General features: G+C 39.7%; 2 protein-coding genes and 1 non-coding gene across 3 annotated transcripts; 2 read left to right on the top strand and 1 right to left on the bottom strand.

Moving 5' to 3' along the window:
* Positions 1-20,894: 20,894 nt before the first annotated feature.
* Positions 20,895-115,622, bottom strand: LOC126354811 (ferritin heavy chain-like). The gene is made up of 5 exons (XM_050004745.1): positions 115,483-115,622; positions 73,233-73,369; positions 55,822-56,046; positions 31,855-31,941; positions 20,895-21,043 (listed from the first exon to the last, which is right to left on the bottom strand). Exons 1-5 carry the CDS (start codon positions 115,556-115,558, stop codon positions 20,912-20,914), a joined length of 657 nt encoding a protein of 218 aa, XP_049860702.1. The 5' UTR covers positions 115,559-115,622; the 3' UTR covers positions 20,895-20,911.
* Positions 42,996-51,105, top strand: LOC126354810 (uncharacterized). The gene is made up of 2 exons (XM_050004744.1): positions 42,996-44,328; positions 50,538-51,105. Exons 1-2 carry the CDS (start codon positions 43,447-43,449, stop codon positions 50,559-50,561), a joined length of 906 nt encoding a protein of 301 aa, XP_049860701.1. The 5' UTR covers positions 42,996-43,446; the 3' UTR covers positions 50,562-51,105.
* Trnai-uau (transfer RNA isoleucine (anticodon UAU)) lies at positions 115,070-115,141 on the top strand. Its single transcript has one exon. It is a non-coding gene; the product is annotated as a tRNA-Ile (tRNA).
* Positions 115,623-124,250: the final 8,628 nt, after the last annotated feature.

A 124,250-nucleotide genomic window follows, 5' to 3' on the forward strand; every position in this document is an offset into this window, starting at 1 on the left:
CTATACAATGGGGGCAAGGTAAACATTTCTCCCCCTGACATGCAGGTTGCCCTGATGGTCATTCCAACCTTATGTATCTCCCACTCTCTTACCATTCCTTCCTATCCCTCTTATGCCCACTACCCCTCTACACACTCCACTTGCCTCCTGCATGTGCACCTACTCTCTATACATCTACTCACTCTCTCTGTCAGTCCCCTCTTTGCCACTCTCTCTATCCATCTCCTCTGCCTCTCTATGTCCATCACCTTCTTCCCCCTCTCTGCCTCTCCATCTTCTGCTTTCCTATCTCTATCCACCTCATCTTCTCCTCTCTCTTACTATATATCTCCTCTCCCTCTTTCTCTTCTCAGATGCACCTATTTGCACGTATAGCAACTGCAAGGCATGCTGATACTACCTACACAACATACCTCCTCCCCTTTCTCTCCATCTATCACTTTCTCCCTCTCTCTGTGTTCTCCACCTCCCACATCTCCTCCTCTCCCCTTCCTCTCTCCAATACATTATCCCCCTGTCACACTATCCATCACCTCCCCCTCTCTCTCCACTCAGCCATGCCCTTTGTCATGTGTAGCTGCTGCAAAACAAATACAGCAGACCAGTGCTACTCCTGCAACACACCTGTTGTGCAGGGAAGCTTACATATCAGTAACTTGAAAATCATCTTTTGCCACTAGTGTAGAGGCTTCCATGCAAACCAGGTCAATAAAGCGGGCCAATACTACTCCCATAAACTAATCTTCTTGTGCATGGCAGCCTACATGTTGGAAGTTGCAAAATGATTTCCTACCCCTGACATATGGCCTGCCCTGCAGAGTGGATCAATGTTAGAAGATGATACTATCTACATACACCACACCTGTAAAGCCTGTATGGTAGAGGTTGAAAAATCATTTTTTTGTTTTTGCCCATTATCTCTGCTCCTGAAAGAACTAGGTGGTTCCAACCCCACAGTGCCGATACTGCTGAAGTGCGATGTTTGTATGCTATATTTTGTTGAAATTGGTCCAGCATTCAGTGAGGAGATGCTGGACACACACATACACACACACACACACACACACACACACACACTGCTTTATATATGTATATATACCAGCCTTTTTCCCGCAGGTTCTTTCACCTATGTGTATATCACATATATTGCTCATTGCTCACATCTCCTCTTCCACCCTCTCCTTGCCCAACCCCTTAATCCCCCTCTACCCATCTCCTCCTACCCCCTCTCTCAGTCTGTCTGCACCTCCCTGCTCTCTGTCCATATCATCCTTCCACTCTCTCTCTCTCTCTCTCTCTCTCTCTCTCTCTCTCTCTCTCTCTCTGCCCATCCCTACCCCTCTGTTTCTGTCCATCACTTCATCCCCCTATTTCTGTAACCATACCCTTCTCCCCTCTTTTTGTGCATCCCTTCCTCACCCCCCTCTCTACCCATCTCCTCCTCAACACCCATACATTTAAGGTTCAACACAAAAAGCCAAGTATTAAAGTTAGAAACTCATGCATGCAAGTTGCCCAGAATAAAATTATCTGCTATTTGACAATATGAGCATTTAGCGACCACCAGAAAACTTTACACATAACTTCAAACCTAAGAGTATATCACTTACTACATTTTTGCTGTTCATGCACTAAAACTTATGCATCAGACATGACATTTAAATTTATAATTTTTTATTAGTAATTATAATGTAACATATTTTGCTAATAGTATCCATATATACTAATGAATGTACCTACAGAACTATATCATAGTACAACGCATACATAGTTCAGGAGATATGATGTCATAAACATTTACAGAGGTGAAGAAACTGTCATATACATTGAAAATGGTAAAAAATTAGCTTTCCTTAAGATGGCAGTGTTTTATACATGGTAGTTCGATTCTTTAAAGAATCAAGTGGTGAGGTTACTGCTAAGAACAGAAAGCAATGAATGATGTAGAAACCAGCAGAAGAAAGACAATCTTATTTTTCAAAAAATTAGATCCAAGGACTGTGTGCAGACACAGTTTGCAAACAGCTGAATTTGCTTTTGGCTAAGGTCAGCCATCTACAGGCTGCTGCTTCTGGGTGTAGTAGTGATGGAAACTGGGGCATTGCAAGAGATGGCTCAAGTGTTGCTTGTTCTGCCAAAGAGCTATGCTGCTTAGGCATTCCTAGTGTATCCAACACAGTGAATCTGCCCTCACAGTGGGGTAAGCAGAGGGCAGTATCACATTTGCATCGCTCGAGGTGGAGGACCAATGCGGAGGCTGGCCATCTGGCCTCGCCTGTTTGCCCAGTGAGTGATCAGAAGGCTGTTCCTCCAGCAGTGTCCAACGATGCCAATCCCATGGGTTGTGAAGTCATCCTCAGTTCATACAGGTGGCAAGTGGAGGGGGTGAAACCAGCTGGCCTTGCGCACAGGGTGCAAGCAGAGCTTGCTATTTTCAGCATTGTTCCCAGAGCTGAATGAGGTCCTCTGGTCTGGAGCCGAGCGAAGAGTCTCAACAAAAGTCTTGATCAGCTCCATGACAGTCTTGGCTGTGGATCTGTAGACCTGCATTATCACTTGAGGATTTGTAGGACTCCCCATGACAGGCCAGGGCTGCACTGCTTGCATAGCAGAGTATTTGCAGAGTGTACACAGGCTTTTTTTAATCCTAGGCAGTAGTTTGATGTACTCTGATTAACACCAGCAGTCGGTGAAAAAAAGGCTTGGCTTCATCTGAGCAAAGTTAGAAACATCACAACAACTGAAAATGAAATCTGTTTCCTATGTAAAACCTTCCATGAGTTCAATAATTTTGAAGTAGAAAAACTAACTACAAAAGGTCTAAACAGGAGTTTCAAAATTGGTGTTGACTACAAACTACAAGAAAAAGTAATGAACAGTTCTAGATGGCATAAGAATGTAGTATTACAGCGTTTTTCATTCCAGAGAAAATTCAAGGCAGCAGTACGATAGAGTGTACTATTGCAACTACAGATCAACAAAACTGAAATCAAAATAATGTACCCATAGTTTTAGCTAGTGTAAATGTTCAATGTCTATGAACAAAATGTGATCTGTTATCTACATTTATAGAAGATGCAAAGCCAGATGTGATATGTGTATGTGATCATTGGCTTGACAAAGAAGAGGTTGAAAATTACAGATGCATTGAATACCTAGAGATAGTGAGCTCATGGCATCGAGAAACTACCACTCATGGAGGTGTGTCTGTGTATGCCAAGAAATACCTCAACATTAGGGATGTGGACCTGAAAAATTACTGCTCAGATATGGATTTAGAACTTGCTGGCTTAGAACTGGTAGATATGAATATGTTATTGTGTATCGTTCACCAAACGGAAATTTCGAAAACTTGGAAAATTGTTCACATCACATAACACACCTTAAACCAAGAGTTGCACTGTGTGGTGATCTTAATGTACACATAGATGAAAATAGTACAAAAGAGAGAGATTCTTGAATTTAGTAAATAGTTATAGCAAACAGACTTCCAACTAGAGGTGATGCCTCGACACCATTATTACATGTATAGATACTGGGAATTACAAAATAAATATAGTTGATGCAATGATAGCTGGCCACAGTGCATTAGTCATGAAACTACAAACGAAGATTCTGGGTAACCAACAGATAAATACATGGCAATCAAATTATGTGTTTCACAGAAGAATAGTGCCAAAAGAAAAACTAGACACTTTCAATGCCCCACTGTCCAGTATAAACTGGCAGCAATTAATTACAGAAGCAAAACCCAATGATGCCTTAAATATTCTTTTCCAGACACTAAAAATGAAATTTGATGAAATTTTCCCACTGATACCAAAGAAAAGCCACACAGGCAAAGCACAAGGAAAACAGAAAGTAGTAAACGCAAAAACATGGTACACACTTGAGCTAGCCAATCTAAAAACATTGCTCTAATGTAGAATGGCTGTGCCAAAGCAGCCACAGATCCAAATAGTAAACAATTGTTACACATCAATTACTTAGAGTCCAAGAGATTTTACAGAAAAAAAGGCAGAAGGAGCTAAAAGGAGGGGGGAATGATAGATTCATAAGAGAAGCCTATAATCCATGCAAAGCAGCCTGGAGTCTAGTAAATGAACATAAGAAGAAGCCTACTTCTTTCTTCTTCTAATGCCTACAGTCCTGATGACTTCAATGGCTACTTTATCAAAGTTATAGAAAACACTGTTGCTGATATCCCAAACTTGGTTATAGATCCTGCTGTTAACTTACCAAATAAAACTCACAGTAAATTTGAAAGATGGAAAAATGTACATACAAATGACATAGTGAAAACAGTAAAATCCTAACTTTGGAGAGTCAAGAAATCTACGGAATGTCCTGTATGGTACCGTCCTAAAGAAACTTATTGGAGAAATAGCACAGCCATTAGCAACAGCTATAAACAACTGCCTATCTGCAGGAGTTTTCCCAGATTTCTTGAAACTTGCAAGGACAATACCAGTTTACAAAAAAGGGAACCCAGATAATGTGTCAAGTTTTAGGCCAGCATCAATCATTCCTATACTAGCAAAAGTGATTGAATTCATCATGAAAGATCAGATACTAACTTTCTTTGAAGAAAACAATCTCTTCAAAGATGCACAACATGGGTTCCAAGAGGGAAAGTCCTGTACCACTGCAGCATTAGACTTATTAAGAAAAGTAATGCAGGCATTCGAGGAGAGAGAGTTTGTGACACTCACACTGTGTGATCTAAGCAAAGCTTTTGACTGCATCCCCCACAAGATCATGTTCAAAAACGTAAAATGCTATGGTGTGGGAGATGGTTTTAATCCAAGGAGCAACATTCCAGGAACAGAAGGTAGAACACGGCGTGCCACAATGTTCAGTCATAGTCACACTCCTCTTCCTCATTTTTGTAAATGATCTAGGTTAAGTAGGTGAGACACTACAATTTGTGGACGACACCACTCTTTTGCCAAAGGGGAAATTCTCCCCAAGCAGTAATGAAGCCTGATGTACAGTTCAAAAATGCTTAAAAAAAATGGTTCATCACCAATAAGATGAAAGTAAATGAAGAAAAAGACCCAGCATATGGTATTCAGCCTTGGTAAAAACACATACTCTGACCATATAGAATCTGTGAAACTGTTAGGCTCCACCATAGATAACAAACTCTCATGGAATGGACACACTGTGCATGTATGCAAGAAACTGCCTCATGTAATATACCTCCTACAAAGATTAAAAAAAGTGATTACCGACCAGTTTCAAACAACTGTCTGCTACGCTTTGTTCGATAGCCACATTTTGTATGGATTACAGCTATGGGGTCATTTGGCAGACTGCAAGGATGTGCTGCTACTGCAAAAGAAGGCAATAAGAATTATTACATCGAGCAGCTGCCAGGAACACTGCTGACTGTTATTCAGAACATATTATTATGCCTCATCCACATAGGGGAAAACCTAGACACCTGTAGCGAGAGGCATAACATCAATAAACATAATACCCGCAGCAAAGAAGACATAAATCTACCAACCTGCTGACTGTCTAAAACAAGAGACAGTTTTCCAGTGATTGCTGTGAAGATGTTCAACAAACTACCTGTTGAACTGCAAATCCTGCCACTGGACAACTTCAAGAAACAAATTGCTGAAGGCCTAAAACAACTATACTCAGCCCAAGAATTCTTTGACTGTGAAGAAAGGGAATGGTTGGTTGGTTGGTTTGGGGGATTAAAGGGACCAGACTGAAAGGGAATGGACACAGTGAATGTGAAATAGCCTATATACATTACCTGTATAAAGTTTAGATGTTATTCTGTAATTCATTATATTGTAAATCACTTAATTGTAACTTTGACGCAATCTGTCCAGCCATGGCTGGTGAATGACAAAGACCTGAAAATAAATGGATATGCAGAAAGGAGAGTCATACAGTGTTAGAGTAAAGACATTTTGATTGTCAATTTAATCAGTAAGTTGTCAAAGTATTTGTAACAAAAGGTCATGAATTTACTGCCCTCCAGGAAACTTCTTGTGTTCAAATTATTCTACGAACTAAGAGCTGACTGAAACCCAAAGTAGAAAGCTGTGAGATATTTAGTGCGTCATGGAATGTACACTCCTGGAAATTGAAATAAGAACACCGTGAATTCATTGTCCCAGGAAGGGGAAACTTTATTGACACATGATCACACTGACAGAACCACAGGCACATAGAAACAGGCAACAGAGCATGCACAATGTCGGCACTAGTACAGTGTATATCCACCTTTCGAAGCAATGCAGGCTGCTATTCTCCCATGGAGACGATCGTAGAGATGCTGGATGTAGTCCTGTGGAACGGCTTGCCATGCCATTCCCACCTGGCGCCTCAGTTGACCAGCGTTCGTGCTGGACGTGCAGACCGCGTGAGACGACGCTTCATCCAGTCCCAAACATGCTCAATGGGGGACAGATCCGGAGATCTTGCTGGCCAGGGTAGTTAACTTACACCTTCTAGAGCACGTTGGGTGGCACGGGATACATGCGGACGTGCATTGTCCTGTTGGAACAGCAAGTTCCCTTGCCGGTCTAGGAATGGTAGAACGATGGGTTCGATGACGGTTTGGATGTACCGTGCACTATTCAGTGTCCCCTCGACGATCACCAGAGGTGTACGGCCAGTGTAGGAGATCGCTCCCCACACCATGATGCCGGGTGTTGGCCCTGTGTGCCTCGGTCATATGCAGTCCTGATTGTGGCGCTCACCTGCACAGCGCCAAACACGCATACGACCATCATTGGCACCAAGGCAGAAGCGACTCTCATTGCTGAAGACGACACGTCTCCATTCGTCCCTCAATTCGCGCCTGTCGCGACACCACTGTAGGCGGGCTGCACAATGTTGGGGCATGACCAGAAGACGGCCTAACGGTGTGGGGGACCGTAGCCCAGCTTCATGGAGACGGTTGCTAATGGTCCTCGCCGATACCCCAGGAGCAACAGTGTCCCTAATTTGCTGGGAAGTGGCGGTGCGGTCCCCTACGGTACTGCGTAGGATCCTACGGTCTTGGCGTGCATCCGTGCGTCGCTGCGGTCCGGTCCCAGGTCGACGGGCACGTGCACCTTCCGCCGACCACTGGCGACAACATCGATGTACTGTGGAGACCTCACGCCCCACATGTTGAGCAATTCGGTGGTACGTCCACCCGGCCTCCCACATGCCCGCTATACGCCCTCGCTCAAAGTCCGTCAACTGCACATACGGTTCACGTGCACGCTGTCGCGGCATGCTATCAGTGTTAAAGACTGCGATGGAGCTCCGTATGCCACGGCAAACTGGCTGACACTGACGGCGGCGGTGCACAAACGGTGCGCAGCTAGCGCCATTCGACGGCCAACACCGCGGTTCCTGGTGCGTCCGCTGTGCCGTGCGTGTGATCATTGCTTGTACAGCCCTCTCGCAGTGTCCAGAGCAAGTATGGTGGGTCTGACACACCGGTGTCAATGTGTTCTTTTTTCCATTTCCAGGAGTGTATATCAGAAAGATGATTACATGCCAGAGTAGGAGTAGTGTTCATTGCAGTTGACAAAAATACTGTCTGTATTGAGGTCGAAATTGAGTGTGACAGTGAAGTTACCTGGTCACGTACAACAAGTCTGTGTGAAACTAAGTTAATTGTTGGATGTTTTTACTGGCCACCCACTTCTGCTGTGACAGTTTTACTGGCATTCAAAGAAATTCATAAAGTCAATAGCACATAAATACCCAGATCACACAATACTAGTTCGAAGTGCCTTTAACTGATTATATCCTGGGACACCTGTGACCTTGTAGTTACAAACAGGCTGGACCTTATCAACAGCGTCAGTATAAAGATGTGGTTTAGTGATTATAATGTCATCATTGCAACTATGATTGTGAAAGTGAATAAATCAGTGAACAATTAAATCTTTCTGTACAAGTGCTGATTTCTCATTTTATTATAATGATCTTTTCTCCCTATGTACGTTGGTGATAGTAAAATATTTTCACAGTCAGAGCAGAAAGTTGATGATTGGAAATTCATGAAAATGTGTCTCTACAATCAAAACTGCCTTTGCTTTAATGATCAGCACTCCAGCTCGCTTATTATATCCATGACACTCTCACACCTATATTGCAATAATACAAAACGAGCTGCCTTTCTGTGGACTTTTTCAATGTTGTCCATTGATCCTATCTGGTAAGGATCCTATGCCACATGGCACAATACCTTAGCAGAGGACAGACAAGAATAGTGTAGATAGTCTCTTTAGTAGACCTGTTGCACCTTTTAAATGTTATGACAATAAAACACAGTCTTTAGTTTGCCTTTCCCGCAACATTTTCCATGTGATCATTCCAATTTAAGTTTTTGTAGTTGTAATTCCTAGGTGTTTAGTTGTATTGACACTTTAAATTTGTGTGATTTATTGTGTAACTGAGGTTTAACAGATTTCTTTTTGTACTCATTTGGAAGACCTCACCCTTTTCTTATTTTGAGACAGGTGCCACTTTTTGCATCCTACAGATATCATGTCTAAATCATTTTGCAATTGATTTTGATGTTCTTATGACTTACTAGATGGTAAATGGTAGCATCATCTGCAAACAGTCTAAGAGGGCTGCTCAGATTGTCTCCAAAATCATTTACGTAGATTAGGAATAGCAGAAGGTCTACACAGTTCCTTCGGGAATGTCAGATATCACTTCCATTTTACTCAATTATTTTCCATCGATTACTATGTACTGTGACATTTCTGACCTGAAATCATAATTCATCACACTACTGAAGCAATAATATACAGGCACAAAACTAAAATAAAAGTGTCTTGTGAGGAACAGTGTCAAAAGCACACTAGAAATAGGGAATCAATTTGAGATCTTTGTTGATCGCACTCATTTCTTTGTGAGAATAGAGTTAGTTGTGTTTTACAAGAACCATACTTTTCTGAACCTATGATGACCATGTGTCGATCAATCATTACTTCTGAGGTAATTCATAGTGTTCACACACAGTATGTGTAGCAGAATTCAATTGCAAATCAGCACCAGTGACACGAATTTGTAAATCAACAGATTACTTCTATTTCCTTTCTTGAGTATTGGTGTGACCCATGCAACTTCCAGCTTTTGATATGAAACTTTTGTTGAGAAGCGGTTGTATATGATTGCTAAGTATGGGGCCTATTGCATCAGTAATTTGTGTACTACCTGGATCAGAAGACTGCCTTCATTAAATGATTTAAGCTGCTTTGCTATAGTGAGGATATCTACTTCCAATTTTCTCTTTTTGGCAGCTGATATTGATTCAAATTCTTTGGTGAAGGGATTTTTGAAAACTGTGTTTAGTAAGTCCACTTTAGTGGTGCTGTCATCGATAATATTACTATTGATATTGGGCAGTGAAGGTATTGATTGTCGTGTCACTGTTGTACTTTACATAGACCAGAATCTCTCTGGATTTTCTGTCAAGACTTCAAGACAGAGTTTTGTTGTCAAAACTATTGAAAGCATCTTCCACTGAAGTCTGCTCTGAATTTTGAGCTTCAGTAAAACATCACTAATCTAGGAGATTTTGTGTTATTTTATACTTGTCATGCTTTTTTCATTACTTCTGCAACAGCATTTTGAACTGATTTGTGTACCATCGTGGATAAGTATAATCTGTTACTAGTTTATTCAGTATAAATCTCTCAACTGCCACAGATATTATTTCTTTGAATTGTAAAGTGTGAGCCAGACAGTAGGGGATTTTACTTTATTATATGAGCTTCCAAACGTTAACTTCATTTTTCCATTATGGCTAAACCACAGCCGGCAGTGTTAGCTGCCTGTAAATTCTTTCATCCCACAGTCTAGTAACAGGAAGTCAGCCTGTCACCGGACCCACTCTCTTGTCTTCTCGCTCTCTTTGTCACATGCCCTGTAGCAGTGAACATCTCCCACTTCTCCTGGTGCTACGCCACTGGGGACTTAGTTTTCGCAGCCAGCATGCCACTCGGAATGGCCCGACTGGCCGACACCAACTTTTGTTACGTTTGTGAACTATGTTTCACCAAACTCTGTACTCTGGCTCACCCTCGCCTCCCTAGGCCTGGCTATGTGACCCCTTTTTAACATGCTTTTGTCAATAAATAGACTTTGTCTAAATATTATCCTATTCATTCCATAACGAGCACCACCTGCCCATATGCCCATCCCGTACAACTGGTGTCAGAAGTGTGGATCCATTCCCGTAACGACTTTGTCACCACATTAAATTTTTTCTGGCAAGATGCCATGCATTTCATGCAAGGAATGTGTCAACCGGCTGCCCCTTTGCTCCATGCGGGCCGTGGCTGCACCAATAAACAGATACAGGGTGTGTGCTGCAGTGAGGCAACCCATGCTAGTCAGCCATATGAGGTGGATGCCACTGTGCTGCCCATTGCCTGAGTTCGAGGGGCCTGCGCTACATGACCATCGCCTGCCACTGTCGCCAACGTGCCAGGGGCCTGCCGCCATCATGAACCAGCCAAGCCAGCACAATCTGCTGCCAACACATTTGCTGCCGTCCGAAGGCCCGGATGCTGCCATCGCCCGCTGCCACCCGCCGGCCACCACTACACCACGCTGTCACCACCACCAATGCGTCGCGCCAACTCCACCACTAGATAAGTCGCCGTGATGCTTCCAACATTAACTTCATCGATCATCTGCCGCTGGTTAGGAAACTTTTTGGCTGTCCTTCTTTGTAACGATTATTATTTTTTGGTCACCAGCATTCCTTAAATTTGTAAACATGCCAATGGGAACACAAGCAACAGAATGGGATACTCTCCTGCCTTGCTAAGACCCTCTTGAGGCCATAAATGCACAAATGTGCCAGTTATTCACACAAAATCAGGAGCTACTTGAATAAAACCGTGTCTTGAAACAGACGCTGGAAGCTAGTGTGCGAACTTCCATACCTGTGGCTAGCTCCATCCCTGTAACAAATGCTCAAACCGTGGAAACTAACACTGATTCTGTCTCTAATGCAAATGCCACAATTGGTGCTAACATGGCGACTGTAAGCAATTTTCCTGTGGCTGATTTCATTCCCACCTTTTCCAGGAAGTCCCACGAAAATGTGGCTTTGTTCCTACAGAATAGTCGTGATGTGGGTCACATTTGTGCTTGGCCAGATGATGTATTGGTCAATGTGGTCAGACTGTAGGCCATACCAATGATTTCCCTACAAAGTCACTATTTTATCACCAAATGTGCAGCCACCGACGCTAAGTCCAATACGACATTTAAACAGTTGGGAAAGTCCTGCATGCAGCAGGAGAATTAATTGACGGAAAACACCGTTGTTACTATACATTTATTTAAGTTGCGCATGTTAGTTGTAAGTAGACTTAAGAATTGGCAACAATTGATAATAGAATTTATGATGTCACATGTTAAAGGAAGTGACTGAAGTTTAGTAATCATTTTGTCTTGTGTTATCTAACATCTCCAGTAATGTTATTGTAGCAGTTGAAAATTAAAAACACAAAGGTTCTTTAATCATGGAATTAAGGGGAAAGTTGTCCTTGCCAATAGAATACACTGAATTAAGAATCAGTTAATCTTGTATATGTCAAAAGGCTTCACACTTCACCTGTTGATTTAGTGAATAGTGCAGAAACACCACTGTTAAAGCTTTACTATAAGAACATGATAGTAACACGACTTCATAACTGCCAGCAGATCTGTGACTACATGCTGCCATCCACCTTTCATTTGAAATACGCCCAGTTACATGTATGTTTTTGCTAAATATTCACACACTGATAATAACAAGAATACATACGTCCAAGTTAAACAATAAATATGTTACTCAAAATTAAAAGGGGTCTTCCTAAAGTGCTATCTTATTGCTTTCATAATGCAATGCTGAACAGACAACAAAGTAATTTTTTTTCTTTTTTTTACCACGTATTTCTGTATATTAAATGCTGTGGAAGGAGTCGTATAAATACCGCTGCTGTTTTCTGTAGCTGTTCACATGTGGTGGGTCCCGCCCCTCCCTGTCAGCTAGTGACGCGGCCCCCTTCCCTTCCCTCCCTCCTGCCCTCTGAGTGAGCATACTGTAACAGGGGAACTGTAACAGTTCCCCTTTCCCTGGCCCCCACCTCAGCCGTTGGCACTGGCAGCATCTGCACCTTTCGCCTTGCCCCTCGTCACCACCCTCCCTATGCCCTGTAGGCCACGTGCCTCAGCCTTGCTACACCTTGGTACATTTGTACGTTGCGGTTCAAACAGTAAACGTAAAGGGATAGTTATAGAAATAAATTCACTGGCTTAATATTGCCCTACAGATTTTACTAGTCTTATCTAAAGATGGGAATATATTTGTATTGTCTATTTGAGTTTTCAGTAAGGAACAAAATCATGAGAGAGACGTTTTTCCTTACACACATTGTCTAAACCATCAGGATTAGAAAAGATTCAAATTTCAGATTGATCTCCAGCTATGTTGTATTACCATCATGGTTAATAAATGGATCTATTCGGGGTCAAGGAAGCCGGCCCTTGCCGTCGTATTTGTCCTGTAAATGACCACTGTGTGGGAAACACGTTAGCCAAGGAATTGGGTTTGGAATGCCATTGCAAAATAAAGTTTATTTAGAAGCATGAAACCTACAAGTTACCTAAATCTTAGAATGACAGGGTATCTAAATAAATAAATGAGTCATGATCATTTTGGGAATTTTAATGATTGAGTTATCTGAGTTCCTTGAAAACATCCTCCATGCATAACCGTCATGAACAACGTAAGCCAGCTCTGGGAGGACATTTTGTGACCGCACCGAGGAACTAAACTCCACACATACCAAGAGGATGGACCCAGCATGAACGCCAGTACTACCACTAAGCCAGTTGAAACAGGTCACAGCCATAATGTCAGCTGTGCTGTCAGCAACTTACAATCTCATGAGTGCGGTGCCTGTCGCCTCTTAGCGCTCCAAGCACCACTGGATCTCAACACAGAATTCTTAACCATTATATAACAAACCCTTTGAATAACTTTATGCACATTTTCAATACTAAAGAAATTACTTTCCTTTCTATACACTTTAAACGTGACAATTGGACTCTAATTTTATTGAAAACAAAAGCGCCAACAGGTAAGTCATATCGATAGCTTTGAGGTGCAACTAGCTTCGTCGAGCCACCAATAATGATTATATGGAAGCAGGTAGGTGAGAGAATTAACAAAAGGAACAACAGTCATACTCTTGAACGATTAGTTGGGAGACTGATAATCACCAATATTGGCAAATAAAAATCAGCACACGAGACAGTGTATGACATGTTCAATAATTATTGGTCTGTCATTGAAGGAGACATAAAACCACTTTTCATCAGAATCTTGATTAAGGAAGTATTAACATGACATAACACTATTCCACAGCATTACTCATAACATTGCCATGACTTAATGACAGTCTTCTTGTAGGTAGAAGTACCAAAGAATATCAGTTGGTATAAAAATATAAACAAGAGCATAAAAGAATACCAGGGGATACTTACATGCATTTTTATACAAAATGTAATTGGAGAATAAAGGAATTTTGTGTATAGGAAATGATATTTTGTACTTTTGTTTCTGTTGTGGTTTTACCACCACTTGCTTCACTAACGAGTTGCCAAATACTTATGTCTAATTACTTGTTTCCAATTACTTATGTCTAATCACTTGTGTCCAATTACTTATGTCAATGCATTTTTTTTACTATTGTCCATTTTGTCCATGTCTCATTTATGCTATTTCAAATGTTTAGAGAATTTTATGAAAGTTTTGCCAGCACCAGTAATTTAGTATTTGTAGCAACCAACTGTTTCCATGTGTCACTGTGTTACTAGAATGATGAGGAAATTATTTTTGTGGGCGTTAAAGTATGCTAGAATAAGTTCATGAGTATATCCAATTATTTAAGTGTTTAATAATAACGATGTCTTAGGTAATAAATTATTCTGGTAGGGTAATTTAGGATGTAACCATGTTTTATTTCATTTATGTTTGAATGTTTACCTGGAAGGACATACCACATGCTTACCCCCATGATAGGTAACATAAACACAGTAAATCATGCCCACAGAATGAGCAAGCTTTGGCCACATACCTAGTCTGTTGGATGAACAAGAGAACCACACCTGCAGGGGCACATACCTTACGTGAAACGAATGGCGATCGCGCAGAACCCTAGCCATCTGTGCCATTTCTTCACTTTTTCAATTTCACGGCATAGTCCATCCTACCCACTTTCATCTTTCCTCTCACAAAGGAACAACATATGAAGTGTCATGCACCACCCACAAAGGCATGCACCTTACGTGACTTGGTTGGCACATGCACAGAACCCTAGCTGTCTGTGATATTTCTTCACTTTTAAATTTCATGACATAGACAATCCTAACCACTTTCATCTGTCAACTTTCAACAGAACAGCACCTTTTGGAGTTTATTATCCCAGCATATCCCAACACAAAACTGTTCAGCACATGTATGCTAACACAGTAAGACTTTAATCTTTCCTGTTGAAGAAGAGTTCACGAGAACAGCATTCCGCGCTCTCTGACAACAGCTCATCAGGCACCATCAGACATGAACCACATCTAGCCCACAGCTAGACTGCCAATAAGTGGAAATCTCCTTTCAAAACTTGAGCCTTCTTTGACACTGTTTTTCTGTAGTATTTTCCAAAGGAATACCAACTACTGAAGTAGTAGCCTTTAATTGTATGACGTGTCTCAGGACACTGTGATATGTCCAAGGATAGATGGAGTTTTAAACAACTAACTGGGCACAATGAGGCCAGCACTATGAAGCTATAGAGACAGCGAGTTTAGTCACAAAATGTTGAGAGGATAAAGACAGTGAATTTGGTCATGTGCTGAAGTTTTTTTATGTGAGAGATGTCAAGTTTTAGGAAGAAGTACGTAGGAGCTACCTTGGAGTCATAGCATTGTCATATACACAGTTAAGTAGGTGATACCGTCAGTCAACGATGCGCCATGCACTATACCTTCATAAAGGTGAAATCCTTCAGAAATTATGCTCAAATTAGTCTTTTCTAATCCAATTCCTTATGCTTTCTGTTTCCACTATGGAAGTCTCTAGATTCCCGTTGAGTTTTGTTTTTCTTCTCTCGATAGCAACAGCGTTGACATCCAATGACACAATCTAAGCCCCACCTGCGAGAAATTGGTGCCACTTTTCTTTGTCAATCTCACTTTATGAAGTTTAGCAAATATGTTGATGCACGAGAAACTTTTTTTCACACTTGGGTGGTTGACTCAAAGAGACACTTAACTTTGTTTACTTATTAATGTAGCATATGCAGAAATTGAATATGGTACTTGTCCCCCTCATTTTTATATTATGTTTAAGCTAAAATGGATTTCATAGGAACTTTGTTACGGGATTGTGACATATCTGTCACTTATGAACCCATTTACTAATGCATAATGTTATTTTAAACAGCACCCCCTGTAACCATGCACCTAGTGTGATGTTGCATAATCCCACTTCTGCCACCCGCTGCTCTGATGTAGCGCCATAATTATTGTTTTATTGGTCATCATTGAATAAACCATGTCAATTAAGCACATCTATTCCCCTTTGTTCAGTAATCTATATACTTTTTTATGACTTTTACATTCATCAGTGCTCATTCTGAATCCCATAAATCTCTACTCCAATCCAGAAGTTTTTGTGTAGCGTTGTATTGTGCTCATCGATCTTTCTCATTCAGGAACATTATATCCCTTTTGTGACATTAATATTCATCACTTCTCAGTTTGAAGCACATAAATATGCTCATCTGGCGCAGGAGCTCAAGAACATGTGGAGAGAGTGTAAAGTACAAACAGCACAGTGAACAGCGTTGGTAAGCTTCATCTCTCTCTCTCGCTCTTTAACCCGACAGTTGCTTCCTGCACTGTGCACATGTGCACTGCATGCAGCATTTGACAGTCACAGACACCTGATCTACCACATGCTGCTCTGATGTAACGTAGCCCTGAAGTTATCTGGAGCGTGCCTTTCTGACTAAGTGTGAGATTCGACCTTGCAGCCAGCTGCCACCCTGACATGGCCTAGCCTTGAAGTCATCTGTAGCACTCAGCTCTATCATAGCCGCCATGCTGACACCTGCCGCATTACTAGTGTTACCACAATATTAATGCTTCAGTCCTATGAACACAATTTCCAGTCACAGACATAACCTTTCATGCCACTATAGCTTACTCACTTAGTATTCGCGCCTCTTTACTTGTGTTTTTTATACCTGGAAGCTCATTCATGACTCCCTTGTCTACTGGTTTGCCTGCTGTACCTAATATATCAAATGATCATCTCTTAACATCAATTGATGACCTGTTAAAACATGAAAAAGGACAAATTTCTTATGATTGCCTGTTAGCACACTTAAATGAGTGGCAAACACGCCCCCTTTCTGCTGGTAGCTTGCACACTGCACGCTGAGGACAACAAAGCACGCCACCTCCTGCCACTCGCCCCCGCAGTGACTCATCAGTGGTGATGTGTTTACGTTTCCAACTTATTTAAGGAAAAAAGTCACTTTTACTTCATCTTAACAACAAGAGCACTTGGCATGTTTGCCTCATCCAAGCCATCATGTTTCGTTCTAATGTGTTTCATTCATGTAATGCATTAATGTAATTTTGTTTTGATGTTTTATGATGTTTTGATATTTTATGATGATTCTTGTATACACATAATATTGTTGACATGTGTAAGTCCCCTTGTGACTCCTAGGAGGTCTTTAGAGTCTCTACACCCTCCCTGCCATTTTCTGTGAGGGCCATTCTTAATCAAGTGATGTTTACTTTGTTTTGCAAGCTAAAATTGTTTACATTTAAATAATAATTACATTGAGTAAATTCACATATGTTCTCTGCTCCCATGGAAGGTGGACTAGTGTTAAGGATGAGCGAGACAGTAGGGGATTTTGCTTTATTATATGAGCTTTCAAACAGTAACTTCATTTTTCCATTATGGCCAAGCCACAGTCGGCAGTGTTAGCTGTCTGTAAATTCTTTCATCCCATGGTCTAGTAACAGGAAGTAAGCACCAAGGAATGGCAGCTCGATCACGTGCTGCCCTCTTGTGCTGATGAGGTAATGCCACCCCAGGTGTCACTTACAAGGCAACGCTCAGGAAAGTTCCATTGCCACCCCTGCAGGTTTCTCGGTCCTGACCAATTGGGGCGGAGGAAGCCACGTGCTGCATCGAATATATCTAGCCACCCGTTGCTGGGCCTGCTCTCTTGTCTTCTCACTCTCTTTGTCACACACCCTGTAGCAGTGAACATCTCCCACATCTCCTGGTGCTGCAGCACTGGGGACTTAGTTTTCGCAGCCAGCATGCCGCTCGGACTGGCCCGATTGGGCGACACCAAATTTCATTAGCTTCCCGAACTATGTTCCGCCAGACTCTGCTCTGTAGCTCACCCTCGCCTCCCTGGGCCTGGCTATGTGACCCCTTTTCAACACAATATAATGGCCTTTGTCTAAATATTATCCTATTCATTCCATAACGCCCACCGCCTTCCCAACCACGCATCCTGTACAGAATTTAACCTACATCTGGTTTGCTCAGAGACTGTTTCTTAGGAAGGGGTCAAGTCAATTTTTTCTATGATGTGATTCTTGAGTTTCTCCTGGCATATTTGATAGTCAAAATATCCACGGGTGTACTGCCGGTCTACAGTGTCCAACGAGCACAATATTTCAGCGATCATACATGTCGCCATCATCAGGTGAACTGACGGACTGAGCTCCTGTGAACGTGCCGGTACGGAGATCCGTAAGCTATGGCTCCTCAAGGGGAACTGGCTTCGGTCGTGGCAATGGCCGATTTAAATCAAGTCAAGTATAACCTCTACCAATATTAACTCATACGAACTACTTACTTCAATTCCACTACAAGACACACTACTGTAACAGGAACAAATGAGCCACCACCAACTGTATTTAATCTATACTTTCTGAACACTGACAGGTTCTTTATAAAAATTTTGACTGAACTGATCCCCAGCTTTAGCCAGGTTTCTATACCTATAATGGTTTGAAATTCAGTGCTTTCTATTAGTACCTGAAGCCCTGGTACTATCTCAACACAGCTACAATAATATTTACAACTACAATACAGATTGTTCCTGTGTCTGCCTTCTTCCTTTGGTCAGCCTGCATCCTTTGAGACTGAAGTCCTTTCTGTACTTTATCGAGTCCATCAAACCAAAAATCCACCCAGTCCATGTCACATAGCCTCCACTTCCCATGTAGCCACCTCATGTGTGTAGTGGATGACTGACCTATTAAGCATATCATGAAACTCAATCACCCTGCTGTGCTAGTCAGGAAATCACAATGTACATGATCGCAGAACCACTTTGAGTCTCTCATATCCTCCACTCAGCTCCACACCAAAGGTCCACGATTGGTACTGTCAGTGATGCTACAGATGGTGTGCTCCACCTTCATTTCAGAAGCAAGACTGGTATTCTTTACTATTTCAGCTATGTGCCCAAAACCAGGGAGAACCTCTTCAAATACAAAGCAACACATATTGTTAGTACTGACACGAGCCGTTACCTACACTTCGCTGCCCCCTGTGCTCTTCATGGTTTCCAGAAGCACTTAGTCCACATCTGGAATGACTCCTAATATGCACATGTGATGTTTTCCCCACACTGGCTGCTATATCCCTAAGGGTCCTCATTACATATCGGACACTAGAGCTCCCAACCACCAGAATGCAATCCTCCATGCGTGCCCAGATTATGTGGGCTGAGACACTTCCTCTGGAACTAGAATTTCTTTCTTGTTGTTATCACTACTTTTTGTGATGGAAATATATTTCTTCAGTTTGGTAACAGCACACTTACAGTGTACCTGGCTTTTCCATTGCATGCTGTTGACATGATGAATGATGGAACATAATCACAACAGATTATGAGTCTGCTATTGGTAGCCAATCAGCACGCTCATTCATAATTTCTTATGGTTTGCAAATAAAGTTAGCTGGTATTTTGTTCTATTTAACCACATCTTTGGAAGTTTTAGTGAAATCTAAATTACGACAGTTACTAGAGTGTTGAAGGTACATCTCGGGCAATGCTACACACCAGCCCAACAGAAATCAAATTTTAGTGTTAAGATTTTGTGATTTTGCCGACTCACAACCAAACAGTCAAATTGCAAGTTAATTTAGATCTTGGTTTATGCTGCAGGTCAGTTTGTCAGTACATTTAGTTTCCTTCCCAGTCTCAATATGAAAACAAAACAATTTGCAAAGTCTGCCAGAAGATATCATTAACTACAGCAATCCTCATTAGCTACCATACACAATCACCCTATTGGAAACAAATTGCAAACGGAAACATACCATGGAAGAACCTGATACACCATAAATGTACTGTAGTAGAGTATACTAATTAGTGAGAACATCAAACTGTTATCAACTTTTGGTCGAAAGTACAACCATGTAGTACCATTTTAAAAAATCCGTTGATTATTGCATTGACAATATTGTTTGCTCTGCTTTTACTAAAGTCTGGATGTTGGACTTAGAAAAGTTCATCTTCCTTGTCCCCCAGTAACTTAGTCACATTAGTGCGAGTCAGAAGAAGTATTGTAATGCTATGTCTATGGAGCTGAAGTAGATGTTTGGGTCAGTTACACCAAACAACACCTTCTCAACAGTAGTTCATTTATTCACCTCTTTACACAAGCAAGGCTTACAAAGAACTGGACATGGAGGAAGAGAGCAAAGATAATCTTAGCTTAGTTCAAAGATGATACTCAGATCGATGCTGGTGTCGACCTCATCGGCGCCACAGAGCTATTGTGGTCAGTATGTTTCCACTGTTTGCATTAAATGTGTACATATTTATAAAAAGGAATCACTCAATAAGTTTTGTGTTGTGACTGATTTTCTAAATTTGTACAGGAAATAGATACCATATGAGTGCAAAATGTATCTTTTCACTCAGAGGACTGCAAAGATATAAAACTTCACTCTGAGGACTGTAAAGATATCATAACAGTCATAAGTTACGGTACTCTTGAAGTTCATTTTTAGTGAATCACCTGTAAGTGACCCCTTTCTTGCACATGAATGTAAATTCCTTTACACAAAAGCTGTACTAGCAATGTAGATATTTACATCCATTTGTCTTGGTGCTGCACTAGCAAATGTGACAGCCACACTGTAATAGTGTGGGTATAATTGACAAAATTGTGCAAGGAGATTTTATTTATTTTCTTTTCATCTAAATTACCAATATTGGCTTAGTATTATGTCTATGATTTAGTTTTAAACATGCAATTTCTCATTCAGAACTACCCACAGCAACAAATTCATTATTTCTGGGACAATTTCAATTTGGCAACTCATAAAGTCATTTCACAATGGCTCTGTGGTATAATTTATTACATCCCCCCACCACATATTTCATTCTGTAAATGCAAGCTAATCTCAGGAACTACGGGTGGGGTTATCACTAATAGACTGTTTCATTAGGAAGTTCACTGTATGTAATTTATTACTGCAAGACCAGACAAGTCATCCAGCTATACATCCTTAGGGCTACCTGTGCACAGTGGGGTGGGTTGTTTTTACGGATATTTTTCTTTTTAAAAATCCTATTAAATATAGTGTCATTTGAGCTGTGATGCATAATGACAGACTATTTACTAGTAAGTTATTAACTGTACACAGTTGCTCTGTCTTTTCTAACAAGATGTTTCTTTGAAGAGCCTATATCACCTGCAAAATTGTTGAATTTTAAAAATGCTAGTTACTTGACTGAAATAGATATGAGTTTTCATATGTACATCCATTGTAAAAAGGCAGCAAATAAATAAATACATACTTTGAATTAAAAGTTTTTTAATCTTCATCCAGTTTAAAGGCATCATTTTTACAATAATTGTACAAATCAAACAAATGAATCCCAATGCCACTGTCTCCCAGGCGTTTCATTACAGTGATCAATTTTCTTAGTTCATGTTCTGATTTTACCTGTAAATTAGTAATTTAGATTTTAGTACAAGGTACATCTGCTTAACCTAAATAAAAATAAACAGTATTATGATGATGATGATGATGCTGTTGTGTCTTCAGTCTGAATAATGGTTTGATGCAGCTCTCTATGTTAGTCTAGTCTACATTAGTCTCTTCATCTCTGATGACTATGGCAACCTACATGCATTTGAATGTGTTTACTATTGTTTACACCTAGGTCTCCCTCTACAATCGCCCCCCGTCCCTTCCACACAATTAATATTACCATTTATTACCTAACCTGTGTCATTCACCAGACATGGCAGGATAGACTGTATAAAAAATTACAAAACTGATACTTTACAATACAAATAATATGTAACATTACAAAAAATTTTAATAATTTAAGCATTTTACTATATATGTATTTCATTTACCATCGATATTTTAGTTCTTTGACAGATTCACTAGTTTTGGTGAAAGTTCAGTTAACACCTTCGTTTTTGTCTTAGTCAAAAAATTCCTGGATGGAGTATAGTGGACAAAGTTTTAAGTCTCCTGAAAGTTTGTCTCTGTCCTCTCCAGTGGCAGGACCTGCTCTTCCATGGGTAGTGATTTGAACATTCTCAGGGTCAGTATCAGAAAACTGTCTCTTGGTTTGGATAGCCAACAGGTTGGTATGTTTATGTTCTCTTTGTTTCAGGTGTTGTGGTTGTGTATCTCATGGCTCTTGTTGAAGAAATCTAGATTATCCTTAACATGAAGGAGACACAGAAATACAGTGTCATCGTAAACAGACATTATTCTCAATTGTGTGAATAATGGCATGCAGTGCTCCTGTCTCCTATGTGATGTAATGATGTCTGCTGTTTTCTTTTGCAGAAATGGCACATTCTTGCAGCCTGATGAATGACCCCAGGGTTTTAGTCCATAGGTAATATGGCTACAGAATAGGGCGCGATATGCAGTTAGCAAATATTTGTCTATAATTGTGTTTTTTAAGCTCCTCTGTAATCATGCTTTTTTATCTCGTTAGAAGATGTACTACACCTGACAGTATCTCGCATACATGCTCAATGTGTCTGTTCCAGGTCAATTTCTGGCCTACTACAAAACCCAACAATTTTACAGTTTCTGTATTTTCCAGATATGTATTTTTGCTGAGGCTGCATACCATACACTGAGTTTTGTCTGCATTTATTTTCATATTATGTGAGGTAAACCATTCCCTGGCTTATCTGAATAGCATATCTGATTCCAGGACTACTTGAGTTGGATTTTTCCCCTTTGCAATAAAAGTAGTTTCATTGGCAAATTGTAGTGTGTTACCATCTTGGCTTTCAACATTTACACAAATGAGAAAGAGGAGAGGGGCCATAGCAAATCTTGTGGTACAACATGTTCTAACTTCTGTTCTTGTGTTGCTGCTCCATGAAGTATAACAATTGGCTATCTGTTTTCTACGTAGTACTGGAGGATAGCTGGAACAACACCTTCCACACCATAGAATTTTAATTTTTTGAGTAAGGTAATACAGGGAGTACAGTTGAATGCTTTGTCCAGATCGCACAGTGAGAGTGCCACAGACTCTCTCTCTCTCTCTCTCTCTCTCTCTCTCTCTCTCTCTCTCTCTCTCTCTTCAATGTCAGTTTTGTATTTTTTTAATAGGTCTAATGCAGCTGCAGTTGTGGATTTTCCCTTCCAAAAACCACATTGTGCATCCTGGGTGAGATTTGACTCTCATCACCAAATGTCAGCTTTATATTTTTTAATGGGTCCAAGGCAGCAGTAGTTATGGATCTTCCATTTTGAAAACCATTTTGTGCATCATGGAAGAGATAGTTTTCCTCAAAATAACCCCAAAGCTGGTTTTTCACAATAGAGTCAATCACTTTAGCTAAGATCGAAATGATTAAAATTGGCCTATAGCTTGGTAATTGATCTGGGTCTCCCTTTTTGTAAACTGGAGCTGTCAGTGCCAGTTTCAACAAGTCTGGGAAGGCTCCTGTGAATAAGCAATTGTTTATTGCTGTGGTTAATGGCTGAGCTATTTCAGTGACAATTTTCTTCAGGGTGCTACAGTATATTCCATTAATATATACAATCTCCAAAGGTTTGTAAACTTTCTCTATTTGCACTGTATCATTTGGTTATATTTTCTTCCCGTTTTCCATTTTGAAGTGTGCTGTAATTTTTAAGGAAACAACAGGAGCCCACGGAAGTCTGAGATTTCAGCTACAGTGTTTTCAGTAACTTTAATAAAGGATTCATTAACATTATCAGGCTGGAAATACTTAAGGAGCAGGTAGATTTTTTCCTGTGTTCATTCACCAGATCTCATGCTGCTTTGAACGGAATATAGGCTTCTCTTGTCAGTCAGTCACTGTTTTTCCTCTTGTCTTACCAAACATCTTTTCTGCCTAGCTTCTTGGCCTTTGAATAATTACTGTAAAGCATTTGGAAAAGACAATTTAAGGCTTTACTATGTACTGTTTCTGTAATTTTCTGTTCCCAGTCAATAACAGATACTGCAACTCTGTATCCAGTTTTTCCTTCAGTGCAGCTCTTCTATGAAACAAATAATTTGACTGCCATGCATTTAACTGTTGAGTTCTCATAGTGTTACACTAATCTTGTGCATTGCATCAAAGTGGTTCATCAGTTGACTCTAATGTCTTCACTCAGTTGATTTGATCTAATTTTTTATTTGGGCCTGTTGATTACATGTTGTACAAAGGGTGTGTTAGAAATATAAGACAAGTCAAGTGAAAAAATATAAAATTATGTAAACATTTTATATATCATACAAATACTTATTTTCTATGAACAATTAGTTGTGAACAATATTACAACCTACATTTTATTGGCATGTGTTCAAGTGAATGTTAAAAATAGTAGAATCAATGGAAGTACACATTTTTATCCCATTGCCACAATTAAATAAGTAAATTTGTACTTTGTCATTATGATTTCAATTAAAGTACAAAGATTTTATCTTGATCACACAAGTAAGTTCAAGAGGATACTTAATAGAGTAAAAATAATGCTAATACACATTCTAGCTTACGATATAAATAAATTTACATTTTATCATAGTAACTTATGTTAAGAATACCCAATTTTGTCTTCGTGACATAAGTAAAGATTTTCTTTTAAATGTGTTTCTCTTTTATCCAAGTGGTTTCCTCTATTTTTGCTCAAAAGGATACCTTGTTACTCCAGGAATTCAATTCATTTTTTAAAATTTGTTCTCTGAGAAATGTTTCTAATTTTCTTTCGAATAACTGTATGTTATTAATTTCCTTTTTTATACTGATGGAAAGCTTGCTGTATACTTTTATTCTTGATTCAGTTATGCCCCTATGGACTTCTGTGAGAGTTGCAGAGCCTTGGTGGAAATTTTTCCCCTGTGTTGTGTTACGTTTGTGAATGTCACAGTTTTTGTGGAATAGTTCCTTGTTGCTGGCTACAATAGTCAGTGAGTACATAAAATGATTTGTAACAATAACTATCCTGAGAACCTTAAAGAGACCTCTGAAGGATGTTTTGTTAGAGACCCCACATATTAACCTCACTATTCGTTTTTGTAGTCTGAAGACTTTCTCAACTCTTACAGCATTTCCCCAGAAGATAATATAGGAGAGTACCTCACCACTCATTTTTGTAGTTTGAAGACCTCTTCAGCTTCTATAGCATTTCCCCAAGATAATATAGGAGAGTACAGAATGGAAATATGCAAAATACACTCCTGGAAATTAAAATAAGAACACCATGAATTCATTGTCCCAGGAAGGGGAAACTTTATTGACACATTCCTGGGGTCAGATACATCACATGATCACACTGACAGAACCACAGGCACATTGACACAGGCAACAGAGCATGCACAATGTCGGCACCAGTACAGTGTATATCCACCTTTCGCAGCAATGCAGGCTGCTATTCTCCCATGGAGACGATCGTAGAGATGCTGGATGTAGTCCTGTGGAACAGCTTGCCATGCCATTTCCGCCTGGCGCCTCAGTTGGACCAGCGTTCGTGCTGGACGTGCAGACCGCGTGAGACGACGCTTCATCCAGTCCCAAACATGCTCAATGGGGGACAGATCTGGAGATCTTGCTGGCCAGGGTAGTTGACTTACACCTTCTAGAGCACGTTGGGTGGCACGGGATACATGCGGACGTGCATTGTCCTGTTGGAACAGCAAGTTCCCTTGCCGGTCTAGGAATGGTAGAACGATGGGTTCGATGATGGTTTGGATGTACCGTGCACTATTCAGTGTCCCCTCGACGATCACCAGAGGGGTACGGCCAGTGTAGGAGATCGCTCCCCACACCATGATGCCGGGTGTTGGCCCTGTGTGCCTCGGTCGTAAGCAGTCCTGATTGTGGCGCTCACCTGCACGGTGCCAAACACGCATACGACCATCATTGGCACCAAGGCAGAAGCGACTCTCATCGCTGAAGACGACACGTCTCCATTCGTCCCTCCATTCACGCCTCTCGCGACACCACTGGAGGCGGGCTGCACGATGTTGGGGCGTGAGCGGAAGACGGCCTAACGGTGTGCGGGACCGTAGCCCAGCTTCATGGAGACGGTTGCGAATGGTCCTCGCCGATACCCCAGGAGCAACAGTGTCCCTAATTTGCTGGGAAGTGGCGGTGCGGTCCCCTACGGCACTGCGTAGGATCCTACGGTCTTGGCGTGCATTCGTGCGTCGCTGCAGTCCGGTCCCAGGTCGACGGGCACGTGCACCTTCCGCCGACCACTGGTGACAACATTGATGTACTGTGGAGACCTCACGCCCCACGTGTTGAGCAATTCGGCGGTACGTCAACCCGGCCTCCCGCATGCCCACTATACGCCCTCGCTCAAAGTCCGTCAACTGCACATACGGTTCACGTCCACGCTGTCGCGGCATGCTACCAGTGTTAAAGACTGCGATGGAGCTCCGTATGCCACGGCAAACTGGCTGACACTGATGGCGGCAGCGCACAAATGCTGCGCAGCTAGCGCCATTTGACGGCCAACACCGCGGCTCCTGGTGTGTCCGCTGTGCCGTGCGTGTGATCATTGCTTGTACAGCCCTCTCGCAGTGTCCGGAGCAAGTATGGTGGGTCTGACACACCGGTGTCAATGTGTTCTTTTTTCCATTTCCAGGAGTGTATGACAAAATGACTATTTCTCAACAAAATGAGAAATAGCTCTCAGGGCAAAACATACTGTGCTGAGTTTCTTGACCAGTTGATCAGGTTGCTCTTTCTATCTCAGCTGGCTGTCTATCTGAATGCATAGGCATTTTGTAAACGTGGTTTCATAACATTTTTGTTTGTTGATCTCAATTTCAGGAACTTGGAGCTTTTGCTTACTGTCTGAAACTGTATAATGCTAATTTTTGAAAAATTCATGTTTATGCTATATGTTGTGAAACATTTATGTACTTTGTTACTGATTCTCAGGGCTGTATCCTGCAACGCAGAGCCAGATCTGCCACAAACTAAACAAGAAATGAATATATACTTTTTAATTTCCAATTGAATTTCTGTATAAAACAATAATTAAGAAACCTATCTTTTCTGTGTTTTGTACAGGCTACAGCACTTTACATTCTCCAGAAATTTCCTCCAAGACAGTTGTATATTAAAATAGTAAAAAATTAATAAAATGGTGAATGGATCTAGAAACTAAAATGAGTAAAATTTCTTTTGTAAAATTTATTACCTTCCAGCTACCAAAACTATGCAATGAGTGATCTTAAATGGCAAGACATATCAGACTTTACATGTTCTAGGAATTTCCTCAAGTGTGTTTTTATGTATAGTTACTCTGGAGTGAATATGCATTCAGTATAACTTTATAAATTACCAGAACCAAATACAGCAAAATCAGAGAGCTGCCAACAGCAGTGCTCAATAGAAAATTCCAAAGACCAGCTCTTTGATAGCAAGAGCATTTCACCAGTACAGTTACTTGAAAAGGTGTATGAATCAAAAAATAAGAAGAGGTGTGAAAAAGGTAACAAATTCATTGAGAAGGAGAAGGAACAGGTGCATTACGACAAGCTGTGAAAAATTTGGCCTTCTCCTTCAACATTATCTCACATCATTATCACAACAGGTACGTTCCTCTCAACCCAGGATCTGAACTACCTGCCTTCCTTTCCAACCTACTCTTCTTCCCTCCATGTAGAAGGAATGTACAAGTTTCAAAACCTAGTCATATTAACATATTGAAATACTTGAGTTGCAATGATAGTGCAGATAATTAATTAGAGGTTATTGTTATGAGGATGTATAGTTCAAACATGATTGATTGGGAACAGTATCAAAAGCCTTAGAAAGATCTAGTAATATGCCTGTAACATATTCATCCTTCTCAAGAGTGTCAAGTACTATTCTTGTGAATTCTACCATGGCTGATCCTGCACTTACAACACTTTGGGACTGAACTCTGATTCATTTGTAAGGTTGTTTATATTTAAGTAATCCATTAATCTGTCTTTCATAAACAATTCTATTATTTCTGAGAATGATGACAGTGAAGTGGGGTGGTAGTTTTCTAAGTAATTAGTAATATCTTTCTTTAAAAGACACATGACCCTCTCCTGTTTTCAATTTTCTGGGAAGTTACCTGCTATGAATGACTCATTCATTGTTTATGTTAAGAGAGAGAGAGTATGTTCAGTGTGCATTGTTTCAGCACACAGATTGGTACTTGGTATAAGCCTGCTAACATTTTATTTCTTAGGTTTTGTGCTGAATTCTTGGCTTCATGTTCTGTGGTTATTGCGTAATTATTTACAGGTATTATGTTTGTTTCCAGGAATTTTTGTTGTAATTTATATAAATACTTCAAAAATTGTCATTCTTGCAATTTGCTAGGTGGTGTGAATCATTTATTGCTATATTCCACTATCTAATCATTATGTTGTTATACTTTTGCTTGATTCTCTCTGTTTTCTAATTAATGACATCCCAAACTGCTTTGCTTTCATATATATATTATGGGTGTTACGGTGATACATTATAGATTACTTGTGCAGCATTCTAATAAAAATCTCAGATGTACTACGTTTCACAGAGATCATTATCACATTCAGAAAATGCAGTTTATTAAGCAGGGTGTGAGTATACTGAATAATAGGAGCTATTCTACATAAGACATACCATACAAAATGCAAAATGCACTTAAGAAAAATATAAAATTATGGAGGCACACTGAAAATAATACTTCTATTTTTAATGCAAAAACTCTTAAATCTTTTTAAGTGAAATAAATGTTATTAACATCCTTCACCTTCATTCTCCATGACTATGTATTTATTTCTCAACATAATTATCTTGGTGATGAACCATTTCCCCCTATGAGAGATCAGTTTGTTGATACCATTGCTGTACAATTTTTGACTTTGCTGATGAAACCACAACCTCACCTCTGCTTGCACTGCTTCACCACTATCAAACTGAAGCCCATCAAGGTGTTCTTCAAGTTTTGAAAACATCAAAATCGGATGTGGCCAAAAAATGTATGGAGGACAACGGATGACAGTGAACTCATCAGAATGTTTCAACACTCGTGTGATCTGAAATTCTCACGCTGAAGCAGAAAGTGCTCCATATATAGAGGAACTCTATGAATTTGAAACACAATTACAGCGTACTGTTTCCCACACACCGACATAGATATGTTACATACCACCTTATTACCTGCTACAATTTGGTGCCCTCTAGTGGCAGGGGGCTGCAGATATGTAGATATGAAGAAAAATGATGAAGAATGTTGATAACATTTGTTTTATTTTTTAAAAATTAAAAATTTTCACATAAAATATTTGTAGGAATTACTTTTCAGCATGCCCTCATACAAGGCAATAGAATGGCTGGCCAACACTTTCCTTCAGGAGTCATAATGCTACGTACAGCTTACAGACACTTGTACAAGTAGAAAAAAAACACTGTCTTTCAAAACTGTTAATTCCTCCTTAGGAAGAAAAGAGTGATATCTTAAGAAATATTAGAAAGGGAGGGGGGGAGAATAGATCGCTAAGCTGAAAAGCATGAGGGACCTACGAGTTGTTAGAACAAGGGAAGAAAATAAAAAATAATCATTCAACACACAGAAATGATGAATAACAACAACACTCAACACTTAATAACCATACCAATTATCATAAAAATTACAACAATTAAAAAGTCAAGAATGAAGAGGTGTTTCCAAAAGCCGCATTGCTGCATGAAAGTGATTTATTCGCAACAACCGGTTTCATATTGGTACAGATGCATCTTCAAGTTTATCTGTCAAAAATATAAATCACTGTTTGAAACTTTTGAAGTGGTAGAAATCCAGGGATGCAATGGAAAAAAAGTCAAACCACGTCACTTAAGCTTACCTTTCTAGCTCACATATAAACACTTGTCTCCATTAAAGAACGTGTGCAATTTTCTATATACAAGATTAGCTTGCATTCACTTACAAGTGCTTGTTAAAAAGCACAAGACACCACTTTCAATATAGCTAATGTTTCACTCATGGGTAGTGTGTGAGAAAGCTATTACCTAAATCATTCCATGCAAACTTAAGTTTCTCTTATTTTATCATGATGATCATGTCGCCCTATGTGGGTGAGAACAAATTTTTTTAGATTTCAGATGAGAAAGTTATCCACTGAAGTTTCATGAAAATATTTCATCACGATGAAAAACACAACACTTTTAATGACTGCCATTCCAACATTCTAATTATATTCCAGTTGAAGTTGTTCCTAACTGTGATCCCTACAGACCATTTGCAACAGTAGTCAAAACATCAGATAATTTTACAGATTGACAATGCAGGCACAAACCTTGAAGATTTTTATTGGCAGTGACAATGGCTGCAGAAACCTATGCTTACATTTAACAACCTCAAAATTTATGTCATTTACCATGTGAAAGAAATTTAATGAACTTCACTTAATACTCACGTGGAAAGCTTCAACTTTTTTATTATTCAGAATCAGTTGCAACTTCCTGTACAATGTAAGTAGCTTTTCTAAATCATTTTGTAGTTTGTCTTCATTTCTATGAGAGGGTAAACAATGGCTTCAATAAACAATGCGAGAGGGCTCCTCAGATAATCTCCTAAATAATATATGCACATCAAGAACAACATAGCATTTACTTTACTTCCTTGGGGAATGCCATATAAAATTTCTGTTTCAGTAGATGAGCTCCTGTTAATTAGCATGTAGTGTGATCTTTCCAAAAGGAAATCATAAATAGCACAACACAGCTGATATGATATTCTATATGCTTTCAGTTTGAGTAGAAGCCAGTTTTGAAAAAACAGTGCCAGAAACAGTCTACCAGTATGGAATCAACTTGAAGAGTAGTAGCAGCAGCAGCAGCAGCAGTAGTAGTTGCCATTGCTATTGTTTTTGTTGTTGATACGCATTTCTCATCCATGTCCAGAAGAGGATTTCTCTAGAGTTTTCCAATTATTTTATTTTCACTGTGATTATAATTATATCTTCCAGTCCAGTCTGTTCTCTGGTCAAGAAGTTTGTTTTCTTGCCCCTCTATAATTCTCAATATGCCTTTTCCATTGCTCAGTGAAAAACCCTCAGCTTATGTCTCACTCCTGTATGTGTAAGCTGATAATACTCACTGACTAAACTTCCTCTTTCACACACACTGGAATCTTAAAGCCTATTTACTTTACCAAAAGCACTCAAGGCTACTTTTATTCTTCTATTTATTTCTTTTGCAGTCCATCTGCTCATTGTATTCAATTGTCCTAATTACAAAAAATCATTAACTGCTTTTATAATTACAATGTTATGTGTACAGTTTACTTTTAATGTGTTCATGTTACATTATTTTAGTACGTGTGAATCACAGAGTCTGGGATCAACATCAACAGCTTCAATGTTGATCATATGCCAGCAGAGCTCTCAAGTCTACAGGAAATATATACATTTAGTAATGAGTCTCTCTTTGTATCACATGTAATATGTTTAGTTCTCAGTGTGGCAGATTTTGATTCACCATACTTTCTGCATTTCAGACTGATTAATTTCCCATCCATGTTTGTTCCCCATAAGACAATCGATCAAATTTATTACCTTATAGGTATTTATAATATAGAATGAATGTTTGTATTGGGCATTGGGATCTATCCTGGTTGGCTCCCACAATCATCACTAAGAAGTAATTAAGTTCTTTCCCCCAACTGTTAATAGACCTACCTCCTGCAGACTTTCATTATCATATGCATGCCATTTCAGCAAGTAGAAGTATCATCTGCAGTTTGACCAGTGGTGATTATGAAATGAATTTAATTAGTTGTGCAGTATAAGACTGAATTAATCAACTATTTATACAGTATCTGTGGACTCCAAAGGTGCACACACAAAGAAAATAAAACATTTGAGGTGCATTATTGCATGCACCAATAATGTAGCAAAGACAGTAAGCAAATGGATGCATGGGAGAGGGAGAGAGAGAAGAAGAGAGAGTTTTTTGAAGCAATTTGACAAATTCCTGTACAGACAGAAGCACAACATTCATTATTTAATACCAATTCTCCAGGAACACTAATCATTTTGATTAAATAAGTAAATATTGTTACTGAATTGTGAGTTTCTTAACTGCTTTCAAAACTCACATTTTAAAATGTAACATGGCAAAACTTTTTTCCAGAAAAAGAAAAAAAAATGGTAATGGAGTTAAATGTAAATGAATGTGTAGCTTTCAGAAAACTGCACTATTCAAGTTTTTTGCTTTAGTAAGATACTCTTCAGTGATGAAAGTTGTATTCAGTTGACATATAAATGAAAGTTGCATACCAACCTGCTGGGTCAAAAATGTTCCATCAATAAAATCACAGAGATGGTAATCGTTGTGCTTATCCCCAACTTGATGCAGTTGCTTTAGTTTCTGCAAAAGGACAAAGCAATACATATTTGTTCTTTCTGCACAAGTGCAATCTTTGGCTGTATAAATTACAAATACAAAATGTAATACAATGTACTCAGTATAATTAAATGTTCTTTAAATATGTAACTCAGATTGAAAGTGTCAAACATACTTAGTTAGAGGCAAAAAAAAAAAAAAAAAAAAAAAAAAAAAAAAAAAAAAAAAAAAAAAAAAAAAAAAAAACTGAGTTTGCAGCATTGCTTTCTGAAATGAACGGAGTTGTTTGATTTTGAGCTGGACAAATAGTTTAAATGAGAGTCTCAAGTGATTACCCAGTTACCATTGATGCTTATTCCTTGACCTCCACTATCAGGTAGACAAGCATAGTGTCCTCCTTAAAAAGTCAAGTATGTGTTTGACATAGAAAGTGGCTACTCAGCTATTTTTTATTTTATTAATTTTATTTTTTAGATGAGAACAGCCCCTCCACAGGCCTGATCAACTATTAAATGCTGTATTCAGGGAGAGGGGTAGATGAGCTGCATTGACCAGAAAGTGGAAAAGCCAGTACAGTATCTGTGAACTACAGGGGCATTCACTGAAAGGTCCTACCATCAGTATTAATTATTAACAGCAATAATGCCCAAGTAGTCCTAGGAGCAATTTTGTTGAAACCAAAACTGAACAGCTAAAAAATCTTAAATTCTTGTTAGAATAAATACTGCATGGATAAGCTGGACCTCAAAAAATATATATTGCAAGGATAAGCTAGACCTCAACAGTGGCAATGTATTTGCTACTGTGTTAAATGTTGGACACAATGCAATAGAGATTGACTTGAAATATTTATTGACATCATCAACATTACAATCATCAGCTTGTACTTATGCATTTATATAGATCACTTATAACAGATCAGCACATCACCTACACTATGACTAATTTGGCAGAGTGGCAACAGATTACAATACACTTTCATATAATAACTGTTTAGTTTGCATATGTGGATACAAAATAGCTAATTACATGCAATTTTCTATTTGATAAATCACACAGACTTCCTGTATACAATTTTCAGCCAGAATATTATGACCACCAACCTGCTACTGATAAAAATCCATTCAGGTGATAGCAACATCACTTTGTGAGGAATGGCTGCTAGTCAACAACACATACGGTGCACGAAGTATCAGTGAGCATGCTGCCCATGTGTAGAATGGAGAAGGTGTACGATCTATATGAGTTTGACTGAGAGCAGATTGTGATGACCGGATGCCCAACTTGTTGGGTCTTCGAAGTGTGCTGTTGTGGTGAGTCTCTTCAACACATGGTGAAACCACATCCAGATGTCATGGGGATGGGCAGTCACCCCTCATTACAGATGTTGGATGTCGTAGGCTGTGCAGAATGGTAAAACTGGACAGGCAAAACTAACACCAGACTTTAATGCTGGGCAGAGTACAAGTGTGTCTGAACACAAATTGTACCAAACATTCCTAACAATGGGCCTCTGCAGATGACAACCCATGCATGTGCCAATGTTGCATGTGCCAATGTTAACACCACAACTTCAGCAATTATGACTGATATGGGGCCCATGCTATCAGCACTGGACATTGGTGCAGTGGCAGAGCACTGCATGGTCTAATGAATACTGATAACTTCTTCACTGTGCCAATGGGAGGGCATGGATCCATCATCTTCCAGGGGAGTAGTTCCTTGATACCTGTACTGTGGTACAGACAAGGTGGCAGCAGCTCCATTATGCTATGGTGAACATTCACATGGGCATCCTTGGGTCCAGTGGAGCTCTTTCAAAGCACCATGATGACCAAGGAATATTGTACACTGGTTGCAGACCATGTACACCCCTTTATGACAATCACATTTCCCAATGGCAGTGGCATTTTTCAACAAGATAATGTGTGCCATGCCACAAGGCCAGAAGTGTGATGGAGTGGTTCATGGAACACAGTGGCATGTTCCAATTGATGTGCTGTCCCCCCAACTCCCCAGATCTGAATCCAATCAGACACATCTGAGATGTGATTGAACATAGCATTAGAGCTCATCAGCTCCCCTCCCAGAATTTAGGGGAACGAAGCGACTTCTATCTGCAGATGTGGTGCCAACTCCCTCCAGCAAAAGACCAAGGCCTCCTTACTTCCATGCCACAATGAGTCACCACTGTTATCCATGCCAAAGGTGGACAAACTGGCTGTTACGTAGGTGATCATAGTGTTCAGGCAATCAGTGTATTTTGATATCTCACTAAGGCTGACTATATATGCTTTAACAGGAAACAAACTACATGGTACTGATGTAATGAAAACTATTCTTCAACTATCAACATAGTGATGTTGGCTGTTTAGCTATCAGGTGCTGACTGACTAAAGCATTATCTCACATATCTACTTACAGACATACATAAGAATAAAAATCAAAATTTGTTACTATAGCTTTAACATAACATGAAAGGGAGCAAAATCAGTGGACATGAAATTATAGTAATTAAAACAGCAAGTCTATTTCACTATGAAATGGATAAGGGGAAAAAATGGCAAAATTATAGGAAGTATCCTGTGAAAGTAATTTCTGCTTCTGCAAGGATATGCAGAGCTTGGCAAAAAAGGCTAATAAATGAAATTTTCTAACTTGAATAATTAGCATACTAACAAGTTCTTCTAATAAAAGCAAACATTTTTGAAAAGAAAAAAAAAACAACATCTGGGCTACAAAATAATGGTAATGAATTTTGTAAATTACTTTTATTTAAGATTCGAACATTCTGGAAGATGTGCACTTGGGTAATTTTTGAAACAGGGAGTTTTGGAAAAAGTTAATTGTGTTTTGAAAAGAGGAAAATGAGGGTTGTCCAATGAAGTATATCAATTTAGAAATCAACAACTATTTCTTCATTGAAATTTCAACTCCATGTGTTCCTTACAAATCTCAAATTGTGGATATCTCTTTGCAAAAATTACTTCCAGGTAAGTTAACTAGCCTTTTGTCATCAGCAGTTAGAAAATTACACTGTGAATGATAACATTGTGTGAATTCCTGCTTGAATATAAAAGTATCTATTTTGTATAACTGTCCTATGTAAAACTTTTATCCATTGTGGATGTGGAACACTGCAAACAGGATTGTTCCACCTTGCTCTGTTACCACATGGAAATATTGAATGTGTATTTCCTAATCATGTTATGATAATAGGGGGAGATTTCAACTTAGTTGCTGTAGAGTGGGAGATTTTCATAATTAGAATGGATTACAGAGAGTTTTCTGAAAGGTACCTTGAGGAGTTGTTTAGAGAACTAACTGATGAGGATAATGTCTTAAACTCATAGTAATTAATAGACATTAATTGCTTGAATCAGTTAAAACAGAGAAAGGTACGACTTATCAGGAAGGGACTGTTATCAGGAGGGGGTGGATGATGATGATGTTGTGTATATGGAAGATGTAACATCAGAAAACTGTAGCAAAATGGGGGAAGAGCTGCAGCAGAAGCATGCAGTATTTTCGGTTACACAATTGGTTAAAGGTTACTGAGAACAGTCACAATAATTAAATATACAGAGATATACACACATGTGGGAAAAATATATCTAACAACAAAGATTGTGTAACTTACCAAACAAAAGCGTTGGTATGTTGATAAACACACAAACAAACACAAACACACATACAAAATTCAAGCTTTCACAACCCACGGTTGCTTCATCAGGAAAGAGGGAAGGAGAGCGAAAGACGAAAGGATGTGGGTTTTAAGGGAGAGGTTAATGAGTCATTCCAATCCCGGCAGCGGAAAGACTTACCTTAGGGGAAAAAGGGACTGGTATAACCACAGAAAGAATCCTACATATGAGGCAGCTTCAAACAAGTGCAAGTCAAAGGTGACATGAATAATTGCTATCAGAATCATATGAAATGGAAATCTTTTGAAAGAAAGGACAGGACTGCAGGAAATAAGGGTACTGGAAGATAAGCTGGAGAATGACTCAGAGGTTTGTCCTCAATAACGAAAAGCTACTTCAAAACTCATATTGATTGGGGGGAAAGTGAATGAATCAAAGGCATCACAAGAACTGACAGGAAAAAGTAACACATGATACAGTGATGGGAATAAAATTAGAAAAGAGAATATTAAGCAAGTAATGGAGAGTAAATGATTAACTAAAGGAAATAAAAGACAGAAAGGAAAGTCACAAAATACAGTAGAGATATGAAAGATGAACGTAAAATAAATGTGCTATCATTGAACATTATAAGTACTTGCTGAGCATAGAAGGCTGTGTTTCAGCAACCAGTCGTTGTAAAATGAGTAAACAGGAAAATGAAGTTTCAACATTTGCTAAAACTGGATTAGCATATTAATTTTTAAACATAAGTCTCATTTTGTATATCTTTACCTTACTGTCTGTGGAAATGAAGTAACCACATGTAATATGACAACAATATGCAGAAATATATCTTAATGTGTACACCCTAAAATTTCCACAACATTTGCAGGTATCAAAATGTAAATAATAATTCAATACGTAAATAGCAGAATACCTTTCTATATGATTAACAATCAAAATGCTTTTATTTAACAAGATATAAACCAACTGTAATTTTTAAAGTGAAAGATTGTGCTTCATGCCATCACACAATAAATCTTGAAAAGAGTAGTTCACTAATACCAGAATCAGTTTTATATTCACTGCTGCATAAGGGCCTCCTCTAGATTTTAAGAAGCATTGTGCTCTTCAGATATATGCTTTTGTCATCTACCCACTTTCCATTAAATCATCACCTAGTCTTTTCAGACAGTAGCACTCAAAAGTATTTTGTAAAAAGCATTTGTTAAAACTACTTAAATATAAGTGTGCCATAGAAAAAAACTACCAGTGGATAAATAAAAAGTATGAAATTATAATCCATTTAGTGCAAAACTGCATTTAGTTTAAACAAAGTTGTCTTTCATCAAAACAGAAATAGCAATTCTACTGGCTCATAGTTCCAGTAAAACAAAATTATTTTGGAATCTAAAGAACACATCAGTATTTAGTTGCATACCCATGGGATTTGATCACAGGTGGACATCTGTTTGGAATTGAATCCACAAGCTTTTGCAATAGGCCAAGTGAGAATTTGATCATTTATGCAATAAGGCACAGCAAATTGATTCTAGTTTGAGTGGCTTTTATTATTAACACATCAATCCAGTGCATCCCAGAGGTATTCAGTTGGATTCAGATCCGGCTCTGGCTTGTCCACTCCTAAAGTTTGATTTTTTTATCTAAAAAGAATTTTTTTTAAGTGGCTGGAGTTGTGTTTTGAATCACTGTCCTCCTGAAATATCCAATTATGTGGCATATTCTGTCTCCCACGTGGAACCATATTCTTTTCTACTTTGACGCTGTAAAAAAAATGTGTTTTGGCATGCTTCTAGTTATCTCTGCATATAAACAAATATTGCCTGAATGCCTAACTAAATATAGTTAATGAATACTGTACCACCACAGCAAATTACAAAATATGTTCGAGCCAAAGGTATATATAATTACATTGTTGCTGTGTGATCATGCTCATTTGCTAGATATGTAGCCACAAGGCATGAAGCTCTTGATTGAGTGATACAGTTGTCCTGTTGTGACTGCATGCAAACAGTACTGACCTCATAACACCAATTGCAAGACACTTCTGAGCACTACTGTACCTCTTGCAACTTCTCCAGTCCATCTACCATCCATTCACCAGACAACATGTCCTACAAAACTCTGTTTTATTTTCATTATGACCATAATTACATCCTCCACTTCAGTTAATTCCCAGTTACTTTGGTGTTTCTCTGTCTCTCTTAGTAAGCCCCAAAATCTCACTCTCCCTGTCTTGTTCAGCAGTCCTGGGTGTACACTGCACGGGGCAGGGATTGTTACACAACAGGTGAAGCTGTGCACCTAAAATGTAATCATCCATAAATACATATAGCTATTAGTCTCTGCTGGGGTAATTTGTATGAATGTTAAATGTTCTATGTTTATTTCATAATAAATTTATGTATTAAGAAGTGTAGTGAAATTTGAGTAACATAATGCAGGATGGGCAAGAAAGAATAAAGTAATTGTTTTGATGAGTGACTGCTGTTCCAGTTCATGAAATGTGTGAAAATAAAAATAATTGTAACAAAGAACTATAATAGTACGTATGGGAATAATTGCGTACAAAATTGGGTAAAGCAATTGGTTGAAGTATTTGAATGTTATGAAAAGTGTTTGTAAATGAATGATGGTAAGAGATATGGATATTAAATTGAATGGTGTATTGTGTCATGTGATGAAATGCAAGACAGAGATGCATAAGGTATATGGATATTAAATTCAATGGTGCATTGTGTCATGTGATGAAATGCAGGACAGAGATGCAAGACAGAGATCATTGTGTTCTGTTGTAAGGTGGCTATAATTTCGCACCTTACAAGCACTCATCCACATACTTTGCCATGAACTACAATCACAATTAGGTATCATTTGATAGGTTGTACATCGTATATATGAATATTTAAAGGAGACTGACATTGTCTTGTATGCCTTGTAAATAATTGTTAATGCTTATTACATGAAAGGTAATGGAGTGTCTTTATTAACAGAATGGCATAATGAATGATTGCTTATACAAGTAGAGGTTGGAACACCAGTGAAGATGAAACAGCAGTCAGAACTCAAGCTCTGGGTGGAAGGCCCCCACAGGTGTTGGTCCTACTTAAAAACAGGAAGTATCTAGATGGATGTTGTGGCACCTGAGCTCTGGAGCACAATAGGGAGCCAGCCAGCCAGAATTGTAGCAAGACTGGAAGGATAACCGGGAACTCTACAAATCTTGGATACAGGTGAGAGGAACAAAGAAGCAGCACCTCGGAATCCATGCAGGCTGGGTTATTTCCAAGGATTTTTCCTCAGAAGTGTACCATTGTACAAGTATAGGTTTCTCCTCACAAACTTTCCACGTTGGATGACAAAAAACTAAACTATGGTTGGTCAGCATTTGGAAGAATCTGTAGAGAGGGAGAATATGCCATGGTTTTGGGAATTTGATTCATTTTCACAATTAAGAGGGTTGGGAGCCAGGCCTTGCTGGGAAGCCAGTGGTGGAGAGATGAGGGCTTCCGTTGTGAGCGCCCGTGTGTGACGGTCACTTAGTATAAGCTTTAGTGGTACAGATGGACTTGCTGTCTTTGCTCTTAGGAGAGTTTATAGTTTGAACAGTTAGGCACTGTACTGTTGCAAACCTATACAATTCTGGAGTTCACCTCCGGGGTGGAAGCCGTCTTTGTATATGCAGTGTTCATTAATTGAGAGCACTTCTTCTGCCTATACTTATGTTGAGACATTACTTGAACTCCGTTCTTGTGGCTGGGAGTTCACGTTTCTCATCTGTAGAACACAGAGAGGAGAAGACACTATTACAGTATATTAGTCAGAGGACCGCCTTGTGCCGTCCTAGTGTTTGAAAGCGTTTATTTGTGGCTGGGGTTTTTCCATCATCGCAGATGAGTACGAGAACCATCACTTCAATGCACCGGATGCAGTACATATGGTGATATCTCAAATTGCTTTGGCTTATTAGGGCTATAAATCTAAACAGCTGTGATCATGTTAGTTGATCATGTTAGATTATTTTCACTGAGGCTCCACAACAGAGTAGATCATCTTTGAAAGTAGTGTCTTCTAGTGTCTGGTACATAGATGATGTTAGTCATTTCACATTAGTGATATTAGACCAAGCAGTCATAATAAGGGGAAGAGTTGGGAAATTGATTAACAGTTTTAGTTAGGAAATATAGACAACTGTACTTAAAGGGTTTATTTTAATCTGTAATAAATGTTTATCATTTAGTAGTATTAGTTGCCTTAATCATTCATTTATGTTTAGATTGTAATTTATATGTTAAAAAGTGCATTAAGAGATCCTAAGGTCTGCTTCAGGGGGTAGTTAGACAGTGCCAAATCATCATTTTAGCATTTATTATTTTCCGTTGTTCACATTCATTTTTACACCCGCCTGGAGCAGCATCTTGGACTGTTTGGAGGGAGTCATGAGGATAAGCTGGGCTAGAACAGCCAGGGACCACATGTGTTTGAGTTCCTAGGTAGGAATACACCTATGGGATTGTTGAGAAGTTAGTCTTCAGTTTATCAGTTTGTGAGCTGAAAATTTGAATTGTGAACATAGTGCAACATATAGTGGTTGTGATGTAGGTACCTGTTTATTTGCCTGCAATTGCTTTACTAGAACTATTTCTGATTCTAATTGAACCATTGTGTATGGTATATGTAAGATCATTATTCATAGCAAAGCAATTTTCTATGAATAAAGCAACAGCATAATCCAAACATGTGCTAAACATACATTAATACCCAGAGAAATCATATCATTAATTCCTTGTTTCATTACTTAATTTACTCTTGTCTTGGACATCAGTATTTCACTGACTGATCTCCAGTAGTTACCACTAATCATAGGTAATGTTGCAGGGCAACAGCAGCTGCTGCCCCCCACAAATAAATGATGTGCACAAACTGAACTCGCATCCTGCCCAGCCACATAGATAAATGAATCAATTCATAATCAGTCTGAAGAAAGCTGGAATACGTAAAAAATAATGAGTGATAGCAAGTGTGCCCAGAACAATTTGTCATGAAATCTCGAATCTATTTTGCCATTCATCATGAAACTAATAATTCTGGGTAAGTTATTGTGAGAAGTCCTGTTTTTGAATGGTTTTCACATTTAAATATATTACTAACCAACAATGATGTATTGAAAAGAGCACATTTAAAAATAGAATTTCCCCATTATGAGGCTGTTTAGTTCATTAACAAATACTGTTGTCTAGTAATTTCTAAATACTAATGTATGTTGAAATTAACAAGAACTCAAAGTTGTAATGTAACGGACTACTGAAGAGTGCGATACCACCCTTATAGTCGCATCTGCCCTTGCATCAGTGCTCCAATTTCATTTCTATGATTTTTTTTACTTAATATTATTGTATGTAGTATTTAATTTTGCCCAAATCTTTTTTATTATATTATTCTATAACGTGAACTTTATTTGTTTATTTCTGGAGACTATGTTGGCACCAGTGTGAGCCAAAGACATTCGTGTATGAAAGGTAGAGAATCGGACGTTGTTAAGGTGACTGTTGGAGTGAGTTAGTTGGACTATTGTGGGGAGAGCGTGGTTTTGTGAGGTGGTCCGTTGATGGGAGTACGGAAGGAAGTCTGTCATCTTATATAGAGAGTATCTATAAATAGTATGTGATATGAAGATGGAAATTATTGTGAAAAAGTTAAATTAATAAAAATGAAGAATTAATTGTAAAACAAAAAGCGAGTACCAGTTTTCATTAGCACACAAAGACCCGGACCTAATATTAACAATGTTAGATGAATGGAACGCACCATGGCGAGAATCAAGACAATGAGACCAAATTCAGCATCTAAAGGTAAGGTATTTTAATTAGTTTTAGTATTCTGTGATGTATCATTCTTTTGTCTGAATATTAAGCTTAACATCGTCTGTTGTAGATACAGACCACCCAAGCTGGCGGGGTGTCGTCAATTGATCATCATAATCTCAGGGTTTGAAATAGCATTTAAATGAGTTGAAATTTTGTCGCTTGATATTTGATTTTAACCCTGGACGAAAGAGGGTACTTTACAATTGGGGGCTCTTGTCCGGGATCCATTGCATTATTGGACTGATACTCGTTTTATGTTAACAGGTATGGACTTATAATGTATTATAAAGAAGAGGAGCACGATCTAAATGAAAGGAAATATAATCTACTGACAAATGGAAGTAACAACCCAACAAGAATAAGAAAAGTAAATAATAACGGACGTGGGACCACGCGGAAAAACGAGATAAGTACACCTATTAAGTTATTTGTATTGTTGACATTTTGGGCGTTTTGTCGGAGCAAGAGTTTCTTAATTCGATTAAAAATGACCGAGACAGACGAGTTGGAACAAAATCAGTAGGGGCATAAAAAGTCTATCGAAAGTGTTCAAGCAAGTGCTAGTACAGAAACGGCAGGTAAAAAATCGGAAGGAAAGGTTGAAGAATTAGATATGTCCGCTGTGTTGCAATTACTGTTAACACAGAATGCTGAACAATTCGATACTTTGAACAAACGGTTTAGTTGTTTGAATAAGCAATGTTCTGAACAATTTAGTTTCTTGAATAATGTAATTACAGAAAACGCGAAAAGTATGGAAAAGAAAGTGTCTGATTTAGAAGAGAAGCTTTTAAAAGAAAATAGCCAATTGGCTAAGGAATTCTTTAATGAATGTTCAACTATCAGATCGGAAATGAAAGAGACGAAAACCAGTTTGGAGGAGCGGTCAGACGAAATTGAAGATAGGGTAGACAATTGGAAGATAAACTCAATAAAGTCGAATTAACAATCAAACGAGAAGTGGAAGAAACTGCGAAGTATTTTGAATCGTTTTCGAGTGAGAGAAAAATTAAAGATAGGGAAATGATTACCAGAATTGACTTACATACGAAAAATGTCGATGACAAATTGTCATTGTTCGAAAACAAGGTAGCAGAAAAAGTGAAAATTATTGAATATAATGTAGATTCTTGTAACAATGTAATTAAAGACAATGAGCATGAGGTAGTTTGACTACAGAAACAATTAAATGAAATTCGGGATAATTTAGCTATGAAATCGGTAGCGACTTCATTTAACGGATTTTGGCCAGGTACAAACGTGCGTAATTTTCCGGGAGACGGAAAATTACACCCAGTTGATTTCATTATGAACTGTCGTGACAATTTTTGTTTGAAATGAGTAACACTGTAAAGATCAAATTTGTTAAAAAATTCTTAGATGGAGAAGCATTGTCATAGGCTAATCTAACCGCCAGTTCTGATTTAACCTATAGCCAATTGGAAAAAAGTGTTTTGAACAAATTTTTCTCAGCGTCTGTTCAGGCCAAAATCAAAAGCGATTTTCTTAATGGGGCTAATTATAAAGAATGTGATGGTACAATGAGGGAATTTCGCGAGAAACAACTAAGAAAGTTGGCACATTTAGACAGACCTTTCGATGAACTAACGCAAATAGATGCTCTAAAAAGGAGGTTACCAAATAGAGTTCAGTGGGACTTGGTATATGGGCCAGATGATTCAGTTGAACAATTTTTGAATTACGTGGAGAAATTGGATCGTGCATTAGAAAGAGCAAAGATTTAATGGACATCATTATGAACAAAATCATGGAGGGTGGAACCAAAATTCTAATAATGGGAATAATGGTAGGCGAAATAATCATAATGGGAATAATCAGCAGGATCGTCAAGGTAATTTTCAGGGAGATTTCAATAGAGGAGAGAATAGCAACTGGCGTCAACATGAGAATAAGGGAGGTAATTATTATGGTGGGAACATAAATAGACAATGGGAAAATCCAGATAGAAGACAAGATGGGAATGGGCAAGGCCAGTTAAACTAAGAGCCGTCCCAATGAGGGCCTGTCAGTTTGAGACTAACATATATAATGCTAGAAATCAGACTAAGTGGAATCAGAATAGGTATGGGCAAAATGATTACAGAAAAAGACATAGTAATAACATGACAAGAGCACCAGAAATTGATAAGAGACCTTTTGATAAACAGTTTTGGCAGCAAGTCAGTGAGAAGGCTATGAGCACAGATAATTCTAGACACATTAGTAATGAAGATTCAGAGGTTAGTGGGGAGATAATGAATAATTTGTTTAGGGAGGAAGAAAGTGATGTGAGGGGGGATGTAGGTGGTTGTTCCTATGTTAATAATAGTTATGATACCTTCGGAATAAATGCATTAATGTATTCTGATGAAATTGCAGTAAATAGAGATCTGAGTGATGTAAAAATTTCTGTGGGTGAGAATGTCAATCAAGTACTGAATAATAAGGTTGTAGAATTAGAAGAAGTAGAGTGTGATGTTGATGTGAGAAGTTGTGCTGAAGTAGCTAAGGTTAGGGAAGTTGAGTCAAATGGTGAGATGTTAAATGATGCTGAGGAAGAGGCAGTTGATGATAGTGATGATATGGAATATAGAAGTGAGATAAGAGTATTTGTTGTGATTAAGAATGATGCAGATGTAGTTATGAAGGAGGAGGGTAATAGTGTTAGAGAAAATAATCATTCAGTACAAGAGGATCAGGCTGCAGTCACGTGGGTTAATACATCACCAGTAATCGAGGGGATAGACAGGGATGACATTAATATTGCGAATGAAGAGAAGGTAATTATTAACTTAGGAAACCAGGGACAAGAGTTCATTTGTAGATTGTGGGACAGCCTTAATGAGGCTAATAAACATAATATGTTTTGGATACAATTGTTATCCATCTGCGAGAAGGTATATCCTATTTGGTGGGAAAAAGCAAAAACAGGTATAAAATGTAAAGAATTGCCTATGATTACTGATAATAATAATGTGTCTAATTATGTTTGTGTTGAGAATCCTAGTTGGCTTCTGCACAATGTGCAGACTGAAAATAGTTTAGCTTATGTCAAACAAAATGAAGATCTGAATTTTAAAAGCGTAGAAGATGACTTGATGCATGAAGATGTTGGTGAGCAGGAGAGTGAAATTGTAGGAAGCCCATACAGGCAAATTTGTATTAATGATTGGACAGGTTATTGTTTGATTGATACTGGAAGCCCGATATCAGGAATCAGTGAAAAATTGAGGGATAGGATAAATAAAAACCATTAATTTGCAGAATTACCAGTAGTTGGGGTTAAAATTAGGGGAGCGACAGGAAGATTCAGTATAACAGTAAAATGTCAAATTATTTTGTCTTTCAAAGTTGGAGATGTGGTCATTGATCAGGGTTGTCTTGTCACCTGAGTGAGGACATAATTCTAGGTATGGATTGGATAGTAAAAGTGGATATGGGATTTAATTGGAAAAACAAAACTGTCAAATTTAGGGAAACAACAGATAAAAATAAGTTGTATACAGAGAGCTTCATTGAGAAGAATAGTAATAGTCATAATCAGATCAGGGGGGGTGGGGGTGGATTATTTAGATGATGGGAGATGCACTGATCCTTTTGAAAAACAGACTTCTATTGATGACAAAGATTATCAAAGCATAGTAGAAAATAAGATTGCTGAAGCAGAGAGTTTAACTAGGGAACAACAATCTGATCTCATGGTACTTTTATGGGAATATTCTGATGTATTTAGTGACAGACCAGGCAGAGAGAAAAGGTTATGAATGTAAACTTGTACTCAAACCGCATGATCCATTGTTCATTAAACCTTATGGGATTCCATTAAGCAGGAGGAAAGCTGTAGAGAGGGAGTTGGAAAAGATGCAGACTTGGGGGGTTATTCAGAGGTGTAACAGCGAATATAATAATCCTATCATAGCCATTGCCGAGAAGGATAATAGTGTAAGACTTGTCCTAGATTCTAGGTTCCTCCATAAATTATTATGTAGGGAAACTGATCATCCTGAAAACATTGATGAATTACTACACAAGTTTGATCATGTAAAGTTTATGTCTAGTCTCAATCTGACCTCTGGATTTCATCAAATACCATTAGAAGGGAATCTCAGAAATACACAGCATTCTTATATCATGGAAAATGTTATACCTTTAGTGTAGTACCATTTGGGCTGAATGTATCTGTTGCAGAGTTTATCAGAGCTTTAGATTATGTGTTGGGAAAGGAATTGTTACATAAATTAACTATATATGTAGATGATATTTTGGAATCCAGTAAAAGTTGGGAAGAACACATAGGGTTACTTAAGGAAATTTGTGAGGAGTTTAGAAAAGGAGGAATGTCACTGAAGTTATCGAAATGTAAATTTGCAGTGAAACTATTAAAATTTTTGGGGCACATTATATCTGACAATGGAATTATGCCAGATGATGAGAAAATTGAAGCAATTGCAAAGTTTCCATCACCTAGGAATAAGAAACAGCTAAAGTCATTTCTCGGACTGTGTGGATTCTATAGGAAGTATTGTGCTACTTAGGCTCTTAATGCTCCTTGTTTAGGGAATTTGCTTAAAAAGAATACTATATGGGATTGGAATAAAGATTGTCAGATTGCTTTTGAAGAGATTAAACACCAGTTGGCAAATAGTAAAATCTTATGTAGGCCAGATTTTGGGTTGCCTTTCTGTATTATGACTGACAGTAGTAACTATGGTTTAGGGGCACACCTTTTCCAAGTGAGAAGTCAGAATGGGGTGTAAGAACATAGATCTATTGCTTTTGCCAGCAGGACATTGCAGAAACACGAGAGGCAGTACACCATTACAGGAAAGGAACTATTAGCCATTCATTGGGCTTTCTCCAAATTTAAGAATTATTTATTGGGTCACGTGGTGATAATCTTTTCAGATCATAAAGCACTATCCTACTTACAAGAATGTAAATTATACCATAGTAGAATCACGAGATGGGCACTTTTTCTTCAGCAGTTTAACTACACCATCAAATATATTAAAGGTGATGAAAATTGCATAGCAGATGCTCTTTCAAGGCATCCTTTGCGAGAATCCATTGGTGACAATGGTGATGAAGGAGGGAATGAATTTAAAATTATGTATTTAAAAGGGATAAATGAGGAGAAAGATGTCGTGAAAATCTGCAGTGACATTAGACGGTTTCAGAATCATGATGAAGAGTGGAAACTGGTGAAAAGTTATATTGGAAAGAAGGGAAAAGAAAAAGTAGGGCAGTATTACAAAGTTCATAGGGGAATATTATTTCGGAGGATGAAGGAAGATAGTGAGGTATGGAAGTTATGTTGGCCATATGAATTTCTCAAATTGCTTGTAAAATATACCCATGAAAGTTATGGTCATTGTGGGGCAGCAAAATGTATACAAAAGATTCAAGAAAACATTTACTTTTACAATATGGTGAGGACTGTGAGGAAAATCTTGTCCACTAGTGACTTGTGTCAGAGAGTCAAGGTAACCAATCAAACGAGTAGAGGTCAGATGCAAAATATACTTCCAAAACAGCAGCTTGATGTTGTAGCAATTGACTTGTATGGGCAACTGCCAACCACTAGAGGAGGGTTTATGTATGTTTTTGTAGTGGTGGACTTATTTTCCAAATTTATTAAGTTGTACCCATTGAGGAATGCTACTAGCAAAAACATTATTTCATGTTTTACCCGTGACTATTTTAAATATGTAGGTGTACCCAAGGTAATTCTTAGTGACAACGGATCACAGTTTACATCCAAAAGTTGGGAAACATTTATATATAGCCACATACTTATTTCAGCTTATCACCCATCCAGCAACCCAGCCGAAAGATACATGCGTGAAATTGGGAGATTATTTAGAACTTACTGTCATACTGACCACAACACTTGGATACATTACATTAGCAAACTTGAAGATGTGATGAATAGCTTACAGCACAGTTCAACAGGATTCTCTCCACATGAGATACTTTATGATAAAAAGCCACCAAATCTTATTAGTGAATTGATTGAGTTTTCAGCATGTAACAGCTTGTCAAAAGAAGAAAGAGAGGAGATTGTAAGGAACAACATGAAAAAGCAAGGGGAAATTAGGAAAAGTAGACATGATAAGAGGGGGAAAATGTGCGAGTTTAATGTGGGAGATTTAGTCCTAGTGAAAACAGTAGAAAAGTCAAAATCATTGTGTGGGGAACTTAAGAAATTCTTTGATATTTATATAGGACCATTTGTGATATCTGATAACCCACATCCAAATGCCTATAGGTTGATCTATCCTGAATCTAGAAAACTGTTTGGTCTACATAACATCACGGAGTTGAAGCATTATAAAAGTCCAAGCTAAGTTTACAGTGTCACAATTTTGGAAACTTGGGACTCTGTCTTGATCTGTATCTTTGCTGTTTAATCTTGCATTTTGCTTTGTATATATTTATGGTTACTACAATGAATATCTTATGCTCTTGCCTTGCACGATGAGTGCAAAACTTAAATGTTTCTTTATACTCATGTGATTTGAAAATATAGATTTTTAATCTTAGTATCATTGTGTTAGTGTAAGTTGATGAGGCCATACTTCATCTGTTTGAATATGGCTATGTTGTGCTCAAAAGAGCTTATTCATGTGAACATTATGCTCAATATCTTTGTTATTGATATTTATTATACACAGTGTAAACTGTTTGTAACATTTTGTTACTGAAGATCCTTTATGAACCAGACTTTATGGGTAACTGACCAACACACTCTTATGCTAAGTATTTGTGTTGGGGAGAGAAGTTTTCATGTTCCTATTCTTGTTTACGCTTATGGAGTTTTAACTTTTGTATCATCATTTTTATTGCATAACTTTGTCTTGTCCAATAACTATGGACTTTTAACGCAGTATTGGGCCATGTTGCTTCAAGACAGATCACTAGTCTTATCTTGTTTGAAAACATGTGCACTGTGCACATAAGTAGATACCTGGACAGACATTTACTCTTGAACCAGCGAAACAATTATCATTTCTGTGAGAAACTTACCTGAACTATAGTTTCAGAACACTTATATATGCTTTACATTGTTTTTCTTGTTGAGGCATAACTCACAAAATATGAGTACTTAAGTATAATAATTTGTACCATTGCCTGTTGTGAGGCTTATCTACTATTACCTCAAGTATATGTGGATTTAATAGGATACCATACCCTTTAGAAATGTACATTTTGATTTACTGATACCTAACATAAAAACACAATGGTAGGATTGGAGAGAAATAACAGTAGATGAGATTTTTCAGTAGTAAACTTTTATTCGTGAATCCTTTTTATGTAATATTTAAATTTTTTTATGCCTTGCGTTATTACTTAGTCAAAATTCTGGAGGTGTGACGTTTGTTCTGTACCACTGAGACATCTCATTCGAAACTTACCTTGCCACTGACAATGTTGTGTCTGTAATACACAAACACTTAGGTAATTCTGTCAAGATTTGATTCTGAGATCTATGAAATAACTGTGACAGCAGTCTATATATGATAAAACTGTACACTCTAAATGACATTAGAAATCTGGAATTAATCACTTACTGAAGATATACATTGAAACTGCAGATATCAAAATGCTGACTATTTCACTTACTTATGCACAAAGCTATGAAACTTTGGTTTTGTTGTGTGGTCAGCTCAGTAGGGGTTAATGAAATTGGGATTAGACGTCATGTCTTATGACATAGGCAACTACACTAACCACAAATTTACACTTGTGAAGTGACTTACATGCTACGATATGGATATGTGACTACGAGAAGTTATGACCACAGTAACCTGGCTTTAGTACAAACTATGTGAGTTGAAGTATGAGGATGAAAAAGTGCAATTAATCTTGAGTGAACCAGCGTTCATACTCTAATAGTGATGTTGATCCTGTTTTGCCACAGTTGTGTATACTATGTGGTTCTCATGGAGACACATAGACACCGTGCACCCTGGTACTGGTTGGACTTCTGCACACTGTTTAGTCTTGCGTCCTGTGCATATGGCCAAGATTGATTGAAGGCTGGGTATTGGTGGCAGAAGGTGGATGATTCTGCAATATAATTAACTAATCTACATGTTTTATGTGACAAAGGAACTGGGTATGGAGAGAGGACTACACACTGTACATAGATGTGCACTTTACATGATTACACATTGCCTATGCCATGAGTAGAGGGAATTTTCATATATATATATGTATTTATATTTTCTTTGAATTTTAGGATTAGAAGTGTGTTTGCTATTTTATTATCTTATATTGAAAAACTGACCTGACCAAGCAGTTGCTAGCTTCTGTTCTGATCAGTTGAGAAAACAACAACACTTTTATGTGGATGGAGCTCTGTATCTCCGCAGATTTATGTTTTACTGACTAACTCTGAAAGAAATAGATCTTGTATAGACACAGAATATGAGATAAGGGTAGGTTGGATGAGTGTCAGCATGGAATGGATTAGGATTAGAGGATAAAGTACATGCAGGAACTGACAAACACAAAACTTTGTGTAGTATTTACATGTATTCACCTTATTACTATTTAATTTATATTTGTGAGAATAGTATTTTCCCACTACATTTGACGGGGTTTACAGATTCCATTGCAATGCCACCTTTGAATTTGTACATTTGAATTATTTTATACATATGTACAAGTGAAGAATGATACCACTGATGATGGCTGGGTTAACATGATCCCATTGCACTGCCATTTCTAAACTCTCACTTTTTAGCTATTTTACATTACATTACGGAAAACTTATTGATATGAACATGCTGAGACGGCTTATTTAACTGAGATTGTTCAAATGATACTCTTTACATAAAAAAAAATTATTAGCCACATATTTCTCAGTAGATGTCTGAACTAAATTGAAAATAACCTTTTTAGCTGATGTTAAAACCAAGTCGATGTAAGACCACATTTATCTCTTTTATGTCTTACTTTTAGTATCTAATATATTTGTACAATCATTATATAAATATATAAGTGAACTCTGGTAATCAAACCCAGTATGGTAGGGAAGAGACATCCTGGGTGAGATACCAATGTATTTATATGTGACTAATTAAGTGTTGTATGATTTCAGGAAAATTACCATGATATAATTTGACAGATGAGGCGATTAAGGGGCCAAATTCGAGAGGAGAAGACCAGCAAAAAGAGACGAGAAGACAACTATTGAAGATTTCAAAAAAAAGTTGTTCATTGCTTTGCGTATCTGTCGAGATCTCTTGCAAGATACTTTTGCATGAAATCTCAGGGGTGTATAATGTAACGAACTACGGAAGAGTGCGATACCACCCTTATAGTCGCATCTGCCCTTGCAGGGTCAGTGCTCCAATTTCATTTCTATGATTTTTTATTTAATATTATTGTGTGTAGTATTTAATTTTGCCCAAATCTTTTTTTATTATATTATTCTATAATGTGAACTTTATTTGTTTATTTCTGGAGAATATGTTGGCACCAGTGTGAGCCAAAGATATTCGTGTGTGAAAGGTAGAGAGTCGGACGTTGTTAAGGTGACTGTTGGAGTGAGTTAGTTGGACTGTTGTGGGGAGAGTGTGGTTTTGTGAGGTGGACTGTTGATGGGAGTATGGAAGGAAGTCTGTCATCTTATATAGAGAGTATCTATAAATAGTATGTGATATGAAGATGGAAATTATTGTGAAAAAGTTAGATTAATAAAAATAAAGAATCAATTGTAAAACAAAAAGCGAGTACCAGTTTTCATTAGCACACAAAGACCCGGACCTAATATTAACAATGTTAGATGGATGGAACGCACCATGGCGAGAATCAAGACAATTCAGCATCTAAAGGTAAGGTATTCTAATTAGTTTTAGTATTCTGTGATGTATCATTCTTTTGTCTAGATATTAAGCTTAACATCGTCTGTTGTAGATACAGATCACCCAAGCTGGCGGGGTGTCGTCAATTGATCATCATAATCTCATGGTTTGAAATAGCATTTAAATGAATTGAAATTTTGTCGCTTGATATTTGATTTTCACCCCGGACGAAAGAGGGTACATTACAAAGTGCAGGAATGAAAAATAAAGATGAACATCTACAGCCACATAAATACTCCACATACAGTGCGTGGTGGAGGATACCTTATACCAATGCGGGTCATTCCTTTTTCTGCTCCATGCACAAATGAAGCAAATGAAAAACTACTATATAGCTTCCATACAAGCCCTTATTTATCTTCTCTTGTCTTCATGGTCATTATTAGAGATGTATGTTGGTGGCAGCAGAATCATACATCCCATATAAAACAGTGTTATCAGCACACAGTTGCAGATTGCTGCTCACCCCCTCTCTCTCTCTCTCTCAGCATGCTAATGTATGCAGAGGACAAGAGTGGTCGCATCACAATTCCCTGGTGCATTCCTGATGATACCTTATATCCAATGAATGATCTCCATCCAGGACAACATACTGAGTTCTATTACTTCAAAAGTCTTTGAGTCACTCACATACAAGGGTGGTTTGAAAAGTTCTTGTTACAGAATAGAAAAAAGTACTTACATCATTGAAACTTTTTTATTTTTCAATGTAGTCTCCTTGTAGACTAATGCACTTGGTCAAATAATTTTCCAGTGCATAGATCCCATCTCAAAGATGTGTTTCCTCCAGGCCTGCTGAATAGTTGTCAACTCTGACTGTCAATTCTTTGTTTGAAGTGAATCTTCATACACCAAGAAAAATTTTCAGTTTTAGGAAGAGGTGGAAGTGTGATGGAGCCATATCATGTGAATAAGGCCAGTAAGGCAACAACTCAGACCTTAGTTCGTGTAATTTTGCCAGGGCGACAGCACATGTGTGCGGGCGTGCATTGTCTTCATGGAAGATGACTTTCTTCTTTGCTAAACCTGGATTTTATTCACATATCTTTTGTTGAAATTTGTCCAGAACATTAGCATAGTATTCTCCAGTAATTTCTTGCCCAGTAGGGAGATAATCTACAAACAGAATCACCTTCACATCCCTGACCTTTTCTGTCGAAGGAATTGTCTTCGCTTTCTTTGGTAACAGAGAAGCAGCATGTTTCCAATGCTTTGAATGTTGTTTTGTCTCTGGGTTATAGTAGTGCATCCAAGTTTCATCTGTGGTCACAAGCCAATGCAAAAAAATCTTGTCTGTTCCTCCTCAAATGGGCCAACATTGTTCCGATATGTCCATTCTCATGTGTTTTTGATCCAGTGTCGAGAGTCGCAGCATCCATCTTACAGATAATTTTTTCTTTTCTAATTCTTCAGTTAAAATGTGATATATCCTTTCAGATGACATCTGGCAAGCATGAGCAATTTCACGCAATTTCAATTGGTGATCCTCCATCACCATTTTGTGCACTTTTGCAATGATTACTGGAGTAGTGACACAACTTGGCCGACCAGTGCATGGACCATCATCTAAGCTCTTCCGACCAAATTAAAATTTGGCCACTTGGTAACAGTTGAATATGAAGGAGCAGAGTCCTCCAGTGTATTCTGGAAATCAGCATGAATGTCTTTTGCTTTCATACCTTTTTTATGAAGTACTTAATCACTGCTTGAATCTCGATTTTTTCCACCTTCGCAAATCACAACACAGGAACAACAACAGAGCCACGTCTCCACCACAGCTCTCTTCCAAGAGTACTGACATGGCACATTTATACAGGGAACAGTCCAATGAATATCATGTGAACAACACTGACCTCTCATGGTGATCCTGAGAACTTCTCAAACCACCCTAATATCTGAAAACCTATTCCATTTGCTTGGACCTTTGTTAACAGTTTGGAGTGTAGCACTATGTCAAAAGCTTTACAAAAATTTAGGATCATGGAATTTGCTTGTTGCTCTTCTTTCGTGGTTCAGAGGACATTGTGCAAGAAGAGACAGGTTGATTTGTGGGTAAGAAAATTATTACAATCAAAATTAAAATATGTTCTGTATGTAATAATAAATAAAATGGAAGAAGAGTGTCTATTTGCCATTTGCCAAAAAACAGAATGCAAATAGAAATATTTATCATTTATTCATGATGATGGTGGTTTTAAAATAGGGCATAATATTATGATGATACCACAAGTGTTTCATTCAGAAGACTCTTTATGATGAAGGAGGAAATTATAGGTTAGAGGGCAATGTCTTATATGCAGGATAGCATTGAATGATTTCATTTTGTCTGAGTGACGTGGTGGAAGTACGTCATGATCTCTAACATCGATCAGTTGTAGAATTTTGGAACACTTATTATGTTCAAGTATAATGACTTTTCTGTAGACTAGAAATCTACTCTGTAGGAATCAGCATGGGTTTAGAAAAAGATGATTGTGTGAAACCCAGTTCGCTCTATTTGTCCATGAGTTTCAGAGGGTCATAGACACGGGTTCACAGGTAGATGCCATGTTTCTTGACTTCCGCAAGGCATTCGATACAGTTCTCCACAGTCATTTAATGAATAAAGTAAGAGCATACAGACTATCAGACCAATTGTGTGATTGGATTGAAGAGTTCCTAGATAACAGAATGCAGCATGTCATTCTCAATGGAGAGAAGTCTTCCAAAGTAAGAGTGATTTCAGGTATGCCGCAGGGGAGTGTCGTAGGACCGTTGCTATTCACAATATACATAAATGACCTGGTGGATGACATCGGAAATTCACTGAGGCTTTTTGCGGATGATGCTGTGGTATATTGAGAGGTTGTAACAATGAAAAATTGTACTCAAATGCAGGAGGATCTGCAGCGAATTGACGCATGGTGCAGGGAATGGCAATTGAATCTCAATGTAGACAAGTGTAATGTGCTGCAAATACACAGAAAGATAGATCCCTTATCATTTAGCTACAAACTAGCAGGTCAGAAACTGGAAGCAGTTAATTCCATAAATTATCTGGGAGTACGCATTAGGAGTGATTTAAAATTGAATGATCATATAAAGTTGATCGTCGGTAAAGCAGATGCCAGACTGAGATTCATTGGAAGAATCCTAAGGAAATGCAATCCAAAAACAAAGGAAGTAGGTTACAGTACGCTTGTTCGCCCACTGCTTGAATACTGTGGTGGTGGTGGTTAGTGTTTAACGTCCCGTCGACAACGAGGTCATTAGAGACGGAGCGCAAGCTCTGGTTAGGGAAGGATTGGGAAGGAAATCGGCCGTGCCCTTTCAAAGGAACCATCCCAGCATTTGCCTGAAACGATTTAGGGAAATCACGGAAAACCTAAATTGGGATGGGCGGAGACGACTGCTCAGCAGTGTGGGATCCGTACCAGATAGGTTTGATAGCAGAGATAGAGAAGATCCAATGGAGAGCAGCGCACTTTGTTACAGGATCATTTAGTAATCGTGAAAGCGTTACGGAGATTATAGATAAACTCCTGTGGAAGACTGCAGGAGAGACGTTCAGTAGCTCGGTACGAGCTTTTGTTGAAGTTTCGAGAACATACCTTCACCGAAGAGTCAAGCAGCTCCCTCCTACGTATATCTCGCAAAGAGACCATGAGGATAAAATCAGAGATTATAGCCCACACAGAAGCATACCGACAATCCTTCTTTCCACAAACAATACGAGACTGGAATAGAAGGGAGAACCGATAGAGGTACTCAGGGTACCCTCCGCCACACACCATCAGGTGGCTTGCAGAGTGTGGATGTAGATGTAGATGTACATCATTTAACTTTCAGGAGTGGCATACACATTAGCAAGACTAAAATTCATTACAATAAATAAGGAAAAATGTAAGTATCTACAAATGGTTGTGTTGTAGGACCATCATTGACCATGAGGTAACAAGAGCATTTACTCTGTCTTTTCTGCTCCATATTTAATGTTTTATTCTAATAAATTAAGAAACAATTCTAAAAATTAGACTTTTTTAGTTTTGTTTATGTTTCTGTCAGACCTTTTCAGCTGTCCCAATTTTAGAATTGTTAAATGTCACTCCTCTTGAATCTCCTACAGTCACTCATTCATAATGTTGCAACATTCAAGCTCAGAGGAAAATTATCATCAATGTGGGACAAGCCAAAGAATATATTAAGAGTAATAAGCAGCTGTGATGAACTGCCTTTCTTTGCTACAGCATTTACTAATTAACATCTCTGCGCTATACCATTTACTGATCAGCATATATAAAAAGAGAGGAACTTCTGCTGTTACATCAGTTTGATCTTTAAATAAAAATATATGGACACTTTCTGAAGGCATAAATGTACACTAACTTTAATAAAGTAAAATTTTTGCTAATTTTTTTCAATTTCTTAGATTTCTAAATTTCAAAGGTTTTTCATTCAGAATCCTGAAAAAGAAGGCAAACTACTTAGAAATATGAGTTAAACAAATTTATGTTTATTTGTATGTAAATAGTTTGTCACCTTTGTAACTGACATCTCAAGCTCTAGAGCATTCTGCAATGCATTCAGTGGGGAGCACCAGTCAATGACTTTTGGAGCTCTAATATCTTGAAGCTCAACAATACCTCCTCTGCAGTTAGCATAATCAATTAACAAAGTAGCATGCTCTTCTTCCTCTCTCACTTGTTTTAGGAAAAATTTTCTGCATCCTGGAAGCTCAATGGAACTGCGGCCAAAATAACATGCCTATAAACAAATAAAATAGTACATGTTGTGCACAAAACACCTGTGTCTGAATGCTATGTGTAAGCAGTTACATATACACGCACATACTTGCCTCCTTCGCTGCCCCTACATAAACAAAAATTAATAAATTTTTCATTCATTCAGTCACATAGATAAAAGCTTCAGGAACAACTTTCAGGATTGTGAAATGTGATATATGCGTTAAGCTACTGTAACCTAACTGTTCTTACTCGAGCTATGTTTAACATAGTAAAATTCAAAGAACTTCTGAGAGCTGTTACTTTATTGGTCATATTAAAAGCTGCTACTTATCTCCCATTATCAGTTTAATATCAACATGATCACAGTGGTGTCTACAAGGTGTACAACTTTGCCTCTGCCGCTTTTCTCCCAACATTTGAGGCTTTAATGAAATAATTTGTTTACACATGTATCATTCAAAGTATTTTCGATCACTGGCCACTACTTTTTTCCATCTTTCAGGCAGTGTACGTATCCTCTGTCAAAAAATTGTTCATCTTTTATATAGATCCATGAATCGATCCAATTTGTGACTTCTTAATGATATCAGAAATGTTGTTCAGCCAGGTCATGTGCCATTGATCTAAACAGGTGACAGTCAGGGGGAGAAATGTCTGGAGAACATGGTGGGTGGGGTAGGACTTCCCATTTTAATGTATCCAAGTATGTTTTGACCTCTTTTGCCATGTGGAGTCGAGTGCTGACATGCTGCAAAATCACTTTATTGTCCTCTTGCTGTATTGTAGCCATTTGTCCTTTAATGCTCTACTCAAACACATTAATTGCATTTGATAATGAGCACCTGTGATTGTTTCACTTGGTTTTAACACCTCATAGTACATGATGCCGAGCTGGTTCTACCAAATGTAGGGCTTGATCTTGGAGCCTCGAATATTCGCTTTGGCCATCTACATGGAAGCATGGCCGGGATATCCCAACGATTTTTTTGCATTCAGGATTACTGTAATGAACCCATTTCTTGTCCCCAGTCACAATGCAATGCAGAAATACCTTCCTTTTTTTCCCTCTGAAGCAACTGTTCACAAACACACAAATGCCGTTTATCTCTTGGTTTCAGCTCTCATGGGATCCAAGTTCCTTCTTTCTGAATCATGCCCATAACCTTGAGAAGTTTTGAAATGGCTTGCTGTCTCACTCCCACTAATCATGCCAATTCTTCTTGAGTTTGACGCAATGTCTCCAATTCCGCATCTCCGAAAACATTCTCTTTTCCACCATTATACCAGTCTACGATATTAAAATCATGGTTCTTGAAGCATTGAAACCACTCATGACATGTTCTTTCACTAATAGCATCCTTACCATATGTACTTGAGAGCATTCAGTGAGACTCAGCTGCTGTTTTTTTCATAATGAAACAAAACAGTAACACTCCCGCAAATGACGAGGATTAGTCTCGTAAACTGACATTTTAAATCAAAAACAACTTTATGATTTAGACACAAATCGACTAATGCTTGAAAGAGTTTATGTTGACTGAAGTCCAAACTAACTACCTGACATCTGTTTCTTTCGGCCGCTGCTGACCGCTGAAGCGACCTATCTGCAAATGGCAGAAGCAAAGTGGTACACCTTGTATCAAAGAGTGACGTTCACAAAGAGCATTACTACTTGTCATGCAGCATAAAGTGTTCTATAATTCTCAAATCTATGTAATCAGATAATTTGCATAAGGAGTGACTAATAAGTTATGTCTTTAATTTCCTTTTAAACTGATACAGATTCTCAAATTCTTACTTAATGTCAGAAGAGAGCTATTTGAAGACTACTCCAGAATATTGAGTCTCATTCTGGTTGGACAATTCTGAAAGTTCTACATGGAAATTATTTTTACATCTTGAAATCTGGTTGCCACTTTGTAAATCACAGATCAACAAAAACTTCTGATGAGATATTAGAAGTATCTGGGACTATTTATTTTTAATTTTAAACTGGGTCTTCCCATGCAGCTAAGATAAGTGATAGTCTGCTTTCATGCATATAAGATAACTTGCAATAATAGATATATTATTGAGAATGGATACATTATTGAGAATAGTTATATTATTGAGGATAGATATATTATTGAGAATAGATATATTATTGAGAATTGCATAGGAAATATGTGAATTAGTGTTTAGTTTTGGCTTTCCTTGGATGTCTCATATCTGTTAACGTAGTACATGAAAAACTGATGTAAAGATGTGTTCTAAGCAGAAGTTTTCAACATAACAAACAGTGCAGTTTAACACTTTCCATTCCAGCATAACTACTTGCAGATTATTACCTAAATATATTTATAGAAGGTAGTTTAAATTTTATTTTATATGGTTCAGCATGTTTACAAAAGTCCTTGTTTGTTCACAGTCACATGTAGAACTAATTTTTGTAAATAAGTTTTCCTTTTTGTTCAGTAATATATTACATTCATTACATTATCATGCTCCATTTGACACCAACTACTTTATAAAACTCTACTCTAAACTTTTTCATGCACAACAGTCTTCAGCTACATACATACATACACCACGATCTTGTGTATTTCATCTACCTGCTTTCCATGAGGTCATTGTCTTGGAATCACTGATTGAAATAGTTGAAAGAAATACAATGGAAGATTAATGGGTAATGTTGATAAATGAAATAGTGGAGGCAGTGGAGGAACAACTAGGCATAAAGAAAAATTCAAGAATAAATCATTGGGTGATACATAAGATATTAAATTACCACCAAAAGAAATGTTCATCTAAGAAAATTATGAAATTCAAGGACAATACTGCTGACTAGTATGTATGTAACTTCAAGATTTAAAAAAAAAAAAATAGCAGTGCTGATAGATACATATAAAAGAATATAATACTGACCAAGCTTTCAGAACTATAATTTCCTTCCTTAGAAAGGAGAGAGGTGTAGTTTGAGGAAGGACAGGACACTTAGAGCTCCTGATGAGAGGGACACACCTGTTGTGAAGATGAGGGGAGATGAAAGTTTATTGTCTCTTCTTGTCCTCATAGCAGGTGGTTCCATTTCATCCTGGTGTTTGAGTAACCTGGCTTTCCTTGCTTTCCTTTCTAACATTCACAACCTATCCTTCCTCCTTGAGAAAGGAACAAACTTTCTGAAAGTTAGGATTGTGTCATGTTCTTTTATATGCATCGGTGAGCAACTTTAATTGATGGATGGATAATATATGAAAATGAAGCAAATGAACCTGTCAAAAATGAATGCAGATCCATAAAAGTCAGGCAGAGAGAAGGTGCAAAATGGCAAAGCAGGAATGGGTAAATGCCAAACTGTAGAAGCATGCATAACTGTAGGAAATGTAGGAACCTCACACATGAAAACTGAAGAAACCTGTAGAGAACAAAGAAGCAATTGTATGAACACAAAAAGCTCAGATGGGAAGCCAGAAGCACATAAGGAAGGGAAAGGTAGAAAGAATAAAATAAAAGGAAGAAACTTTGGGGCAGTGTTGAAAGGGAAGAGGAAGTGAATGAATAGGTGGGGTTGTGATACTGTGAGAAGGCAGTGCACAGAGATACATAATTCAAAACAAGGCACCTTGAGCATTTAAGATTCCAACAGAATTATTAGTATCCTTGGGAGAAACAACCAGGACAGAACTATTCTCTCTGGTCAAGGATATATCAGACACATGAAATTGTGTCAGACTTCAAGAAAAAATTAATGACCCTAATATCAAAGCAGGCAGGAGCTGACAGGTGTGAACAACTTAGCACATGGGCACAGAGTAATCAGCTTGTAATAAACAGTAAGAAAATCATTGCTCTAAAATTCCACAACGTAGCTAACAAGGACATGTTTATCCCATCAGTCTCTATCAATGACGATTCAGTTGGTAACAATACTGAAACCAAATTCTTAGGACCTTGGCTGCAGAGTAACATCAGATGGAATAAGCATATTGAATATCGCAATGCAGAACTGAGCAAAACATGTTACCTTCTTTGTTCATTAAAATCATGCTGTAGTGAGAAAACAGTATTGAATGCATTTCATGCATACTTTCATTCTCATTTTAGATATGGGGTCACCTTCTGGGGAAACTCTAAAACAGCTAATAGTACTTTTAAACTACAAAAAAGGGCCATTAGAATCTTGTTTGGGTGCAAGCCTAGAGACTCTTGTAAACCCCTGTTTAAGAAATCTGGTATTCTTCCATTACCATGTGTATACATTATGGAAACCCTTTTGTTCTTTAAATTAAATGTAATAGGCAAGGACTGGAGACTGCAAAAAACTGTGATATACATGAGCACTTTACCAGACAAAACAGAAACTTACATATGACTCAAATCAACACAGCACTGTGCCAAAAAGGTACTTTTCGCATGGGAGTTAAGCTTTATAACAAACTTCCTGAAAATGTGAAAGCTATCACTGAGGTCAATACATTTGGAAAATCTCTAAAGTCATATTCACAGCATCACTGCTTTTACTCCATTGAAGAATACTTAAATTTATGAAATGTGTTATATAAATACTTACATGTAAAGTGTATTATTGTAACCTTAAATATGTATGCCTGCCTGTATATTTATAACTTGACTTGTACAATATCTTATGCATAAGCTGCTAGGTAGACAACAGGACCAATTAAAATAAAAAAAACAATACCATACCATCAGTTTAGTAAGTCAAAGCTGCAAAATACTACTAAAAATGATCTGTGTAAAAATGGAGCTAGTGGTGGAAGCTGACCTTAGGGATTCTGGAGAAATGTAGAAAGATATGAGGCAATACTGACACTATGACTTATCTCAGAAGATAGACCGCAAGAAGGTAAACCCACATTTATAGAATTTATAAATTTACGGGAATGTAGCCTTCCAAATACTGAAATTATCAGGGATATAATACAGAAAGTGAAAGGAAATCAGACTGCAGTCCTAATATAAAGGGCACAAATAGAAAACAATAGATGAGAAGGGGGTGAGACAGGTCTAGCCTGTACAGAAAGTTAGCAGAAATGTATTAATAGATGGTTTTTTGTCAATCTTTAATAGCTGTTTTCCTAAAAAAATAATAAAGTCTGGTACTAATATGACATAAAAAGCCCTGGATTACGGGTTGAAATGGTTAGGATACAGAGAAGCAGAACTGATTACACATTACAATAAATATCGTGCTTTCTTAAGGAAAGTGATTTAAAAAATCACAAAACCACTATGTAATGTGAAGTGTAAAATCAATCATCCAGATAATTAATTTATATTAAAAACAAAGGTTCCAAGACTTACCAAGCGAGAAAGTGCCGGTAGACAGGCACAATAAAATAACACACAAACATACACACAAAATTTCTTGCTTTCGCAACCAATGGTTGCTTCTTCAGGAAAGAGGGAAGGAGAGCAAAAGACGAAAGGATGTGGGTTTTAAGGGAGAGGGTAAGGAGTCATTCGAATCCCGGGAGCAGAAAGACTTACCTTAGGGGGAAAAAAAGGATAGTTATATACTCGCGCGCGCGAGCACACACACACACACACACACACACACACACACACACACACACACACAAATCCATCCATACATATACAGACACAAGCAGACATGATAGGTATAGGATAGGTATATACTCGCGCGCGCGCACACACACACACACACACACACACACACACACACACACACACATATACAGACATCATGTCTAAGGTAAGTCTTTCGCTCTCCTTCCCTCTTTCCTGAAGAAGCAACCATTGGTTGCGAAAGCTAGAAATTTTGTGTGTGTGCTTGTGTGTTATTTTATTGTGCTGTCTACCGGAGCTTTCCCGCTTGGTAAGTCTTGGAATCTTTGTTTTTAATATATTTTTCCCATGTGGAAGTTTCTTTCTAGATAATTAATTTATCTCTATATGGGCAACAGCTGAAAGAGAAATCAGTTAAGAAATGTGAGGACTTGGTTATTAAATAAAACTGTCAAATAATACTTGAAACAGTCAGGTAAACAAGTACCTCAGAAGAATAGCATCTGCAGTTCAAGAGGTAAGGCAATAGAATATATGTGAGAATTAGTGTCTCATATATACATCCAGATTGAAAATTACATCATGATCTATAAAGGAAATTAAGAATGTAATTTACTCCCTCAAAACCAAAATCTCTCACAGAGTTGACAATGTCTTAAATATACTACAAAAATCTTCTTCACACATGTGCAATCTATTCAGTCACATACACAAGACAACACTGTCACAGTGGACAATTCTAGTCAGACTGAAATATTCTTTTGTCAGCTCCCTTCACAAGAAAGGAAGTGTAGCAGAATTGGTGGACATAATGACTGCTGTGTAATCATGCTGCTTGCAGTAATCAGCTGACAGAGCATTTTGAAATTGCAGCTGCCCTTTGTACATTGTTGTGAATACTCTGTTGGCAACCAGTAGTGTTACCAAATCAAGGACGTTTATGTGGTATTGTGATAAGAGAGGTACATGATGCCTGGGGCATCTGAATGTCAACATGACTGACCCTGGCATGTATAAATAGTGGCTGCTCAGCCAGCAAGAGTTATTGAATTGGTGGACACAGTGAAGCAGCACCCTCATGCAAATTTGTAATGGTGTGTCAGACTTTGGGCAGTTCAGGTTATAAATATGTATGGTCTTCATAAATTATTCAATAATAGCTAGAGAAATAGCACTGAGATCCTCTATAGAAATTACAAAGCAGTTGGTGAAGATGCCCATCACAACCTTACAAGAAGGGATACAGTTGAAAAATATAAAGAAGTAATAAATAATCTCTGTGGAATAACACGTCCAATGAAGTAAAACACTACAAGGTTTGCGACAGGGATTGATATTGGGTCTGCTATTGTTCTTGATACATATAAATGACCCTCAGTCATATACGTAATCTAAAAGATAGAAATACTTCTCTTTGCTGATTATGCAAGATTATAATCAAGACTAATGGATGAACTTCAATACTTGAAAATGAAAATAATATTCTGTTCAAAAGGACTGTCATTGGATTTTGATAAAACACAATACACACAGTTCTCTTCTGAACAAGGAATGACCACACCATTAGGAATAATGTAGGAGGGTAAATCAATAACAAAAACAGAATATTTTAAATTCTCAGGTGTGTATACTGATATGAACCTGAACTGCAGGACACATGTTGTGAATCCTCTTAAATGTCTAAGTTCTGAAACTTCTATGTTAAAAGTGATACCAGGTTTTGGAGATGAAAATGTCAAACAATTTACTGTTCTGGGCTTCTTGCAGAGAGACTTTTGCTGTGGTACATATAGCTGGTGCATCACAATGTGAGAGTAAAATTGTGTGGGCACTGGAAACAAAATCCAAAGTTGACAGTATGATTCTTGTGGCCAACAGTCTCAATTGCAGAGAGATTCAGTGTGAAATTCTGGCAGTATATGGACTAAGTGCAGTGTCATGGCTAGAAGTAGTGAAATGGTTACAACAATTTGACTGAGGCAGATTGACGTGTGTGATGCTGAATGGAAAGGAAGGCCATCAAACACAGATGACACTGTACAGGCAATGTTTTCAGCAAGCTGAAAGAACATCTGAGGAAAAGAGAATTTGCAATGATAAGGACATTCATACTATGGTTCACAAATGGCTCCGACAGCAAGGAATGGATTTTCATTGTCATGGAATTGAATATTGTTAAAACATTTCAACTGTTGTTTTCAGGGACTTAGCTGACTACATTGAAAAACAGGCTTGTGTATCTATATCACTTTGAAATGTAGTGCAGCATTCAATAAAAGTTACTTAGTCTGCCATAATACTGTTTAAAGTCCCCTTGTAGTATATTTTATGACTTTCCCAAGGCTTATTGTGATGTGGCATCACCCTTACATAGATAGTCTTACTTTCACAACATAAAGTGAAGGCCTCATTTACAGGCTGTGTCACAGACATTAAACTAAATTCAGAATGGGAGAACATGATAATTGGGGTCATACAAGAGTAAGTACTGTGGCCACTTTTGCTCTTAACCAGCATAAAACAATTTTCCACTGACTTCAAAGAGTGGCTCAAAAATTGTAACATTGCTAGTGACATGAGCATACCAATCAAGGGTCCAAACTCAGCCTTACTACAGAGAGCTCAGATGACAGCTGAATAAGCCTACAAGTGGTTTACAGCAAATATTTTCAGACTGGATCTCACAAAGACTCATGTTACATGATTTTCAACAAACAAAAAAGTCCTGCTACCAGCAAAAATAAATTTTTGTAAACGTTTCTGGTCATTCTTCAGGATGGTATCATCCATAAGGTGTGATTTATGGCAAACTGACTTGTTGCCATCTTCAGGCAGTACTAATGAGAGACTGTCTTCAGCTAAATGTTGTCTCATATATGCTCTCCTCTCCCTGCTGCTGTGAGTAAAGAGCCATTCATGCCAAGGCACAGTTCTGCTGCTGAGGTGGCAAGGGTAGTGCACTGCTGGGACACAAACTGTGGTCCCCAGTCCATGCACTGATACCAATTCGCTCATGTCCCTGCTGGAATGGAAGGGCTTTTGCATGGTGTGGTCCCAGTTCTTCAAGTGGTGTGGCATGAATGAGTCTTCTCACAGGCTGCTGTTGTGCCATGAGAATGCTCAGGACTGGGTCTCAGACCTTACTTAGTTGGATATTGTGGTCTTAGTTCATCAAGTAATCATATCTCTTCAGAGTCTTTCAAAATGCAATGCCGGAATCTGTTAGCCAGTTTATAAACATTGTGCCATTGTAATTCATACTATAGCCCTTGCAGATGCTGTGCTCTATGACAGCTAATTTTGTCAGTTTTTCCTTATTTGTGTGACAGAGTGATCTGTACATCTTTCCTCTGTGATCTAGACCATATTATCTACATACATTTTCATACAATGCCACAGGGTGTGGTAGACTCCTGGTTTTGTAATACTAGATCATACTCAACAGATCTGAACAAGGCTTTTGTCTTTGGTGGTGGATAAAATACCCACATGACATTATATTTACAGAGTATTCTTTCAAATTTTGTAGATGTGTTACTGGCATACAAGATAAACACTGATGTAACAGGTGTCTCTTCTTTTTCTGCACATTGTGGCACTGACCCCTTCAGGTTTGTGGGGGATTGAATCTACCAGTAGTTGTATCCATTCTTCCAGAAAACTGTCTTTAGTGCTGCAACTCCACTCCTAAACAGTCTTGGTTGAAAGTTCATGAGGCCTGTGCGCTAATGTTCTGAGGACACCTGCTCCATGTGATAAGGTATAACAACTAGAGGTATGCAAGTATAAAATTGTGTGTGTTGATTTACAGTACTTGCTGTGTCTTAGTGTGCTATCTCATTTTCGCTTGACTAGCAACTCCACGAAGAGATGTTGGATGTTTTCTTCTATCTCCATTGTGACTCCAAATGTTTTAGTGCAGTGAATTCTGGTGATTCTAAAACTCTTGTTGATTCTGTCATCGATGTGGCCAGTGTACGTATATATCATCCACATACATGAGAAAACATGATGGTTTGCATACCACTGAATCGAGGGATTCTTCTTAAAATGCCACCATGGACATGTTGGCTGCCACTGGTGATAGGAGCACCCCATCACCACTCCATCAGTCTGTTCATAATAATTATAATAATTACTGTCAAGCTGGAAGTAGGTAGATGTGAGAATGAATTCAAGGAGTTTTGTTAGTGTTGGCCTGAACTTCTCTCCATCAAGTTAAGAGAGTCTCTGAAGTGCCCTAATGAAGAGGAAAAACATGTCACAACTCACCAAGAGGTCATCCTGGTCTAGTCAGAATTTCTGAAGCTGCTGGAATAGTGCACCGAATTTCAAATGTGGTGATCACATGTGGCAACATTCGGATTGAGTCTCACTGTCAGATGATTTGCCAGCTCATACATTGGTGCACCAATGTTGTTTATGATTGGACAGAGTGTTGTCATTTTGCCATGGACTTCAGGTAATTTGTGAAGCCTAGAAAGTGTGGTCACCCATGGATGAAGTCTTTTGATTGTCTTACCTTGGAATGTATTCTGAAGAGTGCACCTACACCTGAAGTGGCAGCACAACTGTAGAATTTCTTTTTTCTGCTGCGTGGATGACTGTCTCAGAATCTTCTATTTGTGTGATTCCCTCTCCTCCGGGTGGATATTTTTGTTTTGGTGGAATGGCCCTTGTGAGTGAAGGGCACATTTCATGCTGCATTTATATATGGTATTCTTTCAGCTGTCACAACCCCTCACAATGAAAAGGTGTCCTCAGCGTACTAGTGCATGGGGCTTACAAATTTCCTGTTTAGCAGTGGAGTTCCAACACTTAAAGATAGTTTTTTGGAAGAATGGTTACAACGATCACCACATCCAACATTTTAGAAAACCAAAGGATCTTATGCCACAACAAGCATAGTGAGAAGAGAAACCTGTTGCATCAGTGTTTATTCCACACATTTGTAATACATTTACAAAAACTGGGCAAATTTTCTGGAAATATAACATCAAGTGTGTACTTCTCATGCCGCTCAAGACAAAAGCCTTATTGAGCTCTGTTAAGGGTGATCTAGGACACCAAAAACAAGGAGTCTACTGCATATTATGCCAATAATGGAAAATGCACATTAACCTCATTACCTGGACCATGAAATAAAGATGCAAAGAATGTAGGTATCACACAGATAAAGAAGAACCTTAAAATCTGCTATTGTGGAGCACACCATCTCACCAGAGGTCATACACGAATTACGATAGCACTCTACACCAGCATCATGGGTGTAGTCATAGTTTAAAACTGGTGTGCATTTTTAAATAATACACTAATGGTCAGAAAAAAGAAACCATATAGATTTATTTTCTTGTGGAGATAATGTGGCGAGGATTGTAGATGGTGGGAAGGGGATAGGTGGGACAGAAGGCAACTTTAGTATCCCCAGACCTATCTCAGAGGAGAAAGGGAGTGAAAAGATAGCATCTGCTATGGCAGTGACTTGGAACAGATGAGAACACTGTTTTTCAGCCACAGCCCGGAAAGCCCTTAGATTAGAAGAGTGACTTTGCTGATGATGATTCAGCCTATTTCAGAATGAATCAGTCAATTTTGTCATATCAGTGGTGAGCTGATGGATGAAAAAGGCAGTCTTTTTGTAAAATTTACATAGGAAACATTTCAAGCATTTGGAGCCTGGGGGCTGATTGTACAGTACCAAGTTGTTAAAACAGGCCACAGATTCTGGGACTATGTTTTAAAAGAATCTGTAGAGTTACAATTACATGATGAACTAATAAATAAAGTCAGTGGTTTCCAACCAAGTAATCCAGTCCTGAATATGCTCAAAGCACAATGGTAACCTGTGGGAAGAACCATTCATGCTGCAACAACTGAAGGCTGGGAGCACAGCATGTTGAGGTCTCTCCACTCCAGCACTGGCACAAGTCTGGCATAATGTGGCTAAGATGATTTGCAGCAGAAGACAATCAGTCATCAGGACCACCTGAAGAAGGCAACAAGTCAGTTGATTCTCAGTCTTTCATCTCTGCAGGATAATGGACAAACACACCAATACAGACACACAACATGTAGCTACACCTGAAAATAAAAGAGAATCTTACAAAACTGTAATCCAATAAATAAACTTTCAGTGACTGTGGTCACTTTAAAGTGAATTAGGTAGTGTAGCCTACACTACACATATAATACCCTAGTATCATATGAGATATGCAATAGGGGATATCAAACAGTGGAAAATCCAGGATCGTATAATATAATATTATGAAAGGGTAGACTGTTACTCACTATGTAGCAGAGATGCTGAGTTGCAGATGGGCACAACAAAATGACTGTCAAACAAGTAAGGTTTTTGTCAAAAGGCCTTCAACAGAATTGCACAACATACATAATTTTGATGAAGGCCTTTTTTGCAAAAGCTTACTTGTTTGACAGTCTTTTTTGTTGTGCCTATCTGCCACTCAGCATCTTTGCTATATTGCGAGTAGCACTCTATCACTTTCATAAGATAATAGCGATATATTTCACTTGAACCTAAATCAATGCAAAATTCTGTTAGTGATGATGTGCTACCCTAAATAATTACAGTATTTACTTAACTTCTTTTGATTCCAGTGGAATACATTACCATCTATGAAGTACAATGAAGAAAACATTGTTCATTCAGTTCTAAATTATAGAGATAAATGCAATTAATGTTACTCTGATGTTTGTTGTGATAGTGCCACGACATTTAACAGTGCTGCCACGACAGTATGCACAAACGGCGATAGAGGCGCTCCGCAAATCGGCTGAGCGCGGGAGCGCCACCTAGCTACGAACGGCGCCGGCTGCATGTCACGGCACGGCAATTGAATACGAGAGACTGAGTTGTAATCATGTGATCAGCTATTGTTTCTAAGAGAGAGTGTGAATATCCACGCAATTATTGTGATTAAAGGTTATAACACTTTTTGGCGATGAGGTCGGGATATTTTCACTGCGTTGTGGATTTGCGTGTTCGTGACGGGGCAGACATGGAACAGCTTATGCAAGCGCTCATTGAACAACAAACACAGCTGACGGCTACTATTCAGGCTCAACAAACACAGCTGACGGCAGCGATTCAGGCGTTGTCGACGTCGCTTACTCATCGTCTGTCTTCCTCTTCTCCGCCTCCATTCCCTCCTTACGACGAGGCCGCTGAAGACTGGGAGGATTATGAGAAGCATTTGCGGCAACACTTCTTGGCTTTCGGCGTTGTCGACGCTCCTATGTGTAAGTCGTTATTTCTATCTTGGATTTCCCCTCGAGTCTATCAGCTGCTCTCTCAGTTAGCCCCTCTGCGGGAACCAGCCTCCCTGTCCTTCCAAGAAATGTGTGACTTATTGTCTGCCTATTATCGAAAAAACACCCACCTCGTTGCCACCCGCGTGGCATTCTACTGGTGTCGTAAACAGCCCCATCAATCTTACCGGGCTTGGGCGGCGGAACTACACGGTCTGAGTAGGAAATTTCAGTTTGTCATGGACACTCATCACGCTCTTATGCTGATTCAATGGTTAGGGATGCTATTCTATGGCTTGCTCCTGATAAAGAAGTTCGGCAACGTGCCCTACAACTGCCAAACCCGTCGTTGTCGGAAGTCCTAAGCATCGCTCAATCCTTTGAAGTGTCTCACGCTGCTGGCGCGCAAATAGACGCGTGGTGTGATGTAGGCGCTGTACAGTCAACTCTCAACAAGGACAATTTGCCTGTTGCACAGGAGAACGAAGATGTGGCGGCAGTTCACTCGCGTAAACAACGTCGCGTTGGGCCGCAACGCTCGCAGCGAAACCAGCAACCACAGAAGCCGGTTCGTTCCGCGCTTCCTTCTTGCCCCCGTTGTTTTGTACAGCACGACAGGGCAGCGTGTCCAAAACGTTGGGCCACGTGTAATTCATGTAGGAAAAAAGGCCACATTGCCTCTGTGTGTCAGTCCCATAAAGTTCCTGTCGACGAGGACGAGGTGTTGGACATGGATGTTCACTGTGTGCTTTCTCAAACAAATAAGTTGTTTGTTACTGTTCGTGTTCTGAATAAAGACATCCTCATGCAAGTGGACACTGGCTCTGCAGTAACTCTCATTAATTCTCGCACGTATTTGGCGTTGGGCTCCCCTCCTTTGTCTCCAGTTACGCGAAATCTGAGGACTTATAATCAACAGAAAATTCCTATCATGGGCCAGTTTGATGCTTCCACTGCCTACAAGTCTGTTGTTCTGCCCCTCACGTTTTATCTGTTGGATCATGCGGGCACTGAAAACCTGTTCGTTTATTACACTTTCCAGTTGTTCGGGTTCTCCATTGATGATGATGAGCACCTCATATCTGAGGACATTCCGTATCAACAGCTGGATGGATTGTGTTGTGAATTTTCATCCGTGTTCTCTGCTGGTCTGGGTTGTGCCAAGGATTTTGCAGCCCACATTACTCTTAAACCTACGGCTCGCCCTAAGTTTTTCCAGGCACGCCCTATTCCGGTGGCATTGCGTGCACCTGTCAAGGCTGAGCTAGACAGGTTAACAGCTTCAGGGCTTCTCCTTCCGGTTACCTCCAGCGAATGGGCATCGCCGATCGTGGTGGTTTCTAAACCAAACGGGAGTCTGCGATTGTGTGGTGTCTTTAAAGCCACTGTCAACGCTCAGAGCCTCATTGACACTTATCCTCTTCCTTGTCCTGAGGAGTTGTTTACCAAGCTCGCTGGGGGCCAGTTCTTTTCCAAACTTGACTTATCGGAGGCGTACCAGCAGTTGCCATTTGACGCTCCTTCCAAGGAATTTCTCGTTATCAACACTCCTTGTGGGTTGTATCAGTACCAGCGATTACCATTTGGCGTCGCTAGCGCACCGGCCATTTTTCAGCGGTTTTTGGAACAGATCACGGCTTCCGTTCCCGGCTGCATAAACTATCTGGATGACATTGTTGTCACGGGAGCCTCCACTGCGGAGCACCTTCGTAATTTACGCTCACTGTTTTGGGTTTTGCATTCGGCTGGGTTGAGGTGCAATCTGTACAAGTCACAGTTCTTCCAACCCTCCATTGAGTATCTTGGTTTCCACTTGTCCCGTAAGGGTATACGCCCTCTCCGTCAGCAAGTTGCGGCCATTAACGCTCTACCCCGGCCGTCTATGGTCGAAGAACTTCAGGCGTTTCTAGGCAAGATTGCTTATTATCCCAAATTCATTCCATCCGCAGCGGCGGTAGCTTATCCTCTGCATCAGCTGTTACGCAAAAACGTCCCCTTCTGTTGGTCCGACGGGTGTGAGCAAGCTTTTGTCCGCCTGAAGGCTCATTTGCAGTCAGCGCCTTGTCTTGCCACATTCTGTCCGGGTCAGCACTTGGTTCTGGCGACTGACGCGTCACAGTATGGCCTAGGGGCTGTTCTCGCCCATCGGTATGAGGATGGGTCAGAACAACCCATCGCCTATGCTTCCAAGACCCTCAATGAAGCGCAACGGCGTTACTCTCAAATCGAAAAGGAGGCGCTCGCTATCATTTATGCTCTAAAAAAGTTCAGCATTTTTTTGTATGGTTCTAAGTTTCACCTCATCACCGACCACAAACCGCTGGTCTCTCTGTTCAGCCCATCAGCGTCACTTCCGGATAAGGCAGCTCACCGCCTGCAACGTTCGGCCTTATACTTGTCTCGTTTTCATTATGAGATTCACTATCGCCCCACGGCCCAGCACGCCAACGCTGATGCATTGTCGCGATTGTCGATGGGCCCCGACCCTGTTTTCGATCGTGATGAACTCCTCTGTTTCCACATTGATGAGGAAGAACGTCGTGCGGTCAAGGGCTTTCCACTTACAGGTTCGCAGGTCGCGTCAGCTACTGCGCGGGACCCGGTCCTGCGTCGGGTGATCGGTTTTGTTCAACGAGGTTGGCCGGACAGGACCAAGGGCCGGGCATCGGATCCCCTTCGCAACTACCATGCCTTGTGCCTTCGTCTGTCTGTTCGTGATGGTGTTGTTCTTCTGGCCACGGATGGCGCATCTCCACGGGTCGTGGTGCCAGCCTCTTTTCGCAAAGATGTTCTCAAACTGTTGCGTGGAGGCCATTGGGGTATTTCTCGGACTAAGTCCCTGGCCCGCAGGCACGTTTATTGGCCGGTATTGATTCGGACATCGCCCATATGGTTGCTGCATGTGGCCAGTGTGCTCAACAACTGGCGGCACCTCGTACAATGCCCTCTCCGTGGCCTGATCCAGCTCAGCCATGGGAACGGGTGCACGCCGACTTTGCTGGCCCCTTCCTCGGTACTTATTGGCTACTGTTGATTGACGCCTTCTCGAAGTTTCCGTTTGTTGTTAGATGTTCGTCGCCCACCACTACGGCGACGACGCTGGCTTTGTCCAAAATCTTTGCGCTAGAAGGTCTTCCATCCACGATCGTCATGGACAATGGCCCTCAGTTCTCTTTGCAGGCCTTCCGTGTTTTTTGTACTGGACAAGGGATTCATCATGTTACCGCACCTCTCTTCCATCCGCAATCGAATGGGGAGGTCGAGCGCCTTGTCCGCACTTTCAAATGCCAGATGAAAAAATTCCTTAGTGATTTTTCCACAGATGACGCCCTGCTGCAATTTCTGAGTTCTTATCGCTTCACGCCTCTGGGTGATCGCAGCCCTGCTGAACTCTTGCATGGCCGCCAACCGCACACTCTACTGCACCTGCTTCACCCTGTCAGGCCTTGTACTGTGTCCCCTAGTGCGGGAAAATACTCAGTGGGCGCCGACGTGTAGGCACGAGGGTATGGATCTCGCCCTAAATGGATTCCAGGGGTGGTCAAGGCTCTTCGTGGCCGCCGGCTTTGTGAAATCCGTACGGGCGACAGCACGGTTGTTCGCCATTACGACCAGATGCGCCCACGAGTGGTGGCCACATCGGTGCCACCACCCCATCCTTCGCCTCCACCAGCCCGAGACGCCAGTCCTGTCGCTGCTGCCGATCTACCATCTGTGCTGATGCAGCCGCTGTCGCTGCCGCTTCCGAGTACTCCGGAACCGGCCCCAGTCGCGACGCCGCCTTCTCCGGGACCCATCTCGCTGGAGCACACTCCCAGGTCAATGACACCTATGGATGCTGCTCTGGAGTTTTCACCCATCATCTCATCCAGGAGGCACGTTCCACGCATGAGCTTCCGTCCTGGACATTTTTGACGCACGAGCTTCCGTCCTGGACATTTTCGACCATACTCTCGTGTCTCTGCGCGGGATCTCCTCGGGGCCTCACAAGAGGCCATGGATGTCTCTGCACTGTCCATGTCTCCAAGGAAGTGAGTGTTTGTTTTTTTCAAGGGGGGAAAAGTGTTGTGATAGTTCCACGACATTTAACAGTGCCGCCACGACAGTACGCACAAACGGCGATAGCGGCGCTCTGCAAATCGGCTGAGCGCGGGAGCGCCACCTAGCTACGAACGGCGCCGGCCGCATGTCACGGCACGGCAGTCGAATACGAGAGACTGAGTTGTAATCATGTGATCAGCTATTGTTTCTAAGAGAGAGTGTGAATATCCACGCAATTATTGTGATTAAAGGTTATAACAATGTTATTATTGTCATTATCAAGGATCCCTCTGTTAATATGTTATCTCAAATATTCATCCATTTTGTTACCAATAACATCTAACTGAATACTTCATATTCTTTTCAACTTACCATTGACAAGTATGTATAAAATGCTTGATATTCTTCGTTTATCTGGCAGTTCAAGTTCTGTAATACTTCTGGATGTAGTGGTTCTTCACAGGAGGCATTCTCCACACTACTGAAGTATGAGACAGCAGTTGCATTGCCTGCAGCAAGAGAAGCAACTATTATGTTTCACTCTAATTTAAATTTTGCTCATAGCCTACAAGCATTTATGAAACACTTATTTGATACATAAATGTAATTTTATGGTTCAGTCATGTTAACAGGTGTGATAGAGTGCAAGAAAATTCAGCCAAATGATGTCAGCAGGTAAAAACAAATTTGAGGCTATTCACTTGCAGACATGGCTAGTATCTTCCCCCAGTTTTATTGGGAATCAATGTGAAAGCTCCTAACAGCTTCACCAACTTATTGTGTACATCTTTAGTTACTCCCAGAATTAATTCCTTTATTTTATCAAAATTACAGATGAGTTCATTGCAATAAAATCAGTTCATTGCTAGTTCTAATTTTTCTGAGTTGCCTGATGTCATTTTGTGGGATGTATTAAGTTGTGTTACATCATCTGCACAACATACTACTGAATAAGCTTATACAAGGGAAAGTAAATCATCAGTTGCAATGATGAAAAGAAATGGACCCAAGTCCTGCAACACATCAGTTCAGTCCCATCTTTCTTCAATTAAACATCTGTCTCCTGTTGTTTAAGAAGGACTTGGTCACAGCTAAAGATGAGTTTTATATGCCTTAAAATTCAAGTTTCGCAAGTAGGATGCTAAAGCGAACACAGTCAAAGGTTGCACCAAGATCATGAAATATAGCAGATACTAGACTGTTATTTTCAAATGCAGATAGCATTCTGATTAACAACTTCAGCAATAGCAGTAGCTGTATTTTTATCTTGTTGGAATCAGAATTGTGTGTTGTAGAGGAGATCATGCTTCTTGAAATAGTTCTTTAGTTGACTGTACTTGAGAGACTCAGAGCCTATGGAGAAGAAAGGGCCAACAGAAATTGGTCCCTAGTTTTGGGGCAGATGCTTATCTCCCTGCTTGAAAATTGGTATAACTTAAGGCATTTCGAATGAATCAAGAGAAATACCAAATTCTACACAGTTATTAAAAATGATAGAAAATGATTGATAGTTGAGATCTATATATTTTTTTAAATTTAACTACACAATTTGACAGCTGAAAAAATTCCAAAATTAGAGAATTTTGACTGTGTTTTTATCATATTTTTGGGAGTGATAACATTCCAATGCAAAGCATTCCTTCTAATTGTGAAATTTCAATTATACAAGTTATAAGCAGGAGAAAAGATAAATAGCACTGAGAAAACATGACAAGAGAAGATGTAAGAGAGAACAATATTGGTAGTACATTCAGATTTGTCTTATTATTTGGACAACAGAAGGAAGAATCTCACCAAGTTTTAGATGAAATTGTTAGATCCTAAGGCAAATTGGGACACCAAGTTGCAAGTTCTGTGAAATCAAATTTCAGTTTAAGAAAAGTAACAAATATTCAGATGAGCCTGTAAGAATTGAGAGGTTATGAATACCTTGTTACATAATGTAAAATATTGTGTTTGGTGTGAAATGTATGAGACAAGTGTGTGTGTGTGTGTGTGTGTGTGTGTGTGAGAGAGAGAGAGAGAGAGAGAGAGAGAGAGAGAGAGAGAGAGAGAGAGAGAGAGAGAGAGAGAGAGCCAGCTGGAGTGGCTGAACAGTTCTAGGCGCTTCAGTCTGGAACTGCGCAACCGCTATGGTCGCAGGTTCGAATACTGCCTCGGGCATGGATGTGTGTGATGTCCTTAGGTTAGTTAGGTTTAAGTAGTTCTAAGTTCTAAGGGACTGATGACCTCAGCTGTTAAGTCCCATAGTTCTCAGAGCCATTTATTTTATTTGTTATTTCATTTGTATGTGTGTGTGTGTGTGTGTGTGTGTGTGTGTGTGTCTGATTGTTGATGAAGACCTTAATGGCTGAAAGCTTAGGCCAGGTAGTTCTGAAACAGAAACCTTTCTTTGTAGTAGTAGAACCATAAGTGGAAAATGAGCTTCTGGGTTTTCTATCCAACATTCAGTCCAGGCCATCCAGAATGTTGTTCCATGCACAGAAGTGAATTCTTTTGTGTCTCCAGTATCATTGCCATTTTTAGAATAAATTGGGTGTAATATGTAACATTATCCATAAAAACCAAATCTTTGGTATTGGAATACATGAAATGGCTGCCATGTTTTCTGATGCTACATTAAGGCCTCTCCACCTGAGGATAAATCCTGTATACTTAAAGAAGGATGAAGGGAGGAGCATTTAACAAGTTAAACTTTAACCCGCAATTATAATCCTCATTTTCTACATGACTAGGGACAACTTCCAATTTTTTCCCACACTGCATTAAAAAAGAAGGCAGTACTGAAATTTTTCAAAGCCCATAAAATACCTGAAACCTTGTGGGATGAGTTTAAAGTAGAAATGGATCACTTAGAAGAGTTAAAAGTATTGCTCCACCTCCTTATAGCAGGTGGCCATCACCTTCAGTCACTGTTTACAAATCAGTTGGTGCATTATGCCTTTGTGGGGATTTTTAACATATGGTAAAGGCTCAGAAGATTGTGGATGCATATTCATTCCACATCCTGATGAATTATTTTAATAACTGACAGGGGGGTCAGCATTTTACTAACATCTATCTTTCAGAAAATTATTTTCAACTTCCTTTCAATAAGGCTTCCAAAGCCATAATCCTTTTGCCCTCTGTCAATACAACAGGTTACCTTTTGACATTGCTAGTGAACCAGCAATCTTCCAGAGAATTCTAGATCAGTCTATTGCCAATATTCTGCAATGCATCAATTATCTGGATGACAATAATGGAAATTCCCGGATGGAGCAATACCTAAAATCACGGAAAGGCAATCACTCATCGATAGCACATCTATGCACGGAGCACTGTAACATGTAACAGTAAACAGCATTCACACTAACTATTGAGCACTAACTCTTTTTCTAGCCATAGAACAGAAATTCACACACATGTGGCCAAGGGAGTGTGCATCTGGATGTTTGTCTTTACTAATAACAGAAAAAGAGCTAGTGCTCTACAGCTAGGATGAATGCTGTTTTCTGTTATACGTTACAATGCTCCATGCATCAATCTGCTGTAGGTTTCCCTTATTTTATGTAATTATCTGGATGATATACTTGCAACAGGAAGAACTATGGAGGATCATATATCAAATTTCTGGTAAGTATTTTCAGTCCTCATGAAAGCCAGGCTAAAGTATAACTTGTCAAAAAGCTCCTTCCATCACCTTCATGTAATTTTACGGGATGTATCCTTAGCAGAGAAGGGGTTAATCTGCCTTCAGAGAGCATAGCAGCCATTTCCCACTTTCCAGTACCAAAGATCACAAAGGACCTGCTAGTTTTTATAGGCAGCGCTAAATATTGTGCCCAGTTCATTCCTCAAATTGCAATCCTAGCCCAACTGATCAACTGCATAGAAAAGGAATCCATTTCCAGCAGTCTGCAGAGTGTTACCAAAATCTTCGTAAGCTGAAGAAATATCTCCAAATTACTCCATGTCTGACCTCGTATTAAGCTTCATTTACTTCTAATTTTGCCCACAAATCTGTCACTCAACAATATTGGGGCCATTATATCGCATAAGTACCTGAATGGTTCAGAACAGCCTATTCCATTTGCCTCCAAGACAATCCCCATACAACAAAATTGTTCCCGGAGATAGAAGGATGCACTGGCAGTTATCTTTGGTATCCAGAAGTTCCACATTTTCCTGTATGGATAGGTGTCCTACTACTGAAACAAGATACCAATCGGTGTTGAGTGGTGATTCTGGAGGTTCTGCAATCAAGTATACTCTGAGTTCTGCATCAGTGCCACTGGGGCCTTTTTGGAATGAAGAACCTGGCCCAGTGACATGTGTTGATAACAGGTTGATGAAAATATTGTATGCTTGGCTCTACAATGCCAACCCTGCCAGACAAAGCAATCTGCACCACCCCAAACCTACCAGTCATGGCCTTTGCCTATCCAACCTGGGATCAGATGTATGCAGACTTTGTGGGACCATTCCATTATGTATAAGATTCATTTTAATACATGTCTATTCTCATTTCCTATAAATCACCAAAATGCAACTGACCATGACAGAGAATACCCTTCAGGTGCTGGTCAATGTTTTTTTTTCTAGTGAAGGAGCCCCACAGACTGACCACAGACAATGGACTGCAGTTTGCTACCACTACTTTTCAATGGTTTTGAGCCTGGAATGGACTCAAGCATATTGTTGAACCTCTGTTTTACTCTATCTCTAATGGTGTGGCTCAAAGTTTTGTGCTAAAACACAGATGGAAATGCTATTAATATCTATGTCTATCAATTCTGCACTGTTTTCCTTTTTATTCTCTTACCAGGCAGTGCCGATCCACATTCAAAGCTCAGGAGAACTCATGCATGAATGCCCTCATAAGTCCTTGTTAAATCTGCTGCCGTCTCTAAAAATGGTTCAAATGGCTCTGAGCACTATGGGGCTTAACATCTAAGGTCACCAGTCCCCTAGAATTTAGAACTGCTTAAACCTAACTAACCTAAGGACACCACACATCCATGCCTGAGGCAGGATTCAAACCTGCGACCGTAGCGGTCGCACGGTTCCAGACTGAAGTGCCTAGAACTGCTCGACCACACCAGCTGGCTTGCAGTCTCTATCAGTCTATGAAGAACAAACATGTTTTAAAGTGGACATTCTCTTGTAGGTGTGGATGTTTGGACATAAGCCTTGGTGGATATATGGCTCCATCACTATTCTGGTGCCCAGACCATGAAGCATCCTTTGCTGACAGTGGAACCAACTCTTTGTGCTGTTTGGGACAAGCTCTGCCTCCAAATCTGACACACTGGTAGGTGCAGCCTACCTTGATCATCCTAAGAACCAGCAACAGCACATATGGTGTTCCACATCCAGGACAACACACCAGGTGGTGGACACCTAGCATTCCTGGTTCTCCAGCTGTTGTCCATTGCCCTTCTGGAACTGGACCCAGACAATATGTGGGAGGCCTCCCAGTCTGTGCCAGATATGATGGCAGACCCACAGCCTGATCCAGAACCAGCAGCAACCCACGGCTCTGAACAACCATCGCACCCCGACTCTCCAATGGGAGAGGAGCAGCTCCTATATCACTGACAGCATCTGAAGCTGCACATCAGCCTTCACAGCAGGCCACACCCACTTTGTCCTCTCCTGCAGCCGTACGAGCTGATTCAAGGGACAAGAGATCTTGTAATCCTGCTGGACATATGGATGGATCACTTGTATAATTAAGCATACATCTGGTGAAGTTGCTAGGCACTACATGAAAGGATACTGCTGTTGGTGTCAAGTCACATTGTTAAACACCTGGAGACAGATTTCAGGGCTGCTGTGGACTGCCACTGTCTCACTTGTCAACTGGTTGACAGCAAGCTTTCCTGTGTACTTATTGACTACAACACTGTGCTATGTAGTTTTCTCTTGGGCTGTAATTTGGACTTTGTTGTTACCTACTGATTAGATTTGGCTAGTGAATGGCAGGCCTGTCTGCCTAAAAGCAGACTGTCTTTGCTCACTGTTCAACTTACTATTGTATTTTCATTGTGTCCAGGTTGCACATCAGTTAACACAACTGCCTAGTAAGTAGGTGGTTTTGGGATCAATTCCCAGGCCACCACGCATTTTCACCTGTTGCTTCTGAGACACATAAAGTCCCGATGCAGCTGACATCAGTAATGGCATAGGATGCCAGATAATAAGTACAAACAATAATCCATCTACTGCCACTAGCAGACGTCGGAAATCGTCCGAGGAGGTCAATCCCAACACGCTGGAAAGGCATTTTGGCTGGTGGAATTGGTATGAGTCAGAAAGGTGGTTTCTCAGGAACTGCCTTTCTCCTCTGGCACTCTCAACAGTGCGACACATAGTGACAGACACTTCTAAATAAACATGGCCAGAAAAATCTCTTTTGTATTCTGTCGTATGCCTTAATAAATCCAAAATATCCAGCCTCAGGTGTGTCACTGAATTTCTGTAGTACATGTAAGTGCATGTGTTTAGGAATCACTGGTAGCCACCTCTTTCCAAATGGATCAAAGTTTTTCTTGCAAAGTAATCCATTAACTACCTATAATTGTTCTTTCACATCCTCTGACTGATTTAAGGCAATCAAAATTTGAGATATCTTGGCGTCCTTCTGCTGAGCAGAGAGGTCCTGGAATGCAGCGGGACAGTCACTATATTTGTCAAAGTCTTGACGGTCTTGAACAGGGTTTCTTGAGAGACAGTTGGCATCTTGGTGTTTTCTTCCACTTCTGTACTCTATGGAAATGTCATACTCTTAAGATGTAGTGCCCACCTGGTGAGTCATCCTGTTGGATTCTTAAGACCTGTCAACCAACAAAGTGAACGATCGTCTGTAACAACTGTGAATGGCCTTCCATAGAGATACTTCTGAAATTTACACATGGCCCAGATCACAGCAAGACATTCTCTTTCTGTAGTTGAGTAGCTTCTCTTGGCTTTTGTAAGTGCACTAGAAGCATAGGCTATAACCTTCTCTTTTCCATCCTAAATTTGCACCAGAACAGCACAGATTCCATACCTGCAGGCATCTGTGTGTAGTTCTGTAGGTGCTCTCTCAGCATACAGACCAAGTACAGGGTCAGTCATCAGAGCTTTTCACAGCACATCAAAAGAATCTTGTTGAGCACCACCCCAGATAAATTTAGCCTCACTTTTAACAACTCTTGAGGTGGCCTAGATTTGATACAAAAAGTCTTTGATAAAACGACGGTAATAAGAACATAATCCGAGGAAGCTTATCAAATCTCAAATACTTTTAGGAATAGGAAATTCCATTATAGCTCTCACCTTTTCTGGGTCGGGCCGCACACCTTCGTTTGACACAAGGTGTCCAAGTATTTTGATTTCTTTTGCTCCAAATAGACAATTTCTTGGATTAAGTTTCAGTCCACCTTGTTGGGCACACTTAAGAATGGCCCTCAGTCTTTTTAGATGTTCATCAAATGTCTCTGAGAACACTATAACGTCATCTAAATAACAAAGACACATTGTCCACTTCAGGTGCCCTAGAAGATTATCCATCATCCGTTCAAAAGTTGCTGTTGCATTACACAAACCAAACAGCATTACCTTAAACTCATGCAGGCCCTCAGGGGTGATGACAGCTGTTTTCTCATGATCAGCCCCATCTACTTTGATTTGCCAGTATCCTGATTACATCTCCATGGTTGAGAAAAACTTAGCCTCCTTTAGACAATCTAGTGTATCGTCAATTCGTGGAAGAGGGTAAAAATCCTTTTTAGTTATCTTATTAAGCTTCCTGTAATCAACACAAAAGTGCAAACTGCCATCCTTGTTCCTGATGAGGAACACTGGTGATGACCATGGGCTCTGTGAAGGCTGAGTGATGTCATTCTTCATCATTTTCTTTACCTCACCATGAATTATTCGATGTTCCGTTGCTGACACATGATATGCCCTCTGGCTTATTGGCTGATGATCTCCAGTGCTAATCTGACACATCACCATCAATTTTGTCTAATTTGCTCTTCACCTGTGTATTCAGAGAACTCTTGAAGAGTGGCAAGTAGCTTCTTCTGTTGTTCCGTAGTGAGATCTGGTGATAGTAGAGCTAGAAGATCTTGTCTTGTAGTGGCAGCGCAAAATTCACCCACATACTTGGCATGGGTGGTTTCTGTGATGCTCAGCTGTTCTTCAATTAACGGCTCAGTGTTTGCTTTGCACAGGTGTCTTGGGAGGATCTGCAGTTCTCGGCCACAGTTAACTATCCACAATTCACTGAATCCATTCTTAAATGAGACAACACAGGCTGGGATGACCAAGTTATTCTTCAGTGGTATGCTTCTCTTACATTCCACTACAAGATCCATGGGTTGATGCATGGCATGACACATGACAGTTACCTTTCTAGTGCTGACTGCAGGAATGATCACTTCATCCAGCACACAGTCTCCACACACTTGGATGTACATTTTCCTGTCCACCACAGTCTCTCATCTCATCTAGCTTAATCTTTGAGCGACCACAATCTATAATTACCTGAGAAACTTTCCCTCCCATCTGAGAATAACGTCATGACTACACTCTTGTAAGACAATGAATTCTAAGGGTTGTGTATGGCCACTTATACCCACACGAATGGTACATCTTCCTGTAGGTTTTACATATTTCCCTTTAGCCACCTTCAGCAGAGATGTTTTGTTGTCGAGAACACGGTTTTCTGCAACTGGTGATGGTACTTCTCCAAAATGCCTGAATATGATTTTCCAGAATCCACAAGAGCTTGGGCTGGTCAGCCATCTGTAAGGATATTGACGTAGTTTCCTATCATTTTTGTAGTGATCGATGGTGGAGGATTTTTCTCTTCGGTGACCTCACCTCCAAGGAAGGTCACACTCTATAGTTTTCGAGGTTGTGTTGGCTAGGTGATCAGCTGGAGCTTGTAAACAGTGATGGAGATCTTGATTGGTGTGTTGGGAAGTGTCCTCACTAGCGGCTAGCTTGCGGTGATGCTGACCTGATTCATCCTGTATCCACATCTTCTTGTTCATCTTCGTCGTCCCAGAGTTTGCGTCAGCTAAGATCGGTCTGCTGTCTTCTGGCAAAAGCGTCATCTAATATCCGCCGCCTTTATTGACAATAGTGTCCCACATGTCTCGATTGTCCACAGTGGAAACATACTGGTTGGTTATCCTGGGTCCTCCGAACATCAGTATTCCTTGGTGCCCAAACAGGTTCCTCATGGGGCATTGTAGGAATGTAACTCCGCCTGGGTCTCAACTTTTTCACCGTTATAAAGGGAAATGAAGGATGAGAGACTGGATTCAATGTCTGTTCCACTTCCTCCTTTATGACCTCTTGAAGTGTCTCGGTTTTCTTGCTCACTGTGCAATCCAAATACCTTTTGAACTTCCTCTCTCACTATCTGACAAAGAACACTTGTGAAATCAGTTGCTTCCTCCATCACAGACATCAATACGATGTTTGGAAGCCATTCAAAATTCTTGCATGTAATCTTTTTTGATGCATTGTCTTGATGTACTGGCACCATTTTATGAAGTTGTCAGCTGTCGAAACCTCCTTCGGGAGTGGGACTTGATACATGTCCTCAGCAACAGCCTTCATGAGATGTGCAACCTTATCTTCCTCCTTTATTCTAACATCCACAATTTTACACAGCTCCAAGACATCTTGAATGTAGGGTGTTATAGTTTCTCCTGGGTGCTGTGGCCTTCACTTTAACTTATTTCAGCCTTGCATTTCTGTCATTGTGTGTCACTGAAATACTTGCGCAGTTTCACCTGGAATACTTTCCAGCTTGTGAACTTCTCCTCATTGTTCTTATACCATTGCTTGGCAGTGCCCTCCAAGTAGAAAAATATGTTAGCCAAACACACGGTGTCATCCCATTTATTAAACTTGGCTATACACTCATATACCTTCAGCCGCTTGTTTGGATCTTGGCCATCATCACTAGAGAATCTGGAAGGATGTCTCATGTGGTGGCATACAGTTGCTGTCATTGTAACGTCTTCTTCTTCTTCTGCCTCTGATAGATTGTGATCTGTTGAAAATGGCTCAAACACGGCGGCTCTGTTGTGGCCTGATGGGAGCCTCTGTGTTGTCGATAATGTGCACTATCAAAAGTTCCAATACCCAGCGTCTCCACCAGAATTATGTCATGTAGAAGAAGGTGTAATGAGATGAATGACGAACACTAACTTCATTTAACGAAGGTTTACTCAGCACTTGCACATACAAGATCGTGGAGCGAACTACCTCTCGCCAGAACACATACCGTATATATACAGCTACTGAACATTCCAGTAGAATGATTCTTGACATTTTTGGATGTTTCTAGAATGTACTCAAACCGAATATAGAAATTAAAATTGTACAGTTCAGGTGAGTTTTGATGCTCCATGCAACAGTTTAGTATCATAACCACTACACCACAGTGTTGCTTAGCTTCTTCTGCCACAATTTTTGATTTATCTGACATGTTTGATTTTGGCATTAAAGAATGTAATCATAGCTTAAAATTAGTAACAACAGAGAAAACTACTGATGAGAGGTGAAGAGCAAAATTCAACTTTCATTTAAGTTGAGACTTTATAGTACAAACAAAAGGAAAATATTTTGGGAAAACAAAGAAGAAAGTAAAAGAAAATTTGAGGTAGAAAGGAGGCTTATATTAAGTAAAATAAGAAAGGTAGATAGGTGTATCCAGAGATGTGCATTTGGATACACTTTGTGACACCACTGGCATGACATGGTTATAGTTACGTGCCAAGCTCTCAAGAGATTCACATTCTTTGTGAATTCTGTAGTCTAACACCAACAAAGCCCTGAGTCAATTGCTGTAACTTTTCATTTAGTTTTCTGTACGACAGTCCTCCTCTCCCACTATCCAGTATACTTCAATTGCATTTTCTCTAACTATTGTGATTGGAAACCATAATCAGGCATAGGTCATTTTATATTAGGGAATATGTAATGCACACTGTACTGCAATAGCAAGGTGCTGAGGCCACTTTTCAAGGTCTGTGTGAATGAAGCTGCTGGTGTCTATTCTGTAGGATCGATGAACACCTTCGTCCTTCGGTCCACCAGTAAACTTTCATTTGATACTCCATATGATCATATTTTTGACAATAATAATAGGTGTGGTACTGAGTCAAATGCTTTTCAGATATACTGCATCAACCTGACTGCCATGATCCAAAGCTTTCAGTATATCATGTGAGAAAAGTGCAAGTTGGAATTTCAGATGATCAATGTTTTCAAAATGCATGATAGATGGCATGGAGGAGGTTATTCTGTTTCAGATATCTTGTTATGTTTGAGCTCAGGATTCTACAACAAATCAGTGTCAGGGATACTAGATGGCAGTTTTGTTGATCCCGCCTACCACCTTTCCTGTAAATGGGTGTGACCTACGCACAGTTTTTTGTTATGGTTATCTATAGAGACACCATCTCAGTGGAACAAGGGAGGAAAGTGTGATGAAAGAGGAGAATTACTGTCTCTGAGGAAAGAGGTATATATGTTGTTGTGATGCAGGAAACACATCTGAGAAAGATAATTTCTGTGGAAATGGAACATTTAATATTTTGAGACTTATTCCAATCCAATGTTGTGCAAAAAGAAACTAACCAGTGTTGTGGAAAATTGAGAAATATATGTGAATAGGGAAATATTAAAGGTATAAAGAGTGTCCGAGTTTGTATAAGAAAAATAATAGATGTCTAAAAAACAAAGGTGATGCGAGATAAAAATTATAAGAAAGTTATTTGGCTAGACTTATACATAGAGAAACTTTATTATAATAAATCAGGATTTCAGCCTTGCATAGGCTTTGAAATAAAACAATGGTGCAATTTGAAAATTTGTGCTTAGCTCCACTGCTCATAGCATTCGCTAAGTCTGCAGGAGTTCAGAAGATATGGTGCTTCATTGCCTAAAGTAACTAGAGCTAACATATGTGTGTGTGTGTGTGTGTGTGTGTGTGTGTGTGTGTGTGTGTGTGGTGGTGGTGGTGGTAGTACATCGTCTATAAAGAATCATAATACAAGAAATCAGGACTTTAGCCATCTACAGACATTGAAACAAATCGTCAATGGTGAAGGTGGAAAATTTGTGCAAGACTGGGACTTGAACTCAGATGCTCTACTTTCTGCAACAGTTGTCTTAACTACCTTGGCCATTTGGACATGCTTCCTGTCCAACCCAAATTCTCAGTCCGTCATGTGCAAGTAGCGTCCATGTCCAATAGAACAGACACCACATATCAATATTCTATGTCGATGCTACGAGTTGGGCATAATTGTTTTATAGAAGTTTGATGTTGTCCAACTGATGTTGAATCTGCTTATGGGTGGGTAATATATGGATTGTATATATAGAAGGTGTTCATATGTTCTTCAAGAGAAGTAGATTAGCGGTATTACATTTCCTTTCATCAATAACTATTAAGTCTGGCACAGCTGCATATGAGGCCATGGGAATCTGACTAAATGGTAAAGAAGAAATAATATTACTTTTTATTAGTAAAATCGTGACCAACACAACAGAGACACCACAATATTCTTTTTCGTTTATTTATTCCCTCATCCTATTAAGAAGGATCTTTACAAATGTGGATCAAGTGACAGAGTATATAATCATTAAAGTAGTTTGCAGAATGTGTATTAACAATTAAGTATGACTAAACTGCCATAAACTATTTGTGGGTGCACAAGTTCACTGAACACAGTAAAATTAATATGAAATCTGCTACTTTGTAAAAATCTCCTTCTCCTCAGTTATAGTAAGTAAGTATCATTTATCTCCTATTGCTGGTTTAATATCAACATGATAGTGTCAATATTTATCTACAATAAAACATAATTACATGCCATAAAGGATGCAGTTTTAATAATAAGCAGGTTTACATTCTCGTTATGAGTATGGTCTTATAAATAATATGAAATCAATAGTAGATTTTACTCTCTTAAATACAGATTCATTAAGCACAAAAAGTTTATGGTAATTATAATTTAACAGCAGTAACACTGTTAAAGATACCTGAGTTTTTTAACATTTCTTGATGGCTCTCTCCTGTGATGGGATCTATGAAGCAGGGTAAATTTATTGATGCTGAGGTATTAACAATGAAGGCAAGCTTATGTCATTTAGATATAAACAGTTACTATGAATTATTCACACATTTTTAGAGTTCTATATTTTCCAAAGTATTATATGTACAAACATGATTGGTGCATGAATGGAATTATAAACTCAGCAAGTTTGCATTGTGCCCAACAGTTGGTGTTATTAGTGCAGTACTTTGCCAAAATCATAACAAAGCCAGAAAATAATTTGTATGTGTTGGAATATGTGAGATGTTTATCTGTTATAACAGTGCAGTGTGCATTTAGAATGAATTGCAGAAAAGAACCACCATGTAAACAGAAAAATGTACATTGGTACCGACAAAATTTAGGGACACTCGTTGGCCCTGAAAGAGAAAAGTACTGGTCGACCAAGTTGCCACATGCCACCACGAAGAAGGTGACAGGAAGTTTTGTATGCAATCAAAAAATATCAATGGCTTGCACAAGCCACAAATTTGGAATTCCACCTGCGAAGAAGATTTTGTGATGGTGGTTACATTTCAAACTTTACCGTCTGCAGCTCATGCAACAGTTAAAACCAGGAGGTTATGGCTGGTGATTTCAATTTTGCATCACAATCAAAGATGCATTAGAGGATGAACATTTCGCCTCCAAGCTGATATTCAGTGACAAAGCAATCTCCCATTTACCTGGAAATGTTAATCACCATAATTTGATGGTGTGGAGCACTGAAAATCCTCATAAAATTATGATGTACGAACAAGATTCATTAAAGGTTAATGTTTTCTGTACAGTGTCACAGCCGAAGCTATATGGGATATTTTTCTTCTGAGAGGAGACTGTGATGGGTACCTTCTACCTTGATATGTTGCAGTTGTGTTTCCACAACTGACTGCTTATTCTGAGAATTTCATATCCAACAAGATGAGGCACTCCCTCATTACAGCATCAATGTTTGTGACCACCTAAACAATGAACTCCCACATCACTGGATTGGGCACAATGGTGAGAGAAGATGATGTGACTCTATTCCCTTGGCCCGTCAGGTCACCTGACCTAACGCATTGTGACTTTTTCCTTAGGAGGTACATCATTAAGGAGCATTTCCATGCACCCCCTCCTACCTTCCAAACTTTACAGAAACATCCCCAGGCTGTGGCTAAGCCATGTCTCTTCAATATCATTTCTTTCAGGAGTGCTAGTTCTGCAAGGTTCGCAGGAGAGCTTCTGTAAAGTTTGGAAGGTAGGAGACGAGATATTGGCAAAAGTAAAGCTGTGAGGATGGGGTGTGAGTCATGCTTGGATAGCTCAGATGGTAGAGCACTTGCCCGCGAAAGGCAAAGGTCCCGAGTTCGAGTTTCAGTCCAGCACACAGTTTTAATCTGCCAGGAAGTTTCATATCAGCACACACTCTGCTGCAGAGTGAAAATCTCATTCTGGAAACACTGAACTGGTTTGCAAAGGCAGTTATAGGGGAGTTACAGTTTAACATGAACTCCAAGCCAACTGCAACCGAGTATTTTTTTACATACAAAAATCTTTGTCGCGGTTTAAACTCAGCAAATTTTTTACTCCTAGGGATCCCCTTTAGCAATGGGGATAATTTTCAAACTTAGCTCCATGACTTTTTCAACTCCAAACCAGAACCACAGATTTCTTCAGACATTGGATCAAGTATCAGAGCACTGCAAGAGCATTGTAACGCATTAATAATTAATTTCTTTACTCTATAAAAGATTATCCTGAAAATGCTTGAAACTTTTGCAAATAGTTTAAAATACTGTGTGCTGTGAAAACTCCAATAATAACAGCTGCCAACATCTAATTGCAGCAGAATCCATCAGTAGAACAAATAATTTATTTACCTACAGTAAACCTTCTGGGGTGGCAACATACATTAACTCTAACGCGCATACCGTATCTTCTCATAACAGTACACAAGGCTGTTGTCAGCACTGGTGGAACTACAGACATCAGTGTCTTGTATACAACCAGCTGACTGTCAGATGGTCTGAGTGGATATATAGTATATGTGAGAGATTTCAATGGTTATCATGTGCTCTGAAAATAGTGGCACAATGATGAAAATGGAAACACTGTGATCAACTAGTCTAATGTTTCTAACTTCCATCTTGCAGTTGATTTGAGAGACTGGAGAATAATCTAATAAGGTATTTGGAAGACAAATCATAACTTTAACTTATGCTATTTTGTTGAAAATTGACATTTCTTGCTGTAGGGCACCACACACCATGAAATTTTCATTGAACAAAAATCAGCCAAAATCAAATTTACAGCATAAGTTGGATGTAATTTTAAACAAGAACTTGTCAGTTCAAATACAGTACCATCACTATTTGTTCTTCATAAATAGCATTATAAATAGTGGCTAGTCACTGTTTTGACTTATCACAAATCTTTCTAATTTCCTTGATGTCCAATAGCTGTACAACCTTATGACATATTCTAACCTCAAATGTAATGATAAATTTTGAACAGAATGATCTTCTTATGTGAGTCAACACGGATTTTGAAAACAATGGTCATGTGAAATCCAATTCTCACTAGACATCCTGAATGCCATGTATCATAGCAATAAGGAAGAAACAGTCTTTATCAATTTCTGAATTTGACTCAGAATCACACTACATTTATCACAAAAAGTATGATCATATGGCGAATCAAATGAAATATGTGACTGGACTGAGATTTTTTTTGGCAGGGACGATGCTGCATGTTATCTTGTATGGAGAATCATTGGCAGATGTAGAAGTGACTTCAGGTGTGCATGATCCTTACTGTTCATGTTGTATATTAAAGACCTTGCATACAATATTAATAGTAACCTTAAAAATTTCACAGACACTGCAGTTATTTATTATGAAGCACTGCCTCAAGAAAGCTGCACTATCATTCAGTCAGTTTTCAAAGTGGTGCATTACAGTATCACTAAGTCACACTAGGAATTTGTTAACAAATACCTGAATCCCCCCCATGATCCATGGACCTTCCCATTGGTGGGGAGGCTTGCGTGCTTCAGCAATACAGATAGCCATACCATAGGTGCAACCACAACGGAGGGGTATCTGTTGAGAGGCCAGACAAACGTGTCATTCCTGAAGAGGGGCAGCAGCCTTTTTAGTAGTTGCAGAGGCAACAGTCTGGATGATGGACTGATCTGGCCTTGTAACACTAACGAAAACGGCCTTGCTGTGCTGGTACTTCCAACGGCTGAAAGCAAAGGGAAACTACAGCCTTAATTTTTCCCGAGGGCATGCAGTTTGATGATGGCGTCCTCTTGGGTAAAATATTCCGGAGGTAAAATAGTCCCCCATTCGGATCTCTGGGTGGGGACTACTCAAGAGGATGTCGTTATCAGGAGAAAGAAAACTGGTGTTCTGTGGATCAGAGCGTGGAATGTCAGATCCCTTAATCGGGCAGGTAGGTTAGAAAACTTAAAAAGGGAAATGGATAGGTTAAAGTTAGATATAGTGGGAATTAGTGAAGTTCAGTGGCAGGAGGAACAAGACTTTTGGTCAGGTGAATATAGGGTTATAAATACAAAATCAAATATGGGTAATGCAGGAGTAGGTTTAATAATGAATAAAAAAAATAGGGAGTGCAGGTAAGCTACTACAAACAGCATAGTGAATGCATTATTGTGGCCAAGATAGACACGAAGCCCACACCTACTACAATAGTACAAGTTTATATGCCAACTAACTCTGCAGATGATGAGGAAATTGATGAAATGTGTGATGAGATAAAAGAAATTATTCAGGTAGTGAAGGGAGATGAAAATTTAATAGTCATGGGTGCCTGGAATTCGAGGGTAGGAAAAGGGAGAGAAGGAAACATAGTATGTGAATATGGATTGGGGGAAAGAAATGAAAGAGGAAGCCCCCGGTAGAATTTTGCACAGAGCATAATTTAATCATAGCTAACACTTGGTTCAAGAATCACAAAAGAAGGTTGTACACATGGAAGAATCCTGGAAATACTAGAAGGTATCAGACAGATTATATAATGGTAAGACAGAGATTTAGGAACTAGGTTTTAAATTGTAAGACATTTCCAGGGGCAGATGTGGACTCTGACCACAATCTATTGGTTATGAGCTGTAGATTAAAACTGAAGAAACTGCAAAAAAGTTGGGAATTTAAGGAGATGGGATCTGCACAAACTGATTAAACCAGAGGTTGTACAGAGTCTCAGGAAGAGAGAGTATAAGGGAACAATTGTCACAAATGGGGGACAGAAATACAGTAGAAGAAGAATTGGTAGCTCTGAGGGATGAAGTAGTGAAGGCAGCAGAGGATCAGGTAGGTAAAAAGACAAGGGCTAGTACAAATCCTTGGGTAACAGAAGAAATATTGAATTTAATTAATGAAAGGAGAATATATAAAAATGCAGTAAATGAAGCAGGCAAAAAGGAATACAAAAGCCTCAAAAATGAGATCGACAGGAAGTGCAAAATGGCTAAGCAGCGATGGCTAGAGGACAAGTGTAAGAATGTAGAGGCTTATCTCACTAGGGGTAAGATAGATACTGCCTACAGGAAATTTAAAGAGACCTTTGGAGAAAAGAGAACAACTTGTAGGAATATCAAGAGCTCAGATGGAAACCCAGTTCTAAGCAAAGAAGGGAAAGCAGAAAGGTGGAAGGAGTATGTAGAGGGTCTATACAAGGGTGATGTACTTGAGGACAATATTCTGGAAATGAAAGAGAATGTAGATGAAGACGAAATGGGAGATACAATACTGCGTGAAGGGTTTGACAGAGCACTGAAAGACCTGAGTCGAAACAAGGCCCCGGGAGTAGACAACATTCCATTAGAGCTACTGACAGCATTGGGAGAGCCAGTCCTGACAAAACTCTACCATCTGGTGAGCAAGATGTATGAGACAGGCAAAATACCCTCAGACTTCAAGAAGAATATAATAATTCCAATCCCAAAGAAAGCAGGTGTTGACAAATGTGAAAATTATCAAACATTCAGTTTAATAAGCCACAGCTGCAAAATACTAACGCAAATTCTTTACAGATGAATGGAAAAACTAGCAGAAGCCAACCTTGGGGAAGATCAGTTTGGATTCCATAGAAATATTGGAACACGTGAGGCAGTACTGACCTTACGACTTATCTTAGAAGAAAGATTAAGGAAAGGCAACTTACATTTCTAGCATTTGTAGACTTAGAGAAAACTTTTGACAATGTTGACTGGAATACTCTCTTTCATATTCTAAAGGTGGCAGGGGTAAAATACAGGGAGCAAAAGGCTACAATTTGTACAGAAACTAGATGGCAGTTATAAGAGTCAAGGGACATGAAAGGGAAGCAGCGGTTGGGAAGGGAGTGAGACAGGGTTGTAGCCTCTCCTCGATGTTATTCAATCTGTATATTGAGCAAGCAGTAAAGGAAACAAAATAAATTTAGAGTAGGTATTAAAATCCATGGAGAAGAAATAAAAACTTTGAGGTTCGCTGATGACATTGTAATTCTGTCAGAGACAGCAAAGAACTTGGAAGAGCAGTTGAATGGAATGGACAGTGTCTTGAAAGTAGGATATAAGATGAACATCAACAAAAGCAAAACGAGGATAATGGAATGTAGTCGAATTAAGTCGGGTGATGTTGAGGGAATTAGATTAGGAAATGAGACACTTAAGAGTAGTATAGGAGTTTTGCTATTTGGGGAGCAAAATAATTGATGATGGTTGAAGTAGAGAGGATATAAAATGTAGACTGGCAATGGCAAGAAAAGCGTTTCTGAAGATGAGAAATTTCTTAACATCGAGTATAGACTTAAGTGTCAGGAAGTTGTTCCTGAAAGTATTTGTATGGAGTGTAGCCATGTATGGAAGTGAAACATGGACGATAAATAGTTTGGACAAGAAGAGAATAGAAGCTTTTGAAATGTGGTGATACAGAAGAATGCTGAAGATTATAGAGGGAGACCAAGAGATGAATACACTAAGCAGATTCAGAAGGAGGTAGGTTGCAGTAAGTACTGGGAGGTGAAGAAGCTTGCACAGGATAGAGTAGCATGGAGAGCTGCATCAAACCAATATCAGGACTGAAGACCACAACAACAAAACAACCTGAATGTAACACCTTGTAGGGACATGAAATTGGACAATCACATGTAGGTAAAGTAGGTGGCAGACATCAGTTTATTGGTAGAATATTAGGGAAATGCAGTATACTAAAGAGACCACTTACAAATAACTCACATGACCCATCCTTGAATATTGCTCATGATTGTGGGACCAATACCAAATAGTTCTAACAGGGGATATTGAACATAAACAGAGAAGGGCAGCACACATGAGCACAAGTTTGTTTGATAGTGTTAGTGTGTCACTGGCAGATACTTGAAGAGAGATGCAAACTATCCCAAGACAGCCTACTTAAAAAGTTTCAAGAACTAGCTTCAAATGGTGACACTACATATTGCTTCCATAGGGATGTGGGGACAAGACAAGGTTAGATTAATGACAGTGTGCACAGACGCATTTGAACAGTTGTTCTTCCCTAGCTCTATATGTAAATGGTATGGGAAAAAGCCTTAATAACTGGTACAATGAGAAGTACCCCTACCATGCATTTCACAGTGGTGCGCAGAACATGGATTCAATGTCACTTGTTGCCCAACTTACGTTTTGCATTGACTGCTAAAAATGGCCAACCTCTCCCAGTATCATTACACAAGGTTATTTCCTTAGTCTAGATGCAATTTTAAAATATCTGACTCGTTTGCCTTTTCTGAAAACTTGGGCAAATTTGCAGGATGGATTGACCTGTAGAAATGAAGTGTAATAAATGTGTTTGAAGAATAATATCCACAGCAAAAAAAGTGAATCCTCTTGGCCTTCTGCAAAGAATATATGCCTGGTTGGTCTGAATACTCCAAGATCCTGAGAGTAATGAACATGAACATTTGATGAGTTGTTGTGTATCATAAATAGAGAGAGACATGCAAACAAAATCAAGATAGTCAAATCTTTAGAATTTCATATTTCAAGTAGAAAAGTTTTGTCCTTGCAAAGGAGACTCCAACTGTACAATGAAACTGTTAAGACCAGCTCATAATGTCTCACTCTCTTAGCATCTCAAGGCAGAGTGCAAACAGCTAAAATAGACAAGAATAAACAGTTCTTACATCAGCATGTAAATCCAAGATGGAACAGTCTACTATAAATCATTTAATACTGGTGAGGAGCAATAACTCTAAAAACAATTAAAGCTGGGAAATCATTTAGTTTTGGTGGTGGTAACTTTAGAATTCTAGATGCACAGTGGAAAAGTGGGAAAAAATTGCAAGCAACATCCAAAACAAACATTCTTCAATTTGTAAGGAAACTAACCCAAATGAAATGAGTTTCAATTGAAGCCCTCTTGAAACCAGAAAAGTCAATCAGGTTATGGCATATTCCTTCATTTTGTGTGGCATATAAGCTCTTGGGAAGATTACTGTTCAGCAGAATCAGCAAAAAGATCTTCAGAAAAGTACCCTAGAGTAAGTAGGATCCTGATTTAACCACAGATATACAGCTCACATCCTGTGTTTGTTTATCTGCATAAAATCTGGATTCGAGAAGCAATAGAGGAAATGGCATGCATCAGTTTGATAGTAGCTTAAAATACAGAATGACAGGAAGGCATAGTACACACAATATTGCAGTGCCTGCACTGTTAACATGAATGATACAATGTTCCTGCAGACTTGCGTAAAGTGGGAAATTCAAATCCAACACAAATTTTTATTGTCGTCACTCCAATATACAGCTGATGGTAATCCTTATTCACAATTGTGAATATATTTCATGCATAGTATATAAGCTACTAAGTGTCTCCCATGTTTAAATCTTACAAATATGAGCCATATAATGCTCAGCAAGAGATTCTTCCAAAGTATTCTTGAGCAACAAGATTAGCACATATGATGTTCAACGACGACGTTCCACAATGATATCTGCTGACTCCTCTTCTTTCAAACTTATAGGTACCAGTAGCAAACGTGCCCAGAACTACACGAATGAAGTTTGGGTATGCTGATGACTGGGCACTTGCAACAATCTAAACAAACCTAGAAACCATGGAATGTATTCTAACTCAAAATCTATAACACACACATACACACAAATATCCAAAATATTTTGGAGATTATACTTCATAGTTACTGAGCTTTAAGAGCTCATCAATACTGGCTGCCAAACTCAGAACAAGGGATATTTTACAGAAACTCTGCAGAACAACATGGCGTTCATTAGCACCAGCACTGAGAGATACTGCCCTTATGTCAAAGTAACTTGTGGTAGAGTACTGCTTCCAGTATAGGTCAATAGAGTTCACACCGGATTTATTGACACAGCTAAATCACATCTTTTGGATTATCAAAAGAATTGTTAGCAACACACAATTTTCCAGTTACTTATCATCAACACCTCAAACCTGGATGACAGAACACAAATAGTTTTGTTTATAATTATATCTGTACCAATAACAAAACAGGTTTTGATAGTGATGAACTCCTCTCTCATAGACTAAGACTGACCAGCCCTCCAGGGTTTGAAGAACAATGCAAGGTCTGGTGGGCAGTGAACACAGTAGTGACAAACTAAAGGAGATTAAAAGACTTGTGTTGTGAATGGGGAGTACTGCTTTTGGGCTGAAGAACAATATTAAGAAATGCCCACATAGAACACTATTGGGAATAAGGAGGCATTTATGATAGTGGAAGAAGTTTCCATTGAATATATTAAAAATTTGGATGCCTGTTCATAATATTTTGTAAAACATATCTAAACATTGTAATTGCAATATCTTATCACTGTTTTTTTGTTTATAGTGTGATGCTAACCATTAACTAAATAAACAAGCATTCATTTGGATAGTTATTCATCCACTCATATGTTATCTATTGTAGTTTCCAACATGAAAGAGAGAATCAGAAATGGAATGAGGGAATGACAGAATCAACAAGAGTTTAACAATTGCTTTCTGAGAACTGCTGGTGAATTAAACAGAAATTTAGTTTCTACAGGGACGCATATAGCTCTCTTGGAAAATGCCTTTCTGAGACTGATGTGTGAAATACTCCTCTATGATACTAACAAGGGGGATATTAAGTCAACAATTAAATCACTGAAGACTAAGGACTCTCATGGATATGATGGAGTAACAGCAAATATTAAAGTATTGTGCTGCACATGTTAGTCCTATACTTATTCATATTTGTAATTTTTCCTGTAAGAATCATCAGTTTCCTGAATGATTAAAGTACTCAGTAGTAAAGCTGCTTTGTAAAAAGGGAGAAGGCAATAATGTAGACTATTTTAGACCTATTTCTATGCATCAATGTTTGATAAAGTTATCGAAAAGGCTGTGTATGTATGTATAATTGATCATTTTATTTCATACAATTTGCTATCAAATGTAAAGTTCAGTTTTAGAAGTGGTTTAACAACTGAAAATGCTATATTCTCTTTTCTCTGTGAGGTACTGGATGGATTAAACAAATGTTTTTGAATGCTAGGCATCTTTTTATATTTAACTAAGATGTTTAATTCTGTTGATCATAAATTATTGCTCCAGAAGTTGCACCATTACGGAATATGGGGAGTAGCTCACAACTGGTTCACCTCTTACTTTAACAATAGACAGCAAAAGATCTTTATCCACATTGTTGAGAACGGTCGGGGGGGGGGGGGGGGGCAGAGGGGGGGGGGGGGTTACCCATGGATCAGTGCTGGGCCCTCTCCTCTTCCTTATTTATATAAATGTTAGGCCCTCTAGTATTACAGGTGATTCTAAAATATTTCTGTTTGCTGATGACACTAGCTTCGTAGTAATGGATGTTGTGTGCAAAATTGGCACTATTTCAAATAGTGCAGTTCATGAGATAAGTTCATGGCTTGTGGAAAATAAATTAATGCTAAATCACAGCATGACTCAGTCTTTGTATTTTATAACACACAATTGAACAAAACTTGATGTTTTAATTTCAGAGAATGGGCATATGATTTGTGAAACTGGACAGTTTAAATTTCTTGGTGTTCAGGTAGATGGTAAACTGTTATGGAAAGCCCACAATCAGGAATTTGTTCAAAGAATTAATACTGCCATTTTAACTACTAGGGCAGGATCTGAAGTAAGTGATAGTTTGACATAAAAATTAGTCTATTTTGCTTATTTTCATTTGCTTATGATGTGTGGTATCATATTTTGGGGCGCTTTGGGCAGTAAGTGATGTAAGTCTGCAATCTTTTTGTCCACTCCTGTTCACTAGTCTGGGTATTCCGGCATTGGCCTTTCAATGCCTTTACATATTCTTTACTGTCAATTGTAGTTAATAATATCAGCTTATTCCCAAGAATTAGCAGCTTTAAGTAGGCAGAAAACCAATATGCATTTGTATTGCTCTTCCTTGACTCTTGTGCAGAAATGTGTGCATCCATTTTCAGTAAGCAACCACAAGAATTCAAAAATCTTGGCAGAAATTCATGTGCTTTCAAATTGAAGCTGGAGAGTTTCCCCATGGGTCACTCCTTCTATTCTATCCAGGAGTTCCTTTAAAAATTAGGCTGATTCCTCTGTTAATTGTTGATTGCATTTACATAAACTTGTGGCTTGTCTTTTTTTGGCTTCATGAACATTTTATTTTATCTGCTATTATTTTTATGTTGCAATTTAATGTACTTACACTTTTCATGATCTAGGAGATTTGCTCCTCAATTTTGTCCTACAGAACTAAACATGTAAAATAAATAAATAAAACAATGGAAAATTCAGGATGGAATGTAACAATATTATGAAAAGGAAAGTTGGCACTCACCATATAGTAGAGATGCTGAGTCACAGATAGGAACAACAAAAAGACTCTCACAAGTAAAGCTTATGGCGATTAAGGCCTTCATCAACAATAGACGACCCACACACACATGCATGCACGCAAACGCAACCCTCACACATGAGTGCAGTCTCAGGCAGCTAAAACCGCACTGTGAACAGCAGTACCAGTGCATGATGGGAGTGGTGACTATGTGGGGTTAAGGAGAAGGCTGGGGCAGGGAGGGGGAGGGACAGTATGATGGGGATGGTGGACAGTGAAGGGCTGTGTGTGTGTGTGTGTGTGTGTGTGTGGTGTGTGTGTGTGTGTGTGTGTGTGTGTGTGTGGTGTGTGTGTGTGTGTGTGTGTGTGTTGGAATGATGGTGGTGTAGTGCTGGAATGGGAACAGGGTAGGGGCTGGATGGGTGAGGACAGTGACTAATACATACACAGACACAAGCAGACATTTGTAAAGGCCTTTACAAATGTGTGTATGTGTGGATGGATATGTGCATGTGTGCGAGTGTACACCTGTCCTTTCTTCCCCCTAAGGTAAGTCTTTCCGCTCCCGGGATTGGAATGACTCCTTACCCTCTCCCTTAAAACCCACATCCTTTCATCTTTCCTTTTCCTTCCCTATTTCCTGACGAAGCAGCCGCAGGTTGCGAAAGCTCGAAATTCTGTGTGTGTGTTTGTGTGTTTTATTTATTGTGCCTATCTACCGGCGCTTTCCCGCTTGGTAAGTCTTTGAATCTTTGTTTTTTATATACAGTTTGGACAAGAAGAGAATAGAAGCTTTTGAAATGTGGTGATACAGAAGAATGCTGAGGATAAGATGGGTAGATCACATAACTAATGAGGAGCTATTGAATAGGATTGGGGAGAAGAGAAATTTGTGGCACAACTTGACTAGAAGAAGGGATTGGTTGGTAGGACATGTTCTGAGGCATCAAGGGGTCACAAATTTAGTATTGGAGGGCAGCGTGGAGGGTAAAAATCATAGAGGGACGCCAAGAGATGAATACAGTAAGCAGATTCAGAAGGATGTAGGTTGCAATAGTTACTGGGATGTGAAGAATCTTGCCCAGGATAGAGTAGCATGGAGAGCTGCATCAAACCAGTCTCAGGACTGAAGACCACAACAACAACAACAACATAATATACTTGGATAGATAAAAAAATCAACTTGCCTAGTGGTAACGGGGGGAAAACACATGAAGGTTAAAGAAATGTACGAGCCTTCAGGGCCAGTGACTCCTTCTGACAGAAGGGTTTAAGGGGAAGAAACAGGGATGAAGGAAAAGGAATGCTGAGGTTTAGGAAATGGGGAAAGTCCAGGAAAGTCATCCAGAAAACTGTTCATCATGGGAGGCTTACCATATGGGACGAGAAGGAAAGATTGATTGTTGGAGATTATACTGGACAAGATTTGAAAACCTGAGAGCTTAAAGATGGAACACAGGGTAATGACCAAGACACAGATTACCGACAAAACATCATACAAGAGTTAATAAGAGCAGAAAGCTAAGTGCATTTTGGAGGACGTCCACAATAAAGGTCAGTTTCAACACACTATAAAAAGAGAACCATTGATCAGAATAACATCAGATCTGAATAGCATATCAGTGACAGATGAACTGAGTTGCACATTATACCAGCCATATTGTTCAATGGGTACGACTGCAAAAGTTCAGCAGTCTACAGTCGTGGCACTGTTAATTAGGTAAGCCCATTCGAGATTATACCACAGCAGATGGGAAAAATCGGTTTTTAATTTACCCGATGCCAAAAACAGCATAAAGACCCAAGTGACATAGGGTTTTAATTGTCCTGGGGACAAAGACTGCAAGAAAAGCTGAATGACATTAATTTCTAATTGTTGTGAGACTGCTGCAGGGCACGTTCAATATGCTGTCCATTTTCTGCCCCAAGTTGAAATCAAGAAACATCATGTTCCACAACACATCGGAGTATCTCACGCATCACATTCAGTATGTATTGCGCAGCGTGTGCCTTCAATTCAGCTATGGTCATAGCTAGAGCACCGAGCATATCATCTTTCCGATAACATCACAGCCAAAGGACAGATGGATTAAGAACAGCTGATGTGGATGGCCAGGCTGTACGGAAATGACGGCTAACAATTATAGCATTTCCGAAATGCCTCTGCAGCAGCTGCTTAACTGGCTGTGAATTGTGCACAGGAGTATCATCTTGCATAAAAATGGCCCCACCCACACATCCACACTGTTGAAGGGTTTGAATGACATTAATGTGCAAAATCTATCACAGTGTTTTCATGACAGTATAGGTAACAGGACCCGCAGGACTCGTATCCTTGAAAAAATTTGGCCCTGTGATAAATGATGCTGTCAACCAGCACCACACAGTTACCTTTGCAGAATGAAGTGATATCAATTGATGTGCATAAGGATTTTCCATTGCCCAAATTCTGAATACTGACATGTCCTTGGACATGGAAGTGAGCTTTATCTGTTCACAGAATGTTCCGTGGCCATTTATTATCAACTTTCATACGAGCAAAAATTTCTAGAAGGAACCTTTGTCTTGCTGGCAGGTCAGCAGGAAGCAACTCCTAAACATGGGCAATTTTGTATTGATTGAAATGCAGGATTTTTAGCAGGATTTTACGCACTGTGCTCACAAGCATGCCCAATGTTTGGGCAATTCCCTGTGCATTGCATGTTTACCCACCACGGCTAAGTTACTTCGGCAATGCTATTGCCACATCTTTGACAGACATTAGATCAACTGGTTTCTGTCCTCTGAGACATAAAACTTCACAAGAACCTGTCTTTTTGAATTTTCCATACCCTTAGTGTACATTGGACCAATGCCTTTTTTCACAACCTTAAGTGGTTGGAACTTCTGCATGACTAATGGTGGACATACCATTCCTGTAAAAGAACTTTACCAGCAGTGTGTGATCCTTCATGGAGACAGTCATGTTGGGCATACTGGATGCAAACTGAGGAACAGCTGTGTGCTGCAGCTCTGTTAGTATGCATACTCTGATGCTTACAGCACCATCTGTTGGTCAAATTTTCAGTTTTTTTGTTTGTTTCCATAAAGTTTCCTCCTGTGTTAATAACATGCTGTTCAAATTTCACATCATTATGTACAGTGGTTCTGTTTCTGTGGCATTTTGAAACTGGAATTATGAACACTCTGTATGTAGGAGAGGCAAAGACAAGGGAAGAGAGACAGGTCAGAAAATAAAAGATTTAAATAATTAAAAGGGAAGGAAGAAAGAAATTGTCACTAAGAAGAAATGCCTTGCATGAAGAAATTAAGAGAAAATAATTAATGTAAATTAAGGCAAGAATCAAGGACATCATATAATGCCAGTTTCCAACTGTGGAGTTCTGCGAATCTGGTTTATGGAGGAACTGATAATTTGATGGTAGTCATACCAATGTGGAAGGTTGAACAGTGTTTACATAACAGCTAGTATATGAGATGTCGTTTCATAGGTAGCTCTCCATTTGATAGTGTATATTTTGCTAGTTACAAGGCTAGTATATGTGATGACGGGAGGGTACATCAGCCAAGTCTTCCGGCATGGACAGTTACAGGGTAGAAGCCATAGGGTGGGGAAATGGATGCATGAGGAGGATAATGCAGAGACTGGAGCAGGGGGGGGGGGGGGGGGGCAAAAAGTTATTCTTGGCGTAGTGGCCAAAATGTTTGGACACAATGGACCTTGTTTCAGTATATGATTTTAGAAGTCGTAGTCTTATCAAAGTAGCTAATTAATACATTCAAGAGCAGGATAGAACTGAGTGACAAGAGGTGTACTCCTAAATTGTTTCTCGGAGCAATCAGCAGTACCAGGATTGGACATGATGGCCTGGGAAATCTGCTTTTGAACTAGGGTGGTAGGGTAACGACATACAGTGAAGACTAAGGTGAGAATGGTGATGTACTGCTATAAGGAATCTGCATCTGAACAAATGGGTTTGCCTTGCTTGAATGCCAAGGCTGTACGAAAGGGACTATTTGACATGGCAACTGTCAAAATGTAAGTACTGTTGTTTGTTAGTGGGTTTAATGTGAAAATAATTGTGTAGCTGAACCCCAGTGAGGATAAGGTCAGCATCAAGGAAAATGGTATGTGATACACAATACTATCATGTGAAATTAAATTGGGGGAATATATAAAGAGATACCAAAATTCTAACAGGTCAGCTTCACCTCAGTTCATATGGCAAAGTTGTCATCAATGGATCTAAACCAAATCAGTGGCTGAAGGCTTATGGATCCCAGCAAAACCCCTCCAAGTGAAGACGACATACATGTGGGATGTTGGTATAGAGTGAGGTGGAATCAATACTGACAAACAAGGTGAGTGACAGGATTGGGATAGGCACAGATTTCAGATGATCTAGGACAGAGATTTGCAACTGTCAGTATGTACTCCTATTATTTAAAACCATATTTTTCTGTAGATGACAATTTGTTTGAGCACCACCATTTTAACTTTTTCTAGTAGGGTACTGCCAAATAATTAGGATTCTTAATGATTAGTTATAGGTAGATTAAATACACAGTTTCTATACTGTGCAGCGTAGGAGAGTGCACTGTATTGCGGAGGGTGCAATGAAGTAAGATGGCCAACTGGCGCAGCATGTTACGTCGACCCACATAAAAGCTTTGCACACATGAATTGCAACACAAGAACTTTATTTACTGAATAAGGAAATTGTATAAATTGATTCCAGACTCTGGCAACCTCTGAAACCTCTATTACATTGGAGAAAGCATATTCATCTAAACACCATTTCTTGTGCTCATAACTTGAAATATAGTTTAAAATACTTCATGAAACTTCAGGCGAGTTGACTTGGCAGCAGCGCTCTTTGACAACACAGCGGCTCCTTTGTGGTGCAGCTCCTGTGGTGTGTGGCAGCACACACTTTGACATGGAAGTAGCTCCTTTACAGTGTGTCAGCATGTGTTGTGTGTCAGGTGCTGTTATTTTTATAAAAAACAACTCTAAAGTACACACATTTTACCACCTCTTTATTATTAGTTGTTGAATCTCATATGGAGCATTTTGTTATTATCGAGGCTTGTAATGTTTCTTTTGCATCAACATGGATCCTAAAAAGCTGATAGTGAAAAGTTGATGGTGAAAACAGAAGTCCTACATTCAGTGAACTGAACAATATCATTCTAGGCTGCCTGATAGGCCTGGAACTGTTCCAGTTTGCCTCATAGGCAAAAGAACTGTCGCTCTGGTTAAAAGTGCCCATTTAAAATAACACTAAAAACCAGCTCATTAGCAGTAAAGTCAGTGCCAAGACTGTTCTGTTTGAATTTATGGCTGTTCTCACTACTGTCTAAATACTCATGAGTATGAGCAGCATCCACTTTAGAATGAGGTTAAAATGACAAACATAGTTTGAATATGTACAGACTTGCTTGCTAAATCCATTGTTAGATAAGCATGTTTGATCGTTTACGAGGGGTGAGGCACTTAAGTGGGCGTCTACGTCAGCTTCTGACACACAAAGGTACAGAATCTGCCATCAATTTGCCATTCCAATAATAAAAACTGACCTACAGTCACTCTTTAAAACCTCAGGCCCCTCACAAGGACTAACATCCCAATCCATAGATCATCTTACCCCACCCAAATCATGCACGCCCACCTTTCACCTTCTTCCTATGACCCACAAACCTAATCACCCTGGCTGCCCCATAGTCGCTGACTTCAAAGCACCCACCGAACATATATCTGCCTTAGTTGTCAACACCTGCAACCTACTGTACATAGACACCTCTCCTATAGTAAAGACATCAAACATTTGCTAGATCATCAGAAATCTGTGCCTGTCCCAGTCCCACCACAAACTTTACTTGTCACTTTTGATATCACCTCCCTGCATACCAGCATTCCCCATGTATGTGATCCCTCTGTTGCTGCATCTTACCTCAACTAGCACCGACATGCTACTAAACCTATGATGACCTTCCGGCTCACTCAAATCAACTTTGTGTGTACCAGCAACTGGTTTACCTTTGAGGGGCAGACAAATGCATAGGGCAGAGACTTGGCAATGGGAACCATCATGGGTCCTTTCTATGCCAACCTTTTCATTGTTCAGTTGGAGGGGCTTTGCTGGACTCTGACTTCCACACGTAGTTTGATTTAGATACACTGATGACATCTTTGCCATATGGACTCATGGTGAGGCTGACCCATTAAAATTTTTGTAGTCTCCTAACACATTCTCTCAATTAAATTTCACATGGTACTATTTTGAATCACATGCCACTTTCCTTGATGTTAACCTCATCCTCACTGAGGGTTAGTTACACAACTTGTTTCACATTAAACCTACTAACAAACAATAACCTTTACACTTTCACAATAGCTATCCTTTCCATGTCAAACATTCCCCCTCACAGAGCCTTTGCATTTGAGGCAAACATATTTCTTCAGATGCAGATGCTTTACAGCAATTCATCACCATCACTTTCACCTCAGCCTTGCTTCACAGGACATAATCACCCCATCAGCCTAGCTCAAAAGCATATTCCCAGGCCCTCATGTCCAATCCTGGTACTGTTGTTCCCTACAAAAAAAACAACTTAGGAGTACACCTCTTGTCACACAGTACTATGCTGGTCTTGAATGTATTAATCAGTATCTTCAACAAGGCTACAACTTCCTAAAATCATGCCTTGAAATGAGCTCCATTCTGTCCAACATTTCACCCATTACATCTATAATGACTTTTCATCAGTCCCCCTTCTATCTCTGCAGTGTTCTGGTCAGTCCCCATGCTCCTTCTGCTCTCATTTCGTTACCCTATGACTTCTATCCCTGTGATTGTCCCCACTGACAGACTTGCCCTACGTACACTTTGCCATAATGTACATCAGTCTTGTAAATGGCAAAACATACTATTTCATGGAGATTCATCTGCAAAACAACACGTTTTTTTGTACCAGCTGTTATGTATAAACTGTTCAGCTGTAGAACTGGTATGGCTGCTGCCAAGTCATCAGTTAGGATGAACGGGCAACATAGTATGTACACTGGCAACACACAATATTGTGCTGTAGAGCATGCTCTACAACATGACTGTTGTTGCCTTGGCACCTGTTTCACCACACGTGTCGCCTAGATTCTTCTCCCAGACGTTTCTCAGAACTCTGCAGGTGGAACTGGCATTATAATATGTCCTCAGTTCTCGCTACCCAACTGGCCTTAATGCACATTTATTAATTTCTTTAATTTCTTCAGTCTCAGTATTTCTTCTCAGTAACCATTCATTTCCTTATTCTTTTTTAGTTTTCTATATCTTTAATTTTTTGACCTTTTATTTTCTCCACCCACTACCTCTCCCACATGTAATGCTTTCAGCTTTTCACTCTTGTTAACATGTGCACAATACTTTGTCATCTCCATCTTGCATATCACCCTATCTTCCACTTTTAAGCTGTCAGATTTAAAGTCTCATCCAGTGCGGTCCCCAACAATGTCTTTCCTTCTCATCCTCCTGAGATAAGTCTCCTGGGGTTCTGGCCGACTTTTCTAAACTCTTCCTATTTCCTAAAGCCTGCTAGTCCTTTTGCTTCATCCCACTTACTTCCCTTTCAGCCCTTCTAATGGCTCTGAGCACTACGGGACTCAACTGCTGTGGTCATCAGTTCCCTAGTACTTAGAACTACTTAAACCTAACTAACCTAAGGACATCACATACATCCATGCCCGAGGGAGGATTTGAACCTGTAACCGTAGCAGTCGCACGGTTCCGGACTGCGCGCCTAGGACCGCGAGACCACCGTGGCCGGCTTCAGCCCTTCTGCCAGAAGAAGGAGCCACTGGCTCAGGAAGCTTGCACATTTCTCTGACCTCTACATGTTTCTCATGGTGCTGCTTGGTGAGTAGATTTTATTTATCTATCCAATTAAACTACAATCTTTACATTACAAGGAAATTTGGAAACTATGAAATTATAATATAGATGTCTCACTAGTGGTTATCTTCAGGAAGTGAAATTTTTATAATGTTGATAAAACATAAAAGTGTGCGAAACTCTCCTAGCTTTTGGTGCTATTACTTCCTTCCTTGTGAAGGTGAGCTGGTTTTGTCAGAGAAGATTAAAAAGTATAGGCAGATTGCTCACACCCCAGAATAAGAGAGATCTACCTGCTCTGAGGACAGAGGGGAGACAACAATGAAGCACCTGTCTCCACTCATACTCACAACAGGTGAATCCATCCCATTCTAGGATCTAAGTGGCCTGTCCTTTCTTTTAAACCTTCACCAACCTGAACTAATAGTTCCAAAAGATGGTATATTTTATGTAATTTTATGCTTATTAAGAAAATACAAATTACATTATTTACAGAAAACCAGCTACTAGCTTTGCTGTGCCTGGAATGCTCAATACGGGTCTTCAGCAAATGTTGCTGTTTTCTTTAGCCACCACTAATGACCTGCATAAGTCACTTGTGAAAGACAAACATAGAAAGGAACTACACAAAATATTGTACAATGTCATATTTAATGTTCTCCAATTCTGAATTAAATTTTATTGCTTTAAATGTTAATCTTTTATACTTTATGTTTTAAATAATATTTTCTTGAAAAACTAATAAGCAATCTTCTCCAAATGAACTGTCTTTTGATTCAGATAATACACTAAACAAATATATGCAATTCAATTCTGCAGAAAGCCTTACCACATAATTAGAAATATTGCACGAGGGTAAATCAATAATTGAAAGAGAATGTTGTAAAGTCTCAGGTGTTTATATTGATAAGAACTGGAAATGGAAGCCATTTATTACAGATCATCTTAAGCTTCTAAGTTCTGCAACTTCTGTGTTAGTGATAATATCAGGTTTTGGAGCTGAAAGTGTCAAAAAAGGTTCCTTACTTTCCCCACTTTCATTTTCTAATGTTTTATCGCATCATTTTCTGGTGTAACTCATCACTGGGTGATAAAGGTGTTTGTTGCATAGTAGTGTGCAATAAGAATAATGTGTGGGGGTCCACTTTAGAGCCTGTAATGGGACAGCGTCCTCTAGCATTCCTTTTCTTCAAACGTAGTTGTCAATACCAGTATTATTTTTTGAATTTTGGACATGTCAGTATTACCTCAGCTACTTTTCGGAACACTTTCATATAATTTTATACACAGTACATTACATTTCAAGCTAAAATTCAGGAAAAGGAATTACTTTATTTTCGATGTTATAATCGATAAGTACTAGCTCTGAATGTAAACTTAATTTTTTTTTTGAAACATTTGAAATTAAGAACTATTGGCACACTTAAAATTTGTGTTATTAATTACACAATAGTGGACTGCTTAATATTTTTACTTCTGGATTCATTTATAAAATAATAATCAAAAGTAATAATGTAACAGAAACTACTAGAAATTCATTTGTGAATTTAGGTGGACGGCGGAAAGACACTCTTGGTGGAGTGGGAGGATTTCATGAAGGATGGATCTCATTTCGGGGCAGGATTTTAGGAAGTCGTATCCCTGTTGGAGAGCCACATTCAAGGTCTGATCCAGTCCCGGGAAGTATTCTGTCACAAGTGGGGCACTTTTGGGGTTCTTCTGTGAGAGGTTCTGGGTTTGAGGGGATGAGGAAGTGGCTCTGGTTATCTGCTTCTGTACCAGGTCGGGAGGGTAGTTGCGGGATGGGAAAGCTGTTTTCAGGTTGTTGGTGTAATGGTCGAGGGATTCAGGACTGGAGCAGATTCGTTTGCCACGAAGGCCTAGGCTGTAGGGAAGGGACCGTTTGATATGGAATGGGTGGCAGCTGTCATAATGGAGGTACTGTTGCTTGTTGGTGGGTTTGATGTGGACGGATGTGTGAAGCTGGCCATTGGACAGATGGAGGTCAACGTCTAGGAAAGTGGCATGGGATTTGGAGTAGGACCAGGTGAATCTGATGGAACCAAAGGAGTTGAGGTTGGAGAGGAAATTCTGGAGTTGTTCTTCACTGTGAGTCCAGATCATGAAGATGTCATCAATAAATCAGTACCAAACTTTGGGTTGGCAGGCATGGGTAACCAAGAAGGCTTCCTCTAAGCGACCCATAAATAGGTTGGCATACGAGGGGGCCATCCTGGTACCCATGGCTGTTCCCTTTAATTGTTGATATGTCTGGCCTTCAAAAGTGAAGAAGTTGTGGGTCAGGATGAAGCTGGCTAAGGTGACGAGGAAAGAGGTTTTAGGTAGGGTGGCAGGTGATAGGCGTGAAAGGAAGTGCTCCATTGCAGCGAGGCCCTGGACGTGTGGGATATTCGTGTATAAGGAAGTGGCATCAATGGTTACAAGGATGGTTTCCGGGGGTAACAGACTGGGTACGGATTCCAGGCATTCGAGAAAGTGGTTGGTGTCTTTGATGAAGGATGGGAGACTGCATGTAATGGGTTGAAGGTGTTGATCTACGTAGGCAGAGATACGTTCTGTGGGGGCTTGGTAACCAGCTACAATGGGACGGCCAGGATGTTTGGGTCTGTGAATTTTAGGAAGTAGGTAGAAGGTAGGAGTGCGAGGTGTCAGTGGGGTCAGGAGTTTGATGGAGTCAGGTGAAAGATTTTGTAGGGGGCCTAAGGTTCTGAGGATTCCTTGAAGCTCTGCCTGGACATCAGGAATGGGATTACCTTGTCTGAAAGCTGACGCAGTCCCTCAGCCACATACTCCCGACGATCAAGTACCACGGTCGTGGAACCCTTGTCAGCCGGAAGAATGATGATGGATCGGTCAGCTTTCAGATCACGGATAGCCTGGGCTTCGGCTGTGGTGATGTTGGGAGTAGGATTAAGGTTTTTCAAGAAAGATTGAGAGGCAAGACTGGAAGTGAGAAATTCCTGGAAGGTTTGGAGAGGGTGATTTTGAGGAAGAGGAGGTGGGTCCCGCTGTGATGGAGGACGGAACTGTTGCAGGCAGGGTTCAATTTGGATAGTGTCTTGGGGAGTTGGATCATTAGGAGTGGGATCAGGATTATTTTTCTTCATGGCAAAGTGGTATTTCCAGCAGAGACTACGAGTGTAGGAAAGTAAATCTTTGACAAGGGCAGTTTGGTTGAACCTGGGAGTGGGGCTGAAGGTGAGGCCTTTGGATAGGACAGAGGTTTCGGATTAGGAGAGGGGTTTGTAGGAAAGGTTAACTACTGAATTGGGGTGTTGTGGTTCCAGATTGTGTTGACTAGAATTTTGAGGTGTTGGGGGGACTGGAGCTGGAAGTGGTAGATTGAGTAGATGGGAGAGACTGGGTCTGTTTGCAATGAGAGGAGGTTGAGGTTTGTTGGAAAGGTTGTGGAGGGTGAGTGAGTTGCCTTTCCGGAGGTGGGAAACCAGGAGATTGGATAGTTTTTTGAGGTGGAGGGTGGCATGCTGTTCTAATTTGCGGTTGGCTTGTAGGAGGATGCTATGTACACTCGGTGTGGATGTGGGAGAGGAAAGATTGAGGACTTTGATTTGGGATAGGAGTTGACGGGTGTGTTCATTGGCAGAGTCGATGTATAGGTGAAGGATTAGGCGGGTGAGGGCTATGGATTATGCTGTTTGGAACTGGTATAAGGACTGATGGAAAGAAGGATTGCAGCCAGAGATGGGAACTTTAAGTGTGAGGCCTTTGGGAGTAATGCCAAATGTCAGACAAGCCTGAGTAAATAAAATATGGGAGCGTAATCTGGCTAGGGTGAAGGCATGTTTGCGGAGGGAATGTAAATAAAATTTAATGGGGTCGTAGTAGGGATGTTGTGAGGTTGACATGGTATTAGAAGGTGGAAAGGGTAATATGAGGTTAAAGTGAAAGTAAATAGAAATTTATATAGGGAGAGAGAAAGGTGTGAAAAAAGTCGAAAAAGTGTTGGTTTGAGATGAGCTATGTTGATCCTGTGTTGAACTTACGTTGGTTAACAACAATGGGTGCAAAGGTTAGGTAGTTATGTTGTCTCCAGATCACGTTAAAGGGTGGGGAAATTCAAGAAAAATTCGAAAAACATTTTTCGAAAAAAGTTTCGAAAGAAAAAAGGTTTCGAAAGAAAAAAGGTTTCGAAAGGGAAAAAAAATTAGAAAAAATAATTTCCGAAAAAATAAAATTCGAAAAATTTTTCGAGTAAAATCTCGACAAATATGTGTGTAAATGTATACAAAGGACTGGTTGTGGCCAAGGTAATCCCATTCCTGATGTCCAGGCGGAGCTTCAAGGAATCCTCAGAACCTTAGGCCCCCTACAAAACCTTTCACCTGACTCCATCAAACTCCTGACCCCACTGACACCTCGCACTCCTACCTTCTACCTACTTCCTAAAATTCACAGACCCAAACATCCTGGCCGTCCCATTGTAGCTGGTTACCAAGCCCCCACAGAACGTATCTCTGCCTACGTAGATCAACACCTTCAACCCATTACATGCAGTCTCCCATCCTTCATCAAAGACACCAACCACTTTCTCGAATGCCTGGAATCCGTACCCAGTCTGTTACCCCCGGAAACCATCCTTGTAACCATTGATGCCACTTCCTTATACACGAATATCCCACACGTCCAGGGCCTCGCTGCAATGGAGCACTTCCTTTCACGGCGATCACCTGCCACCCTACCTAAAACCTCTTTCCTCGTCACCTTAGCCAGCTTCATCCTGACACACAACTTCACTTTTGAAGTCCAGACATACCAACAATTAAAGGGAACAGCCATGGGTACCAGGATGGCCCCCTCGTATGCCAACCTATTTATGGGTCGTTTAGAGGAAGCCTTCTTGGTTACCCATGCCTGCCAACCCAAAGTTTGGTACTGATTTATTGATGACATCTTCATGATCTGGACTCACAGTGAAGAACAACTCCAGAATTTCCTCTCCAACCTCAACTCCTTTGGTTCCATCAGATTCACCTGGTCCTACTCCAAATCCCATGCCACTTTCCTAGACGTTGACCTCCATCTGTCCAATGGCCAGCTTCACACATCCGTCCACATCAAACCCACCAACAAGCAACAGTACCTCCATTATGACAGCTGCCACCCATTCCATATCAAACGGTCCCTTCCCTACAGCCTAGGCCTTCGTGGCAAACGAATCTGCTCCAGTCCTGAATCCCTCGACCATTACACCAACAACCTGAAAACAGCTTTCCCATCCCGCAACTACCCTCCCGACCTGGTACAGAAGCAGATAACCAGAGCCACTTCCTCATCCCCTCAAACCCAGAACCTCTCACAGAAGAACCCCAAAAGTGCCCCACTTGTGACAGAATACTTCCCGGGACTGGATCAGACCTTGAATGTGGCTCTCCAACAGGGATACGATTTCCTAAAATCCTGTCCCGAAATGAGATCCATCCTTCATGAAATCCTCCCCACTCCACCAAGAGTGTCTTTCCACCGTCCACCTAACCCTCGTAACCTCTTGGGTCATCCCTATGAAATCCCCAAACCACCTTCCCTACCCTCTGGCTCCTACCCTTGCAACCGCCCCCGGTGTAAAACCTGTCCTATGCACCCTCCCACCAACACCTACTCCAGTCCTGTAACCCGGAAGGTGTACACGATCAAAGGGGGAGCCACGTGTGAAAGCACCCACGTGATTTACCAACTGACCTGGCTGCACTGTGACGCTTTCTATGTGGGAATGACCAGCAACAAACTGTCCATTCGCATGAATGGACACAGGCAGACAGTGTTCGTTGGTAATGAGGATCACCCTGTGGCTAAACATGCCTTGGTGCATGGCCAGCACATCTTGGCACAGTGTTACACTGTCCGAGTTATCTGGATACTTCCCGCCAACACCAACCTATCCGAACTCCGGAGATGGGAACTCGCCCTTCAGTATATCCTCTCTTCTCGATATCCGCCAGGCCTCAACCTCCGCTAATTTCAAGTTGCCGCCGCTCATACCTCACCTGTCTTTCAACAACTTCTTTGCCTCTGTAGTTCCGCCTCGACTGACATCTCTGCCCTTACTCTTTGCCTAAATATGTCTGCTTGTGTCTGTGTATGTGCGGATGGATATGTGTGCGTGTGTGTGTGTGTGTGTGTGTGTGTGTGTGTGTGTGTGTGTGTGTGTGCGCGAGTGTACACCTGTCCTTTTTTTCCCCCTAAGGGAAGTCTTTCCGCTCCCGGGATTGGAATGACTCCTTACCCTCTCCCTTAAAACCCACATCCTTTCGTCATTCCCTCTCCTTCCTGAAAAAGCAACCATCGGTTGCGAAAGCTAGTAATTCTGTGTGTGTGTGTTTGTGTGTTTTGTTCATTGTGCCTGTCTGCCGGCGCTTTCCCGCTTGGTAAGTCTTGGAATCTTTGTTTTTAATATATTTTTCCCATGTGGAAGTTTCTTTCTATTTTATTTATATATATAATTAAAGTTAAACTTTGAAAATGCTGTAGAAATAGCACCTCCATCTGTCCAATGGCCAGCTTCACACATCCGTCCACATCAAACCCACCAACAAGCAACAGTACCTCCATTATGACAGCTGCCACCCATTCCATATCAAACGGTCCCTTCCCTACAGCCTAGGCCTTCGTGGCAAACGAATCTGCTCCAGTCCTGAATCCCTCGACCATTACACCAACAACCTGAAAACAGCTTTCCCATCCCGCAACTACCCTCCCGACCTGGTACAGAAGCAAATAACCAGAGCCACTTCCTCATCCCCTCAAACCCAGAACCTCTCACAGAAGAACTCCAAAAGCGCCCCACTTGTGACAGGATACTTTCCGGGACTGGATCAGACACTGAATGTGGGTCTCCAGCACGGATACGACTTCGTCAAATCCTGCCCTGAAATGAGATTCATCCTTCATGAAATCCTCCCCACTCCACCAAGTGTGTCTTTCTGCCGTCCACCTAACCTTCGTAACCTCTTGGGTCATCCCTATGAAATCCCCAAACCACCTTCCCTACCCTCTGGCTCCTACCCTTGCAACCGCCCCCGGTGTAAAACCTGTCCCATGCACCCTCCCACCAACACCTACTCCAGTCCTGTAACCCGGAAGGTGTACACGATCAAAGGGAGAGCCACGTGTGAAAGCACCCACGTGATTTACCAACTGACCTGCCTGCACTGTGACGCTTTCTATGTGGGAATGACCAGCAACAAACTGTCCATTCGCATGAATGGACACAGGCAGACAGTGTTTGTTGGTAATGAGGATCACCCTGTGGCTAAACATGCCTTGGTGCATGGCCAGCACATCTTGGCACAGTGTTACACCGTCTGGGTTATCTGGATACTTCCCACTACCACCAATCTGTCAGACCTCCGGAGATGGGAACTTGCCCTTCAGTGTATCCTGTCTTCTCATTATCTGCCAAGCCTCAACCTTCGCTAATTTCAAGTTGCCGCCGCTCATACCTCACCTGTCTTTCAACAACTTCTTTGCCTCTGTACTTCCGTCTCGACTGTCATCTCTGCCCTTACTCTTTGCCTAAATATGTCTGCTTGTGTCTGTGTATGTGCGGATGGATATGTGTGTGTGTGTGTGTGTGTGTGTGTGTGTGTGTGTGTGTGTGTGTGCGCGAGTGTACACCTGTCCTTTTTTTCCCCCTAAGGGAAGTCTTTCCGTTCCCGGGATTGGAATGACTCCTTACCCTCTCCCTTAAAACCCACATCCTTTTGTCGTTCCCTCTCCTTCCTGAAGAAGCAACCATCGGTTGCGAAAGCTAGTAATTCTGTGTGTGTGTGTGTTTGTGTGTTTTGTTCATTGTGCCTGTCTGCCAGCGCTTTCCCGCTTGGTAAGTCTTGGAATCTTTGTTTTTAATATATATATATATATATATATATATATATATATATATATATATATATATATATATATATATATATATATATATATATATATATATATATATTCCAAGACTTACCAAGCGGGAAAGCGCCGGTAGATAGGCACAATAAATAAAAAAACACACACACAGAATTTGAGCTTTCACAACCGGCGGCTGCTTCATCAGGAAAGAGAGAAAGAAAAGGAAAGATGAAAGGATGTGGGTTTTAAGGGAGAGGGTAAGGAGTCATTCCAATCCCGGGAGTGGAAAGACTTACCTTAGGCGGAAAAAAGGACAGGTATACACTCGCGCACACACACACTTATCCATCCGCACATACACAGTCACAAGCAGACCTAATTTATGGCAAAGGCATGTTTGCGGAGGGAATGTAAATAAAACTTAATGGGGTCATTGTGGGGGTATTGTGAGGGTGACAGGGTATTAGAAGGTGGAAGTGTAACATGAGGCTGAAGTGAATTTATAGCGAAGGCATGGTTGCGGAGGGAATGTAAATAAAACTTAATGGGTCATTGTGGGGGTGTTGTGAGGGTGACATGGTATTAGAAGGTGGAAAGTGTGCGAGTGTATACCTGTCCTTTTTTCCCCCTAAGGTAAGTCTTTCCACTCCCGGGATTGGAATGACTCCTTACCCTCTCCCTTAAAACCCACATCCTTTCATCTTTCCCTCTCGTTCCCTCTATTCTTTCCTGATGAAGCAACCGTTGGTTGCAAAAGCTTGAATTTTGTGTGAATGTTTGTGTTTGTTTGTGTGTCTATCGACATGCCAGCGCTTTCGTTTGGTAAGTCACATCATCTTTTGTGCGTGTGCGCAAAGCAGTTAGCATTTCTGTGATTACTCATATGGCAGAGACTCACTGAAGTTGTTTATCAATGAATTAAATTTACAAATTAAATTTATTATATACATAAAGTTAAACACTTTTGTTTCATTTTCAAGGTGACCTAAATAAGAACAATTTGGTATGGATCTATATTCTGAAATGTTTATTTTAAATACGAAAAAATAATTTTTCCAGGTACCAATACATGAGACTGATCTTTCTACTTAAGATTTTTTTTGACAGCTAATTTGATACAATCTATGTACAGGATCAGTACATAAAGTTTCAGATTGTATGAATTGAAAATAGCTGTGACTGGTAAGCGTATTTTCTCGTCTTTAGTGTGGCTGATAATAGAAATTAATGGCTTGTGGGGCAATATTTAATGATATATGATGCATATTAATGACACACAGTGCAAGAGTAGTTCTCTTTTACTTCCTGAAGATATGCAATATGGTGGAATCACACAAGAGAAAATGGGTTTCAGGGCACTAAGTTCGAATAGCTGTCTGGAAAACTTTTTAATAAAGCATGACAATCAGTATGTCACAGGTCAAGTTTTTCTGAATGGTTTCATAGATACAATTTCATATAATTGATTCCATTAATTTTTTTCAGTGGATTTCATTGATACATATCCCTACAGCTGTGTGAGCCATAGTCCTCATCATATGTATTCCTCTGGTACTATCCCCAAAAAGAGTGCCTCTGTTCAGAAAAGCAGTAGAAAACTACAAGTGGCACTGAATGTTTGAGCCAGTGTGAGTGATCCACTCATATAGTCTAATTGATTAAGATGACTATTTGCAGTAAGCAGGTAACGTGGGTTACAACAGCCAGGCAGAAATTTTCATTTGTCACAACATACATACACTGCGAATTCATCAATTCTGAACAGACTTTACTAATATCATTTTGTGTCACTGAAGTTCACTGATTTACTCCACAATTATTTCACTGAATTTAATTTTTTAAATTTTATTTATGCTGGTGTGGTTGTAGTTGCTTATCTTACTAAATACAAAGCAAATGTGTTAATTTTTCCAATTACACTATGTAGCTCTTCCTTACCTATACATTTACTTGTATGTTAAATGGAAGAAATGTGGTATTATTATTTTCTGGAAAAATGACTGAAAAAATGGGCTATATCTATCAAAGTACAAACAGTATTTTCTATGATCTGCATACGCAAACTGAAGTGAGAAATGAAAATCTGTACCAAGGCTACGATTTGAACAAGGGTCTCCTACTTCCTAGGCAGATGCATGCTATCCAGTAGCCATTCTGGCACTGTGGCTTTGCACAACTGCCAGACTACCTAGCATGTGTCCTTCCTAAATCCAAATTCCCATTCACACCTCAGCCACTTGGTATTCCTCCTAAACTCTAACTGCAATGCAGAGGATCTCCAGCTGCAATGCACAGGCTCTCCAACTGCATTGGAGTAGCAACACAACATCGAATGAAAACAGAGATCCTGACTGAAACCCAGGCATAGGTCTTTATAAAAAGAGACTATGTGGTTCCAGAGATCCACGTTGAAAACATGCAGACTGCAACACTGTTTGAGTTTGGGGGGGGGAATACCAAGTGCGCTGAGAAGTTCAAAATGGTTCAAATGGCTCTAAGCACTATAGGACTAAACATCTGAGGTGCCATGGTGGCATAGTGGTTAGTGCATCTGCCTTATGAGCAGATGGCCTGGGTTCGAATCCCGGCCTTGGTACAAATTTTCATTTGGCACTTAAGTCTGCATATATACATCACAGATGTACGAGACTTAAAAAGGTCTTTGGAACCATATAGTTTCACAGTACTTTCTTTTCCACACAAACTCAACCCTACAGTCAATTTTTTATGTGGAAATATTCAATATTCTGTTTACAGTTAAACTCTAATGACGTGGTTCACACTTTTGAATTACAGGGGCAGTGGATGTCAGGTTCAACAGTTTAAAAGCAGTGTGCTGATTATAATACTATGAAAACAAATTTCAACAATGCTATAAATTGTAAAATATCAATGAAAATCTTAAAGACAACAGTATATATACATGTACATACATACATATTTTTTGACAGAGAGGGATCAGAAAGATCTTGCTTGCTGTAGACAGTCCAGGAAATAATCTGGCAAGAGCCATCTGTGGATTGTGTGTTAATTCACTTTTATATTTTCATACATAAAGTTTAAACAATTGCCAAAATTTATTCAAGACAAATGCACAGAGTTACTACGGTGATGATACATTGTTATTATTTGTCATGGGCCATTGTTTTTATGTTGTCTCCCAATGTATAACTTCTCTTCCCCAACCCTAATATTCTGACTAATTAAGGCAGTATTATACAGTTCTTACCACTGCCAGCTGCACAAAATTTATCAGAATCATTTATTGTTAACAGCTGCTCATTATAAACAGACACATCATCAAATCACAATGTTATACTCAAGTTTATACATTAATGTGAAGTACACTTTATGTAGTATATTGTGAACTGTAGTTTATCTTAACTCACATTAAGAAATAACAGTTAATTTAATATTAGCCTACACTATTACAACAGAAGATTATAGCAGTCAAGTCAAATGACAAATTGTTAACAGAAAAGGTCAAATCAAAGTTTTCCACGGTCACAGGAAAAAAAAGCAGACAGCAGGAAAAATGCCAGCAATAGATGAGACTTAAAAATCTAAAAATAATTGGAGTGTGGACAGTTTCAGTCACAGAAAGAATAATAGCTGACTCAAGCCAGAGGTATATGCAATACTACGAAATGATAAGCACCTAACTGTAAGAAGAGAGACAAGTGAAGTTGCTAAGTATAAAAAAAAGTAGTGATTTCACAGTGCAGATCAGTGCTTACTGTAGAGTAATAATCTCTGAAACAATGGTGCTTGGTGGGAGGATCCAAATCGCATGAACCATGAAGTAGTCACAGAAAGAAAAATGTGTTTCACAGCATGATTAGTGATAGTTTGTTACCAAGTGAGACTTTCTGACAGTGCCTTTTTACTCTTGCTGATAGCTTAGCACTGTCACAGAAAGTTTTAAATGGTTGTATCTCTATTGGTATGTAACGAGGTCTATCCCAACAAATGACCCTTGTCTTGATTAAGTAGGCCCCATCAGTGACAGCACTGCAGTGTACACTGAGGTGACAGAAGTCATGGGGCGGCGATGTGCAATTAAACATACGGCATTAGTGTCATGTACACAATGCATTGGTGGAGCTGTTATTTGTACTCAACTGATTCATGTGAAAAGGTTTCTGACGCGATTACAGCCGCACAATGGGAATTAACAGATTTTGAAAGAGGAATGGTAGTTGGAGCCAGGCACGTGGCACATTCCATTTCAGAAACCGGTACAGAATTCAATAATCTGAGATCCACAGTGTCAGAGAGTGTCCTGAGAATAGCAAATTCGTGGCTCCCAACCTTACTTAATTGTCAAAAGCAGCAGCATTTGCATATAGTTCTCAATGCAAACAGACAAGCAACAATGTGTGAAGTCACTGTAGAAATCAATGTGAGACATACGATGAACATATGTTAGATAAGATGAAATAAGAGGATATAAGATGAACATCAACAAAAGCAAAATGAGGAGAATGGAATGTAGTCGAATTAAGTCGGGTGATGCTGAGGGAATTAGATTAGGAAATGAGACACTTAAAGTAGTAAAGGAGTTTTGCTATTTGGGGAGCAAAATAACTGATGATGGTCGAAGTAGAGAGGATAAAAATGTAGACTGGCAATGGCAAGGAAAGCGTTTCTGAAGAAGAGAAATTTTTTAACATCAAGTATAGATTTAAGTGTCAGGAAGTCGTTTCTGAAAGTATTTGTATGGAGTGTAGCCATGTATGGAAGTGAAACATGGACGATAGTTTGGACAAGAAGAGAATAGAAGCTTTCGGAATGTGGTGATACAGAAGAATGCTGAAGATGAATGGGTAGATCACATAACTAATGAGGAGGTATTGAATAGAATTGGGGAGAAGAGGAGTTTGTGGCACAACTTGACAAGAAGAAGGGACCGGTTGGTAGGACCTGTTCTGAGGCATCAAGGGATCACAAATTTAGCATTGGAGGGCAGCGTGGAGGGTGAAAATCGTAGAGGGAGACCAAGAGATGAATACACAAAGCAGATTCAGATGGATGTAGGTTGCAGTAAGTACTGGGAGATGAAGAAGCTTGCACAGGATAGAGTAGCATGGAGAGCTGCATCAAACCAGTCTCAGGACTGAAGACTACAACAACAACAACAACAACAACAACAACAACATGTTAGGTCAGTGCAGAGAAATTTGGCATTAGTGGGCTATGGCTGCAGATGACTGATATGAGGGCCTTTGCTAACAGCACATTGCCTGCAGTGCCTCTCCTGGGCTCGTGACCATATTGGCTGACCATATCAGTTGACTGAAAAGCAACGCCTCACCAGATGAGTCCCAATTTCAGTAGGTAAGAACTAACGGTAGGGTTCGAGTGTGGCGGAGATCTCTCAAAGCCACTGACCCAAACTGACAACAAGGCACTGTGCAAGCTGGCAGTAGCGCCATAATGGCGTGTACTGTGATTACATGGAATAAAGTGGGTCCTGGTTATATTTGACTACTTGGAGAATATTCACAGTCATTTAAGGAATTTTTATGGATGATAATGTGCCATGTCATCAGGTCACAATTGTTTGTTATTGGTCTGAAGAACATTCTGGACAATTTGAGTAAATGATTTGGCCACCCAGGTTGCACAACATGAATCCCACTGAACATTTATGGGACATAATCAAGAGGTTAATTCATGCACAAAATCATGCACCAGCAACACTTTTGCAATTACAGATAGCTATAGAGGCAGCATGATTCAATATTGCTGCAGGGAGCTTCCAACAATTTTTTGAGTCCATGCCACGTCAAATTTCTGCACTATGCTGGGGAAAGGACATCTGACAAGATGTTAGAATGTATCCCATGACTTTTGTGAGCTCTGGGTATAATGGGTAAATTTTGTACTTTTATCACAGCAAAATAGTTTTTATGCTCTAATGGGAGAGTGCATAAAAATGGCACAAGCACCTTGAATACCTTTTATAAGACATCTTCTGACTACATTGAGATTTCATTTAAAATACTTTTTTTTTACCTGCGTACATATTTACCCACACCGCTCATAGAATTTCACTGTTGGGCAACAAAAAAATCTGCATACTAACTCTGTGTGTGATGTCTTAACTGAGCAAGAGCACAAAATTAAATCACATGAGACAGAAACTGGTACTAACATCTATAATGTCATGTTTGAAGGTGACCCTATTTTCAGCCATTCTGCGCATCCCCTTCCACTAACTGCTAGCAGCCAGTAAGATTCATTCCCTTTATGAGCAGCTAGCCACAAGTTACACTCTAGATTGCAAAAATCTCTCTCCTGCATGCTGCACTGTTCCCGTATTTTGGCGACAGTGCAGTTTCATTCACAGAGCAGCCGAATTATTCATTCAAATGTTTATGTTACTTTCTTGTAGGAGTATACCTGTGAATCTGTGTCTGTAAATGTTTTAGTGTGATTTCCAAATGAAGAGTAAAATGTGACAGCATTAAACGTGAAGTTACCCATAAGCAACTTTAATTAAATTGTGTGCCTATGGAGTATTGTCTTAGTTGTGTGACTGGATTCAAGATTTCCTGTCAGAAAGATCATTGTTTGTAACAACTGATGGAAAATCATTGAGTAAAACAGAAGTGATATCTGGCATTGGCAAGGAAGTGTGATAGGCACCCCTCTGTTACTGATCTAATAAATAATGAAGGAGACAATCGGAGCAGGCCACTTAGAATGTTTACAGATGATGCTGTGATTTACCATCTTATCAAGTCATCAGAGATTAAAACAAATTAGAAAACAACTTAAACAAGATATCTGTATGGTGAGAAAAGTGCCAATTGATTCTAAATAACGAAAAGCCTGAAGTCGTCCACATGAGTACTACAAGGAATACGCTAAATTCGGTTTAAAGGATAAAACACTCAATTCTAAAGGCTGTAAAGTCAACTTAATACTTAGGGATTGCAATGACAAATAACTTAAAATGTAACTGTCACATGGATAATGTTCTGCGGAAAGCAAAAAAAATACTGTGATTATTGGTAGAACACTTAGAAAATGCAACAGGCTGTTCTGCCCTCGTCTGGAGTACTGCTGTCAGGTGTGGGATCCACAACAGATAGGAGTGAGCAAATAAGTTCACAGGAGGACAGCTCATTCCATATTTTTGCGAAATAGGGAAGATACTGCCATGGATATGATACATGAATTCGGGTGACAATCATCAAACCAAAGGGGTTTTTCATTGGCAGGATTTTCTCACAAAATTCCTGTCACCAACTTTCTTCTCAGGATGTGAAAATACTTTGTTGACTCCCACCTATAAAGGGAGGAATGATTATCATAATAAAATAAGAGAAATTAGAGCTCACACGGAAAGACTGAAGCATTCATGTTTCCTGCGCACTGTTCGAGAGAGGAACGGTAGAGAAATAGCTTGAAGGTGGTTTTGTGAATGCTCTGCCAGGCACCTCATTGTGAATTGCATAGTAATCACGTAGATGTAGATGTTTCACAAGCAGGCGAGGTGGTTTATGTCCTGCATTTACAACTTCTTCAAATGTGAACAAGAAAGCGACACTTCCGCTTTGGACATTTTGAAGACTCAAGAATGAACTGCAGAAGCACCTATCAGCAAAAGAACTGTATAGAGTATAGTAAACAAAAGTGTTGGAGCTGTAGAAAACTTGGGAAAATTTATTTTAGTGTCGCCTAAAAATCATCAAAATCGCAAGAAACCTGTAACACAAATAGATGGTTTTGACGATGATGTTATTAAGGACTTTGTGTTTGAAATGTATATAAAGAAGGGAATACCCAACATCACAGAAACTTTTTAGAATTATGTCTGAACAAATTGTCTTCAAAGGTAGTGCTTTGTCAATGCAAAGAATTTTAAAATACATTGGCTTAAAATATGTTAAGAAGAGAGTTTAATTGAAAGAAGCAGCGTGAACAATGTCTGTTATAAAGATGCACATGATACAGGAGGAGAAGGTAGTTCTAAAATGTATTACCTAGATGAAACATGGGTGAATCACAATCATTCTATGAACACCTGCCAGAAAATAAATGATGGTATTGGCAGTTTTAAAGTTCCCTTAGGAAAATGTTCTCGGATACTTATTCTGCATGCTGGCTCTTCTTCTGATTTGGCTTCCGAGAGTAAACTTGTGTTTACGTGTAACGAAAACAGTAGAGACTACCATTTGGAAACGAATGCTGTCACTTTCAAGAAGTGATTCACTGAACAATTTCTGCTGTACCTAGCTTCGAAGTCAGTCATTGTAATTACTGTGGCAGTCATCATTCAGCTATTATGGGGAAATGACCAAGTATGAGTGCCAGGAAAGGAGATATTGTGCTCTGGCTGCAAAATAAAAATATCCCGGACAATATACGTCAGACTCGTGCATAACTTCTGCAACTCATTAATTTATAAAAGTCACGTTACAGAATGTACAAATCTGACTTTCTTGCATGTGAATGTGGTTACTCAGTTTTGCATTTATTTAAATATTACTTTCAGTATAATCTGATTGAATTAATTTGTGCACAGGTTATAAGCTACATGGGGGAAAAAGCAAAACATGCAAGATAAGAGATACTGAAAGGCTTGTGCATGAAGCAATAGACAGCATCCTCCTTCAATGTGGGCAAACTGTGTGTGTCATGCTGAACACTTTCAGAAATAAGACTGTCACAATGAGGTGAAGATCAATAAAAGCCTTGACCATATCATCAACCTAAATTTACAATCAGACTGTTTGGACATGGACTCATATGGCAGATGGTATTACAATGTAGACTTTGAATCACAGTAAAGTAATGATCTTTCTTGGTTTTAAAGATTCATGATTTAAAAAAGTTTATGTCAGCATATCAATTGCATACACTGTACACGAGAACCTCCTAGCTTTTATTGATTAGGAATATGTAGCTTGTGAAGTATTCAGACTATAAAGTTCAACACATTGCCCACAGAGAAGTTAAGCTTTTCCCAGCCTGTTGCATTACTCACGAGAATGTGGCTGAATCAATTTGTCAAAAACTCCAGTATTATGACAAACAATCCTGTTGGTAGAACATCTGCAATTGAGCATTATACCAGAGGTTGAAAATACTGCTTCAGTAGTAAATTTCTTTTATTATCATGACCAGTTTTGGGCTCTCATAAGTCCATCCTCAGGTGTCGCAACTGTGCTGTGGCCCCCGAGTTAGTTTAAACTCATAATGCCTATTGAGACTGAAATATATAACATACTGATAATTTTTACAATAGTCTTTTGCATTAGTGTTTGCTACCAGTAATTCGTTTTATATGCACAGTGACTTACATCGAACTGCAGTAAAACGCACCCACATAAGTGCATTATACACATTAAAAAATTATATGGAGTAGACGTCTTTGTCAAACAAATTGTAATAACTTCCAGTAGAACAAATATATTTCAAAGAAGATGGAATACATGAAAGTCACAGATCAAGTAAACAGAGTAAAACATGTTTACACCTTAGAGTTGCTCCGACAGTTGATGGTCATCTGGTTCCTGCATGGGCACGTCTCCTGGTGGCGTCAGTTCTTGTGCTAGCACCGATATGATGGTGAGAGGACTGCGTTGTGAGTAATGAGAGATTCCAGTATCCCGAGCATCAAGTAGAGCCAAAGGTGGTGTAGCAGCATCCGGAACAGGCTTTGCCGGCACACGAGGCCAAAGCTGGTCCGAATGACGCACTGCAACACCCGTGTCCGTCTGGATCTCTTACAGGTGTTGGCCACGGTGTCATAAGGACTCCATTTTACCGACTGCCATATCCCCGTACCCATACAAGTTCGTCGGCGGTGACCAGTTGTTCAGCCTCACCGTTTGACTGTGGATGGAATGGAGGGGCCGTGACATGCATGACGCGGTGACGGATACAAAAATCCGCAAAATTGGAAGAGGCAAATTGTGGATCATTATCAGTAACAAGAGTAGAGGAAAGGCCTTCCAAAGAGAAAATACGAGCTAGAGCATTGGTGGTTGCTGCTACGATAGGTCGACGTGCAACGGACAATGAAAGGAAAGTTAGAGTAGGCGTCAATAACAAGAAGCCAATAAGAACCTAAAAAGGGTCCTGCGAAGTCAGCATGAATACGCTCCCAGGGCTTCTCAGAAGGCCACGGTGACAAAGATGACTTCGTGGCGGCAGCCTGTAACGCACAAGGGCTGCAGCAGTGGCCATGTGTGCAATTTAAGAGTTGATGCTGGGCCAGTACATATGACAGCGCGCCAGAGATTTTGTGTGAGACACACCACAGTGCCCTTGGTGAAGGAGATGCAAGACCAAAGCACGCAAAGACGCAGGTACCACAACACACGGCGAAGCATTGTCGGTGGAAAGAAGGATAACACCATCCCTTGCTGTGAAGCGGTAATGCAAAGTGTAGTAGTTCCGCAACGGATCAGAAGTCTTAGTGCACGGACAATCTGGCCAACCCTTCTGAATACAGCGTAAAACCCGGGAGAGGGTAGGGTCAGAACCTGTAGCAGCCGCCAGCCGGTTCCCGGTGATGGGGAACCCGTCCACAACCCGCTGCTTGGCAACATCCAGGTGGAAACACAAACGTTGGTCCCTATCAAATGCCAGATCAGTACCCATGGGAAGGTGAGACAGTGCATCAGCATTCGCATGTTGAGCCATCAGCCGGAAATGAATCTCATAATCAAAACGAGACAAGTAAAGAGCCCAACACTGGAGTTGGTGTGCAGCTTTGTCGGGAAGTGACGTTGACGGATGAAACAAGGAAACAAATGGTTTGTGGTCCGTAACAAGATGAAATTTGGATCCATAAAGAAAAACACCAAACTTATGAAGAGCATAAATAATGGCCAAAGCTTCTTTTTCAATTTACAAATGCTTCTGTTGGGCATCTGTGAGCATTTTGGAGGCATAAGCAATGGGTATTCAGAACCGTCAGGAAAACAGTGCGCAAGGACTGCACCGACCCCGTATTGAGAGGCGTCCGTGGCAAGAACCAGATGTTGGCCAGGTCAATAAGTAGCCAGGCGAGAGGCCTGTTTCAGCATAGTCTTCAATTCCTGGAAAGCCGCATCGCATGATGCGTGAAAAGGCACATTTTTATGCAACAGGCAATGCAAACAGCTGAGCCACTGAAGCAGCAGACAGTAAAAACTTGTGATAGTGTGCTATTTTCCCCAAGAAGGCCTGCAGTTCCTTAACAGATGTAGGGTGAGGAAGGGCATCGATCGCAGGGACAGTTTGCGCGCGCGCGCCCTCACACACACACACACACACACACACACACACACACACACACACACACACACACACACAAGGAAAGAAGATTTATTAACATACATACAACCTTTATTAATATAATTTATTTAATCATATGATCAAGCATGATGTTTGCAGTAGGTCCGCACGTTTTAACAGCACTGAACATTTAAACAAATTCTTTTGATTAACATCTTGATGTTTGGAGTGAAATATTTGATCATCATGTGGATGATGAGTATTTTAACACCACTGAACATTTTAAAAAATTCTTTTGATTAACATCTTGATGTTTGGAGTGAAGTATTTGATCATCATGTGGATGATGAGTATGTAGTTCAGAACATATGGCACACTCATACAGCTATTTTAAGCAATGGTTTGGAAATGTTCACAAGAAATCTTTTTGCAGAAGATTTTTAATGCTGGAAGTCAGTCAGTTCCAA

This window comes from Schistocerca gregaria, chromosome 3 (assembly GCF_023897955.1).
Source record: "Schistocerca gregaria isolate iqSchGreg1 chromosome 3, iqSchGreg1.2, whole genome shotgun sequence".
NCBI classification, from domain to species: domain Eukaryota; kingdom Metazoa; phylum Arthropoda; class Insecta; order Orthoptera; family Acrididae; genus Schistocerca; species Schistocerca gregaria.

What these genes read in the sequence shown, in the direction of transcription:
- LOC126354810 (XM_050004744.1), top strand. Translation starts at nt 43,447, where the DNA reads ATGAGGGCCTGTCAGTTTGAGACTAACATATATAATGCTAGAAATCAG. An exon ending in TGTTATCCATCTGCGAGAAG is followed by an intron (nt 44,329 to 50,537) that starts GTATATCCTATT and finishes GTATGATTTCAG; the next exon opens with GAAAATTACCATGATATAAT.
- LOC126354811 (XM_050004745.1), bottom strand. Translation starts at nt 115,558, where the DNA reads ATGGCTCTTGCCAGATTATTTCCTGGACTGTCTACAGCAAGCAAGATC. An exon ending in CCCTCTCTGTCAAAAAATAT is followed by an intron (nt 73,370 to 115,482) that starts GTATGTATGTAC and finishes CTCTTGCTGCAG; the next exon opens with GCAATGCAACTGCTGTCTCA. An exon ending in GAACATTTTTGACCCAGCAG is followed by an intron (nt 21,044 to 31,854) that starts GTTGGTATGCAA and finishes ACTAATTTACAG; the next exon opens with GTAAAATCAGAACATGAACT.